We start from the raw sequence: 144,179 nt of genomic DNA on the forward strand, positions 1-144,179 counted from the left end.
CAAATATAACTGGGCTTGGATATGCTTGCTAGTCAGGAACACCAGGTTCCCATCAAGCTCCTTCCAGAATTTTTAAAATTATGGTTCTTGGCCCTCACTCTGTCCCACAGCTTAGAACCACTGCTGTTGATTCATTTAAAAGAATTCTTCTGAAGGTCAAACCGACTTGGGGCCATTATTTTCGTTTTTCCCAGGAGGAGAGTCATTGCTCTCAGCTATCCTGAAAGTCCACAGGGGATGCCCTTTCAGACTCTGCAGAATCATGTTGATAATTTAGAATTGTCACATGACTGTTCCCCAGTACCTTTGTTTTACGTTCATTTCATTGTGAGAGATTCCTTCTTTGGGTCACAAATGGAGCTAGGATTTTTTTTTTCTTTTTCTGGCATAAACAATATGCGAACGTTATATAATTTTGTTCACTTGGGGTAATTGTAAGAATTGGCCTAGATTAGAACACTTTTACAGCAGGACAAGGCTCTGTGGGTGTTGGTAAAACACCAACCAGGTGTTGGAAAAACAGACGCTGAGCCTCGTAGAATCACATTGGAAGTGTTCGGATTCTTCACTGTGTGGGGGTATCTAGGATAACTCCACTTTGTGCAGCCCCGACTGAGAGACTCCCAGTAAGCGTGCTGTCAGCGAGAAACTCGGAAACCCAGAGAGCATCAGTTAGGCGATAAAGAGAAGCTGCTGGAGTTCAGGGTTGGATATTTCCAGCTGCAGAGAAATGCTGAAAGACTCTACGAAAAGTAAATGTCGAGCATCAAGAAGAGACGTGAAACTTGGCTCTAGTCTTGGCTTCCCATCAACTAAAGGGTAAACTCAGGGAGTCACAGGACCTCTCTGGACTTTGCCTTCAAATTAAGGGATCTTCAAGGTCCCTTCAATCAGGAAAAGTCATGAAAGGCCTTTGAAATGAGCAGTTTTCTGGGTTTATCTCATGTTTCTCACAGACAAAAGTGTCATAAGAAAACAGGGAAGTTTTGTGCACAAACTGTTCCCTAATGTATCAGTTGAATTGGAACAAAATGTGCATTTTCAAAACAAGCATTCTCATCAAACCAGCTGTTCCAGTTTAAGTGCATTATCTATATTAACTTTTGTAGTCCTCCCAACACCCCTTTTGGTTTGGAACTATTATTATGATTATTATTGCATACATTGGACTCACTATCTATTAACATCATAAAGGGCTATCTAAAATGGAGTCGTTCTTTTTAAAAATCTAAATTCTCACATTTTGACATAAGATCCAAAATGACATGAAATTGCGATGTTATGATAACGAGCCTCAAAGTAATATTCAGTGAAACCTAATCAATGTGGTTCCAATCACAAAGCAGACATGCTGTACTCCATCAGTGTTACAAATGTTTATTGCTTTGTGTGTTTCATTAGTGTCCCCATTCTTCCTCATTACACAAACTTTTTATGGAATAGAAATATTTAATGTAGGACATCTTGAATGCTTCCTGGTTTTGAAGAGTAGCATTTTTAGATTGCTAAGTAGGCACTTAATTCCCTCAACGGGAAGAGCGGCCTGCGCCTACAGGACAGTAGAAATCATGGCAGAGTCTTTGGAGAAAACCACAGTGCTCAAATTATTATTTTCCTGTGAATTGGTTTGCCATCTGGCAAGATAGGCATTCCTGCATTTCGTACAGCCAAAAGCATGCTGTAGGGAGAGGTGTCCTGTTTGCTATGGGAACTGAAGTATGGGTGGAGCCAAGGGGCCATTCTAATTTGGCCACTGCGTCTTCTCTTAATGTATAAAGGGCTCAATACATTTTTAGAATTGTTCTTTCAACAGTATGTGTTCATCAAAGCATATCATTTACTTTGTATTTTATTTCATGTCATGAGGTTATTTTGAATATTGAAATAATCTCTAAAACAAACATAGACAGACTATTTAAATATATCATTTTGCACTTATATTTATACCATAGAAAAACTATTCACACTATAAAAAGGAAAATAATCTTGATCAAAAAGTGAACCCACACTGGCTTCTATATTTGACTGTTGGTTGTTTGTTTTTCCTTGTAACTGGCCTGCCCTGACCTCCTTTCCACCTCCCTTCTGTGGGCAAAAGAGCACTTATTTATCTTGCCAGACCCAGCGTCCTTTATGAAGCCCCTCTTGACATACCTGCCACCAAGTAAACTTTATTACTCTTTTTTTATGGCCCCATTGCACCCTGAAAGCCTCTACGTTAGTCGTCAGATTTTTATTGCACTAATATCTACAAAGGCTAGTCAGACCACTGTATGGCTGGTGGCACAGGGAAACGAATTCCTAAAGTGCCTCTTCCGTGCTACGTAGGGGGATACAGAGAGGAAAAAGATGAACCCTTTGCCCTTGGGGAGCTCACTGTTTATTAGGGAAGGTGGTTATAAAATACGTACTTACAACACAATTTCAGGGCTAGAGACCTCTACAGGGTGTTACGGAAGCACTTGGGAAACCACCTGGGTAAGGGTTTCATTTGGCAAATGCTGGGAAGGCTCCTGAGAAAAGGTGGATTTCAGAGTCATCAACATAATGATCTCAAACATCCCAACTTCAGCTGCTGCCATTTTGGTGCTGAAGTAGGTGTAGGGCTGCAGGCATAACTGGTGTGATCTCAGAGAAGTGAAGAGAGCTATGGGCCATGTGTACTTACAGGAGATGGGGATTTTCTATGGGTTAGTAACCAGCGGTTCTCAACCTGTGGGTCATGACCCCTTTGGGGGTCGAACGACCCTTTCACAGGGGTTGCCTAAGACCATCGGAAAACACATATATAATTACATATTGTTTTTGTGATTAATCACTATGCTTTAATTAGGTTCAATTTGTAACAATGAAATTGGGGGTCACCACAACATGAGGAACTGTATTAAAGGGTCGCGGCATTAGGAAGGTTGAGAACCACTGGGTTAGAGCTTTTCCAGTGAGTGCTGAGGTAACGAGGATCCCAGTCAGGGCCAGGGCTTCTAAGAAATTGGCAAGGGGTTGATAAGGGTACTGTTTTAGACTGTTTAGTGTCCTTGCAGGCCAGAGAGATACTTTTATTTTGAAAAAAAAAAAAAAGACATGCAAAAAAGCATTTGAACAAATAAAAATTACCCTTGAACTCACCTTTACCTGATGGGCTACTGTAATAGTCAGCTTTTGGTAGGTTATGCTACTATAACAAACAACCCCCAAATCTCAGTGGCTTATAAAACATAGGTTTATTTCCACATTACATGTTGTTGACTTCAGGTTGTCTGCCCTCTGATCCATGGGTCTGTTTCATTCCAGGATCCCGAATGAAGGAACAGTGCCTTTTGTGGACTGGGTAATTTGGGGGCCAAGGGACAACAATGATGGTGCAACCACACGATAGCAGCTAAAGCTTCTACCAGGAAGTGGTGCCTACACTTCTGCCCATATTTACTTTGTCAAAACCATGAGGTAAAATATCACAAAGAGGGGCTGTGAATGACAGAAACAATACAATTTGCCACAGCTACACTGAACTCTAAGACTAAAAGCTGATGGTTCTGAAGACAAAAGACCAAGAAGAGCTCAAATAAAATTAGTGTGTGATACAACTTAAGTAAGCAAAGTATAAGATTAATCTGTTAAAGAAATAAACGTGAAAGAAAGAATCAGGGGTGGTGAACACACAATGCAATATATAGATGATGTATTCTAGAATTGTATACCTGAAACGTATATAATTTTGTTAACCAATATCACCCAATAAATTCCATTAAAAATGTAGTTCCACGTGATAAAGTAGAAAGACTAACAAGCTGGGTGTCAGAAGACCTGAATTCTATTCCCAGCTCTGCTACTAACTGGCTGGCTGACTTGGGGCAAATATCTCACTTCTCTGAGCCTTGGTTTTCTTATTTGTAAAATGTGGAGACAGGTTTGGAAGATTACAATTCTGTGATCACCAATGTCAGATCTTGCAGCACTTCCTGTGCCAAGAGAGAGGCTAAACAAATTATCAAATACTCTTGTATAATAGAAAACAGCATTTCATTAACTCCATTACCTCCCATGGGGTCTGAGGTAGATAGATGAGTCCAAACACTTGGTATATTAAGCATCCAGTTGATCCTAATTTATCTGCAGAATATCTCTTCTCTGACGCTTAAGAAGGGTCAAAATTCTCAAGAGCTTAATAAGAATGTTAATGTCCTTTAAAACGGTATGGCCATATGGTTATGTTAAATCATTCAAAGGTCCCTCAGACTGTGAAAAATGAATGACAGTGACCTTGAACATCTACTCTCCACTTGTCCAGAGAGTAGGGGTAAGGGAAAGGGAACAATACTGTTAATCTTTCAAATGTTATATAATTGCTGTTAGTATATTATTATGCTCTGTTCATATCTCTACCTTTACCAGGTATATGTATGTCTTGATGGGCAATTGTTTTACATCAAAAGATTCATGTGCAAGATTTCTACTCAGATGGTAAGATGCAGTGTAATTAAAATAAACATCAGCTTTCATGCAAAAAAAAGAGAGAAAGAATCAGTTTTTTGGCTTATAAACAAAAGATTGAAATCGTCAAAAATCAAAATGTATATAATGAGGAAAATTTTTTTGGTCTTACTGACAAAACAAAACGTGAAACCTAATCATGTGTGGGTGGCCGCGTGGGTGTGAGCCGCTGGGTCCGCTCCCTACATATTGCATTGTGTGTTCACCACCCCTGATTCTTTCTTTCACGTTTATTTCTTTAACAGATTAATCTTATACTTTGCTTACTTAAGTTGTATCACACCCTAATTTTATTTGAGCTCTTCTTGGTCTTTTGTCTTCAGAACCATCAGCTTTTAGTCTTAGAGTTCAGGCTAACAAAGTAACCAACCAGAGAAGTGTCCTACTTCAGGCATGAGCCCATTGAAGCCCACAGTTTTTGAATAATTTGGATTGGATTTGACAGGTCACAGAAGGTACTCGAGGAGAGAATTGGTCTTCAACAAGCACTGCCATTATTCAGCACCATTGCTCATGCCTGGAATGCCATCCACTCACTCAGTGCACACACACCCTCCCCCGCCCCCCCCCGCCCCCCCCCCCCCCCCCCCCCCCCCGCTCCAATCCTATTTATCCTTTTTGGTTTGCCTCGAATGATATCTTTTCCAAGAAACCACCTTGGATTGTTTCCATGCATATGAGTTGCATCATCCTTAGATGTAATGGTACTTGCATCTCCATTGAACATATTGCCTTTATTATTGTTAATTATTTACTTCCCACCCCTCCCCAAGGGAACTGTGCATTCCTTGAGGGCTTATGAAGGAACATAATTCATTGTCGTTGAAGTTCAGAGATTTACAATCTGGTGAGCACATGTTAGCTCTATCCTTGAGGTGTTCCCAGATCATGAGGTGCACATAAGAAGGTAATAATTATTTATGTCTGTTCTAGGGCCAGAACCCACCAACACAGTAAGAAAGCTTGGTAAGATAGCAACTGGTGAGAAAGACTGGCAAGAAAGGGTTGTGTGGGTATGGCGTGCTGGACCCAATCTTCTCTTTTTGTTCCTTTGATATCCAGGTAGACTGTCCCTTTTAGGTGCTTCTATTTATATTCTCTTAGTATCAAATAGTAATTAGCAATATAGGCCTTAGTTTTAATAAATTGTTCTAGTGACCAGCCAGTCTGGCTCAGTGGTTGAGCATCAAACCAGGAAATAGGAAGGAACAGTTCAATTCCTGGTTTGGGCACATGTCTAAGTTGTGGACTCGATCCCAATGAGGGGCATGCAGGAGGCATCAGTGACTCTCTCTCTTTCATCATTGATGTTCCTGTCTCTCTCCCTTTCTCTTCCTCTCTGAAATCAATAAAAATAAAAAAATGAATTGTGCTACTGATATGTAGTGTTAGTTATGCAAACACTAAAAGTAAATAATATAATGTAAGGAATAAAATATGGTCTTAGGTTGAAATGCATTAAAATTATATAAAGGGATAGGTGGAGTACTTGTGTTCAAATATAGAGCATGAATATTTTTAGATTCTTTGGTATTAGATTGAGGTGTGCTTGTTCTATTTTGTAAATCCAAGAATTGCCCTATATCTTTGATCTGTGTGTTTAGGTTTTATAGTGGCAGATACCTTATAATAACTAGAAATAGAAATTCCATCTTTAGTGATAATATAGTACAGGGACCTGAGAAGAGAAGGTCTTAAGGTGCTGTTAATTAGCAGAAGTCTGAAGCATATAGTCTCAAAGCAATTAAGGCTGTTAATTGAATATTTGGATGTACAGTGGAATGGCTCATATGTTGATGGACAGGGTACCGTAGGCTTGAGAGGAGTTACATTATACACATGATGTTGAAAAATTCAGAAGGAAGAAATGCGGATAAACATGTTTGTCTGGTAGTGAACTGCATGTATGAACGGTGATTCATTGTTGGCTATATACAAAATTATCTGTTAGCGGCAAAATTCAGTATTAACAATTCAGTCTTTTAGCTTATCTGCTGTAAATGGCACACCATTTACTTGTGGAAAATGGAGTTTTTACCATGGTGACTTTACTGTCCTCTGGTTTGGTAAACATGTCTATCATTCATGTGACACTTTAAACACAATTGGTGGTCACACAATGGCTATGATGTAGCATTTATATACATTTGGGGGCAGAGAGAAATGAACATTGCTGACGGGCTCAGAGTGGCAAAAATATTTTGTTATGGAACTTTCAATGAGGTCCATTAGCTGTAGCATTTGATGAATGCATGGACATATTTCTAAAAGAAAGTTTATAAAACTTCCAAGATTCTGAAAAAGTTTTCATGAAAGGAGAAAGAAATGAAATGTTCCTTTAGAAGAAAGTGGTTAATGTTTGGGGTAGTGTTTCTTTTCTTTTCTTTTCTTTTTAAAACTAGCCATAGCTTTAGCCCAGCCAGTGTGGCTCAGTGCTTAAATGTTGACCTATGAACCAGGAGGTCAAGGTTCAATTCCCTGTTAGGATACATACTTGGGTTGCGGGCTCCATCTCCAGTGTGGGGTATGCAGGAGGCAGCTGATCAATGATCCTCTCTCCCTCTCCCTTTCTATTTGGAAAAAAATTTAAAAAAAGCTATAGCTTTAGGATAGAGTTCTGCTCTGTCAAGCTCTGGCTCACTAAGGTGCAGAGGAGAGAGGCTACTCACTAAAGAACACCCAGAAGACACTTAGTGAAGAAAGAATTTAGTTTCTCCCAGACTGTGGCTCAGTCCTCTGAATGGTGGACTTTCTGGTGTTGTGTTAAGGAGAAAGACAAATTACTAGAATTTACAGGAAATCCCTCACAGCTAAAGTTGACCAATAGTTTTCACCTATTTTGCTAAATATTCGAGAAAGTGGCAGATTGTTGAATTCCCCCCCCTTTCAGTCCCAATCCATTTTCTGGAGGAATTTCTAATTGCTTGTGAAGTGGCTTTTTAAAAAAGGGGAGGGCTGAGCAGACAGTGGACAATAGAACCCCAAATCCCCACACTGAGCATCTCTGTCTTTATACGAGGAATGAAGCGCTCATGAGGACGGTATGATTTAGGAACCCACGACTCAAACTGCAAACAGACATTTTAATGAGCGCACAGCGCATATAAAAACAAGCTTTACTGAAGGCCCACATTGGGGTTTATTATACACAGATACCGTCTAAAAAAGTGGTGTTACCTGCTCAGGGGTTGCTGGCTAAAGCGTTGAAAAGGCATGGGAACAGGGGGCTGAAGTCATTAACACGGGGTTGGGAGATAGCAATGCCACCTCCTTGGATCGGGGAAAGTTCCTGTTTGTTATGCAATGTGTGCATTTCATTATTTACACGATTTCATTAGGCGACCGGGAGCTGTGTACACAGCCAGCTAGTCCGCACCAGCACCCCAGGGTCTGAAACTAAAAACAAATGCGCTTTATTGCCTTTCACTACTCTTGCCTTGGAAATATATTGTTTTTAATGGAAAAATATCCCCAAATTATATTTACTTCTCTAGATTAAAACAACAACAAAATTTTTTCTTAAATGTTTTTTAGAAACTACAAATTTCTTGGAAGTTTTTCCATACTCGTTTCCACTGTGTTGCAAGGACGGATAGAAAGTCGATCCTCAGTAATAAAGATTCCGAGTGGGGGACCGCTCTTTAGCGTATGCGCCCTCCCAGCCCTCTCTCTTCCCCTGCCCTAGGCAATCCATCTCTCCTCCCCGACCCCCTTTCTTTCTTTCTTTTTGGTAGTTCCTGGAGCTCGGATGAAAATAGTAATAGAAAGGCCCTGGCTGGGCCCTGCACACCGGGGTCCTGAGGACAGATCCCGGGTGACTCACGGGGCCGTGGACGGCAGGCGCGAGGCGGGGAGGGAGCGGACCCAGCGGCTTCCGAGGTTTCTGCGCGGTCGCCCAGGGCCTTTTCCTGCGATCCCCCCCCACCGCCCCCCTCCCTTCCCCAAGACAGGCCACCAAACCAAGGGGGCGGGTCATCCTGTGCCAGACACGCCCCCGCCGGGTTTATAATTCGCCGGCTGTGGCTTCCCAGGGCTGCCGCCGTCCCTGCGCTCCGCCCAGACTGGGGCCGCGCTCCCCGCGCTGACCGCCCGAGCGCTCCGGGCCCGTCGCACGCGCTTGCTCACACCCACGCGGCCACCCACACCCGCGCCCGCACCCCTCGCCTTTCCCCCCGAAGGCTCTCGCTCGTCCACCTGCGCTCCCGCTCGCACACGCGCTCCCCCACGCGCGCCCCGCCTCCCGCGCCCGCAGCTCCCGCGCTCCCGCTCCCCCTCGGCCCGCTGACCCCGCGGGGGCGCCGGCACCGCCAGCGAGAGCGCGGAGGACCCACGGGCTCCCCATGGCTGACCTGAGCTTCATCGAAGATGCCGTCGCCTTCCCGGAGAAGGAGGAGGATGAAGAGGAGGAGGAGGAGGGCGTGGAGTGGGGCTACGAAGAAGGTAACCCGCCCGCCGCAGGTCGACGTGTCCCGGGTCCCTGGACTGCGCGTCGGGGGCTGCGCGCAGCGTGTGTCCCGCCCAGCGCGCGGCTCCGCACCCCGCGGCTCTCTCCTGCTCCCAGCACCCCCGGGTCCCCGCTTTCCCACGTGGGTCCCTTGTCACTTTCCCGGTCCCCCGGCCGGTTTCGGGGCACAGGGGCACCGGGTGGAGGGCGGGCCTGCCACCTGTGTCCGCGTTGGGACGCCTGGCCTTACTGCCCGGCAGGTGTTGGCACTGCCTCCACCGGAGGGCGAGCATTACGGCTGCGGCTGGGACGTTTCTTGTTTTCTGAGTAGTAAGAGGAACGGCGCTACCTTTTGCTCCCCCCCTTGGGAACACAGTGTTGGTGGAACTGTTCGTGTCTTCTTGCTAGGAGTTCGCTGGTGGAAGCATGTATGTCTGCCTCTACTCTTTCCCCGAAGGATGCTAGCAAGGCTCCGCTCATGCCAGACACGTCCTCAATTTCAGGCTGAGTCAGTGGCTTGGCGAGAGGGGTTGGACTTTTTTTTAAAGTTTGGATTCCTAAATTTATCCCTGAAGATGTAGATCTCTTCATGGAGCCGACCTCTGGTGCTGATGTTGACTACATCTATTGAAAAAAAAAAGCGTCGTTTATAATTTTAATTATAAAAATATGGAAAGAGTATATATGAGTGAATACATAGGTATGTGTACATGTACACATGTACACTTCAACATACGGTATTTGCATTTTTGATAAGAGGTGTTTATTCACTAGCATCAGATTTATTGCTTTGGGTTCTCACTAAGCATGTGGAGAGTTACAGGTTTTTCCCAAGTGCCGCACATAACTGAACGGATGAGCAGAGAAAAACTTTGTAGCATTACTTTTTTTCTGATCCCTTAAAGATGACCTAAATTTCTTAATCATAAATTATTACCCCTTTGTGGACAACTACAAACAGAATATTTTGTTAGTTCAGGATTTTGTATGTAGTATTGGAGACTATTAGGTCATACAAAATATAAATGCAAAAATTCACACACATTTACCATAGTTCATCTGTATAGAGATGGTAGTCATAACCCTCTTAATGATGTCAAGGATTATAAACAGTTTCAACTAGCTTTAACACGTTAACTTTTATTGTAACTTTTTTTGAAACCTGTTATAAATGTGCTTCATTTTGTTCTTAGGTGTTGAATGGGGGTTGGTGTTTCCTGATGCGAATGGGGAGTACCAGTCTCCCATTAACCTGAATTCAAGGGAAGCCAGATATGACCCCTCACTGCTGGATGTCCGCCTCTCGCCAAATTATGTAGTCTGCCGAGACTGTGAGGTCACCAATGATGGACATACCATTCAGGTTATCCTGAAGTCAAAATCAGGTATTTTAGAAGATGCTCTGCATACTCTCGTAAACTCCAGTCATCTTGGGGCTGCTGAACTCTCCTTTAGCTTGCATGACCTTAAAGGTAGAACTAACATAGCTCTATTGTCAGGTACCCTTATATGTTACAAGGTGCATTTTGGGGAATTATTTTTGAAAGGATGAAGTTATGAAGATGCCAGTTTGGTTGTTCTACGTTGTATGATGTTACTTGAACAATCTTAGTTGGTCAACTTACAACTTGTGGGATTTGTGGACAGGTGTATCAATCTGCATTTTGTCCTAAATTGTTGATTAGCTTAAATCATTTGGATAATTATAATTCTTTGTTTTACTGCATTGTAAAACTAAAGATTAGGATTTATTGACATTATCTGGCATTTAATATAGACTTTCCAAATTTATTTTTTCTACTATGTTAATGACAAGAACATTTTTAATGAATAGCAATCAAAAATATCCTCTAAACTCAGCAAAAGATTTAACTAGTAAACACAGCTTTTGCTTTTATGTATTTATTTTATTTTTAAATCCCCCTTCTCCCCATCTGAACCTATTTGAGATGGATCTGAAATGTTTTGTAAAAAGGGTGTTGGGCAGTTACCAAGGGAATTGATTTTTAGCTTAAATGCAGGGAAGAGGAAAACAATTCTAAAAATTAGCATTAATATTATGCTATTCATAGTGAATAGTTACTTATTTCCCTCTTAGAAAGAGTGTAAAATTAGAAATGATAGGAAGTGCTTACTAGAGACCAACTGTGCTCAAATTCTGGATCAATAAGTTTGATATTTTAAAACATAAAATCTTGAGATTACTTATTAGGCTGGGCAGGTATTGAAGAGCAACTATGGCTTTTTCACTCATTGTGAATGTTCCTGAGCTTTAATTTAGAAACCATGAGGTAGTCAGAGGTTCATGCAGTCTTCTTGGCCTTTCTGAGGTCAAAGTATGGGCATCGTCCAAAACAGAGTCCAGGTTGCATGAGTACTTAGAGAGACAGCTTCAGATGCAAATTTGAATTTAAATCAGAGTAATGTGTAGGGGGGAGTTACCTATGAAGGGACATTATGTATTATTACTTTAAAATATATTTTTATTGATTTTAGAGAGGAAGGGAGAGGGAGAGAGAGACAGACACATCAGTGATGAGAGAGAATCACTGAGTGGCTGCCTCCTGCACGCCCCACACTGGAGATCAGCCCGCAGCCCAGGCATGTGCCTGGCCAGGAATCTCAAACCGTGATCTCCTGGTGTATAGGTTGATGCTCAACTACTCAGTCACTCTGCCCGGGTACAGTATGTGTTCTTTTAAAAATGTATAGTAAAATTACTGAATACGGACTTCTGACCTATAAAGACATTTTGAGGTAATACATGTGTGTTGGTGTATTGACATGCTTTTGTCCTGCTGGAAAGACAATATTTCTATATCTGTACAACAGAAATGCATTTCCTGTCAGGCACCACTGTGAGTCAGTGTTGGTTGTATATAGATGGACAAGTTGGTTCTTGAGGATTCATAGTTTAGTAGGAACACAATCCTTTAAAGTACTAGTGTTAACACGACAATGGTGTTCGAAAGCTTTGTGAGAGCACAGAGGAATGACTGAGTACAAATGCTGTCAGTTAAGACACAGCGTGCGTGTGTCCTGCTCTAAGATCAAATTTACTTGATCAAATTGAGGTTAACATTTTCTTCTGGTAACTTCTCAAACACTTCCCTTGGCCGCCTCAAAAAAGAGATTGTCCAGCACTGTGTTGGCCCTCTCACCTCAGGTATGTGTCTTCCTTAAGTAGCTTTCTTTGCCGGTTGATTCTTCTCCATCCTCCACCCCTGATCACTGAGGAAGAGCCGTGTGTTGGTCTGTCTAGGCCTGTTTTGGATACACAGGCCCCAGGCCCCTTCCTCCTGTCTCCTCAGGGGAAACTCGCTCCTTCCGATGCCCCATCTCCTTTCTGCCTCTATGATAACTTCTTCAGTGTTTCCCCAAATTTAAAGTAACAAAAAGTTCCATGTCTGGACCAGTTTGTTTGTTTATTTTTCTAGGATATTTGAGTTTCTTAAAGGGATAGGCTGCAAGCCCAAACCTCCTGCCATTCATTTATTTAATGCAAGTTTTATCAAAATAGAGTCTAAATATAATTGAAATAGTTGACTCGTACTGTATTTTTCTCTGCCTCGGGGTATAACCTGCTCCTCCCACCTAATACTCTTTGTCCTGGTGACAATCACTTTCAGGCCTTAGCTGTTTCTCCTGCTGTCACTGCCATTCTTCTTAATACCAGGAGAGCTGTGGGCTCCCTTTTCTGAAGATGAGGCCAGTTCTCTTATTCCCCTCCCACATCGTGGTTTGCTACCCCATTGTCCCTCTACTTAAATTATAATTCCTACTTAAGTTAACATTCAGTGTTCTTCTTATTATGATTGTGTAGCTATTATTTCTGGCTGAGATTATAGTCTATTTTCTTTACTGAATAATATGTCCCCCCCCCCCCCTAGAGTTAATGTATTTTTGTTTTTTTACTTTTTAAATTGATCTGTCATGATTTCATTTTCAAAGTCTCTGACAGATGGCAGATCTCCCTGGATACTGACACAGATCAGGTTATCCTTCCCTCCCTCTCATCCATCCTTCCTCCCCGACCCTCCAGGCCTCTCTTCCATCTATTCCTGCCCGGCTGGTCCCTTTGTTCTCCAGGCCTGCTGCACGGCCATGCTCTGCAGCTCCCTGGAACCCGGGCCCAGGAAGTCCCTGTGCTTGTCTCCGTGTCCAATCCTGTGTTTTCTAGATGCTGTGACATCCCTCATTTCAAGGAGTGTTCTAGGTTTATTCCCTTCTGCAGTTCACCCTCTAGTAACCTCCCAAGAAGAAGGGCACGTGAGGGTAACTGTTGGGAGACCTGTGTGTTTGCACGTGTCTCACTTGTATGGAGTTGGCCTGGGCAAAGCAGCCCCTGCTGGAACGGTTCACCCTCAGATATCTGATGTCACTGCTGCATTACCAAGAGCTCTTCTGCCCTCCAGGCTTGCTGTCGAAAGGTCTAGTGCCACCTGCTTGTTAACTCTTTTATAAGACCTTTTCCCTCTTTTAGAAGCTTTACCATTTTCCTCTCTGTGGCGATTGCTTTGAGATTTTACAACCCTGTGCTTTGGTGTGGTTCTTTTTTCACTCTCTGTGCTGGGTACTAGGTGGGCCCCTTCAAATCAGGATTTCTCAGAAGTTTTCTTATATCATTTCATGGATAAGTGTTCTGATTTTTCCTTCTTCTTTCAGTCAATCTTATTTTTTGTTTGTCTTTTCCTTCTACTTTCTGTAGTGTCCTCAACATGTATCTTTTAGATTTCCTAATGAACTTTTAACTTCTGCTAGTTATTTTTAATTTCTAAAAAGTTGTGCTTATCCTAGGAATTGTTTTAATTTTTAACATCCAGTATCCAGCATTTATTTCATGAGTGCAGAATCTATCTCCATTCTTTGTGTATTGCTTTTTCTTTTCTTTTTTAAAAAAATCTTTATTTTGAAAGTATTACAAATATCCCCCTTCCCCCCCATTGACCTCTCCCAGCCGCTCCCGCCCCCTCCCCCAGGGCTTCACCACCCTATTGTCGGTGTCCATGGATTATACATATATGCGTACAAGGTCATTGTATTGCTTTTTTTCCCTCCATCACGTGTTTGTTTATTCTGGGTTCCTTCTTCTGTTTGTTTTGCTCTCTTTTGTTATTGGAGGTTTTCCTCAAATGTCTAGTGATTGCTGGCTCATGGTTCATTTTTAGGAATGGGTTTTTAAGAGGGGATTAGAAGCTCTGTGCGCCTGGGCAGGAATATGGCCTGGTGGACGTCACAGGAGTGTGATGAGGTAGGGACCTGGCATGTTGTCGGAGGAGCCTTTGTAGGTTTTGTCTGTTTCTCTGGGGCAGGGCACGTGGCGGCTCACAGCTGGCTTTTCGCAACTGGTTACTGACCACAGGCAAGAGTGGCACCAGAGTGCACATCTGTGATAGCTGGTGACCCTGCACTAACACATCATCATCTGCGGAAGTCCATAGCTTACCTGAGGGGTCCCCGTGGTGTGGTACACTCTCTGGGTTGGAACAGATGGAGAATGACATGTCTCCATCCCTGTGGTGTCATTCAGAGCAGTTTCACTGCCCTCAGACCCTCTGTGCTCTGCCTGTTCCTCCCTCTTTTCCCAGCCCCAGGCAGCCACAGATCTTTTTACTGTGGCTGTCAGTGGCCTGGTCTCCATTGTCTCACCTTTTCCAGAATGTCACAGAGTTGGAATCATACATTATGTAGCCTTTTCAGTTTGACTTCTTTCTCTTAATAATATACATTTATGTTTTCTTGGGTGCTGCCTTTTTAAATAGAAGATTCATAGAATAAGCACAGTTATTTTAAGAAATCAAACTCATTTCATACCCACCACCCCACTGAAATGTCTGGCCTCATGGAGGCTGTCAGTGGCCTGGGCTACTTTGTTCTTTCTTTCTGTTTTCTTTGTTTGTTTGTTTGTTGTTGCTTTGTTTATAGTAAACAATAAAAAAGAATTGCCAAAAAGAGTGACAAAAGTTGTAGCATAATTTAAATGGTGACACTTATTAAGTTAAAGCTTTTAGCATAATTCTGATGATATAGTGCCTATATATAAACCCATCTGGATATATTGCCTTACTTTAAACTTGAGGCGTGCCCTGAGCATGAGCCCTCCACTCCCAACCCCCTGCTGGAGCTCCCAAACCAAGGCCATTGCTGATCTTCTCATCCCACAACCAAAGGATACTTACAATTTCTTAACATACTTTCATTCTGCTGCATTTGCAATGGGCTTTCTGGAAACTCTCAGGTTGTTCCCTGTGACATATCACCTCCTGATGTTTCTTCTTCTTTTTGACTATTGCCTGTTCTCTGCCAGTTCTTGATTCTCCATTTCATTAAATAATGGGGTTTCTCAAGGTCTCCTCCTCGGGCCCCCTCTCTTGTACAACATGCATCGTAAGCAGTGCACTCATGCAGACTACATGCTGTCGGTTCAGTGTTCTGCTTTCCAGTAAGACAGCACATGAGTCTGGGAAAGGGGCTAAAGTCATAGAGTCCCGGAGTGCAATGGGCCCTGGAGGGCGGCCAGTGCAGCCTCCCGTCTGAGGTCCTCAGGCAAGTGGCTGAGCGTCCTCAGCTTGAACAGCGCGGGAGAGGAAATTCATTCCTCACTGAGAAAATGCATTTTGTTTTTTGAGTAATTTCAAAGGTTGAAAAGTTCTGTGATCTCCCTCATTGTTTCCATTTTGGGGTGCTGGACCTACATAGGACAAATTTAATTGTGATTTCCACATGTCATCCTTTAAAATATTGACTACCATCATCATATTATGAAAATGCCATGTTTCCTTTTGAACATATTCGTTCCTTCAACTGTTCCTCAGACACAGTCTTTCATTCATAAGTATTTAGTTATTGATCATTTATTACAGGAATTACACACCTATCTCTGAGGCCAGGCAGGTACCATAAGTGAGAGCAGCCAGGAGAGCAAGGGCTTGTTGACCCTCTGCTTTCTGTGTAGTGTTGGGAGGCAATAGGGACTGGTGGAGACTGTGGGAAACCAGCACACCTCGTTGGCCAGATGTTTAATGTGTCAGGAAGAGGTGGAGCTGTGGGCCTGTGAACCAGACACACAGCCACTGGGTTCACCTGGCCTGGAAGGTACAGTCTGCAGTCTTTGTTTTACCTTAGGCAAGGTGCTCCATGCTTTGGGGAAGGTAAGTACAAATCACACCCAATGCTGCTCCCATGAAGGTAACAGTGGTAGGTTGTGAAAAATAGATGTTCAGGGGGAGATTATTTTTTGCCTGAAATTGTTAGGGAGAGATTTGGGGGAGGAAGTGGCATTTGCGATGATCCTTGAAGGGTGAATAGCATTTGGATCTGGGAGAATGGGATGAGTGGGAAGGGAGAGCAGGATGCAGAAAAGATATGGATACGGGAAGGTCTAGAGATTGTACTGGGAAAACACATCCTTAGGGCACATATAGAAGAAAAGTTTCATTCATGATAAGTGAGGTTAATAGGAAATATAATGGAGAGGGTATGTTGGAGCAAATTCATGAGGGACCTCAAACCAATTCTACCAAGTACAACTACTTTTTATTTTCTGCCGGATAATCAGAATGTTGCTTTGGGGAAATTAACCTGGCAGCGCTGAATAAGATGGGCTCTGGGGAAATTGGGAGTCAGTTTGCAAGTTATTGGGTGAGACTCAGTTTACCAGGACTGCAGCTACTGTGTTGGCAGCGTCAGTGGGAGGAAGGGATGACACGAGAGATTTCGGAGGTGCCACCTACAAACGTCAGGGGTTGGCTATGTGGACCAGGGGCGAGGAGGGTGGACTGGGGTGGAGCCCCTGCGACTGGACCACGTTTTGGATCCTGTCACTGTTCTTCTCCCTCTGCTCTGAGCATATTTTAAGGTGACAGAGTGCCTCCGACGGGGAGTTAAGCACAGGTTCATGTTCCAGGTGGGACCTGACCAGGCTGTTGGCCCGTTGTCTCCCTCACTATGGAGAATTTCATTAATGCTCCCGCATGTGTCTCTATGGGACACATGAATCACTGTTCTGTGGGAATCATAACAATTTAGTGTACACAGACACATTTAAGATGGAACATACTTATGGTGATACAGAAAGTAGCTGAAGTGTAAAAATATAATTATTATAGGTTTCTCGCCTGAGTGGTTTGATACTTAACGTTGTGAAAAAGTGTGAGACTGCCCAAGCTTGTGCAATAGAACGTCATTCCATCTGACGGCAAGCAGTGTGTTAAGGGTGATGACATTGTTAAAGGGCCATGGGCATGGGAGAAATTGCTAATCAAGGTAGGTCACTTGTGCCCTTCCCGGCAACTTATTATAGAAACCCTAATTAGAAAATTCCACTCCTGGGTCTTTTATAATTCTCAATACTAATTTTAGGCTAGATTATTATTTTTATTATTAATCATACTTAAAAAAAAAATGACCACTTTTTATAGTGCTTCTTAGCAGCCTTGCTGATTTAAATATGGGGCTGTCAGAAATACCTTAAAAATTGTTTTCTCTCATCTTGAGGCCCGACTTTGGCCATCGGTGACCTAGCTTCATTCTCTTGGGACACATTCAAGCTGCTTCCCATCTCGGAGCCCCTCTCAGCCTCCTCTCTCTGCTGGCCTGCGCTTTCTCACTTCTCTTAGCTTCCTTTTCAAGGCTCTGCTTGGCAGTCGTCTCCTGTGCCAAGTTCCCTGACTTTCTGATGCCCTTGGTTCTGGCTCGGCCCTTGCTGGGTGTTCTCCTAGTACCTTATGCACTTTCCCTTACTCTTCTGATGCAATTTGTGTAAACTGTCAAATCCAGCTCCATAAGTACTGAGAGGGCCCCGCCAGCACCGCAGCTGTATCTTCTCTCTGTGAACTGGGTGCTCGGTGCAGGGCATGGCGTCCATCTTGCAACGTGCGTGTTGAACTCAAAGGCAACGAGGGAGATAAGCCTTGATGGACAGCAGCCTTTGAACTATCTGGCAGATTTGTTTTCAGCGAAAGGAGAGAGAAGCTTAGATAGGTTGAGGTAAATGTATCTATATCATGTCTTTATGAGGTTCCCAAATTTTGGAGAAGGATGGTAGCCGTGACTATTACAGAGCATAGTAGCCGTGACTATTACAGAGTATTAAAGAAAATGGGTGCAGCAGCAATGACATCAGTTTATTTTATGTCCCCCCCCCCCACAAGTTTGTTATTCTAAGGAAATGCAGTATGTCATCAGTATGAGTTTCATTGTGAAACATTTTACTGACCTTAATGACATCACAACTAATAAACCTGCCATATGGTGACACAATATCACTCAGAAAAATTTGATAATCATAAATATAGGGGAAGTGTATACCTTTTGGTATGAGTGGTCTCCTTATTTGAAGAGAAAAGCTATACAGAGGCAGAAAAATGCCCTTAAGCGGATGTTGCCAAATGGGTAAAACAGAGCTACTGTTTATTTTTAGTCTGAAAACAGTCATTCTCAGGGGATGCACAGGTAATACTTACCTGGCACCTTGTAAAATTCTGCAATCAGGATTTTGTCATTCCTTATGGCTTTGTACAGCCACGTGACTTTAGTGTGGTTTAACTTTGGAATATTCATCTGCAGCAAAAGTGAAAGGCCCCCAGCGCCTGATTCCTGGCTGCTGCTGCCTCTTTGTCACCTCTCCCTGGGGACCAGGCCTGGGCAGAATGCTTCCCTTTTCTGTACTCATTGTAAAAATCCACGAGATCACGAAATGTCTCTTTTGTCAAGATCAGTATATCTTGCCTGGCTGATGTGGCTCAGTTGGAGCATTATCCTGTATACCAGAAGGTGACAGGTTCGGTTCTCTGTCAGGGCACATACCCAGTTGTGGGTTCAATTCTGGTTGGGGCGTGTGAGGGAGGCAACCCGTCGATGTTTCTTTTCTTCTCTCTCTTGCTCTCTCTCCCCCTCCTTCCCTCCCTTCTCTCCTCCCTCCCTTTCTCCCCGCTTCTTGTCTCTCTCTAAAAAAAGAATCAGTGTATCTTAAACACTTAATACAGTGTCTGGTACAATGTATGTGATGAGTGGATCCCTGTGGGCCTTGAACTTCTCCTATCAAGACAGATTTATGGAGTTTCCAGGATTTTTCTGGTCTCCTAAAGTCACTGTCAACATCAGTTATAGCATCCATATATTTTTTTTAAATAAGAAAGTACCAGTAGACTGCTCTGTAGTGTTTCAGAAACACTTGTGTGTGTGTGTGTGTGTGTGTGTGTGTGTGTGTGTGTGAGTGTGTGTGTGTGTTGAGTGTATGCGTTAAAGAGGTTCTGGGGGAATTTTTAAAAAATCCTCTCCCATTTCACATGACTTTATTTCACAATATTTCTTTCCTTTTCCTTAGCAATGTGGAGCTGAGCCTCCTCTAAGACAATTTTCACCTTTAGAAAGTAGAACGCACCCCTGTGAAGCGCTCAGGCTGTGCTCGCACATGGTGAGGGGTGTGTTCTCCAGTTCTCACGATGAGGCTGGGGTTCAGCCAGAGACTTCCTTGCTTCCCCCCTCTTTTTGGTTTGGGAGGTGGGGTACACTGTGGGTAGACCGCAGGCCTCCTTCTGGGTTTTCCTTAAGACCCAGTTAGGACAGCTGTGGGGAAGGAAGAGAGAGTTTTGAGATTATTCAGAAACTGTGGCACCTGGTTGAAAAAGAAACATGTCATCCCTTCTTCCATCACAGCTGGGTGTTTATTGAAGATGCTCCGTGAGCCCCACTGCAGCTCTGGATATCTGTGACCCGTTGTGATCCATGTACTTAAATTTTCTTATTGTCCTGGGAAATAGAACTGCAGTTTAGAACCCTAGGCTTAAAGAACTCATTGTTCGCCTGGCCACGGTGGCTTAGTGGTTGAGTGTCGACCAGTGATCCGGAAGGTCACAGTTCGATTCCCTGTCAGGGCACATGCCTGGGTTGCGGGCTCCATCCCCAGTGTGGGGCGTGCAGTAGGCAGCTGATCAATGATTCTCTCTCATCATTGATGTTTCTCTCTCTCTCTGAAGTCAATAAAAATATATATTTTTAAAAAAAAGAAGTCATTGTTTTTCAGGTCATGCTTGCAGATACTAACATTTGGTTTTCCCCATCCCTGTCTCACCCTGGGACGTGGGTCAGAAGGCTTGAGTTCCAGGCTCCTGGAACTTGCCGGCTGGGTGGCCAGGGCAGGCCACATTACCCCCTCTCAGCCATGTTCTTCTCTGCTGTCCCTGGGGGCGATCCCACTGACCTCTCAGATTTGTTGCGAGACTTAAGTAAGACCAGGTCTGAGGAGGAACATGAAATTGTGAAATATAGTATCCTAAAGGCCATGCATTTCACCTCCTTCCCCCATGATGTGAGGTTTATACACTTGAAAAATTAAACCTGCCATTTGCTCTTGTAGCTCTTTTTCTTCACTGAGCTGGCAGAAAGCTTAGAAGCAAATTTGTTGGGCACTTTTAGCAAGGACTTCTGACGTTGGTTTGTGCGATCGCCTCATTTCTCCATCTGTTTTCTGCCTCTGTCTTTGTTTAACCTTTGTTCTTCTTTCTAATGTATGCTCTCTGGCTATGTTTTATGTACCTTGATCTAAGCAGCTTGAAATTCTTTTTGGAACAAGTTATGGGGTGAAGAACTGACCAAGCAAGTAAATACCTGTTGCACTAGTTTGCTTTCTTCTCCTTTGAGTTAGAGTTAGATAGACAACCAAGCTGTTCCTCAGGAGGGCAGTTTGGACATGGTCACTTTCTCTGCAATGGCAACCCAAGTGTCAACGCTAACCTGTTTGAGAGACCGCTTCTGGAAGAATGGGGTGAATTTTGTCAGCCTCTTGACTGAAAAAAACTTCAATTCTTAGCTGATACCATTTAGAATGAACATTTCTTTTTACAAGAAAAATGCAAGCAACCTTTATTTATATTGAAATAGGTAATTTATAATAAACTTTATTTCAAGTTTTTCCATATGATAATCAGGGAGTGTTTAACTAAAGAAAGTATTTTATCGCTTCAAGACAGGTTCTTGTACAAATTTATTTTTCATTACTATTAGAGTGCCCTTCTTTGGGACAAAGTTCTGAGTCATATCCAGAAATGAGAACTAGAGACCCGGCCCTATAGAATCGATGTTCATATTTTCAGTATTAATACTTTATTAAATTTTATTTTATTTGCATTGTATATGACACTGAATGGTAAATTGCTTTTTAAGAGTGATTGCATTGTTGAAAAATCTGATTGGCTTAAAAATAATTCTCTTCATAGATAATTTTATTAGCTTACAACTATTCTCTAAATTGAAAGCCTTTTGCTACAAATGGATGATCTGAAAACAAGGTTTAATTTATTGATACATCTATAGCAAGTTATTGGCTAATCTGAGACTTCAAACAATATTTTTGCCTCTTGAGTGCTAAGTTTATATCTCAGCATAACTACTGCATTGGTTTTCTTTGTCTAAAGTTAACAAAGTTAAAATGAAATGATATACATATCATTATCAAGGTATTCCAGAGTTTTTGAACTTCTGCTGTCATCTGAATGGCATTATAAGAATTTCAGCAAAACTCACATAGTGTAAATTCACAGTTGTGATGTAGTTCTCATTTTGGCTATATGAATTGAATCTATAGAGCTCACACGAGATTTTGGCAAAACATGTCCCCAGTGTTTCTATTGCTGTGCTGATGAATATGTTTGAGATGTAATTAAATAGAATCTATTTTATTTTTTTCAGTTCTTTCGGGAGGTCCGTTGCCTCAAGGGCATGAATTCGAACTGTATGAGGTTCGATTTCATTGGGGAAGAGAAAACCAGCGTGGTTCTGAGCACACAGTTAATTTCAAAGCTTTTCCCATGGAGGTAAGAATAACAGATCATCTCATAAAACTCTTATTGTTCATGGAAAGTATTCAGTGATTTACTAAAAATGGTTCAATTTAAAAGTAGATGCATAGCTTTTGAATTTTTACCAATTTACATTAAAATTAAAAAGTGTGTAATGAAATGTAAGCTTGGGGAAGCAAATGAGGCTTCCCAGGGACTTCTGTGGGCTTGGAGAGTGCACGTGGGCTGTTGGCCATAAAGGTAATCTATTCAGTAAAGCCATTAAGGTTCTTCCTATTATTATTACTGTTGTAAGAATTTTGCCGCCTCTGCAAATTCAGTAGGTCACTTTTGTAGATGCTCTGAATTGGTAATAAGCTGAAAATAAATAACTTTTGGAGAAACCTCAATAGTAACTAAAAGTCTAGCTTTGCTCTGATTAAAATTGGTAGGTTGGTTCTATTCACCATAAGCAATTAGAGAGAGAGATTTTTAGAAGGTCATTTTTTTTTTAAAGAACCTCTTTCCTCATTATCTTTTTAGTCAATTCCTGTTCTTTTTCCAATATCCAGTTGAAGTAGCAATTTCTTCCTTGGGACTTGAGTTCCTTCTCGAGGAAGAATTAATTTCTCCCTGATCTTTGCTCCTGGGGTGCTTGGCAGGTTGCTGCTGTGGCACTGATCTCATGGATTGTAAAACCTTTAGTGTCTGAAACAGCAGTTCTCAACCTGTGGGTCGAGACCCCTTTGGGGGTCGAACAACCCTTTCACAGGGGTCGCCTAAGACCATTGGAAAACACATATATAATTACATATTTTTGTGATTAATCACTATGCTTTAATTATGTTCAATTTGTAACAATAAAAATACATCCTGCATATCAGATATTTACATTAGGATTCATAACAGTAGCAAAATTACAGTTATGAAGTAGCAACAAAAATAATTTTATGGTTGGGGGGTCACCACAACATGAGGAACTGTATTAAAGGGTTGCAGTATTAGGAAGGTTGAGAACCACTGATCTAAAGTGTCTTTCTCATTGACTGTGGGCTTCTGTTATGGACTCAATGCTTGTGTCCTTCCCTCCACCCCAAATTCATATGTGGAAACTCTACCCCACCCCAGTGTTACGGAATTAGGAGGTGGGGCTTTGGGGAGGTGGTTAGGGTTAGGGGAGGTCATGAGGGTGGAGCCTTCATGAATGGAATTCATGTCCTTGTAAGAGTCCAGAGAGCTTGCTTCTCTACTCTCTGCCTGGTTAGGACAGGATTTGAAGACAGCTATCTATCTGCCAGACAGTGGGCCCTCACCGGGCAGTGGATCTGCAGGCACCTTGATCTTGGAATTCCCAGCCTCCAGAACTGAGAAATCAATGTTTGTTGTTTAAGCCTCCAGTCCATGGTAATTTGTTACACAGGCTGAGCTAAGAAAAAGTCTCCCCCTCCTCCTTTCTCCTCGAATCCTTTAGTCCAGTGCCAGGAACATCAGAGACCATCCAAGCTGGTGAAAGGGAGGAGATGTCTCGGTTGGTCCCGGCCTTGTTTATATTTCTTTTCTAAGGACCCGCAGTTCTGTCCAGGATGTAGCCCTTCATTGGCAGGGAACAGTGTATTTTGGGGGATGCTGGAATGCTGGTCCTCCTTCTCTGTTGTTCCCAGCTGCACATCTGCTTGATCTTGTATAGCACTGCTCATGGTCAGATCCAGGCCCAGTTCTGCCTCAGTAACAAATCACTGCTGTATAATTTAATAACTTATTTATTTAAAAATATATTTTTATTGATTTCAGAGAAGAAGGAAGAGAGAGAGAGAGAGAGAAACATCAATGATGAAAGAGAATCATTGATTGATTGCCTCCTGCACACCCCTCATTGGGGATGGAGCCACAACCCGGGCATGTGCCCAGACCAGGAATCGAACTGTGACCTCCTGGTTCATAGGTTGATGCTTAACCACTGTATAATTTATATAAGGATAATTATGCCTCAAGGAATGAAGTTAGAGGAAATATTTCCCAACAATACTTGACTTATAATTTAAAAACTCCCTTTGGAAGTTCAGGATACTCCTTTCATTAAAAAAGACTCCAATCTTAAAAGTGAAATTATCAATGCTTTGAGGATAGAAGGGAAAAACTCACTGTAGTAAGTTGAAGAGAATGCGTGATATATACTCTTGTGATAGTGAGGACAATAACAGCTTCTTGATGGCCTTGATGGGGAAGGTTGGGTCTTCAAATGTCACCTTTCCAGGAACTTTTTATTCTCAAAGCCCACAGACACCCTCTCACTTCTAACTGCCTTAAAACACTTCCGCCCTGTCTCTGTGGTACCTCTGGCTACTGCTCTGTCCTCACCCAGCGTGAGAAGGAAAAGTTCACACCAGATGCATCAAAGAGGAGGACATGAAATAATCCGAAACAACTAAACCTGCATGTGTGGAGGGCAGAGTGTGGGGGAGGAAAGATCGGGCCTCCAAGACATACTCTAATAACAAAAACTTGAGGGAGAGATGCGAGTAATCAGGTAGGTAGTGACTTCTGGCTGGGAATTCAGTGGCCTTGCTTGTGACACAGAGTATTCACAGTCTTGGGAAAGTTTAATTAGATTAGGTGAGTCAGTGGTGTGTGCTCTTTGCTCTGCAGTTGAATAGAATTTCCGGACCAAATGTTTAGGCTGGTCCTGCTCCTGGGTGGTGATGGTGTAGCTGCTCCGGTCCATTAACCACAGGTAATGGTTTGTTTGGAGTGAAAATTAAATTCTGCTAGTGAGGCTTTGTTTCTGCAGAAATATTTATATTTCACATCATGGGATTACTGACTGTAGTTTTTCCAAAATAGGTTATGAATAATATTTATATTCTTTGTTATCCCAGATTATCTCTGACCCAATCTAAGAGAGAATACATGTACCAATCATTCACTGTTTGTGTAGTGCTGCATCCTACTGCGTGCATGAATGCTGTGGGTATGCAGAATTAGAGGAGGGTATCTGCAAGCCAGGTAGGTTTTTGGCTTGTTTGTTTTTTTAAATATATTTTTATTGACTTCAGGACGGGAGAGGGAGAGAGAGAGAAACATCAATGATGAAAGAATCATTGGTTACCTGCCTCATGCATGCCCCACACTAGGGATCGAGCCCAAAACCTGGCCATGTGCCATGACTGGGAATCAAACCATGACCTCCTGGTTTGTAGGTCAGTGCTCAATCACTGAATCACATTGGCTGTGCTGTTTTTTGTTTTTTTTTAATATATTTTTATTTCAGAGAGGAAGGGAAAGGGAGAGAGAGATAGAAACATCAATGATGAGAGAGAATCATTGATTGGTTGCCTCCTGCACGCCCCCTGGGAGGGATCAAGCCTGCAACCTGGCATATGCCCCGACCAGGAATCAAACTGATGACCTCCTGGTTCCTGGGTTGACGCTCAACTGCTGAGCTACAGACGGCTGGGCTGGGCTGTTTTGTTTTGTTTTATTTTAATGGAGCCTGTGAATACCAAGCTGGGCTTTAAGGAGGAGAGGGCTCAAAAGGTGTGCTGAAGGAGAGGAGAGAAGGACTCTACATAGAATTTCCAGGATGGAATGAGATGGCTTATGTGGAGACGGGTAGATAACTTCCTGAACTGCCATCAAGGGCTACAGGACAGCTGTGTGTGGGGACCAGGTACCCTTTGGGGTACATGATTAAAAATATTTAGGATACTTTTCATATTTTATTTACATTTTAGGACTAACTTTAATCTCTAAATCACATATCAATCCATATTTCCTTTTTGTTGATTTCACTTAAACTTCAATGGATGGTTTATTAAATAAACACTACAAATAAATACTTACTAGTTTATTATGTGTAACAGGAATGGCTTTTAACAGAAATTCATCAACCTCCTTCTTGGTTTTTTAAAATTATAAATACAGATGTAAAAACAATCTTGAGTATATTTTGTTACTATTAGAAGCCAGCACCCACATCGCTTCAAAAAGTAACACAATTTGTGACATTAGACATTTAAACTCTGGCTCTTTCATTAAGCAAGATGGATAAAGTATGCCATTTTTGTTTTTCCTTAAGATTTTTATTTTTCAGAAACACATTTTTCTTGCCATGCTTTCCTCTTGTAAACCTGACTTCTGTTGTGAATACTCAAGGTTTATGCTTAATGGCAGTGCCTTAATAAGGAAAAACATAGTGCAGCATTTTTCTTCCTATTACCTGAAAATGTAATTTTACTTAATGTGTTGAGGTTTTGCATTATGAAATTTAATCAAGACAGCCACGTGAGTAGAATAGAAGGTTGTTGGTTTAAGATAAGTTTGAGATCCCATCAAATTAATTTCTGTATGTTTTCCTGGTGGCTATGGAAGCTTCATGTTTTCTTTAACGTCATTAAATGTCTTTGCTTTTGAAATCCAACCATCAATACTATGTGAATATGCATTTAGCTCTTTTGCTAACACTTGTATGCTCTGTACATCCACCATCTCACTAGAATTATTCCATTCTTACTGATATTTGCTACAAATCTAACTGATGGGAGAACTTCTAGGTATTTAGGCTCACATTCAACTTTCAGGCTATATATTCTGTTTTCATCATTTGCTTTTTCAAGGTAGCCTAATTCTGTGGTCTGTGTAACTCCTGCTAAATTGTGATTACTCTTTACCCATGAGCAGCTACTTTCATACTTCTGTGGGACAGTACTTCCCACGCATTTAGATTTTATGCTGGATTAGTAAATTATTTTAATTTTAATTTTTCAATTACAGTTGACATTCAGTGTTAGACATTTATATAATTTATGAAGAACCCCGCCCCCTCATAAGTCTAATACCCACCTGGCACCATACATGGTCATTACAATATTACTGACTACTTTGTAACTACTGATTGATATTTTTGAATCACTTCACCTTTTTTTACCCAGGCCCAGCTCAGTAAAATAAAAAAATAAAATTAGTGGATTGGGGGATCACGGCCAAATTTTATTTTTCCAAATAAAACATTACTAACTTTCTGCTCTCCCCATCATTCTTTTAAGAGAGGATCTTTACTTTAATAGCTAAATGTAGGAAGGATATGGTCTGAGAACAATAAACATGGACATGTAAATTTAATAGTTTTAGCATTTAGAAAACTCACTGCCTTATTTCTGTTTGTCTCATTTCACTTCACATGAGCGATAGTTTTGTCAGGCTGGGCACTGGTCCTTCCCACAGGCCAGCAGGAGAGCATGTATGGTGGGCCTGACTTCCTTGCCCTTTGGACCTAATAAAAGTTTATGGTTGGAGAGTAAATTACCAACAAAGAGGCACAGCATATTGTAGGTGAAACGCTTACCGTAATTTGTATTTAAAGTGCAGCTATTGCTTTGTGTACTCTGAAAGGGCTGTGATAATCGAGCTAGCCACATACCAGCTGGTTATGGAAAGTTGAGTGCATTAGGAAGTAGAAAGAAGAAAATGAGTTTCATTGTGGAGAGCAGGATTCTTTAATTGTGAAGAGTCCGGGTCTTGGTTGCAAAATAGGCCAAAAATGATTCCAAAGAAAATGTCTCCTAGCGTAGTGCCAGTCCTGTATGTTACCACCGCCCTTAGCGTTCCAGGTCTCCAGGTATCTTACTTTTCTTCTTTGCTTTTCAGGCATATATAGTGCTTACCATTTACGTGTTCTTTTTTTTAAAATATGTTTTATTGATTTTTTACAGAGAGGAAGGGAGAGGGATACAGAGTTAGAAACATCGATGAGAGAGAAACATCGATCAGCTGCCTCCTGCACACAGCCTACTGGGGATGTACCCGCAACCAAGGTACATGCCCTTGACTGGAATCGAACCTGGGACCTTTCAATCCACAGGCAGATGCTCTATCCACTGAGCCAAACCGGTCAGGGCTATTTACGTGTTCTTTTAGTGAGAATTACCTGGCCTTGTGGGTTGCTGCCTCCCAAGTCATTTGCGCATGCTCGTTTATTGTACTGCGCTGAGAAGATGCCGGGAAGAGTTTGCTTGTTTAACAGTGAAATGTTGGTCTTTTCAAGCTATTTCACTTCCGTAGATATCTCAGGAGAGCTTCATGTTTGTGAATTTCCTCCAAAATAGAGACTCCCATTGACTTTCCAAAGGAATGTAAGAGGGTGACTTTAGTGAGACAGGACATGGGAGGATTAGATCCATGAGATATATAATTAAGAACTTGTTTTTAAAAGGAACTTTAGAGATCAGCTGGTCCAGTAACATAGGAGAAATCTGAGGCTCCAAAGGGTCACAGGGCAACTTAGAGGAAACCATAATGTATGGCCTGGGTGAAGAAAGGTCTACTAGTATTTTGGTTAATTAAATATTTCATTTAAGAAAGCATCATCCAGGGGGGCAAAAGGGAGACATACTATCAGCAATAAAGAAGTGAAAGAATTACCCTTTATTACTCCTCTTTTCTTAATGGCATAGATGGAAAGAGACAACAGAACAGCCTTCATCCCTGTGAGGAGCTTTTATGTATGTGCACCCCCATTCAGAGGCTGGTGCCTTTCAGCCTTGCAAAGGACCACGGTAGTGCAGCTGTGGCCTCATGCCCGGGACCACGGTAGTGCAGCTGTGGCCTCATGCCTGGGATCACTGTAGTGCAGCTGTGGCCTCATGCCTGGGACCACGGTAGTGCAGCTGTGGCCTCATGCCCAGGACCACGGTAGTGCAGCTGTGGCCTCATGCCTGGGATCACTGTAGTGCAGCTGTGGCCTCATGCCCGGGACCACTGTAGTGCAGCTGTGGCCTCATGCCCGGGACCACTGTAGTGCAGCTGTGGCCTCATGCCTGGGACCACTGTAGTGCAGCTGTGGCCTCATGCCTGGGATCACTGTAGTGCAGCTGTGGCCTCATGCCTGGGATCACTGTAGTGCAGCTGTGGCCTCATGCCCGGGATCACTGTAGTGCAGCTGTGGCCTCATGCCTGGGATCACTGTAGTGCAGCTGTGGCCTCATGCCCGGGACCACTGTAGTGCAGCTATGAAGACAAAAGTCAGAGTGGCTTTGTGAAGGTATGGGATGCTGGATTGCAAAGGTAGGACCCTTGCTGTGCCCTGAGAACTAGGCTGGGTTTACTGGACCATCTAGTCCAGGCGTGGGCAAACTTTTTGATTCGAGGGCCACAGTGGGTTCTTAAACTGGACCGGAGGGCCGGAACAAAAGCATGGATGGAGTGTTTGTGTGAACTAATATAAATTCAAAGTAAACATCATTACATAAAAGGGTATGGCCCTTTTTTTTTTTTTTTTTTTTTTTTAGTTTTATTCATTTCAAACGGGCTGGATCCGGCCCTCGGGCCGTAGTTTGCCCATGGCTGATCTAGTCTCTAAATATAATGACTTTTATGATTATTGTTACTTTATATTCTGGAATCTTCCATTGGGCTAGCAGCCTGAGCCTCATGGATAAACAAGAATTAGATTGTGCTATGGCCTCTTCAGTGGTCTAATTGCAAAACTCCTTCTTACATATATATTTTTTAAAATGTATTTTTATTGATTTCAGAGGGAGGGAGAGCTAGAAACATCAGTGTTGAGAGAGCACCATTGATCGGCTGCCTCCTGCATGCCCCACACTGGGGATTGAGCCCGCTACCTGGGCATGTGCTCTTGACTGGAATCAGACCCGGGACCCTTCAGTCTGAAGGCTGACGCTCTATCTACTGCGCTAAACCAGCTGGGGCCTCCCTCTTACTTCTTAATAAAAACAAAAACAAATTTACGTTTCCTGAATTCTGATGAACACTTGCATTTTTACTCTGTAAAAATCATGTTCCTGCTTTGATTTAGCATGTTAATTTTCTGCATTTATTAAAATGTATTTAGTGCAGAAACCTCACAGTTTACTGAAGGAAAATAAATTATAATGTTGAGCAAACAGAAATGTTCTTTTAGATGTTCCACATGATGTGGCAGTCTGCTGTTCCCACTTCGAAAAAGAAGTGTATAAGGTCAACTTGACCTTTGAGTGGTCAATTGGAACCTACCTTTGATTTTATATTTGTAAGTATTTTTTTTAGTATTGTCATTGTTTGAAGTTTATAAAAGGTCTCTTAGCAAAGTAAATTTGAAAGAAGCATTTATATTGTAGCTGAATTTACAATGTATGGCAAATTTGTAGAAAATAAGTTAGTTCTTATAAATGAATATGATATGTAGTTAATTTATAAGTACTTATAGACTTGCTGCTGATAAAAAATTAAATTGGTTTCTAACAGATCTGTTTTACTGTAAAATATATCTCTTAATATACCTTTGGATAAAAAACGCTCTGATTTAAATATATAATCTATAATCAAGTGGCCAACTTTAAAAGAATTCATTTCCATTCATTCATCCATTGTGTGCCCATCTGTCCATCCATCCATCCACCCTTCCTTCCTTCCATCCATCATTCATCCATCCATCCATCTGATCAACAAATATTTCTTGGGAACCTACTGGTCAGGATTTGGACTAAGTGATAGGGATACAACAATGAATGCAATGCACAACTGACTCATGGGTGTTTATTAAATTGGAGGAGTCCAAATGCAGTGTAAATGATTTGTCTCCATCCCCTTTCTCTTAATGAGTGTTTAGAAGATATAATTAAGTGTATCTGTGGCATTTAAAGGGCTTCATCCCCTCCACCCACCCTGTATAGTATACAAATTCCACCATTAGAAGCCAATTAGAAGATTTTTTGAGACACATATTAGAAAGCAAATATGTTGCTCTTTGAGATGTAAACGATTGTCGACCAAATAAATGTTTATCAACTAGTATGTGAAAGGCTCTGTGCTAGGTGTAACCTTGTTATAGGTAGTTGTGGGCTAGATTAACTACCATAACTCGACAAAATTGGAACCAATGAGACACAGAATAGGCAAGGTCTGATGGTGGGAAAAGTTAAGAAGGGTCTTAGTTTTGGAAAGCTGCCAGAGAACAGGGCACCAGTGCTGCTGCCTCGATGAACAGTGGAATCGTGGGAGGGAATCAGAATGGTGCACTTGGTAAGAAATTAGGCTCAGAAGTCAGGAAAAGCAGAGTTTAATTCCAAGCTCTGTGACCTTGGGCAAGATTGTAAACCTCTTACAGCCTCAATGCTCCTGTCTATAGACAGGACTCAAAACTAGCTCAGAAGTTGTCAAAGAGTAAACCCTTCAGTGTGTATTTTCTACTGTTAGGGAGCGATGCAGATGTAGCGATGACAAAAATCTAGTGAAATATCCTTTTTTGTTGTTACAAGTAAGAAATGCAGAGAATATGAATGGAGGAGAAAGTTCGAAGTCTCTTTTTTAAAACCCCTACTCTCCACTTCAGCTGAATATAATTTTCTATAGGTTTAATCAATATGACATTTCCTGGACATTTTTCCTGACACACCTTTTTATTATTATTATGCATGCATGTGCAGTAGAAATTATATTAACAGCTTTTTTTTGTAGCAAAAATCAAAGAAATATTTTCTGTGTAAGATAGTTGGGTAAAACCTCTGATTGAATGGAAAGATGTTAAACAGTTTTTAACTCCATAAGATCTTCACAGGTATAAAAACTATTTATGTTTTTTTTTTAAGTCTTCATAGATGAAGGCCACCTTTTTAAAAAAAATATATATTTTATTGATTTTCTACAGAGAGGAAGGGAGAGGGATAGAGAGTTAGAAACATCGATGAGGGAGAAACATTGATTCAGCTGCCTCTGGCACGCCCCCTACTGGGGATGTGCCTGCAACCCAGGTACATGCCCCTGACCAGAATCGAACCTGGGACCCTTCAGTCCGAAGGCCGACACTCTTTCCGCTGAACCAAACCAGCTAGGGGTATATATGTTTTTTTGTTTGTTTAATGTTGTATTTGTGAATGGCAGCTGACAATGTCACAGTGATGTTAGTAAGATCATTTTGCCCTGGTCACTGCTTTGCTGTGCTTTGAATACATTCATTTCTTTTATCTTCTTAGGGCTGCACACAGCAAAAACTCACCATGGAATTCTAGCACAACATACCATGAGTCCTGGGGGAAATTGGACCTAGGAGGCAGCCCGCTCTGGCGATGTAAATGCTCGGTTAGGGAGAGCTACAGCCTGAGTCCAGTTCACCACGGTGTTTGCTGTCTGACTTTTGGGTAGCTGTTTAACCTCTATTCCTTCACTGGTACAAAAGGATCAGGCAATTGTACCCACCCTTAGGAAATTTAGGGAGAGACTGGAAAAATTAATGATGTATTGGAGGCACCCTACATTGAATAATAGGCTGGTAGAGAATATTGTTATTGAACATAATCCGATATTCACTTAAAGTACCTTCTGAAAGCATTTTAAGTACATAATTAGCTGTATTGGATGTAAATGTTGTAACTTGGTACAGTATAGCTGTGGTCTTTTTTTAGAAGCCTTGCAATGAAGAGCAGGTTTTAAACTGTTGACTATAAACATTAAGTGTAGAAGGAAGGCCTTTCTGCCTGTAAGACCTGACAAATGAAAGATGGATCTTTTATCATCAATTAATGCATTCACTTGGGGACCCTAAGGCAAGAACATTCTCTGAACCCAGCTTAATGAATAGCTGAGCGCTCTGGGTGAGAGAGCTCATTCTGTGGAACCAGTTTATTTGGTTTCAGAGTTAATGTGTTTCCCATGAATACTCCTTGGTGAGTTCTGTAAGCTGGTGAGTTCTCTGTGGAGCTCCCATAAAGAGGTCCCCTCTCCCTAGCTCCAGTTCTGAACAAATGAAGAGAGAGGGCATTGGGAGGGTCATCAGATGGTTAACAAAATTTCACCTTGATTGTGGATGGAACAACATTGGAGACATAGCTTAGTGTGGACGGAAAGAAAGGGCCTGCCCACTAGGTTATAGCCTGGGAAGGCAGATGGGTGGGGGGTGAGTGAGGTTCTAGGTAGGGTTTATTAGCTTGCTCTCTAAGGGTAGCTCACATTTCAAAAGAGGGGGAAAATAGGGAGGAGTGAGTAGAGCGGAAGGTCAGCCTTGTTTAGGGAAAATCCCTCTTTATAGGCATTAAGAAAACAGGGAAGAGGCATTTCCTGTTAGTAAGACCAACTATTCCAAATTCTCCCACTTTACTACTCTATGGCCCTAGACCAGGGGTGGGCAAACTTTTTGACTCGAGGACCACAATGGGTTCTTAAACTGGACCGGAGGGCCGGAACAAAAGCATGGATGGAGTGTTTGTGTGAACTAATATAAATTCAAAGTAAACATCATTACATAAAAGGGTACGGTCTTTTTTTTTTTTAGTTTTATTCATTTCAAACGGGCCGGATCCAGCCCTCGGGCCGTAGTTTGCCCACGGCTGCCCTAGACACTAGCGAGAGAGCAGCCTCATCTGGGAGTCAGTGAAGGAATTCCCATTTCCTTTTATTGCACGTTTGTTCACTTTAACCATCTGGGACCTTGTTCCTTTTTGCTTGCTGCTCCATTGTACCTGGGATAGTCATATGGTTGCCCACATTCTGGAAAGAGTTGGGGGTGGAGTGAGCAAGGACTTTGAAGCATGTGTAGGATTTTAATTTTTTTCTTTCTAATTTACTTGGGTGAGGTTTTGCCCAATTCACCATTGAAGCTTGGGCCAATCATTGTTTAAACCAAAGGCTTGACTCAGGGTGGTTTATAGATGTTTCATTTTTCAAAAACTGACCTGGGTCCAGGGCTTACATCATTAATCCTACTCCAAATTTGGGTTGTACAGGGTTGGAAATATTTTGCAATAATTTAAAAAAACACACGAATGTTACTTATCTACCTTGTTATGGAAAACAGATATTATAGATTTTTATCAGCAGGCATTGTTCCTAATTAACTTAACCCTGGCATGCTTTGACTGTGTTCCCAATCTGGCTGGTTTCTAAGTGGTCTACTAGTAGAGCTTGGCTATACTAAAGAGCTTGACTGCAATGGCTTTGGTCGTAGTGGAATAAAGTCTACGCCGTCAGTAATTGGGTTACCTTTTCCTTAGCTGAGCTCCGTGGGCTACTGCTTCCCGTGTTGCTCTTTCTCCTCTAGAGACCGTTTTCCCCGGGAGCAAGGGAACAGAAAGATACTGTTGAGTTTTAAGTCTGTTAGGAAGGGAAGATGGTGAAGTGCTTCAGTTAACAAACATTTGCTAAGTGTCTGTATTTAAAGGCAAACCCCAAGAGAAATATAACACGCGAGAAAACAGTATTTGTTTTTAATGATTCCTCAGTCGGGTTGAAAGAGGTGGAAATGAAAGGGCGAGGGCTAGGCCCTCCACCTTGCCCCAGGGTAAAGGCTACGCCTTCCATCTTGCCCCAGGGTAAGGGCTACGTCCTCCATCTTACCTTGGCCACGTGCTTGGCAAGGAGCTTCTTCCCGGAAGTCTAAGACTCTGCTAGCCACACCCAGGAACAAGACATCGACTTGTGCCTGGCCAATCGGCAGAGCACAGTCCTTTCTCCTCCCCTTACTCCAACCCCCCCTTTAAAACCCCTCTCTAGGCGGGGTTCTGTCTCTCAGCCACTAGGTTTGCCATTGTGTCGGTGAGTCTGGACGGGGAAGCTCAAGCTAGCTTGAAATACAGATTCTTATGCTTTTGCATCGGATTGGCTGGCTCCCTGATGTGGTTTCTTGGGGATCTTGAAATCTGGGCATAACAGGAATTAAGATAGACCCCCCTCTCCCCTCTAGTTTGTATAAAATAAATATGCTATTTATAGTAAAAACTATTAGAAAACAGCAATTTTGTTCCTATTTACACGAATTTCCTTAGGTTTTGGGAGGATGGTTTGGATGGCTAAAATAATAAAGATGTGAGCAATGCAGTATATGTGCTAGTTAGACAATGTGACTACTCAGACCAGACAAAGGAGAGTGTTAGGAAGCAGACTCTAGCCAGTTCGGGAGGGGCAGGCCCAGTGGTAGGCAAGATTGTGTGGAAGTGAAGTCCTTATTCTCTAATGGGTGCTCCTATCTCTGCCTTTGGAACATTTAAGGCACTTTCATCGTTGATGATAGTACATTTTGGGTTATGTACAATGTGTAATCATCATGTTTTAGAGTGTTTTCCCCCGTGTCATTGTGAGCTGTACAAAACTGAAGTGTGCTGTCATACAAACATAGATTCAGTTTCCATCTGAATTGTGCTTTTTCTGGTTCACACCCATCGATGCCTTTCCTGTTCCTAGTTGACCTTTTTTTTTACCCAAGCTGTTTTGGTACAAGTTCCACCTCAATCAACGAGAGTGATCCTTTGCCTTGTCACAGCATGGAAAAAAACTTGGACTCTGTGTTTAAGGTCAATGGTAGGTGAAAATCCAGTTTTCTAAAATGTCTTTTTAAATTATTTGGTTCATATTTGGGTCCTTGTAGCACGGCTCCCCTGTTAGCAGGAAAGTCTTACACAAATCTCAAGGAAGCCTAGTCTTCTTTAATTAGCACTAGAAGTGATTTGGTTTATTGTCAGTTTGCTGAAGAATTGTTCTTTGTGCAACAAATAAGTTGCATTAGTTTGTTATTTTCAAGTACATTACCAAATTTATATAAATAAGAAAGTACTTTGTAGGAAAAGCATAGGTGTAGATTTTTAAAAATCTTTTCCTAAGGACATGTTTATTGATTTTAGAGAGAGAGCAAGGGGAGGGGAGAGGAAGGGAGGGTGGGGGAAGGGAGGGAAGGAGGGAGGGAGGGAAGAAGGGAGGGAGGGGGAGAGGGAGAAAGAAGAGAAGAAACATTAATGTGAGAGAGAAATATTTTAAAAAAAATATATATATTTTATTGATTTTTTACAGAGAGGAAGGGAGAGAGATAGAGAGTTAGAAACATCGATGAGAGAGAAACATCGATCAGCTGCCTCCTGCACACCTCCTACTGGGGATGTGCCCGCAACCCAGGTACATGCCCTTGACCGGAATCGAACCTGGGACCTTTCAGTCCGCAGGCCGACGCTCTATCCACTGAGCCAAACCGGTTTCGGCGAGAGAGAAATATTGATCAGTTGCCTCCCATAGGTGCCCTAACCGGGAATAGAACCCATGACCTTTTGGTGTATGGGAAGACACTCCTACTCACTTAGCCACCCGGCCAGAGCACAGGTGTAGGTTTTTACAGAGCTTTTTGTCTGTAAGATTAGGACAGCCCTCTTCTGTAGTCATCTAATGTAGATGGGGAAATTCCTCCATTCCATGGGGAATGTTTTGATGAAATTTGGTTACATATGTCTGTATGTATACATTGATTTGTTTAGCTTGTCAAAGTTCATTCTCCTCACAATATTTTGAGGATACAATATTTATATTGTTGGAATTTATATTATTTTATGTCCCTTGCATTATCTCATGGCCATAATGCAAGATGCATTTTACTGCAATCCTCAGGGACTTGTGGGGAGAGAGTTAACACTTATGAAGACAGTCTATGTGCCAAGCACATGCCATATCTTATTTAATCACTAAAATATTCCTTAGAGGTAGATGTTATGTCTGTTTTTCAGCTGAATAATCAGTTCAAGAGGTGTTAAATAAGTTGCCCAAGGTGAGACTCAGGCTAGCTACTGTTCTCTTCTTTCTACAATATGTACCTTCTCATATTTCTAATAAAATTGTTCTGATTTTTACTCTAGATAATTGCAAAAAAAAGTGAAAGCCTGTGAGTATTCTGTGCTACCAGTGAGGATTAAAATGTTTTTTTTTCCTTTCACATTTTCAGATACATGCATTTTATTGTAAATTGTAACATTTTGAATATTTTTGTTCCTGAAAATTAGGTTAGTAGGCAGTGTCTTCAGTGTATAAAACTGGGAATGCGAGAAATGAAATAGTGTTGAATTTCAAATCCAATCAAAATTGTTTTATATGCATTTTGATTACTCAACAGAGCTTATTATTATAATGGTTATCACAAACTTACCTGAAACAGTCAATACATAATAAATCAAAATTGCCACACTTTTAAAGATCACAGAAAGACATATTTTTTAGTGCATTGCCTTTTAAGGAGTTTCGACTATACCCTGTGGACTGAAGGAAGCCCCGGATGAACTGTCCCAGGAGGGTGGCAAGGTCAGCCTTGCCACTGTTGTAACTGTTAGGTGGAGAATGAATTTGAAAAGCCAACTTTGGAGGCATGGAGATGAGTTAAGAGATCTGGGTTGTGATTCTAGTAATAGATTATCTATTTGTAAACTAAGGAATTGCTCATGGGAATTAGCTAAGCAGGTGGATTTGAGAGATTTTAAGAAGGCAGGAAAAGGCAGGACATAGGTCTTAGTGATGAAGAGATTTCTGGCTTGGGTCCATTAGCAGAGCAAGGAGTAAAGAGGGAGACATAGGTCTGAGGGGTGGTGGAGGGACTTCAGTTATGCTAGTCCCTTCAGTTAGGGACTTTGCTAACTTTAAAATATTTCAGTAGGCAGTTTAGTAAAGGAATCGAGACTCGGGATAAAGATTTTGGTTAAAGATGTTCATTTTGGAATTATAGGCTTCTAGATGACAATTGAAGACATGGGGGTAAATAAGATGACCCAATAGGAATATGCTGATTGAGAAGAGAAGAGGTGAGAGAATGGAGCCCTGACAGAACCACCATTTGTGGGGTGTCCAGGGAAAGAAACCAGTAAAGAAGCCCAAGATGAAAGGGCTGTTGAGGGAAAACCTGGGGAGTGTGCTGCCGTGGAACCCACGAGAAGGGAGTGGTTCGAGAAGAACAGGCAGAGGTTTCCGATGCTGTAGAGTAGTCAGGAAGACTGAAAGGTGTAATATAGCAGCAAGAGGTTCCTGGTGATCTTGGGGAGTGATGAGGATGAGAGAGACATTTCAGTGAACGTGGAGGAAAAGGGAGGGAGGAAGTGGTCATGGGGAGTGTAGGTAAGGTTTTGAAAAAGTCTGCTGCTGAGAGCAAGTACTAGGAGGAGATGTGAGGTTAAGGAAGTGGTTTTTTTAAAGATGAGAAAAAGTTGCACAGATTTATAAGATGGTGAGTGGCTAATAGAGAGGGAAACATCAGGTCAAACCTCGGGAGAGTGAAGAACTGATGGGCCAAAGCCCTTCATGTGGTCAGGAGAAGAATGGAGCAGAGCAGAGGCAGCTGTTGATCCTAGACAAGAGGCTGGACAACTCAACTGGCAAGATGGGGGAAGGAGGAGAGCACAGCGGATGTCCGGCAGGACATAGAGATGGCTCAGATGGTGTTAGTTTCTCTTCCAGGCAGGAGATCTTGATGTGAGAATATTAATGATACACATGAGAGGTTGCAAACTGATGGTCTTTGGGTTGGATTTAGGGATGGGTCCAGCTGGAACTGTCTTTTTAAATTTTGGAATTTAGGTACCTTTGGGCAGGGCACTGGTTTTCCGGTTTTCACAGCTCCCCTGGTCCCTGCCTCATTCCATTCTTCCCTCATGCATCAGCCCAGTTCCTGGACGAGTTTGAATTTGTGACTCTGATGGAGGTGAGCTGGCTTTCTAGAATGGAAGGCATTGTTAGTTATCTTTAAACATTCAGGAAATAAATAGTTGTGTTCAAGCAGCATAATGAGAACATAACCAAACTGAACGGAGATGAGCATTTTATTTTTAAAGATCATGCTCTTTATTTTCACTTATTTTTAAAAAAATTATAGTTGACAAGCAATATTATATTAGTTTCAGGTGTACAACATAGTGATTCAACATTTATATACCTTACAAAATGATCAGGATAAGTCTAGTGACCATTTGTCATCAGACATAGTTATTATGAGATTACTGAATATATTCCCTATGCCATACATTACATCCCCATGATTTCTTTTTATAACTGGAAGTTTGTATTTCTTTTTTAAAAATATATTTTTATTGATTTCTGAGAGGAAGGGAGAGGGTGGAGAGAGAGATAGAAATGTCAGTGATGAGGGAGAATCATTGATCTGCTGTCTCTTGCACACTCTACACTGGGGATCAATCCTGTAATCTGGGCATGTGCCCTGACCAGGAATAGAACCGTGACCTCCTGGTTCGTAGGTCAACGCTCAACCACTGAGCAATGCTGGCCGGGCTAGAAGTTTGTTTTTCTTAATCCCCTTCCCCTTCTGTACTCATCCCCCTCCCCCGTCTTCTCTGGTAAACATCAGTTTGTCCTCTGTATCTATGAGTTTGTTTCTGTTTCATGTTTGTGTTCATTTGTCTTATTTTTAGGTTCCACATGTAAGTGAAATCATATGGTGTTTGTCTTTATCCTACTTATTTCACTGAAGACCGTGGTCTTTAAATACAACCGTTCCTACCTTGCCTGCTGCTTCTCCTTTTCCTCCCCACTCGAGTTGGTTCTAGTCAGCATTTCCTTCCTATTTACCAGGAGCTTTCCAGATAGTACCTCTTGCCTTGGTAATGGCCTTGCAGGTTAGAGGCTATGAGAGCTCAGGGAATTGTTGCAGGAGATCATCGAGTTTTCGTTCACACCAAGTGTGTAACTTGTCACCGTGTGCTGTTGGTGTTGGGCACAGCCCGGCTGGATGACTAGCCGTTTCTTGGGTTGTACACTCTCCGTTTCTTTCCCTTGGTTTTTCTTGCTTCTGTAGAGAATGATGTTTGCGGTGTGTGAGCATTCACACTGAATTCCACCCTGATCCATGTTCTACCCTCCCTCTCTGGAGGAGAGAGCTGGCATGGAAGTGGTGGGCCCAACCATCTGGGCCACGCCCTGGATCTTGTTAGCTGTGCAACAAAGGGGCAGGCTACCTCACCTTCTGTATCTCTATTTTCTTCTTAAGATAAGGTGTTGGTGAGAGTCATGGACTTCACCATGATAAACATGATAGTGAGGACTGAGTGAGGCAATGTTTGCGAAGAACAGTGCCTGGTGGAGAATGTAACATTAGAGATCATTAGATACATACAAATACTAAATACCTTCTGTCATTTATATTGCACACTAACCCTTTTTACTCATCTTTTTCTTCTGTTGAACTGTCCATTTTATATTTTTATTTATTCACAGCCTGGATTCTTTTATAAAAAGATTTGAGCTCTTTGTATTTACAATATTGAAAGCATTGAAAACTGCAACCTTGGATATTATTAGGACTCAGTAAATGTTTTGATGGATGCTGACATTATTTCAGACCTCATTTGTCAGTTGTAGTTCTTATGTGGAGACACAGGAGGGAGAGAATGCAGGCATTTTTCACTGATTCAGCGTACAAAGTGAACAGATGAAATCTGTATGTGACTTATGTTCTATAACACCGAGACACTTTGACAATCTCCTTACCTTCTTTATTTTATGGAATAACAAATGAAATATAGAGCATTTAAGTTATGGCAATCTAGTTGCAGCCATAACCCACAATTCATTTTTTAAAGAGAAAATAAGAGAGATTATTTCTTGAAAACCAAATGTCAAAGAATTCGTTTTAACTGCTTCTGATCTTACATTAAACAAAATATTTCAAAGTGATGCATTTTTGCCTTTATTTTTATGACTGTTCCAACAACCCTTTTCCAGCCTTTCAAAGTCACTTCTTTTATAAAGGAAGCTTCACTTCCTGGGAGCAGTGCTCCAACAGTATTACTGTGCCCTGTTCCTAAGAGGGCCGTGACATCGAAGTAAACAAAAGGAAATTAGCATTCAAAGGGGACATCATTTTGCTTTGAAAAAAATCTTTTTGTAAATTACATAGAACTAGTGCCTTTTAAAATGAGGATTCTGCACCCTAAGAACACTATAAATACCATTTGGTATTAATATATTAATGGACGAAGATGCTCTGAAATGCTCCCCACACACCCTCCTCTTTCTTTTCACCTATATGAGACGGTACATAATTAAGTTCAGGCAAACATAACGAGGAGGTGACAGAGATAGGCTTTCAAATAATTTATTTTCCATTCCATGCTTTACAGCGCTTTGTCACTATTATATCTGTCTACACCTTGAATGTCCTTCTCTGACTAATAGCTGCATAATATATTGACAATGACATCTCAAAGTGTAGGAGCACCTGAAAATAATATACACTAAATCTCAATGTATCTGCAGACGAATGGCTGCCTCATGTAATTATGAGTGGGCCTGGAGAGAGGGTGCCTTCTCTGCTGTTTTTCAGTTATTTAATGCTCCCATTGTGTTACTCAAACATTTCACCAGTTTCCTTTTAAAAAAATTTCAATGCTTAACACTGTCTTTCTTTCTTTCAACTCCTAGTATCATAAACATGGTCGAGACATTAACTCCCCTCCACCCCCTTTTTCTAATTTGATAGCTCTTTCCGAGTGCTCTGAGAAGGATATTTTAGGAGTGATAGAGCATGGGTGAGGTGAGATACTTGGCTTCCAAAACTCCAAATCTAGCTGGATTTTTCACAGCTCCCCACAGTTGCGTTTCCTTGTGACTGAGGAAAACAGTTAAGCAAAGTCGGGACCCAGAAACTGGGCTCTGCTCTTGCCGAGCCCCTTCCTCTGCAAATCTCTACTGTGTAGAGGCCCAGCTCGGAGCAAAGCTCTTGATGACAATAGTTTGGCAGAAAAATGTTTTGTAGGGTCACTTACATCTGTGTTCACAAGCGCATTGAGTATTTCTGACATAAAAATTTATAGCAGCCTGTGTGAATTTTCAGGTTTTACTTTTACCCATTAAAGGATTAAAGAATCCTGGAAGTGCAAGGTGCATTTTGCCTCAACTCAAGCACACTGTCTCTCCTCATTAAAAAATCACCTAATTTGGAAACAGCCCAAATGCCCATCAGCATATGAGTGGGGGAAGAAAGCTGTGGTACATCTACACAATGGAATACTGCGCAGCTGTAGAAAAGAAAGAACTCTTACCATTTGCAACAGCATGGAAGGACCTGGAGAGTATTATGCTAAGTGAAATAAAAAAGTCAGAGAAAGATAAGTATCACATGATCTCACTCATATGTGGAATCTAATGAACAAAAAAGCTGTTGAACAAAATAGATCCAGAGACATAGAAGCATGGAACAGACTCTCAAGTCACAGAGGGAAGGCAGGGAGGGTGGCTGGATGGGAAGAGATCAGTCAAAGAACTTGCATGCATAGATGCATAACCCATGGACACAGATAATAGGATGGTGAAGGCCTGGGGTGGTGGGTGGGGCAGGCTAAAGAGGTCAATGGAGGGGGGGAGATAAAGGGGACATATGTAATACTTTGAACAATAAATATTTAAAGAAAAAAAAAAGATATCACCCAGTACTCACTTCTGCTCCCTTTTGATGTCTGTTTTCTCATGCTGCCCTCCTGCCGCACTCATTTCATCCTGAGGCCTTTACATTCTTCCTCTGTTCCTTGTACGGCAACTGTCTTCTCAATAATCTAAAAAAGTAGATCCCAAATCTCCTGTTGTCCTCATTTTCTTTTGTTTCTTTGTAGCTATTGTAGCCTTGACACTGTGGACCACCGTTTCCTCTAGAGAGCCTTCCTCTTTTGTCCTAACAGGACCTGGGGATTTTCAGGGTTTCCTCCTGCAGGTTTGATATTCTTTTCCTCATGGCACCACCTCCCAAAGCTTCAGTCTTGCCCCTCTGTCAGTCTCCTTCGTGCCTTGCTCCAGGGGTGGCCTGAGGCTCTCTAGATATCTGGGACAATGATCTGCATTCTGTACCTGAATTCTGTACCGCCAGCCCCTTCTTCTCAAGGCAGTTCTGGTTCTGCGTCTCTTCCTTCTGGGAGACCAGCTGGACTGTTCTGATGTAACTTTCAACTCATCTAAAACTGAGCTCAGCTTACTTTTGGTAAGCGATTTAGGGTAGAAACCTTGGTTACCACTTTTCCTTCATATCCGTTGGTTCAGGTTGTGTTTCTGTCTCCTCTCCATCATCTCCATTCTCTGTCTGTCTATCAAATGCATGTCAAGGTCTAGGAGGAGAGGTAGAATTTGGAGAAGGGGGGACCAGCATTTCAAGGGAGTGGAACATAAACCGAATGGGGGGCTATTGTGAGGGGCCAAGAGATACACTTGATTTGAGTACTTTGCGGATAGGGATAGTTTGAGAAATTTAAGCCTGATATGGGTAAAACAAGGAAATTAGACATTTTTGAGCAGAGAAAATGTGGTGAAACCTGCATTAAAGAGAGATTAGTTGGGCTTTGTAAACAATTAGGGGCCAGGAAAGGCCTTGGCGAGTTGGAGATAAAGAGGGAAGGGGTCCCAGGCCTCTAGCCTGGGAGGTTGCGGCCTCCACAGGGGACCGAGGAGGTGCCTTTTTATTTTTTTAAGGACATTGATGTCAGTTCTAGACATACTCAGCTTCAAGGTGGCATGGAAAGGACATGTCCACTAAGCACTTGGAGATAGGAGGCTTCACAGAACTTGTGTGAGTGCCCGGGGCTGGGGAAGGAAATTTGTGAGTCATAATTGCCTTTGCAGTTTTTACTGCTTTTCCCATTGCTCATGATTTATTCTTTGGTACTTGAATGCTGTCGCGTTATTTATGTTAATAATAAACCTCATTTATCTTGCAGATAGCTTTCTGTTAGGCTGCCATGAAATCTTCAAACTTATTTTTCTCAGTGACAAAGAAATGATTATAAGGCTACGGCTTGTCACAGTTTCATAACTTTGGACAAATTTATTGCTGTGAGTTAAGTACATTAAGATGAACATTTCACAGGTACTAATGGCGTAGCAGGGTAATCGATTGCAGGCAGCTTGAATTTGTGAGCCCTGTGGGAAGAGTTCCGCCAAAGATTTTCTCTAAACACATAAAAGGATGTTTCAGGGTTGTCGTCCTGTGGTCAGATTTTTTAATGGGAAGGCATGGTGGTCATGATGCTGGCAGAGTAATAATGTATCTTTGCCTTTTTATTTCTTTGTGGTACATACGTTATTAGCACACCTGAGGCCACATCCACCCACACCCATTGAGACCTCTGTGGTTGGGGAGTGGCAGGTGCGGGGGAGAATAGAGGTGAGGAGAGACTCAGCTTTAATTGTTGGAGAGAACCACCTTTCCCTACTCTGACAGAGCTGAGTTGGGAGGGAGCCCAAAGCCTTTGGTCTTTTGAGAGAGAATCAGTGAAGGGACAGTGGAAAACCGCCCATTGTGTCCGTTGAGGAAGAAATCTTGTTCCCTTTTTGCTTTTTTCCCCCCAACTACTGTTGTCGGTACCATAGTTGGAGTTTGGGTTCAAACTGCAAGAAGCAGCCCCTGTGCCACCTGCTGTGCTGTGTGTGTACGAGGTTCCAGAAGGTCTTAGTGAGGCTGAGTCCTACCTGGGGTCATCTCCAGGCCAATGGACCCTAAAGGAGCGAAGTGACTGAGCAGAGTGGGGCCTTGGGAGTCTAGGCAGCAGAGGTAGTAATAGCTCTATTTAACCCTTGTACTGCTTAGAAATGCTAAGGGGCCTTTATGTACTTGGTCCTTCCTACAAATTGGTAAGTGCTCTCCATTCTCACTGGGCCTCTAGTATATCTATATTTTTAAATAAATTACATTCATGAACTAATATGTATTTTCTTTCTATCTATCATTTATCTCTCTCTTTATATATCTACCTATTTATCAAATCTATTTTATGAAGCATAGGAAACTTGAAATACAAAAGGCTTTGGATAAAAATAAACATCAGTAAAAGTTCTAATATGTTCCTTCTGATCATCAGTGGATTGTTGTGTTCCCATGTCCCTTCCCCAAAAGAACCGTGTTTACTGTTAGGAGAATAAATTCCAAATATTGTAATTTTAATTGTTAGAGCCATGTCTTTATTCCTGTTGCTACTAGTCTTGTTCAGATTAAAATCTCCATTCAACTTTATACTTTTTAAAATTTGTTTGCACAACCTGTATTAGTCAGGGTTCTCCAGAGAAACAGATATATATCTAAACAGGTCTATGTCTACGTCTATGTCCATGTATGTCTGTCTATATCTATGTCTGTGTCTGTCTATCTATTTATCTATTTATTGAGAGATGATGAATTAAGATTTATTTTAAGGAACTGGCTCATGTGATTGTGGAAACTGGCAAATCTGAAAACTTCAGGGTAGGCCATAGACTGGAAGCTGAGGTGGAATTTTTATATTATTATTTGGAGGTAGAATTGCTTCTCCTTTGGGGGACCTCAACCACGTTATGGAAGGTAATCTGCTTTGCTCAAAGTTTACTGATTTAAAGGTTATATCTAAAAAAAATGCTGTCATAGCAACATCTAGACCAGCGGTTCTCAACCTGTGGGTTGCAACCCCTTTGGCGGTCGAACGACCCTTTCACAGGGGTCGCCTAAGACCATCCTGCATATCAGATATTTACATTACGATTCATAACAATAGCAACATTACAGTTATGAAGTAACAACGAAAATAATTTTATGGTTGGGGTCACAACATGAGGAACTGTATTTAAAGGACCAGAAGGTTGAGAACCCCTGAGACGGATGTTTGACCAAACAGCTGGGCACTGTAGACTAGCCACGTTGGCACATAAAATGACCCATCCCACACCCCTATCATGATTTTTCAGCTGGAACTTTTGTGGTAGCCTCCCAGGTCTCACACTTCCAGTTCACTCCCACACTGCCAGAAGGGCCTTTGAAGGAAAGACATTGTATGGGGAGTTTGTTTGGGTCTAAACAGCATAAGTAATGATAATATTCACTGCAATATTACTTTGGTGATTCCCAAAACACAGTTATGATAAAATTTAAGGCTCTGTGCAATCTGAACCCCTCTAGCTTTATAGCCTCATCTTTCCTGTCACTGCCAGCCTTATGTACCCTTTAGTTACCCACAAGCTACTCTAGTTATTCAAATGCATTGATCATTTTTCTGTATCTTCATGGCTTTGCTTTATGGAACAGAGCAACACTAACATAAGGCAAAATACAAGATGATAGGAAGAAGGGACTGTGGGAGCGCAGAAATTGATGTAAACAATTCAAGCTTTTGAAATCTGAAAAGCTTCATTAAGGTGAGGAAAAGGTGAGATAAATGGTGTTTGGGCTGAATTGTGCTCCCCCTGCCCACCGATTCATATGTTGAAGTCTTAACTCTTAGTACATCAGAAGGTGACCATATTTAGAGACAGGATCTTTGTGGAGGTAATTAGGTTAAAATGAGGTTGTTAGGCCGGGCCCTAATCCAGTATGACTGGTGTCCTTATAAAAAGAGGAAATTTGGACATAGATATGCCCAGAGAAAAGAAGATATGAGGACACAAGGAAAAGGCAGCCATGTACAAGCAAGGAGAGAGGCCTCAGAAGAAACCAAACCTGCTGACACCTTGATCTTGGACTCCAGCCCCCAGAACTGTGAGAAAACAAATTATTTGTTGTTTGCACCACCCAGTCTGTGGTACTTTGTCATGGCAGCCCTAGCAGACAGGTGGAGTGAGGAAGAGCTCAGGGAGCCCAGAGTGAGCTAACGCTGAGAGACAAGAAACTGTAGAGTGTTATTATGTTTGTGGATTGCGCATCTGAGTTACTACTACATATAATTAAATACATAGTAGGTTACAACTCGTTTCCAGAATGTGTCAGAAATTTGCTTGGTAATTGAATTAACCATCGGTACTAGCAACATGACTGATAACTGTTGATGTTGACCTTGATCACCTGGCTCAGGTAGTATTTGTCAGATTTCTCCACTGTAAAGTTACTCTTCTGTATTATACTCTTTAAAAAAAAAAATCCTATCCAAGGTTCTGTTTTTATTGATTTCGAGAGAGAGAGACAAAGGGGGTGGGGGGAGGGAGAGAGAGGATACAGAGAGAGAAACATTGATCAGTTGCCTTCTGTATGCACCCTGTCTGGGGATTAAACCCGCAACCTTTTGGTATATGGGACAATGCTCCAACCAACTGAGCCACCCCACCAGGGCTGTCCTACACTCTTGGAAATGAAGTCACCATGTGCAGCACACACTTATGGAGTGGGTACCCTTACATTTTTAAACACAAAAAAATGTGTACCAGATTTTGAAGAGTTGGTGTGAATGATGATGCTGCTGGATTGTGAGGGGTGACAAAAAAGAGACCATTCTTTTTTGTTTTATTTGTTTTGTATCAGAAAATATACCCCATAATGTGGCCATGAGAATCAAGAAAAATGTTGATTTGAACTTTGTAATTTGTCGAATAAAATTAGATTTCAACCTTGGGCCTTCTTTGTTGATTTAACTAAGGCAGTCAGCTCTTATCTACACCTCTGTACACTTATCTGTACCACTGGGATGGCTATGCTATTGTTGCAGCCAGAAAAGGAAAGATTAAAATTGGTCGGTCTTTCATTATTAACGGAAAGGTTATAAAACATTGTTTTCTTAAAGGCAGTGCCTTGACAGTTAAATTTATTGGGCAGTCATAGTCCTTGTGGATTTTTCAGAGCCTGACCTACCCTTATCTTGGGTATACTAGTAGTCTTTTCCTAGGCTATCGTTTCTATTACATATGGGCAGAAGACTTCATTACCTCCCTCTGGTGGTCAGCTTTATAATTTCAGAATCTTGGACAAATTTAGCAGGAAAAAACCCACCAAATTTGTGGCAATCCTCATGATAATTTTCCATAATATTTTAATATGGATGCTAAAATGACATGGTGATTGAATTGTAGCTATGTATTTTTGGATTAGAACTAATTTTTAAATGAGGAGGTATTTTAAGGTGGTAAGTAATTATGATTAAAAGCTAGAGTGACGAAGATAGTATTCTAGGTAGAGGCTTACCTAGATACTATTATACTAAGAACCTAACCTCAGTGGCCATTTAATTTTAGCCAGGGAATTGAATTTGGCTTCTTGCAAATGTTTTATCAGGCTGTAGGAACAAGTGCATATTCTAGATAAACTTGAAAGCGACAAAGCTTTATGAGACGAGGAGTGAGGGAGTCCTCTTGAGCATTGTTTGTCATTCCCTCACAGATTAAACTTTATCTCCAGTGCCGGAAATGGCCTTCTTTTAGAGCTCCACATCAGCATTTTTTATTTCACCATGGCTTTAAAAAGATGCAGTATTTTTTTTTATAGGATCCTATCTCTGGATATGCTTAGGGTGGGGTACCTTTATTCTGCCAAGGGCCATTTGGATATTTATAACATTATTCACGGGCCATACAAAATTATCAACTTAAAAATTAGCCTGCTACATTTTGTCATGTGTTTAATGAAATCACCCCTAATGCCTTGGCAGGGCCAGACCAAATGATTTCGTGGGCCTTATGCGGCCCTTGGGCCGGATGTTCCCCACCCCTGGCTTAGAAGGTTGAAATAATTTACCAGAATTTGAGACAGGCTTTGCCTTATTCTTGATGGAAATACTGCAGGTACTAATCCTTTGAGTTCTAGTGTTTGTTCCATTGAGAACCAGAGGGTATGACATTTAAAGAAAGGCAACCAAATCAGTGGGAAATTTGCCAGTCTCCTTCGATGTGGTCCTGATTAGGACTAAAGTACAACTGGAGAGGCAGCAAGCCACTAAGCATTGCTTCTGCTCAGAAGTAAGAAGGAAGAAATTCCTACAGGGGAATTGCTGTGCTAAGGCAGTAATCTATTAGTGTCTCTTGGTGATACTCTTGTTGCTTATGACACCATATACACATAGTTACGGAAAGTTGATCTGTCTTTGTTTTTCTCTATGGGGGGTACATTAAGTAACGAGGTCTGTTCTTGCTCACCCAGTTGCATCTGATCCACTGGAACTCCACCCTGTTTGGCAGTATTGACGAGGCTGTGGGGAAGCCGCATGGAATCGCCATCATTGCTTTGTTTGTTCAGGTAAATGGTCTCCTATGATTGTTGAATTGTTCAAATGCTTGTTTCCACTTCATTTTGCAAGTTATATATGTATATACTTACGAAATGATCACCATGATAAGTCTCTAATAACCATCTGTCACCACACAAAATGTTTACAGTAATATTGACTGTATCCCCATGCTGTATCCTGTACCCTTCTTACTTATTTATTTTATAACTGGAAGAGCGTACCTCTTAATCCCCTTCACCTTTTTTGCCCATACCTCCACCCCTCTGCCCCCAGAAAACCATCAGTTTGTTCTCTGTATCTGAGCCTGTTTCTGTTTTATTTGTTTGTTTTAGAATTCACATATAAGTGAAATGATACAGTATTTGTCTTTCTCTGTCTGACATATTATATTCAGCCTAATATCCTCTAGGTCTATCCATGTTGTTGCCAATGGCAAGATTTCTTTTTTTAAAATATATTTTTATTAATTTCAGAGATGAAGGGAGAAGAGAGAGAGAGAGAGAGAGAAAGAGAGAGAGAGAGAGAGAGAAAGATCAATGATGAGAAAGAATCATTGATGGGCTGCCTCCTGCATGCCCCACACTGGGGATTTGAGCCCGAAACCCAGGCATGTGCCCTGACTGAGAATTGAACTGCAACCTCCTGGTTCATAGGTTGATGCTCAACAACTGAGCCATGCCAGCCGGGCAGGATTTCATCCTTTTTTATGGCTGAGTAATATTCCTGTGTGTGTTTAATAATATATATTACATCTTCTTTATCCATTCATCTGTCAATAGTCACTTAGTTGGCATCCATATCTTGGCCATTGTAAACAATACTGCAGTAAAATTAGGGTTGCATATCTTTACTAATTAGTGTTCTCATTTTTTTTGGATATATATCCAGAAGTGGTATTGCTAGATCAATTGGTAGTTCTATTTTTAACGTTTTGAGGAGCTTCCATACTATTTTCTGTAGTGGCTGCACTAATTTACAATGCCACCAACAGTGCACAAGGGTTCCTTTTTGTCCACATTCTTGTGAATACTTGTTATTTATTATCTTTTAGATAATAGCCATTCTGACAGGTGTGAGGTAGTATCTCGTGGTTGTTTTGATTTGTATTTCCCTGATGATTAGTGATGTTGAGTATCTTTTCATTTGCCTGTTGGTCATCTGTATGTCATCTTTGGAAAAAATGCCCATTTAGATAATTTCCCCATTTTTAAATTATATTGTTGTTTTTTTTATATTGAGTTATATACATTCTTTGTATACTTTAGACACTAACCCCTTATTGGATATATATGCAAATATCTCCTCCAGTTCAATAGGTTGACTTTTTGTTTTGTTGATGGTTTCCTTCACTGTGCAAAAAGTTTTTAGTTTGATATAGTCCCATTTATTTTTGCTTTTGTTGCTCTTGTCTGAGGTGACAGATCCAAAAAAGGAAGTATTGCTATGACTGATGTCAAAGAGTCTATTGACTATGTTTCTTCTAGGAGTTTTATGGTTTCATGTCTTACTTTTAAGCCTTTAATCCATTTTTAGTTCATTTTTTGTATATGGTATAATAAAGTGGTTCTGTCTCATTCTTTTGTATGTAGCTGTCCAATTTTCCCAACACTGTCAATTGAAGAGATTGTCTTTTTTCCATTGTATATCCTTGCTTTCTTTGTCGTAGATTAATTGACCATATACGTAGGTGTATTTCTGGGCTCGCTACAATGTTCCTTTAGTCTATGTGTCTGTTTTGGTATGAGTACTATCCTGTTTTGATTATTTTAGCTTTGTAGTATACTTTGAAATTAGGAAGCATGATATCTCTAGCTTAGTTCTCCTTTCTCAAGATTGCTATTTGGGGTCCTTTGTAGATGTTTTTGTTTGTGGGAGGAGATGAGCTCAGGGTTTTTCTATACTGCCATCTTGAACTGGAACCCAGAGTATTTGTTGGTCTCCCTTAAATTTTAGTAGTGGTGACATTAAACACATATACAGAGAACACTGACAATTTAAAAGTAGGGAACTTGATCTCTGTGGGTCATGAGAGAGCAGTCATATTCATTAGTAGAAACTGGTTCATTTACTTGTTAGATATTTTTTTCAGAGTGCCATGGAGGGACTTTGGAGAAATGATTTTAAAAATGTGTTCTGAAAGCAGAGGAAAAAGAAGTTGAAAATATTTGTGGACTCTGGCTTACTGCAAAATCTAAGAAAAATCAATAATGCAATCCTGTAGTGGATTTCTTTTGTTCTTTGCTGTTAATAATTTTCACTCCAAGATGATTGGAAGTGCCTTATAGAAAACATGGATAAAATAAGACGGGCAAAGACCTTGATAGATATAGTTAATATAAAGTTGGGATTTGATCTCTGTGGTGGACAAAGTATATTATATAAATTTAGTGACATGTACAAAAGTGGACCATATGCTTTCAGAGGTAAAAATTTAATCGAAGGTGAATGATGGCCAGAGGGAAGGAGGGGCAGAGGCAGTGGGCAAAGTGGGGTGTGGGGGTAGGGACATGTGTAGTTGTGTCAAAAATAAAAATACAAAAATAAAGTTATAAAAACAAAACAAAAAATACACCCCCCAAATGAATCTAATTCCCAAGATGAATCTTGTTAACTTTGTCTTATTATATACTTGATGTGAAAAAAGACTTAGAGGTGAAGGAAACCCTGGACATTTTAGCCTTCTTCCTCCTCTATCTTACAGAAGAGAAATGAAGGGCCAGAGAGGTCAAGTCAGTGTTTATAGTCACACAGCGATTTAATGTCACCAATTGGCACCAGAAACCATTCTTCCACTCTGTTGTCTCATTCTTTAAAAAAATAAAAATAAGAATAAGAATTCCAGTGACCAAGTGGTCATATATGGAAGGGAAGGGACAGTTAGAGCATTGGGTGGAAAGCCAAGACTTTTGAAACCAGCATGAGTATTTCCAGGAACACGCTCCATATTGGAGGCAAGGGGAAGTCTGAGAGCATGCACACTTGTTCTAACTTTCCATACGTTTGCTATGAGGAAAAATTCTGGTTATCTCTGTGGCAGTGCCTTTCAGGAGAAAGTAAAATTACACAAACTTGAAAGCAAAATTTCATGAAGGAAAGAAGGACTGATAAGGATTGTCAGTTGGAGCAGAGAGGAGAAGGGACTGTAGTTCACCCAGGGTGTCACACTTGGGTGAGGAAATGGGGGAAGGGGGACCTCAGGGCAGTGAGTAGAGATGTCCCTTTCAAGGAGTTTGACTCAAGAAAAGAAAGACAGCCGAAACCGGTTTGGCTCAGTGGATAGAGCGTCGGCCTGCGGACTGAAGGGTCCCGGGTTCGATTCCGGTCAAGGGCATGTACCTGGGTTGCGGGCACATCCCAGTGGGGGGGTGTGCAGGAGGCAGCTGATCGATGTTTCTCTCTCATCGATGTTTCTGACTCTCTATCCCTTTCCCTTCCTCTCTGTAAAAAATCAATAAAATATATTTAAAAAAGAAAAAAAGAAAAGAAAGACAAAAGGGATAATAACTTGGGGATGTACAGTGAAGGCCTGTTTGTTTCATTTTTGAGATTTGCCTGTGTTTTTATTCTGAGCAAAAAGAGGTAGTGAGGGTGTAAGGTTTAAAAATACCGGCAAGAAAGGGGATAATGGACATAGGAACATACTGGAGGGGGCAGGAGGGCATGGGATGGAGAGCATATGGCATATGTGTATGGACTAACCTTGGGTAACCACCCTTTATTCAAAATAGAGGCCCAAAGGAAGAGGTGGGTAGAAAGGGGATGAATTTGTAGGTGGAAAAGGAAGGAAATTAGGGAAGTTCATGCCTGATGACCTTTATTATCTCCGAGAAAGGAAAGCAAAATTATTTATAGAGCAAAGGAAATGGGGATTTGGAATTGGGTTTTGGAATAGCCCAAAGAAGAATGATAATAGACTTGACAGTTGGTGTGGGAGACCCACATGAGCCTGGTTATCTCAGATTGTACAGGACAGTGTACTGTGGATGGTTCTCAATCCAGGTAGAGGAGCAGAGGATTCTAGCAAATTGTTCCACTGATCTGTTGCATAGCAGATGATTCAGGAGGACAAAAGGATTAGGTAATGGAGAGTGTTTGCAGAGATGTCAGTCAGTATGGGCAGGAAGGGAAGGAGACCGAGCCAAGAGTCTCCTGAGAGTTGGCTCCTTGTGCTCCATTAACGGGAAGAGAGGCAAGAGGGGAGAGCTGGACAGGTGAGAAGTTTTCAGAGTGAAAACAAATCGAGGGTGCGTTCCCAGGGTGGTTTGCAGAGGTAGGATGGGGCTGAGGGTCAAGAGACATGCCAGGAGGGGACGGGTCACTAACATGGATGATGAAGTCCTCCAGAGTGATGGCAACGGGTGATGACTGCGAGGGAGTGACCAGTGTGTCAGTAAATGACAAGAAGAACATGATAGCGACAGTGGCGGATGGTCCACTCAGAGGACAGCCTATGCATATGGACCTGATGGTAACAGCAGGGCACTGACCACAGCTTCAGTCTCATGTGAGGGAGCTGCACAGTGTCCAGTCAAAGCCTGGGAGAGCTGTGACCAGGAGGTGGTAGAAGAGCTTGTCAAAGATGCGGAGTTACCTGTCTCAGAGGGCATAGTGCAGTGGTTCTCAACCTTCTGGCCCTTTAAACACAGTTCCTCATGTTGTGACCCAATCATAAAATTATTTTTGTTGCTACTTCATAACTGTAATGTTGCTACTGTTATGAATCGTCATGTAAATATCTGATATGCAGGATGGTCTTAGGCGACCCCTGTGAAAGGGTCGTTCGACCGCCAAAGGGGTCGCGACCCACATGTTGAGAACCGCTGGCATAGTGGGAAATGAGGGGAGGTGGAAAAATACAAGGCAATGAAGAGCTGAAATTCTAGGAGAGGAAAGTGACCAGAGGGCTTGCATTTTGGGTGGTGGTGAAAGATGGCAAAGGTGAGAGGTAAGAAGTGAATTGGTCTCCTAGCTCCTGGTGGACTCTTGGTACCAGGTGTGCTGTCACCTCGGTTACTGTAGGATTTAAGGGGTTGGGGTGTGCAGAGTGTCATCTATACTTGCTTTTTGGTGCTTATAACCTCTGCAGATAAAAATCTGGCTGAGAAGGGAAGGGAAGAGATGGGATAGTAGCTCGAGTTTGTGGCTGGATACAAAGCTTTGCCCACAAAGTGAAGAACCTCTATAGACAGAAGGGGCCAGTGATAGTCATTGAGTGCTGCTATATGTAAGAACTTACTTAATACTGTATGGCTTTCTGAGTTAGAGCAATACAAGTGATATTAATTGACTTACATTGCACTATGCCCTGTCCTAAGGTATCTGTTTGGTTTAGTCTTATCTTCAACCCCATCGCTTTTATCCTCCGCACTGTATAGATGAGGCATAGAGGTTAAGTAAACTTGCTCAAGGCTGAAAAGTGAGTCAGAGTCAGAACTCAGGCATCCAACCCACATGACCTTGCTCCTGAACCACTACTTTATGTGGCCTTACAACATTCACATGCGGACTCTCCGGAGTTACCATGTGACGGAGATGCAGGAAATGAAAACAGCTCTAGGCACAGGCCTCCGAATGCTACACCACAGTTAAACCCATAAAACAAAGAAGGGCCCATGTTGGCTTTTGCACTCAGGAACTCCAGGAACTCGGCTTTTGCACTCAGGAACTCAGTTGCCTCAGGTATTTTTTTCACCAGAGAATTTATTTTCTGTTTTTAGAGCCTACCTCAGGAATGGCAAACGCTTGGAAAGTAAAGTCTTGATTATTGTTAACTGATTGGCATATCTTAGATTGTGCAGATTTCTTCTCTCTTTTCTTCCCTCCTTGATGCCTCTCCACTAGCATGTTTCACAATTGATTCACATAGAGAGAAACAGAGAATACAAACATGCTGCTAGCTATTCTAGCGCCTTAGAGGTCATTTCCTAGAAACTTATGTGGAAGAGAAAAAGCAAACAATAGCAATGGTTATCTGAGGTTATAGATCCTCTCCCCTATCACCGCGCTCCATTATCCTGGACCAGCGAAACTTGATTGAAAGTGGAAATCAGATTGCACTTACAGTTTTTAAATGTAAAGTCAAGAATACTTAATGTAAGATTTTTTTTTAAAGTCTCAAGTTCCTTGGAGCATTGTATACAAGAGAAAGATGTCACGATATATAATGTTTTAACATAGAAAGTCATGAACAGCATATTATTATTTGAGAATACAAAGGTGATTATAGAAATTATGTGCAGTTGTAATCAAGAAATGTCCCGATGTCGGTGACTTCAGCCTATAAAAGCACATACCCGCTTTTCTGAGTTAATGAAAATTTTCAACATTGATAAAATCTTTATAACAATAATCTAGACATGTCAGATGTAAAAATGGAAGGGTTTGGGCATGTGATGAGGAATTTTGATTCAGAAGTATCCTTGAAACTTTTGTATTGCTGTGTTAGATGATTTGACATATTTGCAGCCTTGTACACAGCATGATGAATTTAGATGGGTTCTTGGAAACGTCCAAGAACATATCTGATATTTGATTGTGCTATAGCTTCTGTTACAGCTTCAGTTACCTTCAGTGAATGTTTCCCTGGTTATTCATGAAAAGGTCATTGATTTATTCCCCAAGAAAGAAATTTAGGTGGACTTGATCCTCGCTACTATAATTAGTTATTTTGAGCAAAAGCTAAGTATTTAATATTTTTGTGGTTAATGGCATATGCTTTATATATTTCAGATAGGAAAAGAACATGTAGGCCTAAAGGCTGTGACTGAAATCCTCCAGGATATTCAGTATAAGGTAAGTCACTGTTTTAAAGAAAATAAAAATCCTGGTTGTCTAAGAGGTCGGTCCCCAAAGGCCACCCTCAGGCTGGAGGATTCACTAAAAGGACTCACAGAAAAGCTGTTATTCTCATGGTTGTGGTCTATGGCAGCGGAAGGAAATAGGTGAAAACCCAGTGCAGTGAAAGGCTCATGGGCATAAGTCAGGAGAAACCAGGCATAGTTTTCGGGAGGAGTGGCATGGGGACACCCCTATTCTCCCAGGAGTGATGTGGTATAACACGTGTGAGGTATTTATTGTCAACCAGGGAACCTTACTTGACCTTGGTGTCTAGGGTCTGCATGCCTATGTGACTGACCTCAGCCACTCTGACCCCAGCCCTTCCACCCCGATCCTCTGCTGAACTAGACATTCATCATAAGTCACATTATTAGTCAACTTATCTGGTCAAACTGGTACAACATGGGCCAAGGCCTCCGGCACACACAACACTCTTTAAGGCAGAATATTCCCAGGGCTCTGAGATGGTCAGCCAAGAGCCAGCCAAGGGCCAGTCTTTTTTTTTTTTTTTTTTAACAGATATTCCTTTAAAAAATATTTTTTGAAAAAAATGTGTTGTTTTACTTTTCCATTACAGTTGACATACAATGTTGTATTGACAAGGGCCAGTGTTGAAGACAGGCCATTTTTTGAAATGTGAAGATTTGAGCAACCCAGGCCTGCTGGGTGAACACTTTCCGCCATTGGTTATAGGAAAGTTGTGTAAACAAAACGAATAAAAACTATGGCAACCTTACCTCACAGTACTTAGGTAAAAAAAAAAAAAAAGGAAAAATAAAAATAAAGACAAGTACACATAAGCCATAGGATAATGTATTTCACAGAAGGTATGAAGATTGATTTGACCCTGCAGTGACTCAGCCTAGCATTGCTGGGAAGCCAAGTTCTGTTGTAAACAGTACCTTTATGCTTCCATTAAGTCAATAGAATTCAGTGTCCTTGGAGGCGACCCAAAACCCATTCTGAAATCCATCTGGGAATGAAGTCTGATTAGCTCTACACTAGCACGAACCCATTGCATCTTGAACCAGACAAGAGCCTCTCACAGAGATCTGAGCGGCTCAGAACGAAGTCAGGCACCAAGGGAAAGCACCGAGTAGTCAAAGAAGCTGGGAAAAAAGGGTGTGAGGACACATTTTTCACTGACATTTGTCTGATAGAAATTTGGTGGAGAAATTTTCCTTTATTTCTTCAGCTAATATGACATAAGTCAGGAGGATGGTGGGAGGCAAGTAAGCTGGATTCTTTTTTAAAAAAATAAATATATTTTTATGATTTTTAGAGAGAGGAAGGAAGAGGGATAGAGAGATAGAAACATCGATAAGAGAGAAACATCAATCGGCTGCCTCTTGCACGCCCCCAACTGGGGATTGAGCCCACAACCTGGGCATATGCCCTGACTGGGAATCGAACCAGTAACCTCTTGGTTCACCAGTTGATGCTCAACCACTGAGCCACACTGGTCAGGCAAGCTGGATTCTTTAATGAGTCAAAGAGTATCTAAAAGTAAGGAAGAGATGTAGAGGTTAGGCATTAACTTTCTCTGTTATGTCTGCATTCACAGAGTGATTTTATAAGAGATATCCAACTGCTGTGACATGTCTGTCTGCCTCAAAGGCCTGAGCAATTTAAATAGCACTATTTACAATAATGGCTATTAATATGAATTATTGAATAAGGGCACAAATACTTCCTTTTTCCCCCCTAAATATATTTTTATTGATTTCAGAGAATAAGGGAGAGGGGGAGAGAGAAATGTTAGTGATGAGAGAGAATCATTGATTGGCTGCCTCCTGCACGCCCCTCACTGGGGATGGAGCCCACAACCTGGGCATATGCCTTGACCGGCAATCGAACCTTGAACTGTTGGTTCATAGGTTGATGCTCAACCACTGAGCCACTCTGGCCGGGCACAAATATTTTCTTTGAAAATGAAATTTAGCTTTGATAAAAATGGACTGAAAGAGAATGTTTTCATGTGAGTGACAGATCTCCCTCTCTGGAGGAGGAGATCTGAGAGCTGAAATACCAAGTCCAAATAGGACAAAATGAGAATTTGGGAGGCAGGTTGTAATGCCAAGTTCAAAGTACCAGGAGGAAAGTCAAGTCAAAATAATTACCTGAGCCAGGGTTCAGGCATTTTACTCCAAGGCCCACGTCTCTGGTATGGATGTGCTAGGAGCAGGAAAAGTAGGTGACAGGAGACAGACAGACACTAGATAGGCAATTGTACATTTCACACCAGGAATTACAGGGAAAACTGAACTGTGGTAGAAAAGGAAATAGCATAGATTCAGAACAGTAGTGTCTTGTTGGACCCAGTCACTGTTGTTCCAATGAGAAGATAGAATTAGACACAAATCTATGGGGTCCAGTGATGTCCTTTAGAAAAGATGTCAACTGGGATTCTTTAGTGCTAATAACTCTTTTATTGTAAAATTAAGAAATTGTATGTTAACATGGGATATATATTTTTTATTTTTCAGGGGAAGTCCAAAATAATACCCTGCTTTAATCCTAACACTTTATTACCAGGTAAGTGTACATGGATGGATTGTATAAGATGAATTTTAACTATGGCTATGCATTTATTGCTTTCCTCAGAATATGTAACTATGTATTACTAGTTAATAAAGGTTTTTTACTATATATATATATATATATATATATATATATATATATCTTTTGAAATAACAAGTACTTTACCACTAGTTTCATTAATCATGAAGGGTTTCTTTTTTGTAAAAATTGCTACCTCTATGTAAGCACCAGCATAATAACGTAACTTTGGTATACTTCTGGAATTGATCAGTGAAGTTTTTATTAATCTATAGAGTGAAATAAACTTTACATCTAATTTTATAAGGTAACCTCTTTGCAATGATACTTAGTTGTTAATTCTGATTATTTAGGTCTGCCCTAATAGGTAGGGATTATGTATAAAATACTCAGAATATAATTTGTAGTTAAAGGCTATTTTGTACAAAATTTTGGTCTTTACAAATCTCTACCCAAATTATGTGAAATTTCTTGGTGTTTCAAATGTAACCAAATAGGTCGATGCATCATATCTTCTACCTTCTACATTTAATTGCTCTACAACAAACCAAACATTTACCCATCATATTCAATCATGAATTTCTCTATTGCAGAGCTAAAGGTTTTCATAAGAATAAGAATAGTTTATTTTATCCTATCATAATATGCTTTTAAAAATTTGTTGTTAAAAAAGCAATACAGATAGAAGTAGCTAGAGCAGAATGGTTGAAAACACTGGTTTTGAAGCCAGAATGCTTTGGTTGGAATCCTGGCTCTGCCAGATGTTAGCCCAATGACTTTGGGCAAATTATGTAACCCTTTGTGATTCAGTTTCCCCATCAGACAAATGGAGCTAATAATAGGAACTATCTCAGTGGTTTGTTGTAAGGGTTAAATGAGTTAATGTTGAATAGTTCCTCCCATGTAGCAAGCTTTGAATAAATATTAGGTGTAATTAGCTAAGTCCTCCAGTAAAGTAAAAAAAACAAAACCCAACAACTATGGGTACACTTTTGCTAAAGTGACTAAATTTTACATATATGTACACATCAAGTGTATATGTGTATTAAGTTTATATAGCATATTTGGATAGAAATCACTATAAATAATAGAGGACTCATCGTGTTTCCCATCAATTATTTTCTTTATGATGATTAGTTAAGAATACATGTGAGGTTCTAGTTTAAAAATGACATCAGTCTGAGAAGTGTTATTTGGACAATTTGTAGTTTCGAAAATTATTGTTGGAGTCTCAAAATTATGATTAATTAACTTGCCTTTGTGTGACATATCCACGTGGTTGCACAGATCCTCTGCTGCGTGATTATTGGGTGTATGAAGGCTCGCTCACTATTCCACCTTGCAGTGAAGGTGTCACCTGGATATTATTCCGATACCCTTTAACTATATCCCAGCTACAGGTGAGTGCGGTACCTTAAGTCTTTTAGAGTGAAGTTCTGAGTTAAGGTTACATTTTGTTTCTATAAAAGGGAAATGTCGGTTTTATGTTTTAACTCTCTTTAGATCAGTCACTTCCTTGCAGATGAAAGTTAAATGTCTCGAACTTGTGAAAGCAATTGAAAGGTCAAGGATGAACAAAACCCAGCCATCCTTTATGATCTGTATTTTAAAAGTCAGTTTTTATGGAGTAAATAGAAGTCACTGAAATAGTCAAACTTTTGATTAGTCTAGTTATTCCTTTATGGGGTTTTCTCAAGCATGGAGAGGAGAAAGGTCTTGGGAGTATAGTGAGAATGCTGGTTATTTCTGTAAGTCACACGTGGGCTTTGAAATAGCTCTTCTTATGCTAGCACAGGAAGAATATGTATAAAGAAGGATGAGGTATTTAGAAAGAATACCCTGGGGAGTTCTGGATTGTTCCATAACCCCACTTTTGGTCACCTCCCTCCCCCACTGTGGGCTCTGAATAGGTGCTATAGATGCTAACGCACAGGGAAGTTACCTGGTGGAGCATGAGGCAACATAACTGTAATGTTTTTAAACAGGGACTTTGATATTATTATAAAAAAGGTACTTTACATGTCTCCTATCCTCCAGGGGTTGATGGGATCCCTGTTCTGGAAGGCTGTGTTTTTCCTTCATGATGAACCTCAAAAGGCTTGAGCAATACTCTGCAGCATGCATGTCAAACTTGCGGCCCGCGGGCCACTTGCCTCGTTTTTATTTGGCCTGTGTTAGCCTTTGAGTTTGACATGCTTGTTCTACATAAACCAAGTTTTCTTTAATAATATTTTATTCTATTCCCTGCCATTTTATAAGTTCACATTTATTGAGTTTATGGTTGTAATTGAGTTTATGGTTGCAAATATTTAGAGTTTGAGACATCCAAGAAGGGGGTATAATATATAGGTGGTGGTTGAAGCCATAGTGTAGAAGAGGAGAGAAAAGAAGTGGTGCAGAGAACTGAGACTGGCAGTCCTAAGGGGCACACCTTGGACGAGTTGCCCCCAGGGAAGGTTTGAAAATTTTGAAAAGTCAGAAGGTTGATGTGATATGTGGAAGCCAGGGGAGGTGTGAAGTTCAAGAAGGAGGGAGTAGAGAGGTGAAGAGTATCAGATTCTGAGCACACATTAAGTTAAAGACTGAAAAGTTTAATTGGATTTATCCCCAGGGAGAGATCTCAGAATTGGGGATGAGATCGAAGAAGAAGCTGAGGGTCTACAGCAGGGGTCCTCAAACTTTTTGAACAGGGGGCCAGTTCACTGTCCCTCAGACCGTTGGAGGGCCGGACTATAGTTTAAAAAAAAACTATGAACAAATTCCTATGCACACTGCACATATCTTATTTTGAAGTAAAAAAACAAAACGGGAAAAAATACAATATTTGTATTTGCATGTGGCCCGCGGGCCGTAGTTTGAGGACCCCTGGTCTACAGTCATGTGTATTTAGCATTACAGTTTTTGTTTAGGGGTAATTTTCTTTAAAAGTGGTAAAAAATTTTAGTGAAAAATAAAGTTTTTCTCTATAACAATAAATTTCTATTTTTTTAAAACTAAGGATTAACCTTGCTGAGCCACAAGAAAGAAAATTCTCAATTTCACTTAGAATTCCATTAAGGATTTCCTTGCTAGTCTGGTGTTGGGAATATAAATGTTGAGCTGTATTCTGAATGTTACCTGATATTCTGTACACGTGAGATATAATGTTTTACTCTCACATTGACCAGTGTGTTATGCTAAACTCCAGAGATACTACATTGTGCCTTTGGCTCTCACTGGCTTCAAAGAAAACCTTGCTTTGTATCGTCCCTCTAAGGAAGGCCAGTGACAACCTAACTATTGCTCACTAAGTCATGTTCCTCGATAAAGAGGAGGCTAAGCCAATAATCTCACCTGCTCTGGAAAATAGATGACTTTTGCCCTGGTGGTTATAGCATTGGCCTGTGCACTGGAGGGTCTCCGGTTCGATTCCTGGTCAAGGGCATGTACCTGGGTTGCAGGTCTGATCCTCACCCTCGGGTGCTTGTGGGAGGCAACCAATTGACGTGTCTCTGACACATTGATGTTTCTCTCTCTTGCTCCCTCTCCCACTCTCCTCTTCCTTCTATCTCTAGAATCAATGGAAAACATATCCTCACTCCTTGAGTGAAGATTTAAAAAAAAAGGAAGTAGGAAAATAGATGACTTTTCAGTTAGCTGTAGCTTTTCAAGAGAAAAATATTTAGGTGCAGTTAGCACAAAGCTCCCTATAGCATCTGTTCAGAGGGCAACAATGTTAAAATGTGAACATGTGCGCGTGCACACACACACACAGAGGCATGTATATTAAAATGCAGTTTATAGTGATTTAGAAAAAGTTATAATCTTAAGAGAATATAAATCATTCTGTTCTTGAGTGTCTCACTGTTGCTGCTCATACAGTTTCAGAGAAAGCAGAGCTAACATAGAAATAGTCTAGAGAAAACAGTAAAAAGGAGAATCTGAACCAAGAAAAATTGAGGTCTCATATTATTGCACTTAAGAGCAGAAAAAGAGATAAAGATCGAGCGAATGAGAATTGATATATAAGATAAAAGGAATGGCGAATAGCTGGTGATATTGAGAAATATGAAACTTGTATTGAGGAAAAAATGTTTCATTTTACATCATAGGGTTAACATATGTGATTAAGCTGCTGGGTATTAGTATGGAAACAATTGCTCCCTCGAATATGTAATCTGCCACAGGATAATAATGCCTGCACCAGCCACATTAAAGAGACAAGCTCCAAGTCGTAACGCTTTCCTGTGAAGTGCACAGCAGCTGGACGCAAGGAGGAATTTTCTGCTGAAGTGCACGGCTGACAGTTCCACCCATCTGACAATTCCACCCATCATGGAACATTCCCATCTTCCTGAGAACCAGGAATTCTAGACTATGGAACTGGAAGTGCCTGCTTAGTTGAAGTTTTCACATTATGCTTGGTTAGCATACTATATGTTAAGGAAAACACGCACAATTGGATGGATTTGAATGAGTGTAATTTTTTTTTAATGATCAATCACCATTAAATGACTTTAAGCTAAACAGTGTTCTAAGCGTTAGGAAGCCAAAGTAAAAAAATTTTTTCAGCTCTATTATTACGTTTGGAAATGAGATGCCATGGACATACGAATGTCATCGGATCCAACACCAGAAATTGTAAGACACATTAAAATGCGAACAATACTCAGAATTGATAAAATATGGTATTTTGATATAATGGCATATGTACAAGTATGTGTGCACACTTAAGCACACACACATGCACAGACATGGATTGATCATTAAGTTTTACTCTCCTCTTCCTGCTTCCCCCCCCTTCTTCTGCATCCCCCCGCCCCGACTAATCTACTTCTATTTCTTAACTTACCTACCATCTCAAGTCTGTCTTTGTTATTTCCTGTCTCTTTCAACATCAAATAACATCAATGAAACAAAAGATAATGGATTATGTCCATTGTTTTTCACTGTGTGGATCTATGTCTGTTAGAACTTGGAAAACCATTTTCAATTGTGTTTCTTTTCATCTTACCTCCTCTTCATCCTGCCCCATTCACTATCTCCTGTGGATTGAGAAGTGGGACTCTTCCTAGCTTCCTACAGCCCGAGTGAAGGCAGGGTGTGTGCCTGGCCTGCGGGGCCTGGGAGCACACCTGGCCCTGGATTGGCCGAGGAGGTCTGATTACGCCCAGGACTCCTCAGCAGGCCTTTCTTGTTCTTGTGTTCCTCATGGGATTTGAGGGGCTGTTAACCCTAAAACCAAGTTGTTGCAGGGCCACAGCATGGTCATGTTTGAAAATGAGTTCAAGTGCTTTGGAACGATTGTTGTAAATTGTTGCCTGTATCCGTGATTCTCAAACAGTCTCCTGGAGGTTGCTGGGCCTGTCTCCAGATTTGCTGGCTCAGCAGGTCTGGGCAGGAACTTATTCCAGGAAGCACACTTTGGGAACCACTGTTTTTTTTATCTACCGGCATTTATCTCCAGCTGTAATTTCGACCAGCACTCTAGCACCAGAATGTCGTTTCTGACAGCTGGCACTAGGCCAGCCCTGTCCAATGGAAACATGATATGAGCCAACTACTAGATTAAAATGTCTAGTAGCCACAGTAAAGAAAGTCAAAATAAAAGGTGAAATTAATTCAAGTAGTCTATTTTAACACAGTTTATCCAAAGTATCATTTTAACGTGTAATCAATATAAAACAATCACTGATACGATTTTTTGCATTATTTTTTCACATTGACTTTCAGAGTGTATTCTGCACTTCAGCAGATCTCAACTTAGACTAGCGGCATTTCAAATGCTCAGTAGCCACATGGGGTGGGTGGCCACTGTGTTGGACAATGCAATTCTAGGACTTTCTCCTCCGAGACTCCCTATTTCCTTTCTTACAATGCACTATTTTTAGGCACTTGCGGGAAATTTTGTATATATTTCCTGAGTGTGTTTCATGATAGAGAGCACATCCCCTGTGGTTATATACTCTGTAAATGTGCAATTTTTGAGTAAGTTTCAGTATGTGTGGCTTATCAGTCATGATCCTAAAGTGAGGATCATGTGGCTAAGACCAGGCTGGGGGTTGGAGTAAGAACACAGTTTCCATCAATGTTCTGGGGAAAGGACGGGCTCTGAGCTCTTCCTCAAAAAAGAAAAAGATCAGATTAAAGAGTAAATGATGGAATGAGGGTTGGTTAATGGGTGAGAGGTTAGTACAAAAGGGAAAGCGATGATTTGACAGATGGGGTAGAAGAAAATGAAACAAACAAAAATAGCAAGGCTGCATGCAGTACCTGAAAGGTGGATAGCTATATACAGTCTCACTCTAGGTACATACGTGTATAGACTGTTTAAGTACAGTTTGCTTTCGGCCTTTTTATTTGATTGCTACCATAAGGAATTATATTATTCGAATTCACATATCACCATAGTCTGATGATAAAAGAAAATAAAATGAGAACACCAACTTTTATGTGTTAGTTTTCTATTTTAACTCCAATTAAATGATAACCAATGATATGTAAGTCTCAATAAGTCAGTTAGAGGATGTACATAGGATTGTGGGAACTCCTGAAAATAATTAGTGCCAAACCTCAAACCCTGGACATTAGCCCTTTAAATTCACTCATAAAGAAAGCAGCTTAAAAGTTGAACTGTGAGTGAATAGCCTGGTTGGCTCATGAGTCAGTGAAGGTTGGAATAAATGTCTTAACTTAGATCAATTGGAGTGCAACCCAGGTTCAGAGAACAGTGAATATTCAGCGCTGCTGCCTTCAGAAGATGAAGAGTAGGATCCCTCTTTTACATTGTTTAAAAACAAATGCCATGCTCAAGTAGAGTAGCATTAAAAATCAACGAAATCACTCATACAGATATATATGATAATGATAGTCTTTCTACTGCCTGACATTTGAATTGTGTTGAAGACTTTTATCCTGGGATATTATTTTTTTTAATTTCTCACTATCTCTCATTTCAGCATGGGATAACACAGTATGCACTTGAAACCATTTGAAGTGACTAAAGGGTTTGAGGGGTGGTTACTTCAGAAACATCGGCATTTCAGAAAGACGTGTTTTTCTCTGCTGATGTTTGAAGTCTTCAAAGTGTTGCTATGATCAGAGAAAAACATTTCTTGTGAACTAGCTCTCTCCAAGAACACAGTGGTCTGAGACTGGCTCTCTGTTGATTCAGATCATCTCCTCTAGAAGCTGTTCTCACTGAAGGTGTGCAGGGGAGGCCTGGAGCTTGAAAGGTTTATCTTCAGTTCACAATACGTAAATATAAAGTTAACCTCGCTTTAAAATAAGCTTCAAAGCCAATGAAAGTGGAGAATTTCTTAACATATGTTGAAGCAGTCAAGTTTCTAGTCCATGTTGCTCATCGGGGACCCTGCCCAAGGTTATAGGTTCTGGTGGCAGCTATGACATGGTTCCATGGAAACTGAATGCGAGGAGGAGGATTTTCCATTTTCCCAGTCAACTGGCTTATTTTTTTCAGTCTACTTTCTGCATATAAAATTGGAGTTAAATATTTATCCAAAATTCTAAAGGTTTGACTTCAAAAGAAGTTGGCTAGTAGATATCAAATACCATGTGCCTGGACACTATGCTGAATACTTTTCATGAAATATTCTATTTACTTCTAACACCATCTTTGCCAATAATACTGTCATTTCATCTCCCTCGTACACATGTGGAAACTGAGGCTTAAAGAGGTGACGTGATTTGGTGGTTGGGGTCTTAGGTGGCAGAGCCAGGATGAGAACCGGCCTTTTGATGATGAGCCCACTGCCTTCACCTTCATAATCTTCTTTTTGAAAAAGCATAGGATCCTCTCACTGACCAGAGTCCTTCCCACTCTTCCCCTAGGGAGCACCGAGTGAAATGCATTCCACAAATAAGTACAGGGGATTCTCATGCAGCCTCAGCTCTAGAAACCTCCCAGATGTGGCCTGCGATAATCACCACTCACATCCCCACTCGAAGACCCTGAGAAGGTCTAGTGACATTATGTAGATTAAACAAACAATTGCTCATCTGACTGGCATCTTTATACAAATATAGATATTACTTAAAAAAAACAGGACAGTTGACACCTAGACTTAGGAAATCAAACAGTATTGGAGACATGGAAAAATAAAATATTGGAAGTCAGATTTCTAACCTGAGTTCTGATCTAACAAGCCATTTAATTTGCCCCCAGCTCTGTATCCCAACATGTATATGTGGGGATTGGATTAGAATCTTGTGAGATTCAACTCCTTTGGGGTCAGTGAACTTCAACTTCAAAAAAAATGCACATGTAAAAAATTTGCATGTCATTCAGGGGTTTCATGGGCCCCCTCAAGTCGGTAGGAGGTTTTAGATTTTTATTAGTATCCCTGCATTAGTTGATTCCTTGCATTTTCTTTCACTTTATGAATGTAAAGACTCTATGGCTGTGCTGTATGAAGAAGTCTTTGTGGATATAACCCTCTGTTACACAGTGGACTTTTGGTGGATTGATGCTGATCAAATCACATTTGCTCAGCATCCATGCAGGATGTAGGTCCTCTTGATTGGACTAGAATTTCTGAAGAGGTGGCCATGGATCTGGGAAAAAAGCAGGTGGGCTTGGAAGTGTCAGACTTGGTTAATTTGGAAACTTTCTTAACCTCTTTAGTATCAATTTCTCCTTTTGCATAAGGAATGAAGACTGAGTCATGGGACTCTGAGGCATTTAAATGAAATAGCAGACAATGAGCCCTGTAGATAAGTCATTCCCTATAGATGGGAATGAGCCTGGCGGTGTTCCTCACATGTCTGCTTGTTGCTTACATACTTCTCAGAGGGCCATGTCTGGCAGGCTACGGGCTCTTAGGGGGTACAAACCTGGCAGGTCAGAGAAACTGCAGTGTGGCTGATGGGAAAGGCCCCTGGGGACTATGGGAACAACCTTTTCACAGGTAAAGGGAAACCTCGGGACCTGGAGAGGCCACCCGAGAAAGGGAAATGAACTTGAAAATTGATATTGTTCAGGGAGGGAGTTGGGCTTAAAGTTTTGGGAAATTAGAGGTATTCTTTGGACCTGCATTCTCCAAAGGGCTGGAAGAGCAGCAAAGAGAGTCTTTTGATGAAGGAAACCGCCATCTAATAAATCCAACAGTTAATCAGTGTTAACGTACAGTAACATCAGAACTTATTAATTAAAGATATACTTGGGAAGCCTATGAGAACACGTTCATTCATTCACTCTTTCTTATTATCCTAACTGGCAGGCATGAAAGGTTTTTGAGAGAGGTGCATATCATATTTGCATTAATAAGTCCAGCAGGTTTTCATGACACCTGTACTTACTTCTCTGGTCTTCATTTTTCTTGTGCAATCATCATGGCTAATGTCTTAGGTCTGGAAGAATTAAGTTTGTTTTCCTGTTTTTGAAGTTTAGTTTTAATTTTCTCTTTTAATCGTGGCAATGTTATGCATATTTTAAGTCACTCTTGTTAATGTCTGGTAAAGGATTAATCTATATATTTCCGCTTTTATTTCCAGATTGAAGAATTCCGAAGGCTGAGGACACATGTGAAGGGGGCAGAACTCGTGGAAGGCTGTGATGGGATTTTGGGAGACAATTTTAGACCCACGCAGCCACTTAGTGACAGAGTCATCAGAGCTGCATTTCAGTAGCCAAAGGGAACAGGAACAAGCCCGGCTTCCTCCGGTACGTGCAGGTTAAGTAAGGACGTGGGCACATGGTTGTGTAAACCTATCAGACCAAAGGTACTCTCGTGGTGATCCTGATAATTCAGCAATATGAATTTTATTTTGATAAAATTTATGACACATTCTCAAGCCCCATTAATTTAGAAGTGAGGTGGCTTTAAAAAAATTTTCATGTATTGTTGAAGAGAATCTACAATCAGATTTTCCCACTAGAGCAGCCTTTCATTCCAAATGTTGCTTTAATACAGATTCTCCTAAGGACAGAGAAACAGGGATATGCAAGCACCCCTTTAGTACTGTACTGTACTGTGTTGAACCCCTGAAGCTTCAGCAGTCACTGCCTCATGACGGAGGAACGTGACGGAAGGGACTTGGAGGAGTGTGCGAGCTTCAAAGCTGATCCTCATTGTCTGACACAGATTTGATTGTATTGTTTTTGGGGTAGGAGACGGCAGATCTGCCATGAATGAAAATACTTGTCCTATGGAAGTGCTATTATTTGATAATCAAGAAGCACTGGTTAATAATCAGAATATGGTATTTTTGATGGATTAAAACATAATATATATTTTAATATATTAAATTCAATATATGGATTCCTTATATTAGCTAACAAAATAAAACATCATAAACATGGGAAAGATAAAGTCTACAAAAATGACTGTACACTGCATTATTTCTTTACCTTGTAAATTGCCTGAGTGTGTAATAGGTCAGTACATGGCCGGCAAGCCACTGCTTCCCGTAAGAGAGTCGTATCTGTTGAAATAGTTTTCTGGGTAAGCAGGACAGAGCTTTGACTGTTTATTGGACCATTGGGAGTAGTCACATATTAGGCGAGCGGCACAATGAGTAGAAATTTCTGGCGTCCAGGAGCTCACAGTCTCATGAGCTAGACAGTCAACACAGGAATTGTAAAAGGTGATCGTTTGTCCATGTGTTTCCCAATCCAGTCTCCGTGCCTTTCTATTATTACTACACTGTATGTACCCAGTACTCCAGCCAAACTGTCTGTTTACACCTGTGATTGTGCTTTGCTCACACAGTCCTTCCTGTCCCACCTTTTGCCTATTGAAATCCTTGCTACCCTCCAGGCCCAACTCAAATACCACTCTCAGCAGGAATTCTCTGCTTCTCCTCTAAATTGTACCTCTCATTTCACATTATTTCTCCCATTTAACTTTGTGTATTTCTTATTTTTTTGGTTAGATTTCAAATTTCTTGAGGATTGAAACATGTTTATTTTACTTTGAATCCATCATGACACATAACACTGTGTATCTTGAATGTCCAGGCAAATTAGAAGTTCCTTAGCACTATACTATCCTATATTCTAGTCATTCATTCGTTCTCAGTTTCTATGTTAGACACTACAGTGCCTTTCACCCTCCTAGTTTTGAAGTTGATGACCAGGCAAGTTGCCTTTGGTAGGAATGAGAAGAAACTTGTAGTAACTCCATGAATGAGAACAAAGAAATGTAGCGATGGAGATTTCTGATAGTGGGAATATCTTTTGGAAAGGTCCCACGGGGCTACTCCTTGTGGAGGAGGTAAAAATTTAATGCACTGGGGTACATAAAGGAAGACCCTGTGAGCTTGAAGAGAGAAATCAAAGCGGGAAGTTAGGCAGGGCCCATTCTTAGAGGGCCTGCCAGCCATGTGAAAGCATCTTTATTTTATTGTTAATGCATTGAGAACTCATACAGACCTTTACTCAGGGGAGTAGCCTGATCCCATGTATGTTTTTAGTAGATCACAAGGACTGGAGATCGAATGCACTGGATTATAGTGGAAGGACATTGCAGAAGTCAGCTGGGTGGCCAAGGTGAAAGACATGGAGGCTCGGATTCTGACGAGGAGCAGTGGAAGGGGAGAGACGTTCATGTATGTGAGACAGACCTTGAAGGTGATAGCTAGTGACAGATTGGATGAGGTAGAAGAGGGTGGAAATATCAAAGATAAGTTTTGTGGGGATAGAGTGTAATTGAGTGACAACAGGAAAGCTGGAGGAGGCTCTGTTCGGGGTAGAAAGGAAGATAAAGAGTTGAGTTGGGATGGTCATAGCTTGGAAGCCCCGGGGGCTGGGTCACAGTGAGGCAGGGGAACCCGAGACTGCTGCCACCACCACTCCAGCCTGTTCCACGTGGCCCATGTGGGCACCGTCTTTACCGTGATGATCCCTGGCTTCCAGATCAACCACTGGGACTTCTTTGGGCCCTGGAAGCTTACGGCAGCCAAGACCCACATCATGAAGTTGGCAGAGGTGGAGAAGTTAGCTGATGAATTGCATGTGCCATCTACCCCCGGAATGATGTTTGGTGACAGCATTTTAAGAATGCAGCATGGTTCTGCCTTGGGATTGAGTCAATACTACAGATGTTTGAAGATGTGTAAACAACTGCCAAGGAAGCTTCAAGCAGCCTGGATGGAGGGTGAATATTCTAGGGAGGTTATTAAACCCTCCGATTGAACCTATGCAATAGATTATAAGGGAACATTACGTGGAGAATCACTCAGGTTAAAGGTAAATCATATAGATACAGTGCAGTTGAAAGCCAGAGAGCAGATTAAGTTTTTTGCAGAAGTTCCCTTGATTGAGGATGAACTTCATTATCATGGAGTTCAAGTCTAAGTATGAAAATCGAAGTAATGCCTTCCAGCTTTTTCCTGCTGTGGCGGTTTTTCTTGTGAATTGATGGAGGACTTATCAGGATGAATGACAGGAGACTTTACCACGAGGCCTACAAGACCTACATGTTATGAGAATATACACCACGAGAGAGCAAAATTGCTAATTTAATCCACGTTTCACCTTCCCTCTTCACAGAACCTAATGAAATATCACAGTATTTACCTATCAAGGAGGCAGTTTGTGAGAAACTAATATTTTTAGAAATAATTGATCATAACCCCACAGACTCACAAGAAAATGCATCTGTGGAGTAGAATATGATGTACCATATACTCACTGAGGAATCTGATGGAGACCTTGGCTATGTGGATGAGGGAATTTTTATTATGCGTCTTATCTAGGTGCAGATTTTTCTGTAGCCTTAAAGGGGGAATATAAAAAAGATTGTTTTAGGCAGGTTCCACTCCCCGCCACCCTCCCAAAAGAGCTGAGTTGGCGCATGTTGAATGAGAGATGCCTGTCACTCACCAATAGTGGACCCACCATGAAGGTAGCTGGAATTTTGAGAGTGGAGATCAGAGAAGAGGCCTAAACTGAATATGGAGGTTGTTGGCATAGAGATGAAATATATATGTATAATGTTCTAATGCTGCAAAGGCATTAATTCATTAAATGTTCATACAATCTTTGAGTCTTTACAGGTACATTAACCAAAGCGCAGAGAAGTTAGGTCAGTTGCCTAAAGTAATGCAGTTGTGCAGCAGAACTGGAAGTGGGACCCAGGCAGCTGGACAGAGGTCAGAGTGTCCCCACCCTGGCGGTCAGGAGTGATGCTGAGCAATGCATGTTGCCACGGCACAAAGTTGAGCGTCAAGGGAGGAGGCAGAGATGCTATGTGATGGCAGAGGCTGCAGCAGCAGAGAGGGGATGAGATTGAAGGAGACTTTAAAAAAATTGACATGTACTTGACATATAACATTGTGTAAGTTTAAGGTGTCCATGGTGTTGACTTGATTCACTTACATATTGCAATGTGATTACCATTGTAGCATTGGCTAACAGTGTCACATATATATCATTTCTTTTATTGTGGTGAGAATGAGACTTCTTTTTTTTAAAACAAAAGAAATACTGGAACTTTTTATGCTGAGGAGGGTGAGCCAGCAGATGGAGGGGCTGAAGATGCTGTTTCTCAGAAGGGTAGTCCTAGCTGTGAAGTGTCTGAAAAGTTGAAAGGGGATGAAATCCTAAGCAGATTTGTAGATTGACTTTTGTAAGAGAACGGACACTTCATGTGCTGAAATAGGAAGAAAGAAGAGGTGGTGGTTTATAGACACAGTGATTCTGTGACTTGCTTTTATTATTTAAAGAAGAATGGGGTAGCAGCCAGGAGGGGCCAGAGCAGCAGGGAGGATGGGAGATTGGAGCAGGAGAAGGGTGCAAGGGTGGGCTCACAGGAGCCACCCAGTAAGAGGGGCAGGAAGTGAGGTGTGATGAGGTTTGTTCAACATGAATTTATGACTTTCTCCAGCCTAGGGTGAATATACTGTCTGTGATTACCAGTGACTATAAGTGACCCTTTTTAATGAAATAAGATTATCTTGAATTTTTGATCTATATCATCCTAGACCAGAGGTGCCTCTCTAAATATCTAAATAACCATCACTGTTTTATCTCCTTTACACACACACAGCACAAGACTTTAATGTTAATGAGATTATGTATATTTCAGATACTTCATATTCACGGTATGATAGGAAGGTAATGTATAATTTTGAAAGTCTTAAGTCAATTACAATTTAGGTATTTTGAAAAGGAGGATGGATTCATGTCCTTTTTTTGGAGGCTGAGATTACTTAAAAGAGGTCATTTTTCCAGAAATTCCTAAGAATGGTGCAGGAATTCTTTCAAAGGCGACCCCAATTCTGACTTCATCCTTTTCTGAATACATTTTTGATCCTTTTATCTTGAAATATGTTATACAAATCTAGTTATAGTTCTACATAAAAATTATATTGGGAAATCAGACTTATGGATGTGTGCTTTTATTTGATATTTAATAATGCCCTAAGGCAGTAATTCAAATTTTTATTAAAGTGAAATGATTTGACAGTCAGACTTTGAATTTAATGCATGAATGTTTCATTTAAGCTCTTGGAACTGAAAAGAAAAAAAAAAAAGCCCACACTTTTTTCCTGGTAGTTCTCTAAAAAATGTTTAAAATAATTTAGATTTATTTTAGCTATGTTTTACTAAAATAACTTTAGTTTTGGGACTTAAAATGGCATTTTTTTTGCATGACATGTCTAGACATCTGCAAGGCTTTGATAACCAAGACTTACTATTCCCATGAATAATCTGTAACTTTTTATATTACCATTTCAGAAGTAAGAACTCTGATTTTGTACTTGTATAGAGAGTTAGCATATAACTCACCCAGGTGCATTGCTAGTTCAGATTTCTGGGAGCCAGTTGACATTAAATGGTTCTTTACCTATTGAATTTTATATAGAAAGACTGAAAATATCAAAACTTAATAACAACAAACAAAAAATATGGCCAAGCATTAGGCCTAGTTTCTTTATTGCTCTTGGTGTCATAATATTGGTACTAATCTATCAATGAAATGATTATTTGCCTGTTTCTTTCATTGAGTATTATCCCATTTTAAAAGGCTATTCTTACTGTTTAGTCTTATCTATTTCTCCTGTGACTCAGGTATTGTAAAACTGCACACATGCTTACAGTAACTATAATTAATTATAATTATTTAATTTATTTTCTGTAAAAAGGAATACCACAAAGCTCTTTAAATATTTCCTTTTTTTTCCTGTCTTAAAAGGGGGAAATGTAAGTATGCCCCAAGTAGATTTTTAAAAACGCCCAAAAAATGTAGAAGAAAAAAGATGGGTGATTAAGCAACCTTTTCTGAACAATTGCTTTGTCAGACTTGTCCTTGTAATTCTTTCTGGGTCTTTGTAGTCACCCTCAGCTGTGTTGAATTCTTCTCCACGTGTACTTTTGCAATTAATAATGTTGTCTTCTGAGTGCTAATGAAGCTATAGCTAGCATCAATTCCATATCGGTTTTCTTTTATAACCTAAAAGAGCTATAGGGGAGAAAAGGATAAGGCATTATAGGAAAGGAGGGGCTATGTGGGGAAAGAGAGAATGTCAACTTGGAATGACCACCTAGGTAAAAGCTGCTGTTATGCTTTCTGGATAAATGGAAAGCTCAAAGCCATGCTTTTAGTCAATAGAACCTGGACTCTCCTCAATCTAATAGTTTAACATGATGCACAGCATTAGGGTGAGGGATGAAAGCTCTATGGGTATTGCTGTTTTCTATTTACTGTATCATATAGAACTTCTTGAAAATGGAATGAATTTCCTAAAGGGTTTCAAAATGATTTCAGGAAGAGGCCCTAATATCAAAGGTGTTCAGCCTATCTATTGTGTTTTGATTATGTGATATAAAATTGTTATTAACCCAAGCTTGAACATATCAAAACTGTATAGGCATTTCTTCAAAATTACTAAACAAAGAGAATATTCCCTGCTTCCATATTTGTCCTCCCCCCCTTTTAAAAGAATAGTTTATTGATTTTTAGAGAAAAGGAAGGGAGAAGAGAGAAACATAGATGTGAGAGCGTAACATTGACCTGCTGCCTCCTGCATGCTCCCCACCTCAGATCAAGCTGGCAACCCCGGCATGTGCCCTGACTGGGAATCAAACCAGAAACTGTTTGGTGATGGGATGACGCCCAACCGAGTCACACTGGCCAGAGCCTTTTCCCCTTTGTATGTTTTAGAAATGTTAGTTATTTAGTGTGTATAAAAATTCCAGAATAATTTAGTGCCCTTCTTATCCCATGAATTCAAACAAAATTGTGTTTGGGCAGAAGAAAAGAGACCATTTTGCAGTCATGGGCCAACTTGTATGTTGAACATTAATATATTCTGATACCTTAAATGGATTTTATGATTTTAAACCTGAAGGATATATTTTCCAGAAGAAAATCACTGAGAATAGGTTAGCGCCTCTAAACATGTTCTGTTTTGCCTTTCATCTCATGGATGCTCATTTTTGGTAATTTCCTCAAATCAAAATTTTAGCTTTGTTTTTCCATTTTGAGACTTACGGAAATCTTATAGAGAGGTATTCATGTCAGTTTCATTCTCCTTTATATCTTGTTTATTCTCTCTAGGTCTCTTTCCTGTGATAAAGTTCACAGAGGTTTAGGGAAGCAGAGGCAGCATAGAACTGGGGAACTGTAAAACCCCAGCACTCACTTCCCGCCAGAGTCCTCCCCGCTCAGCCTGACGGGCCTGCTCTCTCTGTAGGTGACTCACCTACACCCACAGCTTCAGTTGCACACAGATAACCCACTCCTTTATATTCCTGCACCAGGTCTCTCTATGAAGTTCTAGAATTGAGTGCCTGACTGTCAGTCTGACTTTTCTCTTGGGTGTGTCAAAGGCATCTCCAACTTAACATATACGAGATTGAATTTATGATGTTCCTTCATAGACTTGGCTCTCCAAGTTTTCCTAGAAACCTGAGTCAAACTTGACACTCCTTTTCCTCACCTCACCTCACCTCACCTCACCTCACCTCACCTCACCTTTCCATGTATCATCCAGTTTTAGGTTTTCCTTCTGATAGCTCTAAATCTATCTATCACAACCCATAAAGTTAGCATCATCTCTCACCTAGACCGGTGGTCGGCAAACCACGGCTCGCGAGCCACATGCGGCTCTTTGACCCCTTGAGTGTGGCTCTTCCACAAAATAGCACGTGCAGGCGCGCATGTACAGTGCGATTGAAACTTCGTGGTCCATGTGCAGAAGTCGGTATTTTGTGGAAGAGCCGGTATTTTGTGGAAGAGCCACACTCAAGGGGCCAAAGAACCGCGTGTGGTTCACGAGCCGCAGTTTGCTGAGCTGCAATTTGCCAACCACAGACCTAGACTGTTGCAAGGGCGTTCTTCCTCTCTTCTAATAGGATTGTTCGAGAAAGATTTATAAAAATAACAGACATTGATGACACAGAACACTCAAACGTCTGTGCCAACTCTTGAGGGATTGGCACAAGGGTGTGGAGTAGGATTCTGAATCCACATCTGAGCACAGTGGAACACAGTGACATAACTAATGGCCACCATTTGCCATACGAGGCTGGTGGTGGTATTGTGGTTTGTTATTGCCATCCACATGAACTATAGTATTGTGGGCATCTGATTTAAATGTCTCAGCTTTTAAAGTGCAGTCTTTCAAATGGGCTTTGGAAAATAGATCTGCATTAGATCTACCAATAAGTAGCTTGGTGCTAGCGATTACAAGGAAATACAGGAACATGATGAAATTATGAAGTTCTCTACTTTCTTGTTAATATTTTCATTTCATTATGTGATAGTTAAGGTCCTGCTGATTATGCTAGCAAGCTGCTTACAGATAGCACAACCTGGGAAATGTGAAATCTCTGCATGGAAATGAACATGGCCTGATAGTGTCTGGGCACTTCCTCTTTGTTAGGGGTGGGAGCCATCTCCTGTAAGTTAGAGAAGAAGCCGCATTAGAGGAAAGGTGGATATTGACATCACTCTCACAAAGGTGTGAGACAATGTCTTTTAAAATATATATAAAAAAAAGCAACACAAAAATTTTGCTCATTTATCTTGGAGATATTTCTATGTTAATACAAACAGGTTTGCCTTGTTCTTTTGGCTACTTCAGTTTTAATTAAACAAATATTCTAGTTAAAACTTTTAACAAAGCAATAATCTAGACAATGCCCAATGTCCTGGACAAAATCCAAAATATTTATTAAATAACATGGAGGTTTCCCTAATCAGTCAAGTTGCCACTAGGCAACACATTCTCAAATAAACGAATTGCTACATTTCCGTTTTCCATTACAGTGCTTTAAACTCTTTCAGAATTTCTGAATTCTTCTCATTTCAGTGGTCACAAACTCATAAAGGCCTTTAGGCCTGGTCTGCATAAAATATTTTCCAGGACATCTTAGAAGCATGGCGTTGAATTGGATCTCAAGAAGTTATTTAATCTAGTCTTCTGCCCAAAGTGGTCTTCAACCAGATTATTCCAGATGGTTGCTCCCCTTATCTGGAAACAAACAGGCAAACAAACCCGTGTTGTCTGAGAATACCTACTTCAGAGTTTTTTACTGCTGCCTAATTCAATGAGAAAAGCCCCCCCACAAGAAATACTATCTGTAAAGTATTAACTAAATTGGAATGCCATTCTGATAGTAATATTTTTATGGTTTGCTGTAAATAAATATCTTTTATTAATGTAATGGGTTAGATTCCAAGTATCCCAAGATTTATGTTTCTTTTTCTTTTTGCAGCATGCGTGAAGTCCTGTAACCTTTATGCTGCAGAGAAACTCATAATTTTTCACAGATATGAATGTTCATTCTGATTTTAGTATGGGGACAACCAGCGGTTCTCTAATATCTTTTCCTTAAAGAATGATTATATTTAGTGGTTCCCAGCAATAAAATCACTGTAATTAGGAATAAAAGATTGTAAATAAGAATAACAATGTTATTAATCATCTAAGTTAGTCATTTATGGCACATTCCTGTACTTGAAATATTTCCATAGGAAATAATGCTAAAATCCACATTTACTTATAATTAGACATATTACAAACCTTCTCTCATTATAATAGTTGCCCAAATCCCAATTCAACTTAATTTCCATGAATCTGATTTCTGGACTAAAAGCATTAAGCTTGAAGTAGTGAAAAATGTGTAATATGTGCTTCAATTAAGAAGTAATTAGATACTCAATCACCCTTACAACACACCAGGGATTAGGGAGGAAGGAAGAAAAATATGATGCACTGTAGTGTATAAAATAGTTTTGTTAATTAGTTTAGTGCTAATTGAGATTGAGAAAGTGTCAAGGTATCATAAGATAGGTTTACTTCTGAATTGCTTTAAAAGCTAATAGTGTTTAATATTTTAGGATACTTTGATGCAGAGAAGTGTAGAAATGACCCAGCTATATGATTTACCCTAGAGTTTTGATTGAAGTTTATACATTCATTCTAAGGTATACATATTAGTGAGTGATGGAAGGTAAAAACAAATGCTGTTTTATATTTCATACATTCTGTTGTATTTTACATCTAATTTAATCCTCACAACAATTCTGTGAGGTATGTGTGTTTATTTTCATTTTAGAGATAAAGAAACTGAGACTGAGAGGGGTTGAGTAACTTGCTCAAGGTCACAGCCATTAAAGTGCAAAGCAAGGATGCAAACCCAGGTAGGTTTAACTGCAAACCCTCAGCTCTTTCCCCTGTACCCCATTTCAAATAGCAAAGGGCAGAACATTATGAAGGTCTTTCTATCTGTGTCTCCTTCTCTCTTTTAGAAAAGTTCCTGGGAGTGAGGTTTCTGGGGGGAAAGGACATGCCTGGTTTTGTTTTGGGTAACATATTGCTAAAACCCCCTCTATAAAGGGTTATATTAATTTTTTGCTTACATCATTGATTGAATCCTTTATAGAGGGTGTTTTTGCCATTTATCTGTATCAGTCCCTTTGTATGCCTCTTACCTCTCTCTCATCTTTTTACTCTTCACTTTCTTGAAATGTGTTCATCTCCATCTACCTATTGAAATGGCTGTGGCAAAGTCTCCTTCGATTTCTTTCTCCTTTATTTTTCTTTGTTCCCATATCTCCACATATAATACATGGTCATGGAAGAAAATTCAAACAATACAGAATAAAAGGAAGAGGGAGCCAGCGTTTCTCACACCCTCCTCCCTGGATGGCTGTCACTAGTGCTGGGTGTTCGGGTGCACATGGGTGAGCTGTAGCACCGTGGGGGACGGCTCGGGTTCCATTCTGACTCCACCACTAATTAGCTGTGTGACCTTGAAAAAGTTACTAATATCTCTAAGTCTCTTTTTTTCATCACTTAAAAAGAAGACCATCATAGTGTCTACCTCATAGGGTGGTTGTGAAGATAGGATGAGATAATGTAATCAAAGTTGCTTAACATGGTTTTGGTTCATAGTGTAAGTGTTCAATAAATGTTACCTTTAACATTATTTGCGTCCATTTGATCTCTCCTAGGCATATATTTCATATAGATATGCATACATATAGTGATTCCTATGGTATTATGTTATACAGACTGTTTTCTATCTGCTTGATGATACATCTTTTCATGTCATTGAAGAGATGGCATACTTTTAAATGATTGTACTAAGTTGCCCTTAATATGTAACAAAATTTATTGAGCTATTTCTCTATTATTATACATTTATGTCATTTCCAGTATTTAGCTATAATCAACAATACTATGTTTAATTTATGCATTTATTACCTTAAAAATTCTTAGTAATAATATTACTGGCTCAGAGAGTTAATTGTAATATATATATGTGTATATATATGCAAATTGCTCTTCCCCAAGAGTTGTATCAGCTTATGTTCCCACTAACCATGTGCCCAACTACACATTTATTTCTCTTTACCTTTATTAACATTGAGTATTTTCAATTTTTTTTATTCTTGCCGATCTGATTAAAAATGACTGCTGCATTATATTAAGTATTCCTGTGAATACTTGATTTTATTCCTGAATTTCCTGTTCTGTTCCATAATCTGTCTATTCATGAGCATCGACCAGGATGTTTGTGGCAAGGATGCATATTTTAGTGTGTTGTAGGACAAGGTCCCTTACTGATCTTTTTGACAGAATTTTCCTGGCTATTTTCACATGTTTAATTCTTCCAGAAAAAAATATAGGATCATTTTATCAGAAAGACTGACATAAAGAATATAAGAAGAAGAGAAAAAGAAAGGAAAAAAGAATCTCGCTAGGATTTTTCATTTGGATTGCATTGAATATATAGAGTAATTTGAGAATTGATATCTTTACATGATTAAATCTTAGTTAAGGAACAATGCACAGGTGTTTGCTTATTAAAGTCTTTTATGTTCTTTATACTTGTATAGTTTTCTCACTAAATTTACCCCAGGATGCGTGCATTTGGGCTCTGGAGTCAGCTTGGGGTGTTGCTTGATGAGGAACACAGCATGTCCACTTGCTGCTCCACGACTTGTGCAAATCATTGATATTCTTTCAGCCTCAGTTTCTCACACATGAAGTGGAGGCACTGGGAGCCACACCTTTTAAAGATGTGAGGATTAAATGAAACATGGTAAAATGCTCAGGACAGTACTTAGCCAAGGGCTAGCATTCAACAAATGTGAGCTATTACTATCAATTTTGATTAGTGATATTTCCCATTATATTCTTACATTGGTTAATATTATTTCATTGAAAAAATAATTGCTTAAGTCTGTCCTTGGTTTTCTCACTAATCTTTTCTATAGTTTCCAATAATACTTTAGCTGATTGTTTTGAGTTTTCTAAATAGACTGTGATCACATCTGTAAATGACAATTTTATCTCCTCCTTTCTAATTTTAATACTTACTATTTTATTGCACCATCTAATACTTTCAGAATAATGTTAAATAAATTAACAATGATGTCTGGTACCCCCTTTCTTATTTCTGATATGCTTGGATTTCTATTTCCCAAATCCAGAAGCATTTTTTCCCACTCTCTTTAAATCTTCAAAAGCATCTGATGTTCTTGACCTCTTTCTTCCTCTCTTTTTCTTCCTCATGACCACTTACTGTTTGTTACTAGTGGGTATGTTGGTAACGAAGGTAGCTACTATATGCCTTTGCTTGTAATGGAAGGACATTTATCTTGAACCTTCTGTGTTGTGTATGTCAGTATTCAAGGGGGCTATGTGAAAACAAACATAATCAGACATAGATTTTCCCTGAAGGAGTTTATAGCCTAGTATTGGAAGTTAATCAGGTACACAGCTAACTCCAAATCAAAGCAGCATATAGAAACTGCCCTGAGATAGGGTTCTACTAGTGTACAGGAGAAAGAGACCATTCGGAAAGAGAAAGTCCTTATGGCTGGCATATAGCTATTTCTTAAAAGAATCCTATTTTGGAGATGTTACATTGAATTATCTTGCTTAAAGAGGGATGTGTTAGTGTGTTATCAAGGAGCTGAGCCAGACTCACTGGGATGTAAATCAAGTCCGGGACCTGCAGTGGCCTTTGAGAACAAGGACATGTGTGCTCATGTGCTTTCTTATTTTTGATAGCTTTTCAGGAAATTCTCCAATAGTGATTTGATTTGCACTCATTCCCAAGGGTCTCTTTGTAGAAGATAATTTAAAGTTCTGAAACAGTCACATGAAAGATAGCATCTGTTATAATTATATTGAATTAGCTGATAATTTAGAAGACTTCTTAAGATACAGTCATACTTCAAGGTCTCATTACAGACAATGACCATTGTATAATAGAACATTTCCTTTTATAGTTAAGCTTTTTTATTATTTATATACTGGTGACCCAGTGCATGGATTTGTGCACATTGAAAGGAAATTAATTAGATGGTGGCCAGCCGGGTGGGACTGGGCCAGACAGGCCGGACACGCCCTGGAGCCAACCTCCCGAAGTTCCTCCCCAGCCTCTGTGGATTGAGCGAGTTCCCTCTGGCAGGTGAGGTCCCTCGGTCTGGCCTGTGGGGATTGGGCTGAAACGGGCTCTCCATCATCCCCCGAGGGGTCCCAGAGTGCAAGAGGGCACTCTGCAAAGCTGCTGTCTACCGGGTGTGGAACGCAAATGCAAGTATGAAATAAACCATACTTGGGGCCAACAGTGCCCCAGCAATAGCATAACCCATGGCCAAAGGTGGAATCCCACGAGGAATCGGGCTCCCTCCTCTCTGGTTTCAGGGTTTGTCACCCAAGAACCCCCACTGCCAAGTCAATGCAACTCGGCAGCTTCTGCATTGAGTGTCTGCCCCCTGGTGGTCAGTGCACGCCATAGTGACCAGTCAGATGGGTGGAGGGACACTTAGCATATTAGCCTTTTATATATACAGCCAGATAAATGGGTATTTGGAGGAAGTCCCAAAGGGCAGAAAGTCAGCCTGATCACTTTTGTATATTCAAAGTGTCATTTCTTTCCTTATATACTGATTACCAAGGAATACAGTTATTGTGGAAACTTTAGAAAATATGCAAACATATAAAAAGGAACTTTTGTTTTAAACACTGATGATCCATTAAACATAGGCAGTTAATTTTGTTTCCATCACAAATTGCAGTAAAATAACAGGAAATATATTTTTAAAGTGCACAAACCTACAAGGATAGCCAAAACAAAAGAGGAGACAACAGTGACATTATTTTGGAAGCTAAAAGCAGATGCTTGTATGATAATGGACTTAGCAGATGTGAGGAGCAAGCCTGTGTACATGACAGAATCTCTTGAAGTCCCAAGAATTGGTGAGAACAGTTACCAATTTCACTAGAAGTTGGAGTGAAAGGAGGCTCAAATCATCTGCATTGGTTAGAAGCTGTTTAAGAAGCACTTACATCTCCAAATCCTCTCCCAATCTTCGGTGGGTACCTGGAGATACCCTCTGGAGATGATGAAGAGAGAGTCTCTCTATTAGGGGACATAGGCATAATTGATCAGGGTCAGGATACCGCAGTGAAGAGAGGGTGATTAAAGGACATCCTCATACTTCCTATTCCCTTCCTGCCCCACTTGCCCTCCAATGCATTGGTAGAAAGGCCTCTACCCAGACAAGCGGCTGGAAGGTTCTTTCTGGAGAATCTGACACCCAGGGACTTCTCTACTATAGCCCAGCTGGCTCCTCTTGTGGTGAAGGCACAACAGATAAGGCCCCCTGTGTGCTTGGAGTATCCATTCTGGTTTCTAGTAGTGGTTGTTTCCTTTCTTAGATATGAGCAGTTAAGGATATTCAAAGAAATCCTATCACATGTAAGAGTCCACAACAAACAGAAGAAGGCAAGTTATAAGAAAGAAATACCTAGGAAGAGAAAACTTCAAGAAGGTAATCATTCAGATCTTCAGAGAGAGAAGGAAAGAAATTGCAACCATGGCATAGGAATGGGATGCGATTAAGAAACTGAAAACATGCCCTGACTGGTTTGGCTCAGTGGATAGAGCATTGGCCTGCGGACTGAGGGGTCTCAGGTTTGATTCCGGTCAAGGGCATGTACCTTGGTTGCGGGCACATCACCAGTAGGGGGTGTGCAGGAGGCAGCTGATCAATGCTTCTCATCGATGTTTCTGACTCTCTATCTCTCTCCCTTCCTCTCTATAAAAAATCAATTAAAATATATTTTTTAAAAAAGAAACTGAAAACATGAAAGCAGAAATGAAAAATCTTATAGCAGAAACAGAAGGCAGAATTGAAGAAATTTCTTAGAAAGTAGAGCAAAACAGGAGAGGATAACATAAGAAAATTGGAGAACCAATTTAGGAGCTCCATTATTCAAATAATAGGTAAAGTAGAGAGAGACCAGAGAAAGTGGAGGAGAGGAACTAGCAACAAAATTACTCAAAACATTTCCTCAGAACTCATGGACATACATTTACAAATTATGAAGGACCCACTGAATTTCCAGTATGGAAGATCAAAATACATCCACACCAAGGCACTATCATTGTGACATTTCTGGACGCTGAGGGAAAATCACAGTGAAAAAGATAAAAGGTCAAAGAACCTGGAATTTGAATATCAAACATCTCAACAGCATACTAGAAACTAAAAGTCAAGGAAGCATGTTCAGAATTCTGAGGGAATTTACATCCCACTTAGAATTCCTTACCCAAACTTTTGATAATTTGAAATGGCTTCTCAAAGTCCTTTTCAGGTATCAAAGTCACTAAAAACTTACTTCTCAGGAAACTACTGGGAAATCTGCTTCACCAAAAGGGAGTAAGCAAAGGAAACAGTTGTGGGATTCAGGAAACAGGAGATCAGACAAAGGAGAAAGGCAAAGGAGATTGCCAGAAAGATGGTGACCCGAGGTTGTAGGCAGAGAGGGTGTCAGTCAGATGTGAGCAGAGGAGAAGGTTCTAGAAGAGTTTCCTTAGAACAATGAAATTGATAGACTGCATGATGTCTGAACTTCCTGAGAGTCAGGCAATTGGTAGGTAGTTTTGAACTGAGTACATAGGAAGCTAAGGTGGAAAAAATCCAAGACAATTAACTCCAGAGAAAACAAAAAGTTGTGCAGGAAAGGAGAACTAATGATATATTAATACACAGAGCTCAGCTCTGAATACTATTTATACCATCACAATACTAGAAGCTGACTATTGAACCAGCCAAAATTACTGGGAAAATGAGGTAAAGGGAATGGTGATGTGTGTGTGTGTGTGTGTGTGTGTGTGTGTGTTTTGGGGGGGGAGGGGTGTCTGACAGGAGGAAATTCGAGCATTTTCCCAGGTAGTATGGTATCTGCAGTGAACATCTTCATTCTCCATGGCAGCGGTTCTCAACCTGTGGGTTGCGACCCCTTTGGCGGTCGAACGACCCTTTCACAGGGGTTGCCTAAGACCATCCTGCATATCAGATATTTACATTATGATTCATAACAGTAGCAACATTACAGTTATGAAGTAGCAACGAAAATAATTTTATGGTTGGGTCACAACATGAGGAACTGTATTTAAAGGGCCAGAAGGTTGGGAACCACTGCTCCATAGGCAAGGTCAACAGACAATACTGGAATGGAGCAATGCAATCATGCTGCTTAGCTTTATGGTGTTAATAATCAGCTAAAAGAGTTGAGGAGGAAATTGGTGGCATATGGGATGGGACTGATAGTTTTCATAAGAAACCTTTTAGAATTATTTAACCTTCTAAACTGTGTGCATGTATAATTTTGAGGAAAATAAATATAAATAGGAGCAATTGCTACTCTGATTTTGTTACACTTTTAAAAATGTTTGTACACAGGTATACACTGTACACACATACGAATTTTCTTGGAGTGTTTTCTTTGGGCCAGATATTGTGCTGGACCTTAGGAACCCAGCACAGTGTAGATGAGACCAAGTGTGCTTCCATCCCATGAAAACTTTCTCTAAAATGCTGAAAAGTTAATTTCAAACAACTGCTGTGGAAAATAATAGACCATCCAGTGCAGCAGTTAAATTTTCAGCTAGCGAGATGTCTATAAAATCAACTGAAATGGTCACTGGTAGTTCAGTTACATGCTTTGGAGGCGATGTCATGTTATATCTGTTGTCATAATACATTCTCACAAATCTCTACGAGGTAGATGTTGTTATGTGAGGCTCAGAAGGGTCAGGTAGATCGCCTAAAACCTTACAACAGGTTGGTGGTAGAGTTGGGATTTGAACTTGGGTCTTCCTGATTCCAGATTCATACCCAGACTGTGATCAATTGAAACATTTTCCCAGGTAGTATGGTATCTGCAGTGAACAAGATTGAACATCTGTCTTTGGGGGGATCTAATATCAAGATCACTATAAGAGTTCCTTGCTTTGAGAGGTGACATTTTCTTTGAAAACTATAGAGAAGGAAAAGCTCAGTGAGCATAGGGTATTATCTTTAGTTTCTTCTAATGCATGTATGGTCAATGTTAAAATGCTTTGGATTAAGACATGACCTTGCATGATTAGTGATTTATTTATCCATTTATTATTTATCCATGTACTTACTAGAATTGTAAAGGTATTTGGGAACTAGGAAGGAGTGATTATTACACATAAAATTAATGACAATAGCTGGAAGCTTTATTTTATTAACCACTAGAGGCCCGGTGCACGAAATTCGTGCACAAGTAGTGTCCCTAGGCCTGGCCTGCGATCAGGGCCGATCTTCCCCCGGCTGCTGGCAGCTGGCCCAGCCCCCTGCCGCCATGGCTGCAGGTTGCGACCACAGGGGGTGACCAGTGGGGTGATTGGGGCCCTGGCACTGCCCACATCCGCCACCACCCACCCCCTGTTCCCTGTTCTCCATTGGGTGTTCGGAGCCTGTTGGCCGGGGGGGAGGGAATGAGAGGTTGGCTGGCGGTTGGGCAATCGGAGCCTGTTGAGTGTCTGCTCCCTGGTGGTCAGTGCACATCATAGCTAACCAGTCGTTCCACTGTCTGGTCAATTTTTATATTATGCTTTTATATATATATATAAATATGATTGTTTAATTATTATTAAACATATTTGTTTAGAAAACAGTTCAAACATTACTTTATCTATTTGGGGGTAAAGTGCTTGTTTCTATGAAATTTTTCATTAATAGGTTCTGCCACCCCAGTAAAATTATGGTAGACTTTCCAGAAAATTTGTAGAGGTGACAGACTTGAGCATGAAGATATTTTGGAATGTCTATATTTTCTTACAAAGGTTTTAGATTTTACTGTCTCTCATTGGACTGTAACAGACTTTTCAGTCTGCTGTAGAGGAATGCCCGTAACATAATTGACTCTTTTTTTTTTTTTTTTGCATAAAGGAGGAAGACAATGGTGGTATAGTGCCCTAGGATGAGAACGGAAACGTCTGAGCTGCAGCTTTGGTTTTTCCTGAAAGCCTGCATTGTTTGTCTTCATCTAACCCAGCTTTGATGGACATCTCTGGCAGTTGCCTGTACACATGCTCTAATGAAATATTAGGAATGGCTGTACATTGAAAAGAAGCCCCATATTATATATCACTGCTGGTAGTATTCATATTTTTTACACACACTGTTTATTGCTTATATGTAGAAGAAATGAAACTAGTTTTCAGAGTTGTTATTAATATGAATATATATCATGTACTAATGTCGAGACAGGAAAAATATATTTCCAGCATTAGCAGTCCTTCATTTCCTGTCTCCAGCAGAAAATCCACTCCTTCGGAGAATAATGTAAGTCTTGATAATAAAATAAGAGTTTTGATTAAAAACAGCTTACAGCTTCAAAGTGGAATGTAAAGGATTAGTAAAAATCATATCTCATGTTATTCCCTAGCCCTCACACCACAGCTGATGTCAGGCTGGGTTGTTATTATGGAAAACAGTTTGGGAATTAATGCAAAAACATACTCACTTTATATATTTCTGTCTTAGTAAAAGGATTTATTTGAAGATACGAATCTAATCATATTTATTTGACATATTAGAAGCTGTGGTTTCTAAGACAAAAAGAAAGTAGATACCTTGAATAGCTCCTTTTCCATGATAGAAACATAAATTTAATAGTACCTCTATAATAATTTAGTGTTGTACATTTTGTAAGACTTCAAAATATTTTATTCTGTGAATTTCATGTCTTCAGTATATTGAAACCTTTCTTTCAAAGGTGGCCAACAGTATATTTTAATTAATTTTAAGTGTTACTAGAAAATTTTAGCATATGTTTATATATAGTGAAGTGTGACAGAATGAGATGACTTATGTAAAACAGTAGAGTGCCTGGTGCAAAGCAAGTACTTAATAAATGTTTATTGTCATAATTATTGTCATAAAACTAATAACTTCAAAAACATAGTCCTGATTTGGAGGGATTTTGTGATGCAAAATATATGTTAGAAATAGAAATAATACAGGTGGAATAAGCATGTGCTGAGAGATTTTAGATGTGTTGAGTATCGGGGAACATGGAGGTGAGGAAGGTGTAGGGTGGAGCCGTGGGCAGGGAGAGGAAGCACTAGAGCTGCAGTCGAGTGAGGAAGGTGGTGTCTTGTGAAGGGTCAGGATGCGTGGCTGCCAGGTCCACATCAGGGCAACATGAGGCAGAGCCGCTGAGGGGCAGAGGCGAGCCCTGGATTCTTCCTTCCCACGGTTTCTCGTGTGTATACAGAAATGAAGCAATGGCAAAGCATGGCTGCACAAACTGGCATATTTAAACATTTATATCTTACAGAAAAAACTGATCAACCACACACTTGCCAAACACTGACTGCAGTTGTGGCCTCCTTTGTGGCCAACATCAAAAGACAAACTCCCAACCCTGTCTTGGAGGAGAGGCCCTGGCACGGAGGTTCACACGCACCCACCTCTCTGCTCCGGGCCCGGTTGGGTTGAGCAGCCAGGGGCTGTTCCTGGACCCAACTTCTGATGCTTCTTGTAGTCTCCAACCTTCTGTCCCTTAAGAATACAAAGTAAACATAACAAAAATGAATCCAAATGACTTTCAAGGTGGTATCCAGTTTCCATATTTTCCCTTTTCCTCGCTAATACATAAATATGTATGTATATATAAAATGAAGGAATCACATTTATTTGCTGTATATTTTCTGAGTCAAAAGACTAAAATCAACTACTAGGTTCAACGTGTGGTATCCATTGACTAGATTGTGTGGCAGTTTAATATTCTTTAATGTGGGAAATCGCTTGTTTCTGCAGCTAGTAGTACCTCAGAGTCAGATGTGAATGCTGTTGGACAGTGATGCTTCTGTAGAGATGAATTTGAAAGGGTCATCTGTCAATGAACGAAAGTGCAAATAACTATTAATCAGATCTATCCTGTTTTCATGGTGGCCTGGGAAAGGAAAGGTATGCAACAGACCCTGAAATAGGGGAAGAAGCTTCCTAGAGCAGAAGTGTACGTATGTTTTGGGAGTGGCGTGGGAGGAGGTAGTTAACTAGGAATAAATGATACATTTCAAAGATAGTGATATTTAGGGTAGATTTTGTTGACCTAACAAAGGAAAAAAGGCGACAAATGGAGGTACTTTTCCACATGGCTTACACGTCTGAAATCTGATTCATGGTAATTAAGGGATCTGGTCCTGTGTAAGGTCATATTGTTCTCGAAATTTTGTCAGTTAAGATAAGCTGAGCCTTCTCTTTTTTTGTTGGTAAATTTCGCTGAAGGCTTGCCAATAGTGTTGCTCCTTTCAGAGAACCAACATCTGATTTTGTTGGGTTTTCTCTAACTATGTTTCTGTTCTCTATTTCATTCAGTTCTACCCTGTCTTTTTAATTTCCTTCCTGCTGCTTGCTTTGGGGTTCGTTTGTCCTTTTTCAGGTATCATAATGTGAAAGGGTAGGCTATTGATTTGAGATCTTTTTGTAATACAGGCATTTACAGTTATGAATTTTCCTCTAAGCATTGCTTTAACTGCATCCTATAACTTGTGGTATGTTATATTTTTGTTTTCATTCATCTCAAAGTATTTTCTAACTTGCCTTGTGATTTTTTTGACCCAATGGTTATGTAGGCACACGTTGCTTAATTTCTACCTAGTTATGAATTCCCAGATTTCTGTTATCGATTTATAATTTCCTTGCATGGTCAGAGGACATGCTTTGCATGATTTCAATCCTCTTAAATCTACTGAGACTTGTTTTATGACCTAGTATATGTTTTATCCTGGATTGTATTCCATGTGCACGTAGTAGGACCTCTGCTCTCTGAGTGGGGCTGTGTGGAAGAAGAGGCTCATGACCTCTTGGTTGTTGTCCCTAGGGATTTAGCCTCTGCAGCCTTTTTAATATTCCTTGATTGGGGGCTGATGGGAAAGGGAGCCCCATCTTCTTGGCCATACCCACCTAGAGTGGAGATTTAATCATGTCAACTTAGGGGAGGGGAAGAGAAGAAGTGGGTTGTGGCTCAAATTCCAAATACACTGTTCTTACTGAGATTTAGGAGGTCTTCAGTAAATGTTTCCCTATTTGCTGTATGTCCTTAGGAGAATTTCCAGACACTTTAAAATTCTTTTTATTCACTCGTGATAGTTATTTACAGGGGGCAGCAGATCTGGGGATCCTGACATTGCCATTCTGGGTGTAATTCTCCGTCATTTAGGGTAGGACAGTACTCAAACTGTTAGGCTGCCAGTTCCCTTTTGGAATTTTCATTTGAATAAGCACATTTTTCAAAAATTTGTGTCAAATATCAACATTGTAATTAAGGGTAGACTCATGCACTTCAATAATTTAAAGTTTCTTAAAATGAAAATGAAGTTGACATATCAGTCATTAACTTACTGAGTTAATAACTGCAATTTTATTTCACCATTTATTTCTCTAATTAATTAAAAGCAATTAATTTGTATGTGCTGATTAATGCTTTTCATGTCTTAACTCTTGACTCTTGAAACTTAACCATCTTGAGGATAGTTCATTTTCCTTAGAACTATCCACATTTAGTGGGAAATAATTAATATAGCAAATATTGACATGATTAAAAAGCAACCTCTGTTAATTTTAATGCAGAATATTATCTTGGGTCATAGTAGAGGGTATGATGAAAAGGAAGAGGCATTATACACTGATGATGTAATGCAGCCCCTGAGGATATGCACACAGAAACAGTCTCCTCTTTTTTCCTGTTCCTTTCCTGTATTTAGAGTTGTGTGTCTGGCATGAAACTCCTAACGGGCTCTCACTGAGATAATGAGGTGGTGAGACCCTTCATACATTTTTTAAGAAAGATAAAAACAATACAGAAGAAAGGATTTTAAATTAGAAATTTTTGTGTCATATCAGACTTAGATTACATTTTAATAAGGCACACTAGAAGTTTTATACTTTGAGTCGTACAGGAATACTCATTTGGAAATGATGCTATTGAGTTTTAAGGAACTTTCCAATTTCTGAAACTTAAGTGGATCTGCATAAACTACTGCCTTGCAATGCTTTTACTCCCCAACTGGAACACTATAGTTTCAGTGAGTCAGTAGAACCTAAGAAATTTCTTAGAGCTGTTCCAAAGACCTGCATATGCTTGCTTCATACCTTGGGGGCCTGATTCATTTCCAGAATAACTCTACCGCACAATTCCTGTGTTAAACTTTAATTGCTTCCAAAGTATATTGCAATTCAGTCAACCTCAATAGGAATTTCCTGTGAAATTATATTAGAATTTGGCCCAAAGGTGTGTGTTTGTATGATTATATATATGTATATACATACATATATATATATATTTTATAAAATGCAGATCAAAGTCTGTACATTGCATGAAAAACACTTTATCTTTTATATCATAAAGATGCTTCTTCCTGGCATAAAGGAAATCCACAGTATTATAGCAAAAGACTGGGATGAAAATGGACTCCTTGCAATTTCAGTCATATTAAATAAATGAAATAATCTTACTTCAAAAAACCCTATAACCTACATGATTTCTTTTCCCTTCTTTCTACTTACATTCAGAAGTTATATTTATGTGGAATAGTTCCAAATATTCAATAAATACATTTGAGGTCTTATTAAAAATTCATATGCAAGTCTAGTGAAGACTTATGATGGTTTTGCAGAGAGGGAATGGTAGTCATGGTGGCCAAACCCAGCCTTCAGTTTGGGAAAAAACAGGAGCCAGGTTAAAAAAAAAAGCCTTTAATTCCACACATTTTTATTTGCCAAGTCCACAGAAAGGAAATGTGAATACAGTTCTTACAGGGAAACTGACCTTAGTGCTTCTCGAGCACCAACGGGGTGATTTCCTCTTTTGTAAAAGTGTGAGGAAATGTCCTAAGTGGCCCTCTGTTGTGAGAGACAAGTAGCAGGGGGGCAGTTAACTCCAGGGGACAGTGCATCCCACGTAGGTTAGGATTACTATTGTCAGTCCTTGCACAAAGTACATAGTGAAAACATTCTGTGGACATTACTTATGCCATTATTTCTCAGTGCAGTTCTGAGCCTTGGGCTCTGGCCTTGTGTTCTTCCATCCTCAGGGCCTCCCCGAGAAGATTGTAAGACCCACTGTTGCTAACTCACACTTCATCCTTGGAGGCCTTTTCTTCTGGGTTACTGACAGGTGGCCTGTAATTTTACCATCTCATGCATTTGTATTAAATATCTTTAATGATCAAAATCACTGTATGATGGGAATTAGTCTAAGGGTGTAAGCCAGAGGAAACTTTTGCCTTCTATTTTTCTAACTCACCTTTTAAAAAGAGGCCAGCTAGGCTGACATAATTAATTTCCGGCGTTTCTTAATTCTGTCTTCTGATTTAGCCAAAGGTAACCTTCTTTCCTTTTTTGACCAGAAAGAAAAATGTGTCAAATATTATGTGTGGTCAAACCTAGGCATCTGATGAAGAATTATCTTTTATTTGGAATTCCCTTAGGATATTTCCAGTGGGTTGGACAACACTCTTAACAAACTTTCCCCAACAGCATTAGTTCCCATCATCTCCCTGTGAGGCAGGAACACAAGTAGCAGGAAGCTGTGGTACATCTCCTCTAGCTGAAATGTGGAAAGAGCCACAATACAGCCACGTGGAGGGCAACAGCGCCTCCAGGCAGAAAGTGACCTGCGATAGGAGGATGAATCTGTAAGTGCAGAAACGAAAGAAGCCCTGAAGACTTCACCAAAGGAGCCGAGAATTTCAGTGAGGCCAGACCTCCAGTGCAGCAATGACTGTAGTAGATACAGGTCAATACCTTCAGTGATTCAAAGTGGTCTTCGTAACATCAGTCTTTGGGCAAAGTTTTGTGACTAACTCCAGGTCATACGTTCTTGTGCTCCCATCACGTCATGGGGCCAGATGGTGGGGAATTATAGAGGGTCCAGGGTGGGCTGAGTCTGTGTGCAGGCCCTTTAAGCAGATGCCTGGGTTTCCAGCCACCTTCTGGCTCACCTGGAGGGAATCTCCACTGATTGTCACAGCCAGGTGTTGAGGGGATTCCTCTTCCCTGAGCTGGTGCTCTGGGCTGGGGAGACCCTTCCCTCTGCAGCTGAGATCTCTCTCCTGATTCTGATCCGACACACGTGGTGAGGGACCAGCATGGGTAGTGTCTCAGCCCCTCCCCCAGTCTCCACGGGGCTGCTTTATATCCTTAGTTACAGGCGTTCAGTCCAGCTAGTCCTCAGATAGTTCTCCAGGTTGATTGCTCAGTAATTTAGTTGTAATTTTGATGTGGGTGTAGGAGGAGGGGAGCACAGCATTTTCCTGCTCCACGACCTTGAGGGGAACTCCCATAGCTGCTTCCCTTAAACAGAGGCAATAGGCCCAGAAGAGTTTTAAGCATGGACTACTAATGTTTTCTGCAGATTAACCCCCATGTTATTCCTGCTGGATTAGAATGGGGTAAACTGGAGGCAGGCAAGCCTTCCACCCAGAAGTATGGGCAGGTGGGGAGAGATCAGAGCCAAGAAGCAGAAGGTAGGACTGGTACCTCCTGGCTTGAGAGCAGGTGTCTGAGCTCTTCTCCCCTCCGCGAGTCACTCATCTAACAAACACATGAGCCCAGATGCAAGGTAAGCTGCTGCCCCCAGTTTACTTTATTTATTTATTTTTGGGTGGGGGAGTCATTTGCAAGTTTTTCTCCTTAGTCTCTATGAAGTAAAAAATAGTGATCTCTCTCTCTCTCTCTCTCTCTCTCTCTCTCTCTCTATGTCTTGCTTATAAATTGTCCTTATTGTGTTCATGGCTAATCCTCCCAGGTAGCATTTAAACACCTTAGAGGTAAGGACTGTGTTTTCAATCTCTGTGATAGGTTCCCACAGCACACTGTTCCCCCATACACCTTCGATGATTCCTCAAAGAGAGAAAAGATCCTGACCTTACTAGCAGGCACAAACAAACTTCAGTAACAACTCTACAAATTTACTTACCTTTTCAGAAATGTAAAATAAAACCTCTGTGTGTGTGTGTGTGTGTGTGTGTCTTTCTACCCCATCTTTTCTCAGCTCTCAGTGCTGAATTCATGGTAAACATTTGCAATCTGGAAAACACAGCAGCTTCTTGGCCTTCTACTATTGTCCTAAAACCACATCACCCTTTTTTCTTCTCAATTTGCTGACAACACACTCGTTAGGGGTCATACACTCAGGATGAGCGTGCTTTCTCGATAAAAACTAATGGACGTGTGGTTGTCCTATCAGCTTTTGATCTTGTGCTATTTTCTGAAAGTGTTCTTTAAGAGGATTCATGGGTCCGTTGTGACACACCCGGTGCCCTCAGCTCTTCCTCAGTATCCTGTAACCTTGTAGGTCCCTGTTTTCTCCAGGCCCATGCAGTACAGGACAATATAAAAGGACTCCAGGGATGAGCATCTGCAAGGCAAACTTGAGGAGGTGGGTGCTGGGTGTTCTCCTCTGCCTCCTGATGGGGAGTTGGGGGTAGCAGCTCTACAGGCCCAGGGGTGTACCATCTCAAGAGACTCAGAGCCCAGGAGAGTCGGCAAATCCCCGCGGGTGCTGTGGCCCCGCCCATTCCTTATCAGCATCCAGTCTTCTAACGCTCTTTTTGTTTGTTTTTAAACAGAACTCCTTTGGATATTTGTATTCCTGTAAAAGATTGATTTATTCTATCCACTTTATGCTACATGAGTGATTTTTCATTTAATGTGAGCTACTGCTCTATTTCTCATATTGATGGGGACTCATCTTTAGAATTAATTTCAGTCATTTCTTTCCTTCGTATCTTTAGCAACTCACAAACATTACTTGGAAAGACCATGATTTATTGGATCCTTTAAAAACCATTAATATCTTCTATTCCATAATTATTTTATTTAAAAGGTTGTAAAGTTATATATTTTTCTTACTGATCAGTGAACATAAAAATAGTGTGTTGCTCTGTTTATGCAGTAAGTATAGGATAAAAGAAATACCAGGATTAGTTGTTATGTCCACATATTTAATTGGGTTTTCTTCAGCCTTTGCAAATACAAGAGCAACACTGGGATATTTTTTCCTCTCTTAACCTCCCAGAGGAAAGATAGCACCCCAAGCAGTTTTTTGATCAGCTTAGTCTAACAAGAATGTTGCCCGAAAGCCTTCTCCCTTAATGTTGGAGTGATGAACCATGCCTGGCACAGTGCATTGCTTTGCCATGACATCTTTTTCTTCACAAGCATTCTCAATTGACTGTGGATGGATGAACTGTCTTAAAAGGACAGCCTACTGTGATTCATAATCCGAGTACTGCAACAGTGGGCATAAAACAAAAAGGTTTTTTTTTGTGTGTGTGTGTGTGTGTGTGTGTGTGTGTGTGTGTTTGCAGCTTGTATGAATCATCGCTCAAGCATCTAAAAACATGGGGTCTGTTCTTTCAGTGCCAAGCCCACTTGTTAATGAAAGTCACACATTTACCGCAAAGCCAGACGAGGTGCCTCAGTCTTCCCCCAGGAGTCCTAGATGATAAAGAAGAGAGAATCTGTTCTTCTTTTCCTTTTGTAGTGGAGCAGAATGGAATAATGAAGCTTGGGCAGAATCTGGCAACTTTTAACATAAAGCTTTCCATTTGTTGACACCAGAAAAATACCTCGTGTCGGAGCACGCATGCAAATGTCTCCCTTTGTGCGAGACACTTTGCAGGGTTGTCCCTCTTTTTCGCTTTGAAGGGAAAGTAAAAATCATTTTGATTTTTGAAAGATAAAACAGCTTTTTAAAACATGTTACAGACACTAGCCACTCATTTTCTCACTAATTCAAATCAAGCGTTCTTATTGATAGAATCTGAGAAAAATAGAGGACATGAAACACAATAGATGAAAGACACAGACGGGAATAGTGGCAGCGTAATGGTCCTGTTCCCCATCTCCTACAGGAGCATATTCTATGCCTCTTATTGAGCTAAACTACCTGTGATGTTGGTGGGCTCAGTGCACCGAAAATGCTTCATTTTCAAAGTACTAGCAAGATCAATTAGCAAATCCTTACATCCAAAAGTAAGAGAAAGCATTCGATAACAGGGAAGTATCATGTACTCTTGTTTTTTTCTAGAATTACTATTTTATGTTTCAATTTTCTATGTCAATCCACATGATGAAGCCTGAGAATTCACGTTGAGAATTTTGAGGTAGCTCAAAAATAGGGGGCTGCCAGTGCAATGAAAAGGGCCCGGGTTCAGGGGTGAGAACACAGGCTCAGGTTTATTTAGTTGGTAAATACTTCTGTGTTATGCACTCAAGTGTTCGCCTCTCAGTGGCTGTGGAGTTTTGTTCATGGAATGTAGTTTTGATGAGCTTTAGTATTTTGGAGATCCATCACATTTAGCCTGTTCAGCAATTTTCTTTTAGGATTTACCGCTCTCCTACCTAACAAGGTTGCCCAAATTGTATCTCCTCCGTAATGTGACTCAGGTTGGGCAATCTAAACTCTCACTCCTAATGGCCACAGTGATTATTCTGGGAGGGACACATGGCCCAATCTGAGCCAATCTGGAAATTTTGCTGGAGCTTCCCGGAAAGAAGAGGGAGTGAGCGATATAATATGTTTTGAGTCACTGCACCTAAACTTACCTGGATCCAGTTGTAGACACTTCAATTATATGGGATCAAACTTTTCATTTCCTTTTTTAAAATTTCATTTTGTTTAGTTTGAGTCTGGACAAGACCATTTTGGTTCTTTATTGGTAAAATTGGAACAATCATACTGTTTACTTTAAAGATGTGTGGTGATGATTGAATGACATAAGATAGAGGAAGGTGAAATATATTACTGTGGCATGCACGACTGATGGCATGCATCAGTGACCATGGGTGAAGGGCTTGAAAGAGCCCCACTAACCTTGGTGTGAGGAAGGTAAGAGAGTCATAAATACTGTTGAATTAATGGCTGCAGGGATTTTATTCCTTTCCTGTTAGTGTAAACTATAAACATAATTCACTTGGAATCATGGTACTTTTGAGCAGAAGATTAAGATTCATCTTAAGAATGCATCACCTCCCTACAATACATGAGAGCTTAAGCATAGGTAAGAGAGAGTGGCGAGGAGGTGGTGAACCAGCCCACGTGGTGCTTACATTTCAATACAGATGCAGGACTGTACAGAAACTTAGCTCCAAATGGGATTTGGGTCAACACTTGAAAATATGAATAACAATTCTGGTTTCATTGCTTAGCTGTTTGTGTCCCTGGTTAGGAATATTAGGAGTTTAAGCATCAGGTTATTTGATTCCTTTCTTCAGTCCCCTGGTATGTTTGATCCAGATCTGCCCTCATTTTCTTTTCATTAAAATTGGCAAAAGGGCAAGGTATATTTACAGGTGGCCTCAGGATCCATGAATGAGACACACACAGTGAGACAACTGTAGGTACTGCCCATTCAGCAGGGGCCCACCCACACTGGCAGACTGCCACATTCATTGTACCAGGTCTGTTTGCTCACCCTCGCACTCCCTATCTTGCTTGGAGTAATGAAAAATAACCCTCTACCAGTGTAATACATGAAATTATTTTTCTCGTTTACTTTAGGGTTTGTGTTGTGTTTGGCTTTCACTGTGTTTTACCCATTCTAGCACTGGGTACAAAATGCAGTATTCAACAAGCAATGTGCTGTGGTTAGTGGAAGGAAAGCAAGCTTTGGAATCAAACAGATTACTTGGAGTCCTTGCTCTGCCATTTAGCATTTGGGAAATGGGTTTTCTTAATCCATTTCTAAGTCCACAGAAGACTTAACTGAACTCATGCTATGAGTTTCTGTAGTTATTGTTTTCCCATGTATTCTAATCATCTTCCACCTAAAACCAAAACTACTCTCTAAAGCTAAAGGGACTAAGAAGTAAACATTGATAGTCACCGGGATGTAAATTACAGCATAAGGAATACAGCCAATAATATTGTAATAACTGTATGGTACCAGGTGGGTACTAGAATTATCAGGGGAATCATTTCGTAAATTATACGATTGTCTAACCACTATGCTGTACACTTGAAACTAATATAAAATAATGTTGAATGTCAACTGTAATTGAAAAAGTAAAAAAACACACAAAACTTCTCTTCAGATTACTGTTGGCACAACTTATGGAAAGGGGTGACAGAGCCTCTAAAATTATTATAAGGGATCTGCAGAATCAAAGATACTTTATATATTGCCTGTAAACCAAATGAATAATGTCTTATATCTATGTCTATATCATCTATATCTACATCTATATCTATGTCTATGTCTCATCTATCTATCTATCTATCTATCTATCTATCTATCATTTATCTATCTAATCTCCTGTATGCTACTATTTTGCAAGTATGTGAACATATTCTTGAATTAGTAACTAAATAAACCTTATTGAAAAATATTACCTAATTCAAAATAGCTTTTTGCAATTATTTATTTTTTATATCAGTGGATGATAACTGCATAAATAATATATGTGACAGATTGTTTAAAACTTCAAAAGGAGATTTCTAAAAAGATATGAATATTTTTAAAAGATTTTTTGCTATTTATTTGTTCAGGTTATTTTGATCCACTTCCAGTTCCCTACTTCCTCCTCCCACCCTTCTTTTTTTCTCCAGTTAAGTTTCAATAGTTTCTTTTTAAAAAAGTGATTTTAGAGAGAGGAAGGTGGGGAGAGAAACATTGATGTGAGAGAGAAACATCGATGGTTGGCCTCCTGCAAATGCCGTGATGGGGGATCCAACCCCGCCACCTCTTGGTGTACAGCAAGCATGTCAAACTCAAAGGCTAACATGAGCCAAATAAACAAGGTTTAAGTTTATGTGGGCTGCAAAAAAAAAAAAACCCAAACCACAAGCTTCAGTTTTCATAGAAATGTAGGTTTATTTAGAAAAGTATAGTATAAAATCGAACAAGCGCAATGATAAAATTAATGTCTTCTTACATACTGTTATCTTGGCTGGGCTGCAAAAAAATTCGTTGTGGGCCACATGCGGCCCGCAGGCTGCGAGTTTGTCATGCCTGGTGTACAGGATGACAATCCAACTCTGGGCAGAGTATCAGAGAGACGGGGCTGCGCAGAGAGCTCTGGAGATCAGCAGAGACATACCAATCTGTACACGTTGGGAGCAAATCTTCATAAACCAAGAAAAGAGCCACTAGAAAGCAGTGAGCTAAACAATTTTCAGAGCTCACATGGGACTGGGGACAGTTTGCATTCTCAGCAGCCTGAGTGAACAAATCTGAGGCGGGTATTGGACCGAATTCTCAGAGGCCACACCATTGTGTCAGGGCTAAATTGGCCCTAGAATAATCTGCTTGGGCCCCGTGTAATACACCTTCACAGCAATCCTTGAGAAGGTCAACATGATGTGCAAGTGAAAGCACCATCACAAAGCCAATACTGATTAAAGGAAAGAAAAGCCCAACACTCAGTGACATAAAATTCACAGAGGCCAGTAAATGATTAACAAAATTACTCCACAAATAAGTAGGAAAATACGTCCAATAGTCAGGAGAAGGATCAATCAGTATAAAACAACAACAACAACAAAACCCCCACAAAAACCAGAGATAAAGGAATTAGGAGCCAAGGATGTTAAGACAACATTCATGCCCTAGCTGGTTTGGCTCACTGGATAGAGTGTTGATCTGCAGACTGAAGGGTCCCGGGTTCAATTCCTGTCAAGGGCACGTGCCCAGGTTGTGGGCTCAGTCCCCAGCGGAGGGCGTGCAGGAGGCAGCCGATCAATGATTCTCTCAGCACTGATGTTTCTCTCTCCCTCCCTTCATCTTTGAAATCAATAAAAATATTAAAAAAGACAACATTCATAAATCTTAAATATGTTCAAGGTTGTAAAAGAAAGCATGAAAAAGATGAGAAAAGAAATGAGTAAACAAATAACCAAATGAAACTTTGAGAATTGGAAAATACAAAATCCAGAAAAAATAGAGTGAATGAGATTACTATCAGATTAGACACTGCAGAAGATCAATGAAGTTAAGACAAAGCAATAGAAATCACCAAAATAAAGTGAGGGACAAAAACAAACAAGCAAAAAACTGAAAGGATCTCCACAAAATCTCTGTGACGCATGATATAATATCAAACAGTCTAATATGTGTTTAGTTAGAGTTCCCAAGTAAGAGCAAAAAGTTGGTGGATTAGAAAAAATATTTTAGGATGCAAAAAAATCAACAAACCTCAGCAATGGTATAAAGAAAACCACACTGTGTCAGCCAGGGTCCAATGAGAAGAGAGAAACCACACAGTAATTTGAACGGAAAAGGAATTCTAAGGGAAAGTTTAAGCAATTATTCACGGTAGTGGTGAGTTGGTGTAATGAGAGGTTGGTTAGTAAGAAGTAAAGAACTCTGTAAAGAACACAGGAGTAGCAGCTCCAAGGCACAGTCACTGCCACTAGGGCTGAGGGAGCGCACCCAAGGGCTGAGACCCAGATTTCATTGGAGAGGGCACAGCTGTGGCTCATGAATGGCGGAGAAGTCACCACGGTGTCCTGCTGTGGAACTTACTGGAAATATGTCCTTAGAACTTGCTAAAAATCCCATAAAATAGGGGACTGGGGAAAGCTCTTCAAGGAGAGGAGTTTCATGGAAGGAACTCGGCTACAAAGGCCCCTGACAGGGGTGCAGGGCAGGGGCGTGAGTTGCTGGCCATGGAGTGCTGCGTGCTGCTGTCTCTTGCCAAATGAGTACACCACAACCGGCTGGGAAGTCTTGTCTCTCTCCTGTAGCGTCTCTCCAACACCCTTTATTAACGTACAACCATTTGGCAAAGGAAAACAAATAATTAAAGGGGTCACACCCATTTTTTGAAGAGCAGATATCGAAGTATGAATTTGGAGCTAAGAGAAAATGAATTGGTAACTTGCACAGTCCACCAGTTGATGACTCAGCTTCCATATACACTCTTCTACGCAAGTCTGAGCTTCTATACACCAACAAAACAACGCTATATTTGCACCTAATCAGATACAGCCATCCGTCTGACAAATCAAAGTACTTATCCTCCCCTAAAAGGAAAAACACACACAGTTACAATCACCATTGTATCACTTGCTGAGTATACCAGTATTTAGCCAGAGATCTTTGAGTATTCTGTTACTTAAAAACTGAAATTTCAAGTTGACTTCTAATAATTTATGTATGAAATTAAAATGGGAAGAAAGAAGTTGGCTAGGGTATAAAACAAAATATACAAAGAGGAAATATGCAAAGTTACTACAATTTGCATTTTTGTCATTGGTCACAAGATTGTAGTTGTTATCTATGTTCCTTCTTCAAGTGCCTATCTCATATCTCCCTCGCGCTCAGTTAGAATCCCAGCTGCTCTAGATTCTTCACCTGGTGAGTGGCCCAGTGTTTTCTGAATGGTCTAAGTCAGTGGTTCTCAACCTGTGGTCGCGACCCCTTTGGGGGTCGAACGACCCTTTCACAGGGGTCGCCTAAATACATCCTGCATATCAGATATTTACAGTATGTTTCATAACAGTAGCAAAATTACAGTTATGAAGTAGCAATGAAAATAATTTTATGGTTGGGGGTCACCACAACATGAACTGTATTAAAGGGTTGCGGCATTAGGAAGGTTGAGAACCACTGGTCTAAGTCCTCAAATATTCTGCGTTTTGTTGTAGCTTATAAGTAACTTTTACTATTGGCTATGGAAGTACCAAGAGGCATCCCTGACAAACCCCTGGGTTCTCCACATAGTCCCCTTTGCCTCCATTGTGCAGCAACAAATCAATTTCCCTTTGGTTGTTGGAAGTAATCACTCTAGTCAGTAGAATTACCCCCTTTTTACGTGTTGGTTCGAGAGTGTAAGAAGCCCAAAATGACCAGTTATAAATTTTATTGATACCAGTATTGTGTTCTTGACGGCAGCATTTTCCTATTGAGAAACATTGCCCCAAAATTTTATACCCAGACAAATATTTTTCAGAAATAATGTCAAAATAAAAACTTTATCAGGCCAACAAAGGTGCTGGCAATCATTGTTATTTTTGTTTTTTTGTGTGTATAACTTACATGAAACTATCCTTTCTTCACTGGCTTCTTCTAAAATTGCATATTTTTTATTTTTTGCCCTTTCACTATGATATTTCTTTTATAATTTCCAACTTGGTATTCATTAGGTTTCGCAAATATGTGGATTGATACCCTTCATCATTTCTGGAAAATATTTAGCTATTGTTTCTTCAAATATTGCTTTTGCTTTATTCTTTCTGTTCTCTCTGTGTCTTCAACTGGGCATATGATAAATCTTCTTATGCTATGTCTTTTACACTTTTATTTAAAAAATATTTTCTATCTTTTTTCTTTTTCATGTTTCATTCAGCTGCTTTCTTCTACCCTATCTTGTTTTACTTTCTCTTCAGCTGAGTATAATTTGATAATGCCTTCCACTGAGTTCTTCATTTCAGTTATTGTATCTTTCAGTTTTACAAATTCTATTTTGTTCTTCTCCAAATAATATGTGTCACTGTTTAATAGTACCATTTTTCAGCTTATTATTTTAAATGTGGCTTATAATAATAATTTCATAGTCTGTTGTCTGATAAGTCTACCACCTTGAGTTCCTGTAGGTTATTTCAGTTTTCTGTTATTTCTGCTGATTCTTGTTCATAGGATCTTGTTTTTTGGATGCTTGGTTATCTCTGACCTTGTTGGGCACTGAAATATAAAAATAATTTGAGGTCCCAAATGTTACAATCTTCTCTTGAATATCTTTAGGGTCTCTATAAATTATAACATTCTGTGGTATTTATCCATATGAGTTGGTTAGTGAGCTACACATGAATGAGATTCCATTGTACTATTTAGAAATATATGTGTATATCTTCCTCAATCTATTCATATCATTAAATGCTTTAATTTTGGGAAGCTAATTTGATCTAATAGTTAATTTTGGACCAAGCATTTACATTCCTTTTTTGCATATTTGATTAAAACAGATATGATTAATGTTCTAGTTTTTTATTTAAGTTCCTTCTTATACACTGCAAACATTAAAAAAATTATTCTAGTCTGGCCAGTGTGGCTCAGTTGTAGAGTGTTGACCTATGAACCAGGTGGTCAGGGTTCAATTCCCAGTCAGGACACATGCCCAGGTTTCAGGCTCAATCTCCAGTGTGGGACTTGCAGGAGGCAGCTGATTGATGATTCTCTCATCATTGATGTTTCTATCTCTCTGTCCCTCTCCCTTCCTCTCTGAAATCAATACAAATATATTAAAAATGTTTTAGATTTAACATTCTGAGTCAGATGACCTTTAGAGCTTTAATTGATTAATATATGTATTTATATTGCCCGAGTTAAAAAGTCATGTTTATGTTAAAAATAATTTGTATACATGACGTTCTTTGTTCATACTACTTTTAGAATATGGGAGTGCAACTAATAGGAAGTAACAACACTTTTGCACAAGAGAAGTAATACAGATATTACACTCTAATTTGTTCTGATTATATTGATGATATTTTACAGATTCTGAGAGATTTTGATCACGGAGATATAATCCTCTGGGGACTCTATTCAAGAGCCATATGATCTTATAGAATGCTGTAGATAAAAGTAATAAGTTTTGAAAGTTACTTTGAAAAAATTTAAGTTTATTAATCATTGAGCATGGGATTCAGTCTTTTCTAAGAGCTGCTGTAATTGTGCCTCCTCGAATTCGATATTCATTCCAACAAAATGATAAAATCAAATTGCAGCAAGTCATAAGAATTCTTCCTTTTTAACTCTAATTTCTTGCCAGACTGTCATCTTATTCCATTTTAACTCTTTCTTTAACTTTATTACATCTAATCATAAGTATCTTACAGTTATTCCTCTGGTTAGAACATCATTCTTTCTGGGGAAATGAAGTTCTGCATTACACTATTTTTCCACATGCTTCTAGGATTAGAAATACAATACTACTCAAATAAGTAATATATATATTAGTTTACTTAAAATTAATTTCCTTTGAAACACAAGAATAAACACTAGTCTGTTTATAACTGGATCACAAGATATATTTCTCTTTTTCTACTGGGGATGAAAATCATACCCAGGCTTTAGATATAAGAATATGTATACATGAGGGAATTAAAATTATTTTGAATCTGTTATCTTTTTTTCTGCCCTATACCTCTTTTACTTCATCACATTACCTTCTCCTCATAGAGATTCTATATTAAAACAAACCAACACAAAAATGAGATAATAGGTGCAGAAATGGATTTTTCCTTCATTCACATACAAGAAACCACTGCATTTTAGTGTACTTTGGAGAGAGAGTAATTTAGCTTTTCTTTGATTTGTATTTTCTTATTTGTAGAATAGAAAAGTAATTTTCAGTTTTTAAGGCATTTTTTGAAGCAGAGATGATCATAATCTTTTTTCAAAAATTCAAGTGCTATTTTGTTTTCTGTGCAGTTTGCTCTTAAGATCATCAGGAGGATACAAAAAGGAGGGACTAAAAGAACAGAGTAGTTGCCTAAACCATCTGAGACTAAGATTATATTTCATTAGTTCTCCTAGGTTCTTCAACGACATAAGATCACGGAAAAGTCAGGAAGGAGCCAGACCTGCAGCCCTGGGCCAAGAGGCCAGATGCCACAACAGGCACCTGAGCCTCAATGCCATGTGAGACCCTGCTCCTGGGTTCATGACCTGATCCCCAGGATGGATCTCACAACTAACAAACTTGCAACAATTTGTGTACTTTAACCAAACGAGTGTAGTACTAAATTAAATGCAAAACACACTCATCAAGAGACCTGGATTATATCATGGTGTCTGTATTAATTAGCTAAATAGATAAAATAGTATTTTAAAGAACCCAATTCCTTCCCTGTGTGGAAAGAATAATATGAGTCTGGGTCTTTTTTTCCTTCTTACCTGATTAAGCTCCTTGTATCCTACTGATTGTCCGCACAAGTCAATGTGTATTCATCATATTGGTGGTACTGAATGCATCTTGAAACCTTCAATATGTTCCCCTTAGTTCTTTCATAAACATAACATTGATTTCCCATTTAGTTCAGTTAAAGCTTTTGTTGTTTAATTCTTGCCTTTGTAGAGTTCACTGTTAATATCATTATAATGCCTTTGATACTTAAATCTGGACAAAATCCTTCTTCTTCCTATTGTATTTAAGGTTAACGGACAGGGGATTCACAGGCTCCAACATTGGTTTAAGAATGCCATTGACCAATCCTGGTCTAAGTCACCACAGCACAGGGCAGATGTTCCCCCACAATCCATTTACTGCTCTAGCATATCGACCACCCTTTCCTCTTTGCTAACTTGAGCTTGGAACTAGCAAGGGAACACTGCTGCTTGAATCGTACGATATAGGTGGGAACACAAGTGCCAGCTGATCCAATGCAGCATTTGTGGGAGCCAGAGCAAAATCATTGCTTCCCTTTGGACTCGTGTATTATCAGGCAAAGTAACCAAAAACACATCAGCACCAGATGGCTCCAGAGATGGTTCTGATAGTCCTGTTCCATTGCTATTATTGCACGCATCAGAAAGAAGGGTCTTGGCAGTTGGCGGTCCCGCTCTTACTCATCTGGTCGAAACCTTGCATCAGACAGTTCAGGCCAGCTTCATTGTTCCCAGAAAAGCTCACACGCTCATTACAAATGGTCAGCAACCAGCACACAACGTTCTTTGTAACCCTTCCTTCAAGACTGGAGAAGAGGCAGCAAATCTAACAGGTTGGCTGGGACGGGAGGCAGGCAGGTCATACTGGTTATTGGTGGCATTCTCTTCCAATAGTTCACTTCCTTCTTCTGTGGTAGGCAGATTAATGACCCCCTTCTCCCCGCCAAAGAGGTCCATGTCCTAATCCCCAGAACTGGTGAAGAATGTTTGGTTACATAGTGAAGGGGAATTAAGGTGGCAGATGGAATTAAGGCTGCTAATCAGCTGACCTTGAGATGGGGAGAGTATCCTAAATTATGGGGGCGGGGGTGCGGGCAGAGTAATCACAGGGTCCTTAAATATGGAAAGAAGAGGCAGGAGAGGAGGTCAATGAAATGCAGTGTGAGAAGGGCTGCTATTGCTGACTTTGAAAATGGAAGAGAGTCACTGCTAAGGAACAGGTCACTAGAGAGGGCAAGGAAGCAGATTCTCCCCTAGAGCTTCTCAAAATGAACGCAGCCCTGCTGACACCGTGATTCTAGTCTGATGAGACCCATTTCCGACTTGTGAACTACAGAACTGTCAGATAATACATGTTATTTTAAGCTACCAAGTTTGTGGTAATTTGTTACAGCAGGAATAGAAAACTAAGACAACATCCTGAATTATCTCAGCAGTCATACAGCTGGATCATGAAGCTTAACGATGACAAAGTGGATAAAGCATTTGTTTAAAATTATTTTAAGGTCACTTGTACCATTGTCAGAGACACTATCATCTGATCACCCCAGAACTGCGGTTGCTGACACAGACATTCTAAGGGACATCAGGAACATTTTGTGGAATTTAGAGTTTTAATACATTTCAGGAAATCTCTGCCTCTGGAATGTCCCTCGATAATTCAGATAGAGCATTTTTTTTTTTTAATTTTTAAAATAATTTCTAACTATCCAGTTAAAAAAAAAAGGGAAGGGCTAGAGTCAGTGATGTATTGAAGCCAGCTTGTGCTGGCTTGGGAAAGACAGTTGTTAAAATTTTGTGAGCCATGAATTTGTCTGCAGTGGATGTATTTTCTCCTCAGAAACGAGCAGACACTAGCTACAGTGCGAGAGCTGGCTGTTGACCCTGCATTAGCACAGCACCTGCTAGAGTCTTCCTGGAAAGGCCTCCTTAACTCGTGCTGTACCTGCCACTCCCACGATTTACCCACTACTATCAACAGACCATGCAGCTTCCAGATTCCTTTCAATGTGCTTCCAAATAAAGCATAATTTTATTAGCATTTCTTCCTGTTTTTGTTTTATTTTTATAACTTTGCTTTTTATTGAATTTATTGGCGGTGACACTAGTTAACAAAATTATACATGTTTCAGGTGCAAAATTTTACGACACATCATCTGTACCCTGTATTGTGTGTTTACCACCCCAAGGCAAGGCTCCTTGTATCACCATTTATATGGATACAGGGAGCAGTCCTAAGCTGGCAGTCGGACATCCCCCGAGGGCTCCTGAACTGCAAGAGGGTGCAGGCCAGGCTGAGGGACCCCCCGCCCCCAAGTGCACGAATTTCATGTACTGGGCCTCTAGTTGTAAATAATGCTACAATGAACATAGGGGTGCATATATTTTTTTCTCTTTATTTTTTAAAGTGTCACAATAAACTTACTGTTCCATAGCATGCTTTTCTCTTCCTCAAAATCTTGGAGATCTGTCCATGTATGCTCATATAGATCTGCTTCATGTTTCAAACTAAAATACAACTATCATATATGTTGTGTATATATGTCATACCATTTAATTGTCATATGGTTTAATTTGTGTAACAACTGCTCTACTTAAAATTTTACCACTACAAGCAATGCAGCAATAGATATCCTCATACCCTCTTTGTGATAATTTGTGTCTAGGATAAAAAAATAACATTTGGAATTTCTGGGTTTAAGAGTATGAACACTTATAATTTTAACATATACTGTCAAATTGCTTTCCAAAGAGGCTGTATAACCCACAGCTCCACCAGCACTGACTGCATAGCAATGCATTTTCTCTCATTTTGACCCAGATGTAGTCCATTTACATTTGCCAACATAATGAATAAAAAGCAGTCATTTTAATTTGTGTTTCCTTGATCAGTACTTTCATTTAATGTAATTTCATTTTATTGGCTATTTGTTTATGTCTTCAGGGAATAACAGTTCTGATGCTTTTCTCACTTTTCTAATTTTTGTCTTTTTGTAATCAATTTGGAGGCTACATTCTGGATAGTAATAATTTGTCTATTATTATGTTACAAATATTTTCTTCCAGATTGTCTTTTGATGGTATTGTTTTTTTCTAACTTTAAATAATCATTTTATTTTAAAATGTTTGATTTACAGAAAAGTAGAAAGGCAGTATAGAGTTTTATTATACTTCTCACTCAGTTTTCCTATTGCTAACATTTCATATTACCACTGTACATTTGTCATAACTAATGAACTAATATTGACACAATATTATTAACTAATGTCCACACTTAATTCACATGTTGTTTTTTTATTCATGGCCCCTTTTCTGTCTCAGGATTCCATTCAGGTCACCAACAGTTTACGTTAGCTGTCAAGTCCCCTTACCCTCTTTTCTGACATATTATCAGGTGCTCTGCTTTTTTCTTTAAAAAAAAAATATATATATATATATATATATATGTGTATATATATATATATTTTTTTTTTATTGATTTTTTTTACAGAGAGGAAGGGAGAGGGATAGAGAGTTAGAAACATCGATCAGCTGCCTCCTGCACACTCCCTATTGGGGATGTGCCCGCAACTAAGGTACATGCCCTTGACCGGAATCGAACCTGGGACCCTTGAGTCTGCAGGCCGACGCTCTATCCACTGAGCCAAACAAGTTAGGGCTGCTTTTTTCTTTTTAATTCTCACCTGAGGATATTTTTCTATTGATTTTTTAGAGAGAGTAGAAGAGAGAGGGAAGGACAAAGAGAAACATCGATGTGAGAGAAAAACATCGATTGGTTGCCTCCTGCATGAGCCCTGACCAGGGCCAGGGCCAGGGCCAGGGAGGAGCCTGCAACCAAGGTATGTGCCCTTGACCAGAATCGAACCTGGGACCCTTTGGTCTGCAGGCCACCACTCTATCCACTGAACCAAACTAGCTAGGGCTCTCCTTTTTTTATTTTATTTTTTTAATGACCTCAACAGTTGTGAGGAGTTCTGGTCATGTATTGGGTAGAATGTCTCTCAATTTGGGTTGGCCTGATGTTTTTTCATGGCTGGATGGGGCTGTGGTTTGGGGAGGAAGATCACAGCGGTGAAGCATCATCTGCCCATATCATCTCTTCATGACTTGTTCCTGATCACGTTCGCCCTAACCTCTTGGAGAAGGGAGCATCAAGTGAATGCAGATTTGCAATAATATGTCTTTTTTTCTTTTATTTTATATAAATTGAATATTGCCTTCATAAAAGCTACTTGGCACAAAACGAGAAATCAGAATATAGATAATTAAGTTTATTTTATTTTATTTATTTTTTGATAATTGAGTTTATTGAGTAAGCCGGAGTAATTGCATATTGAATATGTATAAAGTCTGTTGTTTTTATGAATTTATTTATGAAAGACGGATTTTGCCCATGAGATTACACTGGTTAAACTTCCTCTGAGGCTATTTGGTAAAAAATAGATGGTTTTGTATGTTTTGTTTATTAATAGTAGGTAATATGACAGGAAATAAACAGAATAAAGAATAGTACAGCACATATTGCATTTATAATGGTATAAATTTGCAATTACATCTAATGGCCAACATTAAATACAGTGTATTAAATTATTCAGATTGCTCTACAGTATAAATTATGCCATTGATTAGATTTACTGCGGTAGCTTTGAGATGTAAACTAAATATTGTGACATTCTTTAATTGAAATAAATGCTTGTACTTCAATTAATGGCAATTTTTTAGATCATTAACTCTAGAAATTTGTTTTTATAGTCTATTCAGAATTCTACAATCAAATGGATTGAGACATAGGCACACGGTTTTATTAAGAACAAATCAAATGTTATATAAACCTGATAAATTTTTTTTGATATGATAAGGTAGTACATAAAATTTGCAATGCAAAGAAGTGAAAAATGTCTATGTTTGTCTTTCCTAAATATTGTTATTGCAAATATTTCTGTCTTTCCAAACAGTTGATTTGTGGGCAAATGATATCTAGACCTTATGGTGTATAAATTTTACTTAAATCACCTTAGAATTCTTCATTAGCCCAAATAAAATGCAGCCACATTCTTCCCTAAAGCGAAGAGTAGGCAAAGTTAGCATGTTTGTGCCACAGTGCATGGGTGTCATCTGGAGAAATGGGCAGTATTTTTTATAAAGTATCTTATAAAATTTCACCAAACCCTTATCACTTCACTTCAGTAATGTTAAAGGAGTAAAATCATTGTAGGACAGTGAACAAAGTAGCAATGTCTAAGTAATATTTCTCAAAGTATGGTTACCCAGCATGCATCACCCCTTCTCTATCCAATTTCTCTTTGAAAAAAAGATTCTCTCCCACTATGTCTAGTCTGGGGGGCGGGGGGATGGTAACCTCAGGAGCCTGCTCTTCTATGAGGGAAGCCAGGGGGATCTCTGTGTCTCCTTCCTCCAGTTCTTGGCATCACCATCTTGCACATGGCAAAGGTGAAACCACATAAACTCTGTGGAGCTGCCTTTTCTTGACTTTCCAAAGCTGAGTTTTTCAGTCTGCTCTCCGGACTTGGGAACTATTCTAGATTTTTCTACTAAATATCCCTGTGTTTCATATAACCAGAGTTCAGCCTTTGTTGCTTGAAATTGAAGAATGCCCAACCAGTAAAAAGGGTAAGTGGTGAGGAGTGTTGCACTGCCTTGGAAGTGCTGTTGGTTATGTTTTATTCCAAACCCATCTTTAATATCATAGTATTGTTATTGGCAGCCTAGGATTGCCTTAAGTTTAGCATTCTAGCCCACGGATCAGGAGAGTGTGTTCATATTTACCCCCTTTACCTCCTAAAGGATTTACAAAGGAAACATTGACAAAGTAGTAATTCCTGTGGACGAGGACATCTCGGGGAGCCAGGTGACCTATAAAATGTTGTCAGTTCTATGACATTTAACATATAGCCATGTGCCACATCCTTGAAACTTTACACTAATCAAAATCATTAATGAAATTAGCAACACAAGCCGGCCTCATTAGTTTTAATTCATTCTGTAATGTGTAAAGAAATACAAGGAACATGTGGCCTGTATCAGCCTGAATAGCTCTCAATAGCTCTCCTCACTGCTTTCGGTGAATGCTGCTTCTCACCCAACTCGCGGGTGTGATTGCCACATAAGCTTAATTAATTCATAATTGATAACGTAGCCCTTCAGGTCCCAGAAAGACTGCTGTTGTTTACTGACTTCTACAATTTACTGCTGGGAGAAAAGGCAGTCCCTGTGGGGTTTGCAGCTTGAAGCATCGAAGACCACAATCATCAGGTGGGGAAATGTCACGGCAGCATCTCAGACTGGATAGTTTCAATTGAACTTTAACTTTATAACAAAGACATCCAAACAATGCATTTTTCTCATTTTTGCTTGTGAAATAATATTTAATTTTAAACATTAATTTTCCTCCAGCTTTATTGAGGTATCATTGACAAATAAAATGGTATGTATTTAAAGTGTACACATCACTTGATATATAGGTATACACTGTGAAATGATTTCCACAACAAAGTTAATTAACACATCCATCATAGTTACCTTTTCTTGTGTGTGGTGAGAATATCAAATTTCGAGTAGACCATACAGTATTATTTTTTTTTAATTTTTATTTTTTTAATATATTTTATTGATTTTTTTACAGAGAGGGAGAGGGATAGAGAGTTAGAAACATCAATGAAAGAGAACCATCGATCAGCTGACTCCTGCACACTCCCTACTGGGTATGTGCCCGCAACCAAGGTACATGCCCTTGACTGGAATCGAACCTGGGACCCTTGAGTCCGTAGGCTGACGCTCTATCCACTGAGCCAAACCGGTTAGGCCATAGACCATACAGTATTATTAACTGTTAACTATAGTTGTCATGCTGTGTATTAGGTCCCCAAAACTTACTCATCTTATAACTGAAAAGTTTGTGCTCTAACATCTCTCCATTCCCCCCATTCTCCGGCAACCACCATTCTACACTCTGTTACTATGGGTTCAACTTTGTGAGTGTGAGGTCATTGAAAAGATTTTAGTTTTTGTGGAACAATAATTTGTTTATCTTTTTGGAAATTAGTGGAGAGGTATCATATGAGATACCTCTTCCTAAAAACAGACTTGTGAGGTCTCTACTTTTCACTTCCAGATTTACCTGGGGGGAGAGGATGCCACCAGGTGTTAAGAACTCCGGCAGCAGAATGACTAACTTGTGGCTAGGTAGTCGAGATGTCTTGAAAGTAGCCGATTTCTCTGGTGTTATGTGAGTTTCCTGGGAAGTGCAGGTGGTGAGGAATGGGGCTAGGCAATGAACCTTCAGTTGTATCAAAAGTGATGATTCTCACTGTCGCCACCAGAGGATGTTCTAGGCACACTTTTTTGTCAGAGCAACTTAACATTGAATTAAATCGCCAGTCCTTCCCACAGAGGTAGCACAGCCGCTCCGAGGATGGGAAAATCTCCATGCCAACAGCAGTTCATAAAATGGAAAAGAACATGGTATTGGCTATGTGTTTAGAAAAGTCTGAGGCATTTAACCCAGCTGTTCTGGAATCATTACCCTGATGCTGACAAGCAAAGTTATTTCTGAAAAATCTGTCAGATTTAGTTCCTGACTGCTTTGTAAATAGAAAACATAGCTAGGCTACTCACATTATAATTCTTTTTTTGAGTTTTGGGAAAGCAGCCATTTTGGTTATTAGATTTTTAAAAAATTACTGTAATCCTTGTGGTGAGACTAGAGTAGGAAGAGACACAGGGAAGAGAAAAAAGAGAAATGTTTTTAAGGGAATTTTAGTGTAGTGGTCTTTAGATAGGGAATTATGCCTTACATTCACTTAATAAATAAAAAAAACCATGAAATACTATCAAGAGAGTAGTAAAAGTGCCTGTTGCAGATAAGACTTTTAAAACTGCTATCGTATGTCAAGGTCTGCTGTTAAATGTCAGAAACTAGGCTGAATCTTGTGTCAGCTCAAAGGATGTATAGTTAAGCTGCAAAGCAACCAGTTCCCCCCAGTTTACCTCATTATATAAATTATATCCTTTCTGCATGGTGAATGTGATACTTGTTAAAATGAGTAAATGTAATATATTGTTAAAGGTAAATGGTGTGTGTGTGTGTGTGTGTGTGTGCGCATGTGTGTATACATACACATACTGAAGAGCACAAACATGTTTTTCAAATTTATGGGCATTTTAAAAATTGAAATATAACTGACATGCAGCATTGTGTAAGTTTAAGGTTGATTTGGTACTTTATCTGTTGCAATGTGATTGCCACTCTAGTGTTCACTAGCTCCTCTATGGTGTCAGTCACATAATTATAATGTCTTTTTCGTGGTGGGGACAATTAAGATCTAGTATCTTAGCAACTTTCAAGCGCAGGATACAGCATTACTGCCTGTGGTCACTGTATTGTGCATTAGCTCTCCAGGACTTATTTACCTACCAGTTGCATGTTTGTAACTTGGAACAAAACTCTGGTGAAATAATAGTTAGCAAATGAGCATTTAATATGTAGTAGATACTCCACATAAATAAAATTACTAATATAGAAATCTCATAAAATACTATTTATCCCACATTTACAAATTAACATGCGTCTTTTATCAGTTAAGTGACTTGTGCAGCTAGTAGTGGGTGGAGGCAGAACTGCCTACAGACAATCTTAGTCCAGAACAACACCTTAGTCAGAGGGCGTTCTCTCTCTCTCTCTCTCTCTCTCTCTCTCTCTCTCCCTCCTCTTTGTGCCCATTAGTAGATGAATGGATAAAAAAGCTGTGGGACATTTCCACTATGAAATGATGTACAGCTGTAAAGAAGAGGGATCTCTTACCCTTTGGGAGAGCATGGATGGACCTGGAAAATATTATTCGAAGTGAAATAAGCCAAACTGAGAAAGAAAATATCACATGGTCTCACTTATCAGTGGAATCTAATGCGCAAAATGAATTGACCAACAAAATAAGACCTGAAGCAGGGAGGTATGGAACAGACTGACATACCTCAATGTGGGGTTGGGGGGACGAGAAGAGATAAACCAAAGAACTTACATATTTATATGCATAGTCCATGGACATAGACAATAGGGTAGTGAATATCTGGGGGTGGGTGGGTAGGGGTTGTGAGAGGGGGGGTGGAGGGGGGAACATGGGAAATATCTATAATACTATCAACAATAAAAAATATGCCCTAGCTGATTTAACTCAGTGGCTAGAATGTCAGCCTGCAGACTGAAGGGTCTTGGGTTCAATTCTGGTCAAGGGCATATGCCTGGGTTATGGGCTCGATCCCCAATGTGGGGCATGCAGGAGTCAGCTGATCAATGATTCTCTCTCATCACTGATGTTTCTATCTCTCTCTCCTTCTCTGAAATCAATAAAAATATATTAAAGTACTAGTATATATGTACTTTTTTTAAAATTAAAAAATAAAATCAAATACACACACACATAAGAAAAAGACAAAATTAATACCCTCAATTGGGTTTCATATCTCCTGAGGCCTTGATGCCTGAGTCTTACTTTAGATGATTAATAATAACAATCATAATCTACAATATTTATAAAACCCCTTACAGTTTATGTAGCAGTTCATATGCTAACTCTTTTTGGATCCTCATAACTAACCTGTGAGGTAGGCAAGAAAGATTATTATCAGCAAAAATCACCCAGTGGAGAAGATATTTAGCATAAAAGAAGAAATCATTATTTTTGCATGTGAGAAAAACAGTGTCACCCTGATTTGAAGTATCACCCCAATTTTGAAAATCATCTCTGGCTTCTTTGTAAAATCATTGGAATGAATGGTAGAAGACAAGAAGCTCTACTCTGCATGAATAAACCATGAAATACATTTGACAATAACTTTTTCAATTAATGTGGAAATATTTGCTCTGAATCTTGGCTCTTGAGGATTTAAGTCTTGGCCAAATATTAAGAATATGTTTTACCTCATTGCCCAAAATACATGACAGACAGTTCGATCACTGAGAAATGGAAAACTGCTGTTTTTGAAACTCCTGCATGTGGATTAGGCTGATGGATTGATTTATTGGGATAGTTGAATTCACCGTGACACTTCATCGCAGCCTTTACCCCGACACAGTATGGTTCTGTTAGAGAACAACTTGGCGAGGGTAGTTTTCCTGGGTCTCCTGATTATTTGTAGAATCCTTTTCACTTCACTGAACATGCCCCAAATAAAAACTAAAAACAAGGAAGTAGATCAAAGATCTCTGACCGAAGAATTTATTTAGAACCGTACACCTTCAAAAAGATCTGTGATGTCTCAGGCAAACATATAATAACACATTCGAAGTTAATCTTTTAAAGATTTCATCATAAGCATGTTAGTCAATGTGTTAGTAGATCCTACTTTTTAAAAAAGTATATATTTTTATTGATTTTTTACGGAGAGGAAGGGAGAGGGATAGAGAGCTAGAAACATCGATGAGAGAGAAACATCGATCAGCTGCCTCCTGCACACCCCCCACTGGGGATGTGCCTGCAACCAAGGCACATGCCCTTGACTGGAAGCGAACCTGGGACCCTTCAGTCCACAGGCTGACACTCTATCCACTGAGCCAAATGGTTAGGGCAGTAGATCCTACTTTTAAGAGTTATGCTTTGCTAAGAACTGGAATTTGCTGGTGATCTATACCCAGTTTAGTTTATTAAACATGCATTCGACACACATCTTCTATGTGTAGTACCATCTGTGAGACACTCATTCACAGCCCTGTGCTGAATAAGAAGAGATGAGAAAGCAATAAAAAGGGAGTGTGGGGGAGGGGGGCAGTAGGTGAAGGAGTTAAGGTAGACAAGACGGAATGGCAGCTTTGCCCACCCGGACAGGTAGCTCTGCCACCCCTCAGGGCTTTCCTTGTATGTGGAAGTGCTGCAAAGACCATTGGCCTCCAAGGTGAACCAATGCTCTCCCAGAGTAACTGGGGAATGCAGAGCATTTAGCTCTCCTACATAAACATGTCCTTGCTTTGTGTTTAATTTAAACAGGTGCAGTTTACAAAAACCATACAACATATATCAACATGAATTTTAGGATCAGAAATTGTATTTGGGGGCATTTTATTCAAACAATGTATTGAAATGGACATTGTCATTAAAAATTATTTATTTTTTAATTTTTATTTTTTTAAGTCCTCACCTGTCAATATGTTTATTGATTTTAGAGAGGGAGGAAGGGGGAGAGAGGGAGAGAGAGAAACATCATTTGGTTGCTTCTGACATTGAAGAATGCCATGTGCTGCAAGGCCAGCTTTAGGGCAGTGATGGCGAACCTATGACACGCATGTCAGAGGTGACACGTGAACTCATTGTTTTGGTTGATTTTTCTTTGTTAAATGGCATTTAAATATATAAAATAAATATCAAAAATATAAATCTTTCTTTTACTATGGTTGCAAATATCAAAAAATTTCTATATGTGACACGGCACCAGAGTTAAGTTAGGGTTTTTCAAAATGCTGACACGCCAAGCTCAAACGGTTCGCCATCACTGATCTAGGATATTCCCTTCACTACAGCACAAATCATTGTGCTAAGGTAAAAGTAAGCAACACTAAGGTGATCACAACCAGTACAGGGAATCAGGAAAGGCCTTATAGTTATGGTGACTTTTGAGTTAAATCTTCAACAACACGTAGGCTTTTGTAAGCAAAGACGAGATGAGGCCAAAGCAAAATTCTTGAGATGAAAAACAGTGTGAGAAAGAGGAAAGAGGAAAAAGCAGAGTTGGATTTAGGAAAACTCAGGAAAATTTGGGGCTCTGTGGCAGAGAATTATTTATTTATTTTTTTCTCTGCCCGCTCATTGCTTTTCCTACATGCGAAATGGGGATTTTAATATTTCCGTTTTTAGATCTTTGTTTTGTGAGGAAGAACATGCTTTAGAAAAGGGTCAACACGTACCCATTGGGTCAGTTACTAATCTAATGCTACTGTGATCTGTTAATATGTTCAGCCACATATGATAGAAGCCCTTTCCCACCAAACAACTGAAAAGTGTCTTAAATAAGAGAGGAAGTCTTTCTCTTGTAAAGAAGTCCAAAAACATTCCTTAAAGGCAGCCATAGAAGCGTTCTGGAGTGAGGAACCCAGACACTTTATGTCGTTTCTCTGTCATGTGGGCTTCCACCCAGTGTAACAGAGAATTCTTGTTGGCAAGGAGATTGGAAAGGAGGCTTTTGACATATTCTGACCCATCTTAAATTTACTAGAAATTGAGGCCATTGAGGACAGGCTACAAATATATAAATATATATGTTTATCAAATACTTTAAACAGTGAAAATTTCATTTAATAACTTTGAAGAATAGAGAAATTCAGTCCAAAATATCACTGATAGTCTCTTTAATAAACTCCAAAACTATTACTGGTATTTGGGCATACATTTCCCCCCAGTATTAAGTTTATTTTGTCTAATATAAGTATATAGCCACTCGAGCTTTTTTTGTGTTTCCATTTGCATGGAATATCATTTTCCATCATTTCACTTTCAGTCTGTGTTATTACATCTAAAGTGTGTCTCTTGTAGGCTTTGTTTATTTAATTCATTCAACGGTTCTATATCTTTTGATTGGAAAATTTAGTCCACTTACATTTAAAGTAATTATTGATAGATAAGGGCTTATTGATGTTTGTTAGTTGTTTGCTAGCTGTTTTTATAGTTTCTCTCTGTTCCTTTCTTCTCTTTCTTTGTGGCTTGAACTTTTCTTTAGCGTTATATATTTTTTCTTTATTTTTTTGTGTATTTACTATAGGTTTTGCTTTGTGCTTACAGTGAGCTTACATATAACTTATAACAGTCTATAACAACTTAAATTTGATACTGTTCTGAAGCTCAACATGTTTACTCCCCCTTCAATGTTTCATGTTTTTGATGTCACATTTTACATATTTTTATCATATGTATCTTTTAACTAATTATTGTAATCATAGTTATTTTTATGACTTTTACTTTTTAACCTTTATACTAGCTTTATAAGTAATTAATCCACTAACTTTACTATATATTTACTTTGTCAGTGAGATTTATACTTTCATATGTGTTCCTTTTGCTAGTTAGCACCCTTTCTTTTCTTGTAAAGCTAGTTTAGTGGGGTGAGTTCTTTTAGTTTTTGCTTGTCTGAATGATATCTTTGCTGGATAGAGTATTCTTGGTTGGAAGGTGTTTTCTTTTAATATTTTGAATATACTGTGCCATTCTCTTGCAGGCCTATAAAGTTTGTGCTGGAAAATCTGCTGATAGCCTTATGGGGGTCCTTGTATATAATAAGTTATTTTTCTCTTGATATGCTTAATATTCTCTCCTCTTTAACTTTTGACATTTTAATTATAATGTGTCTTGGTGTGGGTCTCTTTGGGTTCATCTTATATAAAAATTTCTGGACTTTCTGGATCTGGATGTCTGTTTCCTTCCCCAAGTTAGGGAATTTTTCAGCCATTATTTCTTTAAATAAGATATCTGACCCAACTTTTTTGAAAAAAAAAAATACAAGAACAATTTATATTTTATGGGAGTTGTTACTAGAGAGTTTGAAAATACCATCTTTGCAAAGAACAATCACAAAAATTTGGCACAGAGAAAGACAGTAGAAAACAAAAACATAGTCTTTAATTTTTCAAAGTGTGCCACTTTACTATCTCTCTCTCCCTCTCTCGTTATTGTAATGATTATTTCTAGGTCAGTGAAGCTTTCTTGTCCCCATATTAGGAGTTGGCATTAAAAACTGGTATCTCTCATTTCCTTTTATCACTATTTTTGACTCAGAAGATAGAATGTGCATCATCTATTCATGGCATTTTTTTTTTTTAATCTGCTTTAATTGACATTCTGCAACCATTCTTTGGTTCTGAAGTAAGTTCATTGCTTGCTCTTGGCTTTCGGTTATTGTTGATTCTTACTTCCTATTTTATGCTTTCCAAGACACTAAAAGAAAGTTTCTTTAAAAATTTTTTATTTTATTTTGTTATTTCTCAACTAGAGGCTCAGTGTACAAAATTGGTGCACGGGTAGGGTCCCTAGGCCTGGCCGGTGATCAGGGCCGATTGGAGCCTTCCTGTTGGTGGCCAGGGCCTTCTTTCCAGCTGCTGACTGGGGCCTTCCTTTGTTCCATGCCACCCCCTGTTGGTCAGCGCATATCATAGCGAGTGATTGGTCTCCCGGGCGAACTCCTGCGGGGACTCTTTGCATATTAGGCATATATATATATCAGTCTGCATTTTAATCTGGAAGTTCCATATTGTGGCAGAAATTATGCTGTGCAGAAAAACTTTTGCTTCTGTTTTTCAGGAACCCAGCTGCCATACTGTAAGGAAGCTCAGACAATTCTGCTGGAGAGAGAGGTCACTTGAGGAGACCATGTAGAGGTGACCCCAGTCTTTTGGGACCTTCCAGCCCAAGATGGATGCTAGCCTACACCACGTGGAGCAGAAGGAACACAGGCCACCCACAGAATCAAGTTCAATCATCACTCATTGTTTTAAGCTGCTACATTTCCAGGTGGTTTGTTACACAGCAATAGATAACTGACACACTCTGGTAGTCTTCACATTCTTCATTGAGAGACCACGAAAAGGTAAGACACTATGAGTAGAATTTTATGAGGAATTTTATTTTATTCTCGCATATTCTCGAATGTTATCTTTATTCTACTTGTTTATCTATTAGGTTTTAATATTATTCTGCTTTTTAGTGGGCTTATCCCCACATCTGTGTTTATTTCAAAACATATAAATCCTCAATTTTCAGTGTAGAATGATTTTGTTTCATGCCTGCTTGAGTTTCCCTGTGTGATCTCCAGGGGAAAATTTCTACTCAGAGCCTAAGAATTATTATGTTTCTTATGGATTCTGGCCATGTGATGTTTTCAGAGGTATATTCACAGCAGTGCATTCATAGCATTTATTGGGAATAAAATTGTTAAGATCTGATGATGATCTCTTTAAAACATTTATTTGGTAAAATCTGCAGGTTCAGGGGCACAATATAATGGCAGGATAATTGCAAATCACTGTGAAGGCATTGCTCTATTTACTGTGGGCAATTTTGCACAGCCCAAGTGGAACTGATCAAAATACTGAAGGTAGGTTCTTGCTGCCTGCATTCCCCCAACATTTACCAGTCCAGCTGTTTACAAGACCAAAAATATGACTTCTTATATCGTGAATGAATTGGATTTTTTGGGTAATAAACTACTGTTGAAATTAAACAATAATTCCTTCTAAAGAGACCTATTAGTGATGTTTTCAGCTATTAAGTTCTTATTGCACCTGCCGCTGGCCCATCAGGGGTAACACAGGCATAGGCTTATACACAACTTCATAATTTTCAACCCATTTTTGCTATGTTTGTCTGTTTTTCACAACAGAATATCTCTATGCATTTATTGGAGCCTCTGTGTGAGGTGTGTCTCCCTGTGTCTGCCCTTAACTAGGACTAACCCCCACATGTGTGCCTGGAGACTGGGAGAGGTAACCCCATTGATTGTTGCCTGTCACCTTGTTGAGCTTTCTCCAAGATGCTCGGTGCTGCCCCCCGCCCCACCTTTAGCCCCCTAAAGGCTCCCATTCAGATTCTCCCTCTCAGTCTGCTCTCTCTACTCCAGAATATGGTTGACCCTTCCACCAAAATTTTCTGTCCTGTTTTCTTTCCTTCAGAACTCTGTTCCCTGGTGGTGGGAGGGCCTCTGAACTAACAACCTGAAACAAGAAAATGTGTTAACCCAAAAGAGTGTCCCTAAGGATGGGATTTTTAGGCTTCTAGAAAAATATTTTTAGAAAAAAGACTACTTTTATTACCCTAAATTAAAACCAAATTATTAGTGGTTTTATAAAGTAGAACTACCACAGCTTACAGACAGACTTCTGGAGCATTGGGAATTTCATTAGCTCTAAGTCTCTTGAGCACAACAGTGATCCCAGAGGTAAGAGGCAGAGCTGAACAACAGTGAGAAAAATCTGTCACAATCACCTTGTTCTTTCTTTTATATCAAGTGAGGAATCACTCTCAGAACCAGGGATATAGACTCAGGTATGTAATTGGAGATTTGATTGGCAATTGTCAGGCTAAAATAAGAGCAGAGACAAGTAGATGGGAGACCAGGGAGATGGGGGAGGCATGCCCGGCTGGACTCCTTGTGTACAGGGCATGTGAGATTACAGACTTCAATGGCTATGTGGTCTATTAATATTAGAGAGAGTATATATTAAATAATAATTTTATTAATAGTGATTGCACTGCATCAGGGGTGGGGCCACAACATTATTATTGTTATGGTGTGGGGCCACAACATTAGTAACAAAGAAACAGAATTCCCGGAGGATGAGGCCCAGAAATCAGGATTTTAAAAAGATTCCCAGGTGATTCTAATGTGCAGCCAAGGTTGAGAACCACTGCTTTATAGGCTGGCTGTACTGTGAGGCAACGATAAAGCAAGGCTAAAAGGCTAGATCCTACCACGTGGCCATTATTAACAGCATATGTAATCTATCCAACTGAACTAACCAGAGATGGACCCCTAGAATATCAGCCAATAGGACTGCACACTCTTTACTTTTATAATGAAGTGAAAAGTAGGCTTTAAAATCAGATGCGGCTAGGGTCATGAATGTCTCCTGCACAAGCACTGTAGGTACCAATTGATACCAACATTTATAAAGGAAATTTGGCTAATTGGCCATTTTTTTTTAAAAGCAAGAGAAACGTCATGTTTAACTCGATTTTCTCTATGTGCAGAAAGTCTAGTTGAAAATCTGAAATTACATCTCTCTCGCCTTGGACATTAGAGGTGACTCCCCACAGGCAAGACCAAATTCTATCCTAAAGAACGGTGTGCAATTCATCCTGACATTCTTATTTAACTCTGTCTTTCTTCCTGCGTTTATCTGTTAAGAGCATAGATGTCATAATATCTGAATCCCCAGTTGGATCCCTGTCAACAGGAGTAACTCTTTTGAACGAACCAGAATTTCTTAGAATTGCAAACAGATTTTGAAATATGGGCTTTATCCTCCTTGTGCTGTTGTTGGGTTTATACTCATCAAATAACTCAGACTTTGCATTATGATCAGGCTGAATAAATACATCCCACACTGAATATGTGCAAAATTATTCATACATATGAATATGTATATATGTAGTTGGGTTAAACTGTGAACACAGCTCTAGGATTCTTAACAGATGAACACATGTCAAAGGGACAGGTCTTATTTTATTCATTGTAATATATTTTTGAGTTATATATTTTATATGAACTTTTCACTCTATAATTAATGTTAATTTCATGGCTTTGCGCAACTAAATAATATTGTCAGTTCTTTTATTCACTCAAACATGTATCGATGTTCTGTTATGAACAGGAGCTAAGCTGTTATTCTAGTGAATCACAGTTATTCAAATATTACTTATTTACGTTTAAGATTACACAGGCTTTTTATTCCTCCTCCTTGCCTCTCTGCTTGTTCTTTGAACACACAATTATTCATTGTTCTTTAGCATCTCTGCCAGATGATGGACAGGAGAAGTAAAATGAAATAAAACTCAGATCAAGTAATTCTGCTATTTGTAGGGAAATCTGGTAGGAAAGGACAATATTATTTTTGGGGGGGGGTGGGGTGCTGCATCTCTCCTTATGAGTTTTCAATAAATTTTCATCTCTGAGTCATTAAATGATTGAGCAACATATAGATTTCTATCCTCCCTCTCCCCCCTTTATATAATATTTTGACTGATTGAGACTCGCCTAAATTCAAATTTGCCTTTAGACTTTAACAGGGTTATACCTCTTTAACCATATTACCTTGAATGAGGTGTCATGAGGCCAGATGGAGGGAGAGAACTAGAAAGTTTTCCAGTTTGTTATGCTCACACCACGCAGGGCCACCAGGGGGAGCACTGAGGAGTCAGAGGGAGTAAGGACACCACAGGCAAGAGCCTGTGGTTTCCAGAGGAGGGAACAGGCCAGGCAGGGAGGCGGGTTGAGGATTGGCTAGTTTGAATCATTTCAGCGAGCTCTGGGGCATAGGGGCTGTCCCAGAGTGTCTGGACCTGCCTTGGGGTGATTAAGGCAGGCGTATTAATGCCCCAAAGCGTGAAAGCTCTATATGGGAGGGGGTGGGGAAGTGGACTTAGCTACTCAATAAGTAGACCTGAAAACTGAGTCAAGACAGAGTTAAAAAACAACAACACAAAACTCAATTACATACACTTATTAAAATACTTGTAAATATCGTCTGATAATATCTATTTCTTTTCTCTCTGTCACCTCCCATGCCATAGCTATTCTGTCTCTGGCTCGGAGCTCTGTAACTGACTTTTGTCCAGTGTGTGAGCCATGCTCTTCAGGCCCCTTGGGACCATGTGTCCACACTGCAGCCAGAGTGAGCTTCAAAAATGTCAGTCTGTTCCCTCCGTCTCCACCCTAGCCCCCATCCACACCGGAAACATTTCCTGGCTTCCCACTGCTCTTGGAACAAAACTCCCACGTGGCCCTGCATGGCCAGATACATGTCCCCACCTTCGCTGGTTTACCCCCCACAGCCTCCACCTCACTTGCTTTGGCTTTTCTCTGCTCATTCACAACACTTTTCCCATGCTGTTCCCCCAGATACTCACCAATTGTACTTATTAGATCTAATACACTATGATTTTAAGACACACCATTGCTTTCCCAAGAGAAGAAAAGAGCTGGCAATTCAAAGATGAGTCGATGTCTTATTAATAATTCTGGAGAATGCAAACTTGGGCCTCCTCAACCTATTTTTGCATTCAGATTTCTTTCTTGTGTTTGAAGGGATTGTGTAATTCTTCTGCCCTTACTAGCATTTCCCAGTGCGTGATAAGCCAGCTTTTGCATGTTGCTCAGGAACAAAATGTATCCCAGCTTCAGCCACTTGCGAAATCTTCTGTTGCAAAATGCATTTACTTGTTGCTGTTCAAAGAATACACTGTGGTCATTCCTGCAACAAGAAATATTTGCTTCCCTCATATCAAACCCTGCACCCCTCCTTTTTTCCATATCTTTGAGTCACAATAACCTTTTCTTGCATGGCAAACCAAAAACATTTTAAAGCATTTTGACAACACCTGTCAAAACAACAATGTACATAATTCAGTGGAAGAAAGGACATTCTGAACAGCCCTGACCAAGTTCATGCACAACCGGGCAATGACAATAATGTCACAGCATGTTTTTTTTCCACGGGAACCCATCCTCTCAAAACTATTGTTCCATGGTTTTCACCTTACACATCCCCTTTCATTTCTGATAATTAAACTGATTTGTCAATTTTCATGCCATAGCCTCACGAGAATAATTGATACCAGCTAGCTTGTTATTTAGTTGCCCAGAAGTTGAGAGCTGTCTACAAACAGGAAAAGTTCACTCTGAAATTTTCTGATTACTGCTTCTCTGTAGAAAATGCCTTTTTTTTAAAAAACCTGTTTCTCTCTCAAAGCATTCCCCATAATCCTATGTTAACTGATTTGAACCAGAAAAATGAACTTTCTACAGAATATTTTTACTAGCTATTTGAAAATCTAAATAAGTAATGAGGATAAATGATCCCTCTTCTAAACTTAATAGACAGATATGATTCTCCTCTATTAAAAGAGAACTATGTTGCCTTTTCTCCAATAGACTATGATTGCATCATCATCATGATCATCATCTTTGTTATTTCTATGGCACTTACACTTTTCAAATAATTTTTACATATATTATCTCCATGTCCCTACTTTTCAGTTTTCCGTAGCCAGCCATGAGTATGTAGTAAGTGTATGCTGCTGAATAAATGAATGAATGAGCAAACGAGTGGTCATCATCATAACGTTACATCTACAATAATCCGATCTCAGTTGGCTTGTGTCATCTTCAATAGTAGCCGTTTATAACTTCATCATAGACAATGGATTTTTAATCTAATGCAAATTGAAATATGAAAGACTTATGAGAGAAACATTTATTTCTTTCAAGATTTTGTTTAAAAGGCAAGGGTCAGATCGATGAACAGTAATAACAAATGAGTAAGGGTTGGAAAAATGTCCTTCTGCTCATGTCAACTTTTAATTACAGCAGTCCCACCTTATTTGTGGTTTCACTTACTGCTGTTTCAGTTACCTGGGGTCAATCATGGTCCAAAATACGGCAGAGACAATTCCAGAAATAAACAATTATAAGTTTTAAGTTGAGCACCCTTCTGAGAGGCATGATGAAATCTCAAGTTATATTGCTTCCTCCCTCCCCAGGGCATGAACCATCCCTTTGTCCAGCATCTCCATGCGATGGACACTCTCATCTTAGTCAGGTAGCAGCCCTCCCAGTTATCAGATGGACTGTGGTGGTATGGCTGTGTTTGTGTTCAAGTCACCTTATTTTACTTAACAATGGCTGCAAAGGTCAAGAATAGTGACGCTGGCAACTCAGATATACCAAAAAGAAGCTGTAAAACTTCTTTTAAGCCAGCGGTTCTCAACCTGTGGGTCGTGACCCCTTTGGGGGTTGAACGACCCTTTCACAGGGGTGGCCTAAAACCATCGGAAAACACATATATAATTACAATATATAATTACATATTGTTTTTGTGATTAATCACTATGCTTTAATTATGTTCAATTTGTAACAATGAAATTGGGGGTCACCACAACATGAGGAACTGTATTAAAGGGTCATGGAATTAAGGTGAAAGTCTCCACTTAGTAAGAAAAGAAAAAAATCATATGCTGAGGTTGCTAAGATCTACGGTAAGAATGAATCCATCTAGGACAGTGGTTCTCAACCTTCTGGCCCTTAAATACAGTTCCTCATGTTGTGACCCAACCATAAAATTATTTTTGTTGCTACTTCATAACTGTTATGTTGCTACTGTTATGAATCGTAATGTAAATATCTGATATGCAGGATGGTCTTAGGTGACCCCTGTGAAAGGGTCGTTCGACCGCCAAAGGGGTCTTGACCCACAGGTTGAGAACCGCTGCACTGGGGTCTGAACTGAGGGGATTACTGTATATCTTTTATAGTGGAGTGGAGAGAGTTAACAACATATGCTAATTATCTGTTAGGTCTAAGGTGACATTAATAAATGCTCTCTACATCATTGTATCTGATCTTGTCACATGTTATCTTTCTCTTGCTAATGCTGTGGGTAGTATCTCTTTTAATATCTCTTATTCCCTTATGGAACGAATGCCTTTGCTGCTTCTCACAAAGGTGTAAATTCTCTCATGTGTGCTTATCAATCTATTACTAAAATGATCTTAATGTGTGTTGCTTACTCATTTGTTTCCATCCTGGTTGGGTGAATTGCTTCCCATCTGGGTTGGCTGTTGCTCCAGGATCCCAGGTGAAAGGGCTGAAGCTCAGTATGTCTGTCTCCAGGTCCCTCTCATTTGCTAAAGTTGCTCTAGTTTGTTGTGATTGGTTCCCTGCTCAGGGAAACTCATCCAAAGAGGCGGAGATGTCTCCCGTCTGGGCCGAGATGGCCCTGGCTATGAGTTGTACGAATCATCAGCCGCTCCATGGGTCTCTCGTTCTCTTTCGGGTCCCAGGAGTCTATTTCCAGAGGCAGAGAGAAATGACGGTCCATTTACCTAACTGACTTTCACCCTCATGGATATGAATAAGAACAGCAAAGGTAAGTTTTCTCTTATTTTTTTCCCCCCTTTTAATTGGTTGTTTTCACAGCAATCACACAGACAGCTCTATATTATTATCCTGTTTCCATCAAGCATCCGAGTCATGGGCCAATGGTTTCACAGTGGCAACGCTGCTGTTCTGTCTTTAAATTTTACATTTTTTTCTGACCTGCAACTTAGATGAAGAGAATGCCAAAGACTAAGGAAAATCACAAAACTTGCAGTTAAAACAGAGAAGCTCCCTTCATTTCAGGGTAAATAAACCACTTAGTCGCTGGCATTTCTACTGAAAATGTATGTGATGGGCTTTGTGGAATTCGAAGTCCATTAACCTTGACTTTGTTGTCATAACATGCATATGGTGATAACTATGATATCAAGGCAGCTCCTGGAGACTGACACTACAGTTTCTCAAATGGTGCCGTGAAGAATATTGGCTTGAGTATTGCTGGCTAGTACATGCTGATTGGCTATGTGTGATAAAAAGCACCAAAGATGAGATATTTGGGATGCTGACCTGCTAACATCATCAGTAGTTCTCCCCCACCCCCCTAGAAATTTCTCAATATGGGAGAAAAGAGCAGCTTGAGACTAAATTAGAAATAAAGGTGAAAATAGGTAAAGCCAATTCCACCTCCTGATGCAGATATTTTAAGTATTTTTGTGTGGATAACGTCCTTGAAGGTTGGGGACCTATACTTTAAAGTGGTATTTCCCCTTTCCAACGTGCCTAATATTGAGATTAGTCAATAAATATTAAATATTCTTAATTGAAAATAAAGTCACCTATATTTTTCAAAGATCTGGCTTTGGGTACTTTCACTTGGACTTTCTTCCGCTTCTCCTTGAATTTATTTCTGCCAATTTAGGAGAGAACTTTTTCTTAACAGTAGAATTCTATTTTATAACCATGTAATTTGATTTTCCTAAAGCTATTTTTTGGTATGGCTTTATTGCGTGTCCTTATGTACTATATTTCCATCCCTATCTTCATTTATTCCTAATGTTTGCACATTTAGCTTGCCGGGAAATAATCCTGTGCCTGTCCCCTTCATTTTTCTATGTTACAATTTAGAAAGCAATTCACAAGATTTCACTTATGCTATGTACATCAGACACAATTTTACTTTCCACAGTTATAATTTTCAGAATGAATTCTTTATGTGCAGTTGCCAAGAAAATAGTTTCTCTTGGCACATCTATAATTTCATATATATGTATGTATGTATACACATGTATATGTTTATATATATTATATTCTTGCACCTGTCTTTAATTTAAAAAGCTTGCCAGAGATGGCAATTTTAAATAATCCTTACTTTGTTCTACTTAAAGATTTGAAGATTTATCTAATATTAGGAGTCTCTACAATTTGATGCTACAGATTCGATTACTACAACCAATTCTCAGACGATTTAAAAAATATATTTTTATTAATTCCAGAGAGGAAGGGAGAGGGAGAGAGAGATAGAAACATCAATGATGAGAGAGAATCATTGATTGGCTGCCTCCTGCATGCTCCACCCTGGGGATCGAGCCTGCAACCCTGGCATGTGCCCTGGCCGAGGAATTGAAACATGATCTCCTGGTTCAGAGATCAATACTCAACCACTGAGCCACACTGGCTGGGCTCAGATGATTCTTATGTTGAAGTAAATGTTTTATGATGATAGCCTAAGCTTCCAAGTGTGTTTACAGAGATGTCTGAGATCTGTCTGTCTACCATTGTGTTCCCTGCTGTGAGCCTGTGATGAGCTGGACCCTCCCACCATTTTTAGGCCAAGCAAAGTCCCACATTTGTAAAAACCACTGCAATAGAGTTCTTGCAAATCGCCTTCTCCAAGGTCACTGTGAGACATTGCCATTATTTGATGATGGAATGGTGGTAGTCAAATAGAATTGCATAAATATGCCTGGAATCATCTTTTTCATCACATTAGAACCTGAACACAGCCATTTAAAAAATCTAGAAATGCTCTGAAGCATGTTCTGTGTTGGGGATTTCAGGAAGAAGAGAGAGTGGGACATGGTTACCTAGGAGAGGAGAGATTGCTAGAGTCTGGGAGACCAGTAGCTTGGCAAGGAGATAGAAGGATAGAATATTTTCTCCTAAGACATAAAATACTCAGATTTGTAACCACATAGATGAGAGTTACTACATACTGAGATAATTGGTCTTATTTTCTACATTCCTCAGTTTCTGTGTTCAACTATTTTGCTGGAATGACATACATAAGATGATCACAGATGTCCACCCAAAGCCATAAGGTCAATGAATTTATGCAGTGAATCCCAGGGAAATAATTGTGGACCAAAGAGAATGGGAGAGGAAGGTGATGGCCGATGAGTGGGGTTGTATGTTGCCAGGTGGATTCTGGTATTTTTTTGGTAGTCAAAATACCAATTTTTCTTCTTGCAACTTTCTCTGTATGAGCATCAAGGTTTTATAAACTATGATTGATTGACAATTCCACCCCTCGTAGCTGGGATGCCTGGATATCTGGCATCTGTCATTAAGTTGTTGACCCAGGTATAGTCAGGTAGGCAACACGTGCTAAGGACTGGGTGGTGTAGGCTTTGGTTTCTTCTAGGGCTCAGTGCTTATCTGCTGACTAGATGTAGTTGTTTTCACAGTAATCGGCCACCTGTTCCAGATTCAGTTAACTGTTGAGCAGTGCCCTGCGGCTCTTCTGCCTCCAGTAGCATCCCCCCTTTCTCCCCCTCCCACTCCCCCTCCTCCTATTTCTCCCTTCTCCTCCTCCTATTTCTCCCTTCTCCTCCAGTCCTCCTCTTCCAGATGCAGAGGGAGCAGCCACAATGCACAGAAAACCAAGGCTGGGAGAGACTGCTTGTTTTTTCTTTTAAACAGCCCAGTGTGTGAAGTGAGTTAACACCCTGAGGTCTCTTACTTTTTAAAACACTTTAATCAGTTGGTATTTCCCATGTTGGCTTCTCCCTCCTTAAGCCTAATCAACACGTGATTGCCGTGAAAAACATGTTTTAGTCATCCAGAGAGTGTTTCTTTCCAGTAAATTGATATTTTTATTTTATTAAAGTCTTATTTTTTTTTTTAAATTAAAAAGGTTCGTTGACATATTTCCAAACATCGCCTCTTTATGTTTTGTTAAAGCAGTGATCTTCAATTCCATTTCCTTTAGGGAAGTGTTTGGGCCCTTGGTTCTGCAGTGTTTTTCTGGTTCTTGATGTCTGCACTATTTCAATTTCAATTTTAATAACTTTATTTCTGTGACAATGTCTGTGATTTTTGCCAAAGCCAGTCCAGTGAGTTTCTGTGTCTAACCTTTTGGTTTCCTCAGTGATTCCAGAGCTTTCTTTTCTAAAGTTCCCAATTGCTTTCTCTTCAGATCCGGTGACAGGCTGCCACCTAGTACAAAACTGCTTTACTTATTGCTTTTTCTTTCCTCTCCAAATATGACAGGATTTTTTTGTTCAAATGTGTGTGTGTGTGTGTGACAAGTTATACTTTTTCCACAATCAAACAACTGGCCACCTTATACATTTTTATGTTGTTTTTGTCACTTAAAAAGGAAATGTCTTATTTATCTTTTTGCACACTTTTCATTAAGTTGGTCACTTTATATTTCTATGTGTCTCATGTTTTAGCTGGTGGTCATGGCATTTATATTTGATCTGCCATGTATTTTTTACAGTTAAAGCAATAGGAAAATTTGTACTTATGAATAAGGGCATTTTGTTTTAGCTCAATTAGCATTTTAAAGGAGATGGAATTAGTACATACTCTTTAGTGCCTGGGACTAGCTGACATGTCAACAGTTTAGAGCAGCGGTTCTCAACCTGTGGGTCATGACCCCTTTGGAGGTCGAACGACCCTTTCACAGGGGTCGCCTATAATTACATATTGTTTTTGTGATTAATCACTATGTTTTAATTATGTTCAATTTGTAACAATGAAAATACATCCTGCATATCAGATATTTACATTACGATTCAGAACAGTAGCAAAATTACAGTTATGAAGTAGCAACGAAAATAATTTTATGGTCGGGGGTCACCACAACATGAGGAACTGTATTAAAGGGTCGCAGCATTAGGAAGGTTGAGAACCACTGGTTTAGAGGGTCAGTACACTAATGGAACTTATGTGGTGCTTATTATCATTATAATTAACTCCAATGTTTCTTTAAAAAGTTATTTTTAAAAAATGTTTTTATTGATTTTTTTTTTTAGAGAGAAGGGAGTATGGAAACATAGAGAGATAGAAACATTGAGGTCAGAGAAACATCAGTTGGTTGCCTCCTACATGCCCCCTACCTGCAACCGGGGCCTGTGCCCTGACTGGGAATCAAACCTGTGACCTGTGGGTGCATGGGTTAACATACAACCACTGAGCTACATTGGGGTGGGCTAAAATATTATTCTTAAAGTTATTTATCAATAAATTGTGATGGATTGCTTCACCCTTTCCCTCCTTCCTTTCGATGATAGTTAATGGGTTATTTCTCATCTCATTCCACAAAAAATGGTACTTCAGTGGAACAAAAATTAAAGCATGGATATCTAGGAGATTTTTAGCTTATTGATAAACATATTTTCCTTTATCATGCTTTCTTCACCAACATGTGCAATTAGATTGACCTCAGTGTTTTGCCTTTGTCTCAAAATACTCCTGGTTTTTGTTATGTTCTTTCTTTCCTGAGTTCTGATGGATGGCATTAAAAAAACACACACACTTAAATAAGATTTTATTGTATGGCAATATTCAAATAGGTTAAGTAACTTGGCTGAGCCCACAGAGCTAATAATATGTGGCAAGTGTTTTCTAAACCTAAGTCTGGATCACTCCAAAGTATTTTTTTTGCCACCACACAACACAACTTTGGCAGTGAGAGTCAAGGCCATCTATATTCTTACAGCTTGCCATTAATACTGACATCACTCCACGATTTGGCTTTCTTTACTAACTGAACTTTATTCTTGTCCTGTTTTCATCAACATGATTTTACTAGTATATTCTAGGGAACTCTTGCCCAGGAAGATAAAAATAAGTCTTCTTTGATAAATGCATATTCAGTTCCTTTGTTCATATTTAAATTGGATTATTTGCTTTTTTTTTTTTAATAATTGTCTTGTATGAGCTTTTCAAATATACTTGGAATATCAACCACTTATTTGATATATGGTTTGAAAATATTTTTCCCATTCTATAGTTTGTTTTTTCAATTTATTGATTGTTTCCTTGGCTGTGCAGGAGCTCTTTAGTTTGAGGTAGTCTTACTTGCTTAGGTCAGCCTTTGTTGCCTGGGCTTTTGGTGTCTTATCCAAGAGATCATTGCCAAGACCAATGTCAAGAATCTGTTTCCCTATGTTTTCTTCTAGGAGTATTACCCACGGGCCATGTGCATCTTGTAAGTGATGTTATACAGCATTGGTGAACTTATTTGACACAAAACCCTTTGTGTACAGACCACCTAGCTGGCATAGTGTGCCTCACAAAAATCTTTAAGTCACACTGCTTTAAAGAATGATTTCATTAATTCTTTTATTAATAATTATTGTGGACCTACTATGTGTTTCGTGTTCCTACTCATTTGTTAGGGACTGTGAAGAAAAATAAGAGGGAAAACCATTACCTTTGACATGAAGTTACAGTTCCTTTTATTTCCCCCCCTGTCTTCTGGTCCACTAGAATATTATATTTTCTAAAGCATTTGAGCTGTTTTCTAATATTTGATGGTGAGTTTAACCCAAATAGGAATTCAAATTTCAATGCTCCTTTCCTCCATGGCTTAGATTTCCTTTTTGAATGTCTCTTCTCCCTGTGCCATTTTTTACTTTCTTTTTTTTTCCTCACTGAATATCTCCTCACCATTTCTTTTTTATTTTAAGCCCGTGGTGTCAGACTTTCTTCTGTACAATTCCTAGCAAATGTGTCCCATCCGGAGGTTAATGAATGACAAATAATGAATACTGGTGGATAATGACGGGTTCACCAATGACAGTGGCTGTGTCCATGTTTTTAATGCAGGGATTTCTCTGGTTGAGATGGAAATGGCATGCATTCCTTGGGTATTGATTAACAGATGAAATTTTCTTTGCTTTGTTCTGTAGCTATTATTTGGAAAGTTACTGTATTCTGAAGAGTAGTCATTTGTAGCACAGCAAGTGCAGTTTTCAGCTGGTGCGTTACACCATCTTCCATAAATCTGTGGCTATTGTTGGACTCTGATTTTTCTCATATGTACAGGGATAAGGTGAATCATGTTATTGAATAGAATCAGCACTAGCTTTATCAGAAGCTGAGAATGTTCATAGACTTTTTTTTTAATCTGAGAAAAGTTCTTAAACCTTCTGTTTAGAAATAGTGATTTTCTTCTAAGCTAATCTGAAATTCCTTAATGTAGTTATTGTGAAGCACAGAGTGGTAGAGGTGTGTACGTGTGTGTGCAGGTATATGTGAATGTAGTTTACTTTGGGACTTATTTCTGGTGAAAAATAAATGTAATTTTGCATATTTTCCAATCTTCCTGTATCATATTTTGTTCACATAAGTCAGGGGTGGGGAGTGTCTGGCCTGCAGGCTGTATAAGGCCCGAGAAATCATTTGGTCTGGCCCTGCCAAGGCATTAGGGAGTGAGTTAATTAAATGTTTGACCAAATATAGCAGGCTAATTTTTAAGTTGATAATTTTGTATGGCTCACAAATGATGTTATAAATATCCAAATGGACCTTGGTAGAAAAAATGTTCCCCAACCCTGGTATAAATCATAAAGGAAGATGATGCTAAGGCAAGGGCCAGTCTTTACAGGTTTAGGTTGCAGGGATGTGATGATTATGAACTCAACACTGGTGACTGACAGCCTGCAGCAGGTGTACCAGGGGAATGAATGCATGATTATGGTAAGAGCTCATTTCAGTAAGAAGTTTAGACTCGGTCATGTGTACTACATTCTAGTTAACTGGTGCCAAGGGTCAGCAAAATGGACGAAAAGGGCTCAAGTAAAATGGACATATTTAAATATTAGCCGCTGCAAATCTTCACAGTAACTCAATTTATGGGTGGCAATGGGCTATGTCTTGGGCTCTGAACAACACTTTTTCCAGTTCTTCCATGGAAATGTAATACAGTGGGCCACAGGGAATTTAGAGGGAAAGTTTAACGAGAGAGAGCACATAGTACAGGATAGCACTTGGCAAGGCAGTCCTGCGTGGGCAACATGGATTGTGTTGTTACCCAGAAAGCCTCCCTGCCCTCCTCTCCCTCCACCCAGTTCTGCAGTCACAGCACCAGCCTTTCCTCCAGGAAATGCTCCCGCGCACTCCCCAGTCGTGGAGCCTGAATGGCATGGTCATTTTATTATTGACTCCAGCCTGGCCACGATGACGGAGGTCCAGGGGTGAGCTCCCAATCCAGCCCAATCAGAATTCTTCCCTGGAAGTTTTGCAAACATAAACCTGGGAAGAGATGGAGTCCCCAGGTGGTGACAAGGTTGTGATATAGCAGGTATAGAAGCAGCTGGTGGTTATATTTTCAATAAATGCAGGAAGCTGCTCAGAGAGAACAACCTATTCAGGTGGAGAGAAGCACCGGTGGGAGATGGAGAACCTTGAAGGTACATATTTCTCTTTTTGGTTGGACCCTAAGGTCTAGCTATGCTTTGGCCTTTCCATTATTGCTTGTTTGCTAATAAATCCCTCTTTTGCTCAAGCTAGTTTGATTTGATTTCTTGCCATTTTCAAGCAAAAGAACCGTGACTCATAAAGCCTGAAAGGTATAACTAGGGAGAAGAATTTAGGGACTAGAAAAAGCAAGTTGGTTCTGTTCAACCACATAAGATGCTTTCCTAAAAAGCAGTTGGTCTATCTGTTTGAGCAGAGTGCATTAGATACACAATAGGAGTGTGATTAAAACCTGATTTGTGTCTACATGAATCTGTTGTGTAGAATCAAGAAAACAATATTAAATTTAAAAACTTGCCATATGGGTGAGATTACCATGTTGTTCATTTCAGATTTCTCTCTCCCCCATCCTGCCACACGGAACCATTCAACTGGTATGAAACTCAAAGAAGAGTTATGTGTCAGCAATCATAAGAATGCTAATACAACCAGTATGTCACCCAAAAAGCATTCATTTCATACCACAGTGGAGCTCATACTACCCAAAGATAGAGGAGAGGCAAAGCACTTCCTTTCCCATGGGATTAGGCCTAGATTGTACACACATAATTACTAATCAGCTAAAGAAGAGGATATATATATATATATATATATATATATATATATTTATATATATATATATTTGAAAAAATATTTTTAATTTGTAAGATAGCAACCTGAAACATTTTTTAGCCACTTGATAATAAGCACAGGATCTGAATCTAAGTGTAGGAGTCTCACTCATTCATTTTATCATATGACGGATGCCCCCCACCCCCCCCACCCCACCGCAATCCTGGGCCCACCTATTCCTTAGGACATGGATGCTGCTCCCAATATGCATTTCCAACATCTGTCCTCACTCCACCCCACCTTGACTTTGGACTATATTTCCCAGGTAGCTGGGGCCAAGAGGAGTGAGTCCCAGACTCGCAATCTGGGGGTGGAGGAGCTTTGCCATTTATGTATTCTGGAACCTTAGGTGGATTAATCTCTGATCCCCTTTTATTCATTGGTATGAAGAAATAATACCTTATAGAGTTGTTATGCAATCTAAAAATGTATTATCCTGTTGATTAGCTAAAAAATATTTATTGAGTGGCTATTACCTGCAAGGCAGTCTTTTGGAAGCTGGCAGTGAACAAAGCAACCCCAAATCTTCAACTGCCTAAAGCTTATTGTCTAATGATAGAGGCAGACCATAATGGGTAAAACATGTACACTGTAAGAGAAGGACTTAGAAGTGCTAAGGAAGGAAATAAAGTGTGGGCAAGGATTAGGAAATGCATTAGGAGTGCTGCAACTTTGAAAATATGGCCAGAGAAAACCGCATTGAGGTTCTACTTGGGCAAAGACCAAAATCAAGGAAGGAAGGGCCAAGTCATTCAGATATCTGGAGGGAAAGGTTTTTAAGTGGGAAGAACCCTGTGTGCCAGGATGCTAAGAAGGAAGCATACAAGTGTGTCAGACAAATAGAAAGGACATCATTGTAGCTGGAGTAGAGTGAGGTGGAGGAAAGGTCCTGGGGGCCCTTCTAAGTCCCCGTAAGGTTTTAGCCTTCACTTTAAATTAAATGGAAGGCTAGAGGGAGGTTTCACAGCAACTTCGTTGAAAGTGCTTAGACCAGTTCTGGCAGGTATTCAATAAACGCCTGCTAGTTGAACCTAAGGCTTGGTTTGATCTTAGCCATCTGCTTCCACTTTCAGCAGGAGCATGAAGGGTTAGGGTCACGGTCACATTGTGCCATGGTTTTTACATAGCGTGAGAAATGCCTCTGAACCTCTCAGGAACGCAGCTTGATGCTTCATCACTGGAGGGGATGGTCTAAACTGGTTTAGAATCTGCACCGCAGTAGGTTGATATTTTTACCAATGACCTGTGAGCATTGGTGCATTTCCTGGGAGCAAACCTGAGAGTCATCATATTTCCTCTCTGTCAACATGGATAGGAGCTCATTAAATATATTTACGTAGCAGTTTTAGAACCGTTAGGGAAGTTAATTATACATGTTCAGGAGAGCATAAAAATAGAAAAACAAAGTGAGTTGATCACAGAGGAAGAGTCACACCTGCTGGGTTTCCTGTATGACCTTGATTCTGAGAGAGAATTGTAACGGGAGGAAAGTTGGCCCATGATGTTGAAAGTGAGGTTAGTATTCCCTGCGTTCACAGATGTTCCTAACTAGCTCTACTCATCTCTGAGAAAAGCAGAAAATTAAGGTTAGAGATGTATGCAAATGAGTACTTGCTATTGAAAACAATAATTTAAATAACTCCCTTGTTACAGTAAGCAAACAAAAAAACCCCGTTGTGAAGTAAAATGTGGCTTTCTTGTTTTCCCTTTCATTTGTTTTAGGAAAGCCTTTAACCAACACTTGCTAGTTCTAAGTCTTGCTTGGTTGAGGAGCTCCCAAACAAAAACTGAATTTAGCGATGTGTTCATTAATACCATATTTATTTTCTTTTTCTTTTCTTTTTTTAAGCACACTTATTTTTTTCTCACCTGCAAAATAATAAGACCTATTGACTTTTTGGTCACACCTGTGTTGGAAGAATTTTTAGACTAGAGTATATTTAAAATGAAGAATCTACAATTCAGTTGAAGAAGATGAATTTCACAGCTATAAACAATCATTTTATGATATGACTTATGGTCATGGTGGCAATTACATTCATCAAATGTGTTTGCAGCAAATGGGAGTAAACATCCCTGAAATCATAGACAGTTTACTTTTTTCAAAATAAACACATTTATTAGCCATGTCTATGAAACATCATATAGAGTATCTAACGCATCTATGATTTTTATATTTTCAAGGTAACTGTGAAAATGAGATTTGTTGAAATAGATTTATAAAGAAGAAAATTGAAGTAAATAAGATTAAGGAGCAGGGAACATATGAGATTTATATTTTTCTAGACCAGATAATTAGGCTCTGGCTCAGTTTAAATCGGGCTCTATGAAAACTGGTCTCGTGAGTTGCCTAGGCAAGACTAATTTGTGTTCAATGAATTTTAGGTATTTTTCAATTTCTTTACTTTGTAAAAGCTTGACTAATTGGAAGGAAATATAATTCAGCATATTGTATGGATATTTATTTTGATGAGTTGAAGTCGGTAGGAATGTATTTGTCTATTGAAATATTAGGTTTGCCAACATCCTACTTTCCCTCTCATAGGAAAGTGTCCTCGCCTCAGTTCTTTATTATGAGATTTAGTAGATGCCACCACCTTTTTTTTTTTTTTTTTTTTTTTTACAGAACCTGTCCTCCCCAACCAGTGACTGGGTGAAGAGTAGGCAACTGTTCCAAGCTGGGACAGCCCAGGTACCTAATCTCACAGTTTCAAAACAGACATGTATAACCCGAACTGACCCAAATCAGAATCTTCCCCTATTTTTAATTTTTATAATCCTCAATGGAGGATATTTTTTCCATTGATTTCTAGAGAGAGTGGAAGGGAGGGAGGAGGTATGGAGGAAGGGTGAGAGAGAGAGGGAGAGAGAGAGAGAGAGAAAGAAAGAGAAAGAGAGAGGAAGAGAAACATCGACGTGAGAGACACACATCAATTGGCTGCTTCCCACATGTGCCCCTGTGGGGGTTGGGGAACCTGCAACAGAGGTACATGCTCTTTTTTTTAAAAAAAAAATATATTTTATTGATTTTTCACAGGGAGGAAGGGAGAGGGATAGAGAGTTAGAAACATCGGTGAGAGAGAAACATTGATCAGCTGCCTCCTGCACGCCCCCTACTGGGGATGTGCCCGCAACCACGGTACATGCCCCTGACCGGAATTGAACCTGGGACCATTCAGTCCCCAGGCCGACGCTCTATCCACTGAGCCAAACCGGCCAGTGCGAGGTACATGCTCTTGACAGGAAATAGAACCGAGACTCTTCAGTTGTTGGGCCAACATTCTAACCATTGAGCCAAACCGGTTTGGGCTTCTAATTTTTTAAATTGGAGGTAATAAAAGAATCGTAGTCCCTCTTGGAGGCTAGGAGTTATAGAAAGCCTTATGTCTGCTGTGGAATAGGTAGGACTGCATAAGAGATAATGAATTATCAGCAGAGATAAAAAGCAGAGTCACATTTCTGAGCTTGAACTAGCCCCTGGCTCCAAGTGTCCTTAGACCCCATCCTGTCCATATTCTCTCAGGCAGATGGAGTTGGCACTGCCTTGTTGGCTGACAGTAGGAATGACCAAGGCCTAAGATCTGGGCCTTGGAGAGAGATTACACTTTACTTCTGTGCAGAGACTGAGCGATATTTTTCATACTCATTTAGAAATAGTGGAAAACCCAAAGGTAAATTTCCCCTCTCAGGTTGAGTTCAGTACTTAAATTGCTTGTTTGTGTTTATTAATGGTTATTTAAGAAAGCTTATTTGTTTGTCTTTCATTCAAATGAAACTAATAATGCTGCACATGTAGTAGACATTTCAGGCAGAAGCTGAAATTACAAACCAACAGGCTGTATGGGAGGGGGCTTAAAATATGACCTTTAAATTTTTTTAGTGTGTATTTTTGTTGGTTCTCATTCTATATAATGTTATCCTTATAAAGAAAATTCCTGTATGGTAACCAATAAGGATTTAGACTTGTATCTGGACATTTTAATTATGCTACATATATTTGTTGTCATGTAGAAACATAAAATATATATATTTTATCATGTACACACACACCCCACACACCTGCAATGAAACCCATAATGACGCAATTTGCCATTACTAAAATTAAGATCATCTCTACTTACCACTGGCTCTTTGAAAAATGTTCCAATGATAAATGCAGGCTCAGTTGTAAATTTTTAAAAGTCAGTTTAAATGATTTTGTGTTGCAAAAAGTTCTTCTTGCACTGGTTTTTATGCTGGCCATTTATGAACACAATTACTGTCTGTGGCTTGCCAGGAATCTGTTGAAGCATACCACAGTCATCGAGGTTCATGTGTAGATGGACATATTGCTATCTCTGACATCAACAGATGCAGCATTTTCATACCATACAGAAAGTAATGGTGCCTGACATTTCTGGGTTGAAAGCCCTTCTTTGTTTCTTGCACTATAAGAAATAGACTTTGTGGCCTTCTTGTTCACTTCAAGATTGTATGTAAATGTTTCTATAAAAATAGGATTCTTTTTATTATCTTATGGAAGTTGGGAAATAAAGGTGAAGGAAGAAAATTGCCAGAGAAACCAAAGATGATTTTAAAAATAGTTTAAAGTTTCTATGAATCAAAAACAGAATTGAAATATAAGTAGAAACATTATATATAATGTTATATATAATGTATATATACATATATACACAATACATATATATGTATATATATATTTTTTCTTTTGTGGATGGTGAGTTTGTATGACATTCCCATAAAGGACTGAAGAATAGAAAACTTCTGAGATATTCAAACAGCTGAAATATTCCCAGTCTCATTTCATATTTAGGTGTTACTCTGTTGCCAGGGTTCTTGTTCCAGCATCTAGAAGGGTTCAGCAATCTGCAGAAAGGGGCTGTGTGTAACTTAAATAAGAGTCCAGACATGAAGCATAATTTTGAAAGGCATGTTGGGGGTCAGAGGAGCCTAGCTAAAGAAACTGAGTTCTCCTCATCTCAGGACCCCATGCTTTTTATTAACACACATTGTCCTGAGGCAGGTGGAGATATACACTTCAAAGAGTAGGGTTTCTTATACACAGTCCATTGTCAGAATGTGGAGAATTAGCCTACGGCTATTCAGGTGTTTGGCCAGTAGGAGGCAATAACATGTAGACTAAGGTGCCCTGAGCTGTCTGGCAGCAAACAATCAATTTAATGCATCCTTTTCAGGTTTGGGGAAATGCCCTTGCCACTCCAGATGATTCAGCCCTTGCTGACATGCTGGAATTGGCTCCCAGCACTCTGTTGTTAAGGATGGAATAAAACCCCTATTACTTTGATTCTGAAGAAAGAACCCTATGTAATGTCAAATGGGGTGGCCTCAGCACCCAGGATTTTCACCAAGTCCACTTGAATGAGCATATTAGGGCCAGTGTCCATTTTCTAGTGAACTGCTAAAGTGCTAAACAAGGTGACATAATTTTTCTTACCTGAATTTTGTCACAGTTGGGAGATAACTTGCTGCCGAAAGAATTAGTAGCTGAATACAGTACAACTGTGTGGGGGTAGATGGTGTTTATATCCTGGAAGAGAACACTGCATTTTTATTATTGGCTACAATGTGGATGATCTTCTCTAATCCTGTGAAATCTTGAGGCTGACAGGCTAGGCTACATTCACATAGTAGTACAGAAGGGGTACCCTTAGGCTGTGGAAGCAAGTGGGTGATGGTGGCAAAGAAACTTTTCAAAAAAAAACTTCCATTGAAATTTTCCTGATCATTAGCCTTAGTTTATATGTTTTATTGTTTTTAAAGATTTTAGTATTTATTGTGAAATTCTTCCAATAACAATAAAATATTTTAGTTTGATTGTAGGAATGCACCTTTGTGCAGAAAATTTAGATTACACAGAAAAGTATGTTCCTGCCTTAGGGCCTTTGTTCTGGCTCTTTCCTTTCTGTGCAACACTTCCCTTTCTATCCACATGGCTCACTTCCTTAGCCTTTGTTCAAATGGCACCTTCTCAACGAGGCCTACTCAAAACACACTATTCTCTATAATCAGATCTGCAACCAACTGAAGCCTTCCCCACCCAGTGTATTTTATCCATGACCTTCTAAAGTGCTATTGTGCATATCTATATCTCTATATGTCTATATCTAGATAAATAGATATATTTTAAGGTGTATTGCTTTCTTTCTGCCCCTCTGCCTAGAAAGTAAGCTCCATTAGAGCAGGGATTGCAGTTTTTTTGTTCATTGGTGTATCTCAAACACCTGAAACAGTAGATTCTGAACCAATGCTGTTGAGTACATATATATTAAGAAAGCTAATACATGCATGGGCACGATGATCAGAAACTCTAGAACAGTGGTACCTTTGGGGAAATAGAAAAGGGAAAACTTGGGGAGCTTTAGTTATACATAATATTTTATTTGTCAAAATAAAAAAATAAAAGCCTTTGGAAAATATAGAAAAATTTTAATGCCTGGTTACAGGCCATGTTTTCCTACTTCTTGGCATATCTAGTAATTTTATTGAATTCTGGACATTGTAAATGTTATTTTATAAAGTCTCTGAAGGAGATTTCTATTATTCCTTATAGATAGATTTTTAAAAAACCTCTAAGTTTTAAAAACACAAAGACGTTGAAGTTCATGATACTTATTGACAAATTGTTATTAATCAATAGTGTTTGGGAAGCTTGTGATATTGTGATTTATAATAAGAAATATGTATTTGTTTTTCAGCCAGTTTCTGGCACAGGCTATTAAAGTTCTTGGAAATTCCTAATTAATGAGAGCAATATAGGTGCCTTTTGTTATGTTAATGAGTTGACTTTTGGACTGCACCTAAGGAGGGGGGTTGGTTGACAGGGAAGAAAACTTTGTGTTTAGAGGGTTGGGACTTTCAGTCCCACCCCCCACATCTCCTGGGAGACTAGAGGAGCTGGAAGTTGACTTGATTGCCAGTGGTCTATGATATAATCAATCATGATTATATAATGAAGCTTTCATAAAAATCCAAAAGGACTGTTCAGAGAACTGGGTTGGTGAACTAGTAGAGGTGTGGGGAGTTACCTGGTGAAAGAGGGCATGGAAGCTCCATACTTTTCTGCATACTAAAAATTAAAGGCTAGAACAAAATTCAGAGACTCTATAAAATAACATTTACAATGTCCAGAACTCAATAAAATGATATGCCAAGAAGTAGGAAAACATGGCCTGTAACCAGGTAAAAGAATCAGTCCATAGAAACAGACCCAGAAGTGAGAATAACGATGGAAATACAAGTATATCATAACAACCAATAACTATTATAAAACAGATATTATAGCAATCCATAACTACTTAAAGGGAAAAAATACACATAATGAAAAGACAAATAGAACATGTAAAATAGAATAACAAGTATAGGCATAACCCATGGGCACAGATAATAGTGTGGGGAAGGCCTGGGGTGGGGTGAGATGGAGATGGAGAAATGGGCAACATGTATAATACTGTTAACAATAAAAATATTTAAAAAATAAAGCAGTCATCATAAAAAATAAAATAGAATGACATGGAACTTCCAGATACCAAGCTTATAATTTTTAAAATAAGTATTTCAGTGAATGATATAGAAAACATATTTTGTGCTGCAGAGGAGCAGGTCAGTGAACTCAAAGTCATAAGAACAGACTCTAAAAAGAAGCATATGAAATAGAAAAAGACTGAAAAAAAATGAATGGATTCTTAGGTACCTGTGGGATAATATCAAGTGGTCTAACATATGTGTAATTGGAGTCCCAGAAAGAGAGAAAAAAGAAGAGGGGCAGAAGAATGTTTGAAGATTTAACAGCCAAAATTTTGAGAAAACATAAACCCCCAAATTAAAAAAGCTCAACAAATCCAAGACAGAACACACACACATACATGCACACATACTCGCGCACACACACTCAACAAACACACCACACCCATCATAATGAAATAGCTGATAATCAGTAATAAAGAAAAAGTGTTAAAATCAGCCCAAATAATACAGACTCATTTTTTACAGAGCATGGTTTCTCAAGTCAGAACTATTGAACCTTTGTTGTGGGAGTTACCCTGTTCATTGCAGGATGTGTAGTAGCATCCTTCACTTCTACCCGGTAGATGGCAGTCACAACACCTCCCAGTGACTCAAAATTGTTTGTAGACATTGCCAAATAAATGTTCCTTGGAGAGACAATTGTCCCATAAGGATTACTGTGTAGAGAAACAAAAAAATTAATTGCAGACTTCTTATCAGAAATTTGCAAGCCAGAAGACAACATCTCAAACTGGAATTTAGTATTCCTCAAAAATATCCTTAAAACTTTTTTATTTCAATAAAACAAAATCTGAGAGAATTCATTGCCAACAAGATTGCATAACAAGAAGTGTTAAGGGTTTTTCAGACTAGAGAAAATGATATCAGATGGAAAAATTTTTATAAAGGAATAAATACCGGAAATAGTATATATCTATATATCTATATCTATATCTATATCTATATCTATATCTAATCTAATCTATATCTATATCTATCTAGATCTATCTATATCTATCTATATATCTATATATCTATATATATGTAAATATAAAGGACTTTTTCCTCCTTTTTCTCAAGCTTTAAAAAATGCCTTTAAGTGTTTGAAGCAAAAATGAAGAGACACGAGTATACATTATATAGTAAGTGATACAATATCATTTGTAGGTAGCTTGTGATAAGGTAAACATGTATATTATAAGCCCTAGAGCAAGTGGTAAAACAAATAAACAAAGACGTATAAATATTAAATAGAGATAGGCAATAAAATGGAACATGGAAAAAACCTCAGTTACTCAAAAACCAGAAGGGAAAGAGGAATAAGTGAACAAAGAATATTGGGGCAAATAGAAAACACAGAGCAAGATGATAAATTAAACCCTAATATATTAATAATTATATTAAATATAAATTATCCAAATGCTCCAATTTAAAAATAGAGATTGTTAGACTGGATATAAAAGCAAGACCAACTATATGCTCTAAATATATCAACATTTACCCCTGGCTGGCATAGCTCAGTGGTTGAGCATCAACCTATGAACCAGGAGGTCACTGTTTGATTCACGGTTGGGGCACATTCCCAGGTTGTAGGCTCAATCTCCAGTAAGGGGCATGCAGGAGGCAGCCAATCACTGATTCTCTTTCATCATTGATGTTTCTATCTCCCTCTCCCTTCCTCTCTGAAATCAATAAAAATATATTAAAAAATATCTCCTAAGAAACAATGAGGTTTATAGTGAAATGTAAATGTCTGTGTACCTGGAAAAATTAATGCTAAAGAAATACTAACAGTTGTTACGGTTACAATCATTAATTAGAATCTGTCCAAAATGACCTTTTCTGTGTCTTTCCTGATACCCAGTGTTTAGGACACTGGATCACTCAGTGCTTTATCTTGCTTTCTTAATTTGCTCACCCTACCTTTTCTCATGAAATGCTCACTGTCTGCCTCTTAGAAGCTAAGTCATCCTCCAGGGCCTTGTTATATGACACTAGAGGCCCAGTGCACGAATTTGTGCACTGGTGGGGTCCCTTGGCCTGGCCAGCAAGCTGGGCTGTCTCACCCAATCCGGGGGAGAGACCGCAGGAGGTTGGCTATGGGAGCGCACTGACCACCAGGGGGCAGCTCCTGTGTTGAGCATCTGCCCCCTGGTGGTCAGTGCACATCATAGTAACCAGCTGATCATCTGGTTGTCTGGCCATAACAGTCACTTAGGCTTTTATATATATAGATGTGTCCTTAGAAGCCATCCCTTAACCACTCACAATCTGCCTCCTCTGGGCTCCTGTGACACTTAGGACTTTGTTTACAAGTTCCAAAATGCTGCTTACCAAGTTTTCTAAGTCTGTAAGCATGTGACTCCAAGCTCTATGAGGGCCCACCAATCTGGTTCATGGTATACTCCATGAATATCTCTTGAAGAAGTGAGTTGAATTTTGCTTTGGTTTGAGCAAGTAGAAAATTCAAGAAGGAATGGACTGTTGACTTCATAAGGCCCCTCTTGTGTGACCCTGGAGACAGAGAAAAAGCAGCAGCACTTGACAATGGAAGCCTTCCTGTTTTTACTGTAGTAAGTGGTGGAATTGGTTGGGAGAGGAGAAGGTATTTCCAGGAAAGTTCTAAAAAAAATCCTTCTGCTCCATATACCATAGTTGCTTTCTGAACTTATAAAATATGCAACAAGTAACCTGCCATGGGCCAGGGACTGTGGAAGATACAGTAAATACAATGAGTAGTGAGATAGGCAAGATTCTTGGCCACACATAATAATAGTCCTTTGTGCTGACCGCCCCTCCTCCCCCCTAGACATGTTGTGTGCTCTTGTAATCTGGTCCCATTTATGGTGTATTTCTCCAGATTTAAGTAAACCAAACTGGGACATGACTGCATCTTTCATTTGGTTTTTGGAGCCTGCAGCAGTCTCTTGATGGTGTTGGCCCAAAGGGTCAACTATTTTGAGTTTGTGATGTCACCAGGTATAGGAATCATTATGGTTTGATAGATGTTAATTTGTCCACATTATTCTCCAAACTAGAAGCAGGATGAGAAAGAATTACTTCATCTTTGGAAACCATCAAAGCTTTAGGACTAATGTGAACATTGAAATAATTGCAGAGTGCTTGCTTTTATCATCCAGGAGCTATTTGCAGCTTGGCATCCTGGGTTTGTGTTCTTGGGAGATTCAGAGTGTTCTTTAGTGATTAGGACTCATTGTGTTTAGGATACATATTCACTCACATTTTTCTAAATGGATGTGTGTGTGTGTGAATTGGGCTAAGATTTAGTTTCCTTTTTCTTTCCAGGTGAGCTTAAAAATCTGGGGAGGGGG

The 144,179-nt window shown here is 39.8% G+C and overlaps 1 protein-coding gene and 1 pseudogene across 3 annotated transcripts; both read left to right on the top strand.

Annotated features, from left to right (window-relative positions):
• Positions 1-8,595: 8,595 nt before the first annotated feature.
• CA8 (carbonic anhydrase 8) lies at positions 8,596-96,865 on the top strand. 3 transcript variants are annotated; one of them, XR_011468198.1, is made up of 10 exons: positions 8,596-8,931; positions 10,129-10,320; positions 21,626-21,750; positions 48,299-48,394; positions 55,116-55,178; positions 57,710-57,758; positions 59,070-59,182; positions 67,275-67,443; positions 77,290-77,374; positions 85,460-96,865. XR_011468198.1 is itself a non-coding variant. In XM_070391892.1 (9 exons), exons 1-8 carry the CDS (start codon positions 8,832-8,834, stop codon positions 67,407-67,409), a joined length of 873 nt encoding a protein of 290 aa, XP_070247993.1. In that variant the 5' UTR covers positions 8,596-8,831; the 3' UTR covers positions 67,410-67,443; positions 85,460-96,865. The 3 variants fall into 3 exon arrangements, 2 of the variants coding, with proteins under 2 accessions (XP_070247993.1, XP_070247994.1); XM_070391892.1 differs by lacking the exon at positions 77,290-77,374; XM_070391893.1 differs by lacking the exons at positions 77,290-77,374; positions 85,460-96,865 and adding an exon at positions 76,447-76,612.
• LOC138993272 (TIP41-like protein pseudogene) lies at positions 69,619-70,498 on the top strand (annotated as a pseudogene).
• Positions 96,866-144,179: the final 47,314 nt, after the last annotated feature.

The sequence above is a fragment of the Myotis yumanensis genome, unplaced genomic scaffold, assembly GCF_028538775.1.
Source record: "Myotis yumanensis isolate MYYU_CA2020_CCGP unplaced genomic scaffold, mMyoYum1.0.hap1 SCAF_15, whole genome shotgun sequence".
Taxonomy (NCBI): Eukaryota; Metazoa; Chordata; class Mammalia; order Chiroptera; family Vespertilionidae; genus Myotis; species Myotis yumanensis.

What these genes read in the sequence shown, in the direction of transcription:
- CA8 (XM_070391892.1), top strand. Translation starts at nt 8,832, where the DNA reads ATGGCTGACCTGAGCTTCATCGAAGATGCCGTCGCCTTCCCGGAGAAG. An exon ending in TATCCTGAAGTCAAAATCAG is followed by an intron (nt 10,321 to 21,625) that starts GTATTTTAGAAG and finishes TATTTTTTTCAG; the next exon opens with TTCTTTCGGGAGGTCCGTTG. An exon ending in TAACTATATCCCAGCTACAG is followed by an intron (nt 59,183 to 67,274) that starts GTGAGTGCGGTA and finishes TTTTATTTCCAG; the next exon opens with ATTGAAGAATTCCGAAGGCT.